At 39.2% G+C, this 118,160-nt stretch overlaps 2 protein-coding genes across 6 annotated transcripts; one reads left to right on the plus strand and one right to left on the minus strand.

The window, feature by feature from the left end:
- Window positions 1-20,846: 20,846 nt before the first annotated feature.
- Window positions 20,847-61,493, plus strand: LOC106493382 (rap1 GTPase-GDP dissociation stimulator 1-like). Its single transcript, XM_067299510.1, is given in 15 exon segments — window positions 20,847-20,886; window positions 20,889-20,929; window positions 20,932-20,986; window positions 35,502-35,612; window positions 39,142-39,264; window positions 39,429-39,554; window positions 41,867-41,995; window positions 42,855-42,977; window positions 43,631-43,774; window positions 47,893-48,027; window positions 50,820-50,945; window positions 56,908-57,047; window positions 57,980-58,106; window positions 59,211-59,339; window positions 60,914-61,493. Coding segments are annotated over 15 exon segments (1,683 nt in total). The 3' UTR covers window positions 61,048-61,493.
- A 1,871-nt stretch (window positions 61,494-63,364) lies between these two features.
- On the minus strand, window positions 63,365-107,577 carry TSPAN14 (tetraspanin 14). Of its 5 annotated transcripts, XM_067299830.1 has the most exons (10): window positions 107,127-107,451; window positions 106,456-106,546; window positions 91,694-91,791; window positions 82,443-82,493; window positions 75,391-75,537; window positions 74,382-74,552; window positions 71,498-71,623; window positions 69,787-69,831; window positions 69,073-69,192; window positions 63,365-67,158 (listed from the first exon to the last, which is right to left on the minus strand). In XM_067299830.1, exons 3-10 carry the CDS (start codon window positions 91,772-91,774, stop codon window positions 67,087-67,089), a joined length of 813 nt encoding a protein of 270 aa, XP_067155931.1. In that variant the 5' UTR covers window positions 91,775-91,791; window positions 106,456-106,546; window positions 107,127-107,451; the 3' UTR covers window positions 63,365-67,086. The 5 variants fall into 5 exon arrangements, with proteins under 5 accessions (XP_067155931.1, XP_067155933.1, XP_067155934.1 ...); XM_067299832.1 differs by lacking the exons at window positions 106,456-106,546; window positions 107,127-107,451 and adding an exon at window positions 107,522-107,577; XM_067299833.1 differs by lacking the exon at window positions 82,443-82,493 and having other exon boundaries at window positions 107,127-107,454.
- Between the last annotated feature and the right edge of the window lie 10,583 nt (window positions 107,578-118,160).

Consider the following 118,160-nt stretch of genomic DNA (forward strand, 5'->3'; position numbering starts at 1 on the left):
TCCCTTGAGTAGAAGAAAATTCAATGCAAAGAAAGTCTCAGACTTTCAGCTGAAATGGTTCCCCTTCAGTGCTAATGCACTCCCAAGGGTGTAAGTGTTGTCCTGGGGTTTGAAGTGATGTCATGGTTAAAAGTATCATCTATACCAACAATATCTATGTCACTTTGAGAACTGATCTCTTCTGATGAGAGAGGAGAAAGTAGTTTGCAGTGAAAGAGAGAGAAAGTAGTTTCCCAATCTAATCTGTTAACTAGTTTCAACAGGGTAGGTTATATCAGAGGTCATACTTACTTGGTGCTTACAAATATGGTCATTCAGCAAACTGATTAAAATGCCTTTAAAATTAAAAGCAGATGCAACAAAAACCACAAGAATCTCATTATCACTTTATAAATAGTAAATTAATATTAATTAAACAAGAGTTTGTTCTCAGCAGTTCATGTGGACTATAAGTCCTGCTGTTAATTCATTTTCCACTTTGATTGGAGAAAGATACAATGTTGCTCTTCAAGCAAATTGTGACCTTTCACTATTTAATAGAGTTTTACCGAACTCAGTAAAATAGTATTATTTCACCACCAGAGCCAACAGCCACTTAATTATGTGGGGGGAAAAAAAATCTGCTGGATTCTAGAGCCAGCTTTCTCTCGGCATGTGCCCAGCTTCTCAAGGAAGCAGTGTCACTTTGTGGGAAGTGGGCCATCTTCTGAGGAGAATAGAGATGTGGCCACTCTGAGCTTTAAGAAGACATATATTTGCAAGCTGAGCTGTATCCCACTGTGTGATGTTTACACAACTTACCTCTTCTACACTCATTTCTGGCACTGGAAGGTGGGGTTGGCTGTATATGGAGAAAATGCATGATGTGGTTAGAGGGATCAGAGCGCCACTTCCAGGCCCTTCAAAGCAAGACTACAGGAGGGCAGTGGAGCAGAAAGAAAAGTAGAGTCACCCTCTTTCCCCTCCTTTGTAGCTAATAGTTTTCAGAAACAGGAAGAAGATAGCTCACCTGTGATCTCTGTAGTAGCACAAAATTCTCTGTCAGAGAATGTGAAAACAGATGGTCCATCCATCATTCACCTATATCATTTTTCACATAAGGTATGGCAATTTACTAATATACTCATCCTCATCCTTCACCAGCAACAGTACCTTACCAATGTGCATATGACAGGTGAGAAGCCTGTTCACTTAATGGACTAGTATTGCATTACTAGTACAATATTGTTTCTTCCTGCTGCATGCCCACATTGAGATCAGAAATGAAAAGTTCTAAAGCTGAAAAGTTGTACGCATAACTATCCTTTAAATGGCAGTATTTAGGGCAATAGTATATAATCTAAAACAATACATTTTTACTGCAGAGAGAAATAAATCAGGGCAGTTAACATGCAGCTGCCTCCACAGAGAGTTCTGTCCCCAGGCCTCATCCCAGCTCCTGAGCACAGACGCACACAAATCAAGGACCCCTCTTCCTAGGACTCTGCGTGCTCTCCTTCCTCTAGGAAAAGGATGGAAGGAGAAGAGGGCAAGAACACACAGACATACAAATCTGAACACTTGACCTAATAACCACATTTAGCCAGTAGGTAACAGGTTTCTTCCACCACTAGCTTATGTAGTTAATTCCCCAGCTCAGGTGGTGGCAGCCTATTCAACAAACTGGAGTATGAGTCTCCTGCGTGTGACTGAATGACATGAATGCTACAGTTAAAGTTAAAAAAAAAAAAAAAAAAAAAAAAAAAAGCAGCCCTACCCACCCAACCAACTCCCAACCTTCCCTCCCCAAAATCTAAGAGGTTACAGGCTTTGCTAACAAGAGTTTACTTTAATTCTAAAGTCAGACAAAAAACTGAAAATAGGAATTGCCATATATATATTTTGTGTATCAGCTCCATACAGACCATTTGCATGCTTGTTACAACACCATCCTACAATTGCACGATAGGACTTTTCCACAGAATAAACCTGTTTTATGGATATGTATGTGTCTTAAATTCTTCTATGAGTTCCATGATCCTCATATTCAAAAACATATCCTATTAATGCATCTCTTCCAATAACATTATTTTGAAAAAAGTGAAATATTATCATCTCCATTGCCTGTCCATACAAGAAAACTGACCCAAAAATTAAGTGAACCAACCAAGAACACGGAAGCATAGAGCAAAGCAGGATGATGAGTTCAACTCTGCCAACACTCTGCCCTAAACTGTCTATTCTTGTTTTATGTAAACCCACACATTCATTTAAAAGGAACTTGATTGCTTTTTGCATCTCCTATCACCTTAATTTAAGCAGAAAATAACTCTGACCTAAACTAAAATTCAGGAGAAGTCTCTGTCACCTGGAAGCATGAATCCAAAGATTCTACTTGAATGATGCCTACAGCCCCTTCCAGTTCAGCCAAAACAGAATTTCAGATCCCATCATACTTGGGCTTTACAGAGTTAGGTTCACATGCACGCTCTGCAGTTCAGGGTCTCTTTTATGTAGAGGTTTTGTCTCCTAAAACAAAATGCTTTAATTCCCCTCCCCCCACCTTTTTTAAAAGAAAGTGTGGCAAGGAACACCTAGGGGAAGGAAGACTTTACTACTCTTCCTTTCTTCTATTTTACTTGGTCAGGTATAGAAAGGGGAGAGCCTGGGGGATTTGGCCTTTGCTTCTCTCCTTTTATGCAATTATATTAGAACTGTGGCTTCACATTTTGGCACTAATTGAAAAAGACTTGCCTTTGCAAAGGCTTCAGGGCAAGCAGTTTTGCTGTTCTACCCATTTGTCATCTTTCTTATTTTATTTGACTTCACAGAACAGAAATCAAATCCTGATCACAAGCTATCACAGTGCAAAGAACAAACTCTTCATCAAGGATTATGTGCATTTAAGCATGACAAGAGGCAAGAGCCAACTGAGCTGCATTTAACTGCAGAAGTAGCTCAGGAAGGAGACCCTAAATACAAGACAGCATATAAACAATTTTTCAGGCAACTACTGGTAATGTTTGGTGAATAATCACACAACAAAAATAGCAGGAACAAGGAGATGAAATGAATAGTTTATGAATAACCCATGACTAGAAGATTATTCACCCAAAATATCTGAAAAAGGTAACCAAGGGATAAAGCAGAATTTATGAAAAAAATCATTTGTTAAAAAACATTGGATTGATACCATCTAATCACAGGAATGATTTTAATCAATTTGCTCTGTTGTAGCCTTCCTACTTTGGATTGTAACAAAAAATATTAACCAGAAAATAAAAAGGTGGGAAGTAGCAAAGGAGAAATAAGGAAGATAAAGTAGTCGTCTTTCTGACATAAGCCAAAATCCAACAGAAGTAGAAGGACCCATAAAATCTGCCATTGGTTTCTTGTCCAGGATAAAGATATTCTGCCACAGAACAATGGGACTTTGAACTCCCACATGGGTGGCAGCCGTTATTCAACTTTCTCCCTTTGCTTTCCCTGTTAGCTAAGTTTGCTCTAAGCCTATGTTTCTTTATGATGTGGAAAAAATCAGAGGACCAATGGGAAGAACAAAGTGTTTTCACTAGTCCTTTCCTTGCTAAATAACATTTGATTTGATAACAGTTTGGGAATGGATTAAAAGGAAGGAGCACGAGGTTACCTAGCTGCTGTCCCAAACGTATAGAAAACCCTCAGTCATGTTAGTAAACAGTAGGAATGCTTGAGAAGCCATTTGACATTCCACTTATCGGCAAAGACAGACAGTGTTCCCAGAAGTACGAACTTTGACTATTTTGGGCCAATGAAATATCTGGGTAACTAGACCTAGCCTGTTGGCTTCATAAGGAGCTGACAACACCCAATGCATCTATGCTGAGCACCCTGCAGGACTGGAAAGAATGTGACAGCAGCTCCACCTTCCCCATACCCTCACTCAAAGTGTTAAGGGGCGATAGATATTAACAGCACTCACCGTGCCCCAATCCTGCCTTGTGACAGAGATATGCACCTCTGAAACCTTGACTCACGTCAGATGATTCGGTTCAGCTGAAGTGTAGTCAGCAACCACCACTGCAATCTCAAACCTCTGATGAATCTGACAAATCTTTCAGAAGCGCACTTCTCTGAAAAAATACTCTGAAAAATTATTAGAAAACAACCAAATGACCTCACTCATATTGGCAGACTGTACACTGCAAGAAATGAAAAACCTGATTACACAGAACAGTCATCTGCCCCCTTGTCATAACCCTCATGGGTGGATGGACTGCAGGAAAATTCTCCCTCTGGTTCATTTTGCCACACCAGCTTATTTCCAAGCCTCTCCACTTGCTTTCCTGCCCTCTGCGATGAAGCTTCTTGAGAAGCCAGTTTTCTCAGTTGGCACATCAAATGTAAAAGCCTTCCTGACTAGCTATGACTCTTTATCCAGCATGAAGGAATAACTGTGTAAAAACATCCACTTTCCACATCACATTTGTCGCCCTGTGGGAGGCATCATTTTAGATGATAATGCCCTCCTCACGTTTGACCTTTAGTGATCTTTAGAAGTAGACTGTTTTCACACCTATACTTTAACCTCGAACACACATAAGAGTGTGAAGATGAGCAGCGAGACAGGCATCTATACAGCCTTGCTTCCTGTTCACCCTCTTCACTGAGAGAAAGCTAGACCCCTGAATCCTCTATGAAGGAGGATCTCTATAATGACTCAGGGTAATAATTAACAGATTTTGATATAAGAGAGACGTCTGACAGCCAAATATTCAAAGAAACTCCTTTAATTCACCATAAAGTCAAAAAAGAATGAGGAGAGGTTACAGATTTTCTTGCATAACTGAGAACAGAATTTCTGATTCTAAGCCTATCCTGTTAGAGAGAGAGAAAGAGTCTATTAAAATATGAATTTTTCTCCTCATTGAAAACATGGTCCTGTTACGGAGATAAAATAGCTGTTCTTCTCTTGGCTATCTCAGTGATCCCATTGTCTATATGAAGTGTTACCAGTGGCATCCTAGGCAAATCCATGACTGGATTTTCAGCCTCTCCAGCTGGACTCATTCTCATCACAGTTCACCTTTTCTTAAATACTCCAAATGAATATACAGAGTCTGAGTTATCATGAAGAAACTGTCTAACTCTCTTGGTTTCTGAGAAAGTTTGGAAAACCCATGAGGTCCAAAAGTCAGAAAGCAAACTTTCTTTTGCAAAATAGAATTCTCTCTTCCTTTCCTTTCTCAGACCTGATTAAGATAGGGATGAATTAACAACTCCCTAGAGTAGGGAAATTTGAAGTAAGGGTGCCCACTTCCAGATTGTGGACATTCTTTGTCTTCCCAGTCTTTCAGGGAAGTATTTTGAGTTGTTTAGGAGAAGGACAATGAATGCTCCATTGCTATCTGTTGCCCTTCCATCTTAGTTACACTGGTTCACCAGTTCAAACTGAGCTGAAGACATTACTGCAAGACATTGCATCTCAAGACCCTATGCACAAAATAAAGACTACTGTTAGTGCCATTTTTGGTTGGCAGTTGTCACCTCACAACAACTGCCACACAACTTGATTCTCTGATTAGTAGTCTTCTCAGCAAGGAGCTCAAAACTGTTTAAAATTTAAGACTGGAGTTTCCTTTAATCTTTAACAGGGTCTTCTGGGTCTAGACACACTCTGTCCTAGTCTCCACTACAGCAACTTTCTGGGCAAGCAGTCCTCAGCACTGTCACTAGAATCCATCTACTGGAGAAGGGAAAGAGGAACAGGAGGGAAGGAAAAACAAGGGAAACCGTTTTAGTTCCATTTTTAAGACAAGGGGAAAGTGCTTAATTGGCCAAGGTTTGCTCATTTCCTCATCTGCTTTCTTTCGAGCATGCACATCCTCCCCTCCCCAAACTGAATAGCTCACTGGCAATGCTGAACCGGCAGAACTGCATTTCCCTTCAGATTTTATGACACAGCCATATAACCTACTTTATCTGTGTCATTTACATAAAAATATTCTGCTACAACCTACATAATGGGGTGGGAGGGAGGGGAGAGAGAGAATATACCTCTCTCCCTAAAGGAGGGGATGAAATTAAGAGAGAAATAATAAACAGAAAACATGGCAATCTTGTATCTCTTTCAGACTGTGCACTCTATAGCCTCAATCATTTTCTGTGTGTTTTTTTTAATCTTTTTTTATTTTTTTTATTTTTCCCAAAAGGGAGGGGTGTTTACAGTATCTGTAATTTTTCAAGTCCTGCTGTGTCAGCAACAAAATGAGAACAGTGGAATCTGCAACTGAATGGTGCAGGAGGGAGCTGACGATGTTCAAGGCCTTCTAAACACAGACAAATACACAGATCTGTCACTAGAAAAGCAAATATTTTAGAGCACTCACCACAACAAACCAGTCTTGCGTCTGATCTGTGCGTTGCTGTCAATTAGAAAAATGGGAAAAAAACAACTCAGAACCATTCCCTCCCCACTTCCTCTCTCTTACATAGGGTGCAAAAAAGCCTGCCCATTTTTCCTCCAGTTCCATAGTCAAGTCTGTGGCTCCCTCTAAGGGCTAAAATGAGCTTGGACTCAGGACAAGCTCAAAATGCTGGCTAAAAGTAGACAGCACAATCTGCAGAGGGATCAGAATGACAAGCAGATCTTTCCCCTGAAGCTGCAATTCCATTACAAAGCATCAAATCGAGCAGGGATGTGGATATGATTTTCCAGGACTTCCTTTTCCATATGGGGCTAGTATCAGTAATCAGACTGTGAAATACTTTGGAGTATGGACTGCCTTTGCATGTTTGTCCTCTTGTCCATACTAGTTCAGGACTGATGTTTCTAGGCATTGCCGTAATCCAAAAAGTTAAGAAAACTCGAGTTCTGTATGGTAAAATAGGAATGAAGTAGAGGTTAAAAATTCTTAACTTAAAGAAACAAATTGCAGCAGAAGAGCTACAAACCAATTAATGAGAAAAGATGTCTTATCATACTGTCAGTCATATAGCTGTAAGTGAAGTGATCTCAAGCTGGGATCTAAATGGTGAAATGCTGTTTTACACTTACAAGAATCTCATCAGATAGCTGTTTTTTTCAAAATTTAAGTCTCCCCTACTCCGCATTTCCCTCCCCCGCCCCCCCCCCAAAAAAAAATTAGGCAAGTCCAAAGATAGGTAGTGCTGACAATAGGGAAAGAAAAGGGATGGGAACTAATCCCAAAAAAGTTGTATTTAAAGTCAAGGACTGCAAACTATAGAGTGATCTGTCATTATCCTACTACCCTAAGGTTATTTCTGTACTTTGTAACACTACTTGCCCTTCGGAAGAAGTCACATCAGTGATTATTTTTGCTTAGCAGAGTGGCAATTCCACCCAGCAAGATTACTTTAGGTCTATCCCTTTGTGTTTTGTGCTACAGCTGTTGTACACATGATTACACTAGAGCCTGTAGATGTCTTCATGGTTCAGCACAGTTTATCAAAGATTTGAGAAGCTGGGTAGAAAGGGCAGCACTCCAATTTTTCTTCCAAATGGTAGTGGATATTTGAAATTCTGACCTACATTACAAAAGTCTGAGGTTAATACAAGTTTGTTTCTTAAGTCCAGTTCACAGACTTGTTTTAATTTCAGTCTTTCTGTAGCATGGATGCAATCCAAACTAGAACATTACATACTTAATACTTACTGCTATTAAAACACTCACTCACAATAGCAAGATGCATCAAAGAGCTGGCAAGTCACATAATATATTTTTCCTATACGGAATGAAATAGTCACCATAAAAAAATAATTCAGGGTGAAGCTAGTTAAGTAAACCAAACAGAAGAAAGTCAAGACTCCTTGAGCAAGTTACCTTGCAAAAACATGTTACATAGGGCTGCAAGCAACAACTAGCTTTCCAGAATACTAGCATTGCAAAAGTATACCTCACAGGAGAAGGGCAAAAAAAGGAAGGAAAGACTCACACTGCAGTTAACTGGAACAGAGCTCTCAGTGCTCCACAGTCCTCTCACTTGGATTGTGCTGTCTAATTCAATTGCATCTTTGGAGTTATATCTCATTTACAAAGCATTAACAAAGCTCTTCAGGTCAGACCTTCAGCTAAGAATGGGGTGTACTTGGTTGGCAGACAGCAGGCTCTATTCAGGAAGCAATTATAGCTCCCTAAGTGTCTGCAGGGATCTGTTCTAGCCTTAACATAGACTAAAAGGCTCACTGGCAACAGTCACCAAGGAACTTCTTAGTTCAAAGATATGCAGAATATACTGCCCCTTTTCTCCTATTTACACTTTCTTTCTCCTGTCAGATCCTGGTGTTATGCCTCACTGTACTAATCGCAGCATGTGCTTACTTGGAACGCTGCAGTTCAGCTTCATGCTGCCTAAGTACAAAATACATCAGCCCATCTGTTTCTTGGCAGAAGTCTCTGTAGCTGAGAGATGCCATCCATGGCTCTTCAAATCAGTATTGGTTGCCTTTCAATTCCTGATCAATAGGCTTTTTCTTAAGGCTCTACATATCTTTTTATTGATTTACTTATCCACCCTCCCTAACTGATCTTTATAATGACCTGTTAACCTAGGATGAAACTGTTAAGTACATACGGCTACCTCAGAATTTAAGATTATCAAACTCCTGGCATAGTCAGCTCTTCTCTCCCCTGCCCCTCAGCATATACTTTTTCCAAGACCCAGCTGTCTGCATAAAATTACCAGATATGTATCTACTAGCAGGAATTTAATATTCCTCTTTACGTGAATTATTCCTTTTGTGTATCTGCAAAGCTCAAGAGTCCTTTGGATTCCATGACCTAATTGCTACAGGAAGTAATTCCAGAGTGGGGTATATTTTCAATGAAATTCATTACAATAAGCTACCCAAGAGATATCACACTCTAAATTATGTGAGTTTCTTTTCTCAGATATATATTAACTTATGCTCAGTAGATTCACCTTCTTCCATCTCACTGTAAATGCATCAAAAAGTATCATGTGAGAGCTAATCTTCTTTAATATACTCCCTGGTACAATTTAGCTGCATTATGCATAATGCAGCAGTCATATCATATCAACTTCACATCATATCAGACACTGCATTATGGCAGCTAAATTGATTACTGGTGTAATTGAAGGCCAGTGATAGGAAAATTGTTAATCATTTAAATGACTCATCAGCTTTATGTACAAAATCTCTTGTTTTAGTGGCATCATGCAAGTGATTTTCTTTCAAAGTATAGCATTTTGCCCATTTAAGCCACTTCTTATTCTTGTCATCTTGGTGCACAATAAAATCCTACAGATTTACAAAAGGCAGAGCCTATTCTGCATGCATGCTGTGCAAGACTTTTTTTTGATGACAGTACTTTTTTTTTTTTTTAAACAGGATTGGATCAGCAATCCAGCTAGACAAAGCTAGTCGCCATTTTGAATTGTAACAATAGGCTTTGGATGATTTCTGGCTTTTTATATTTCACCATAAAAAGCCATAAAAATCTTTTCTTGTTGTTAAGAGCCAGGCAGATAAATCCACAGACATTTTGGTATCACTTTGTTCTTTAAAGTCCTTTGTAATTTTCAGCCTTACTTGCTGCCCATTCCCTAAGGTGGCAAAACTTCTGCCACAAAAGATCCCTAGCTTTCTGCTGCAGGTCATATTCAGCACCTTCTGTGTCTTGACACTGAGGTGCTGTTCAAAGTGTTAAAAGCTAGTACTTGAAATATTCTGGACATCCTTTACTTCATAGCCTTTTTGAGATCTTCTTCATTCCTGTCAGAGACCGCGGGACAAAGAACAGCCCAGGACATTGCCTAAACTGACTTGTTTTTTTGACTCTAATCTTCACAGTTCCAACCCACAAGACCTGGATTAAGCCTGCTGACTCATTTTCACAACACAAGCCTTAGCAGCTTTGGCATTCACAGCTGTCTTCCATTCACATGACAAAGAAAATATACTCTTCAGAGCTATGTGTGAAACTATGAGAGATCCAAGTTTCACAATATGAATGTGCCACTCCCTTATGATGGACATGAGAGGTAAGAGCTCTATTTCTCCTCATCCTCTCTTCTCTCACCGTATCCTCAACAATAACAGTCAACTCCTCATTCTTTTCCAACAAGTTCCACTCAATGCTGTGCTTCATGCTCTTATTTTTCCCTTTCTTCTAAGCTTCTGCAAAGTTTCTACTGCTGCTTCCTGTGCTAAGCTCCTGCACAGTTACATCTTAGAAACGTCTTAGAAACACAAGCTACTGCTCCACCCACTTGGCACATCTACCTGCTGAGAAAGAGGTGCAGCTCAATTAGATTCTTCCCCACTTCTCTCACAGCAACAGAGGATTGTACTATCACTGCAGCACCCCACATTTCCTCTCTCCCAACTGTGAGACAAGCCTGCTCTGTATTCCACATGACCCAGATATCACAGGTAAAATACTACATTACATAGCCACAAAATGGTTAAACTACTCATGTGATTGAGAAATTCCTTCCTACAGAGACTCTTGCTCTGCAAAATCCCCAGCTAGTTCCTGCCAAGAGATGCCTACTGTATTTTGGCCAAATTTTCTAGCCATTCTCGAGTAACAATGGATTCAAGCAGGAAGTCACCTACATGCCCTCAAGGGAATATTCTGGGATTCCCCAAAATAACATTATCTTCAGTTGTCAAACAAGATTATTTTCACATGCTCATTTTAGATATCTATCAGTACTTCTTCACCTTACTATTGGGCAGCAAGTCTGCCATCCACATGGGAGACAATGTACTAGCACTGTTTCACATTTCCCTCCTCTCTCACTGCCACCTGCATGCATCACCTGCAGGACAGATCTCTCATTCTCTGCAAAGTGTTGAATGACAGATTGCTCTCAGCTGTCCCTGGAAATCAGGAGAGCAGCACTATTAGATGCTGCACCTCAGTTATCAAGATGTGCTCCAGTCATGGGCACACTCATGTTCTTCTGGTCACTCTTAGGCCTGTAATGGTTAGTCTCCAGTTCAAGGTCACTCATGGTTGCCTGCAATTGCCTGCAGGTACATTCCCATTACAGCTGGAATGACTGGAGCTCCTCATAGTTTGTTAGCACATCACTGGTTCAGCTCCAGTGACATTTTCAGACTTCTGATACCTCACACCACAGTCTACTTGCTAGACCCCAAACTAGTAGTTATCTAGTAGATCTAATAGGTCCTGTCTGTTCATCCACTTGCCCTAACTGCACCACTGAATAGCTCAGAGACCTCCTCTACTCACACTGTCACAAACTTCAGAGATCCCAGTTAACTCTTCTGCTTCAGATTACAAAGAAACTCACTGTTTTTCCCTTGTCTCTCTTCCAGTCCTTTTCTCACAACTCTGATATCCAGGACAGGCTGGCTACGACCATTCTCTGTGTGCCTCTGAAGTCAGCAGCACAGTTCTCCATGTTACCCACAAGGCTGGTCTTTCCATGGAAGATGGGCTTGGTCTTCCTTTTGGCATGCCACTATCTCCTGACTAAGCCTGTTAGGTGGAAGAGATCCTTTATTCCTCATGTGAGCAAACAAGTAGATCAGCTCATGGAAGCAAGCATAAGGCATCAGGGGACTTAGTTTAGCCTCAGATCCAGAAGGCAGTTTGCTATGCTAACTATATGGAGAGCTTAGGAATGACTACAGAGATAGACCTGGTCCCTCTGATTTGACTGATTAAAATGTGATTTATTTACTAGAGAAAGGGACTCAAACTTTAATACCCCTGGGAGTTTCAGCTGAACCACTGGCTGGTGAACTACCCAGTTATGTCTTAGAAACACAAGCAACTCCTTTGATTAAACCATCCAGATAATCGTTAATCTCTTAGTGAGACTAGTCGTGCACTAGCTTGAAGTTGAAGGCCAGAATTAACAAAAAGATTTTCATTTTTCTATACTGACACCAAAAGCACTTCTTTGCAAAACTAAAATAAACATGAATTCTGAGTGCCAGAGTGCTCTAGTAATTCCTGTTTAGTTACTCTTTTCTCCTGTGAAATTCAGAAAAGTCATGAATCTGTTATATCCAGCCTCAGGAACTAGTGTTACATGGATAACTGGGTGAAGTTTTAATGGACTGTGATGATCTAAATGGTTTAATAGTCCCTTCTGGCTTATTTGCTACGAATCTATAAATTCACCCAAGAGTGAGACAGACTGCTCCCAAATAGAGATGTCACTGAATAGCACAAAGGAGTTAATACTTAGACATGATAACTGCCAGAAGGCACTGGGGCAACACAGTATTTAGCCTGATAATTTTATTTAGTCTTTATTTTGATCATATAAAATAATATTCCTTACAACCATAATAAGAGTTATAGAAATGAAAACAAAGCAGCTTTCTACCCCTCTCCAGTATTTATTGGATTTGCTGCAGATTTGTCACAACCAGCAAGTCCCTCGTTTGTTGGCCCAGCTGCTAAAGAAAACACGAACTTAAGCAAGCACTTAACTGTATGCAGTTTAGGCAGCTCTACTAAAATCAATGGGATTACTAAAGTATGTAATATTAAGCAGCTGTTACTGAAATATTGGGATCAGACACCTCATCTTCCAATAAAAAAGCCCAGTAAGGATGAGCAGATATGCAGGAATTTTATGGGCTGTTTAGGGGAAGCAGGAAATACAGGCCAAATCTTTACACCCAACATAGCTCTTTGGAAGCCATGGAGACCATAAAAGCAACTCAGCTAGTTTCCAAAGGGCTCCCATTCCACAGGTTGTGTTGCTGCAGAGCAGTCCACAAAAGCAAGCAAACAGAACAGAAGGCTTATTTGGAGAAAAGATGCATATATTGAGGTCCCTTCAGACCAAGAAAAAGTAGGTACAGCATTATAACATTCTGGAGGCTTCTCTGGGCTATACAGGATATTTAATTAACTGCCCCAACTTAGCTCCAGGCCTTTCCCACAGAACCCAAGGCCCTAGTCAGAGCACAGCTCAGCTAAACCAAAGACTCTAGGTCCTAGAGATTATCATTTATTGCTATTTTCTTCCCATTTATTTCAACCTCTTATCATATTGATTCTACATAAATATTCAGAGACAATACTTCTTTGGCTATTAGCATTCTGTTACAAGAATGCTGCATTAAAACTTTTTATTTTCTGGAAATAAAATCCACTGTAGAGCAAGATGGACAGTGTTTGCATTCTCTAGGAGTGATACTACAGACATTCATTATGCAAAATAGGGACTAAATAGGCTATTTAGAAAAGATCAAGCTGCAGGAAGATGCAGATGGTTGATAGGAAATCATTTTCAAGTCAGAGCTGCATTTAAAAAATAGACAAAGAGGGTGAAGGGAAGAGCTAACAGTGTTATGAATTAAAAATAAAATAAAGGAAACAGAATATATCCTGGTTTAACAAGGTGAAATCCCAGATTGTACAATAAAACAAAATGATACTGCAATCTGGAACTGCAATACAAAAACTATTCTACTAGAGGGATCCCTTTGTGGCTTAAGGGCTACAGGCGCTGGCCAGGTGGAAATTCTGAAGCTGGAATTGCAACTGAGATCCAGACATCCATGATGATGGCCTCCCAGAAATTCACAAAACTTCTGAACTTATTATGGCCTATTCTGCATTTGAACAACTTCACTTTTTGTAATTCAATATTGGGTTGATATATCCCCCTAGAATATGAAGTGGCAATTCTCAGTTACCGATATCGTATCTTGCAGCTGTTATATTTCAAAGAAATAGTCCATACCATTAATGATACCTGATCTTGTAGTGAGCAAAAACATTCTGTGGTCTTTGATAAATGTTCAATAAACAAAATCATACACCAGGATATGTTTCTGTGTTTATACATACCTTTAGCATACAAATATTGTAAATAAATATAACAACTCTACTCTAAAAAAATATATGCTAAAGTCATAACTTATGTCTAAAGATATATTGTTATCACTGAGGTGGAACGAGATGAAGAAAGTCCACAGAAATCTCAGAAGAATACAGGCAGTTCTGAATATCAAATACTTGCACATATCCTCCCTTTGACCTTTCTTTTTCTAAGTTCTGGAGCTCTACACCCGTGCAAATTTAATTTAAATTGTCATGTGTAGCAGCAAACAAACCAACCTTTTTTCTGGATTTACAATGCATTTTATAGGTTCTTCTGTCCCCTACAAAGTAAGAGGTTCAGCCAACTTCAATCATTTCACATGTTCTTTAAAAAAAAAAAAGAGTGAATACTAATACAAATGTTTAATTCCCAGGCAGGTTTATAACACCATAAGCAAAGTACACCAGCCCTCTTCTCTGAAGAAAGAAGCTACTGTATTGCTTTGTTACTCTACAAATATCTATTTAAAAATAAGCAATTCTTATTTCTTTTCTCAGATAGAAAAGTATTTTATCAATAGACTCAGGAAAATACTATAAGGAACAAGCATGGGTGGGTTATACCTTCTAGAGAAATCTGACCTCTGTTTATGATAATAAAGGAACCTCTAGGTAAAGAGGCATACACTATTAATTATACTTGTCTTCTGGTCACACAGATCAGTAGCTCTCACTCCCCTGAACAGAGCTCAGGAGCATACACATTAGGATTCCATAGCTTCTACTATCTTAATACAATTCAGAATTAGATTTCTAATTCACTGTGAACCAGTTAATTCACCGCCCAAATTAGGCCCCAATGTTCCAGGGAGAGAGAGGAAAGTACTAACCCTATTTTAAAGATGGGCACACTGAAGACTAGAGAAGAAATGTGTCTTTTCACACAGCAAGTGAGAAGCAGCTCCTTACATGAAAGCCTTTCCAAAGCCTTTCAAAGAGCCTGAGGACTTCCACTGGCAGCCTTTTCACAAGATCAGACTTCCAAATGCATACAATAGCAAGAAACAATATTCATAAAGGCTTGTTCAAGTTCCATTATCACAGAAGCGCAGGACTCCAAATTAGGAGAGAAACTCCCATTTAAGAGTATGAGTGATCTTCTGCATTGAAACCGTAAAAACCATTTTGTCCCAACACCACTCCTTAAAGTGTTATGGGAAGGAAGGATAATCAATCCGAATCTAGTATGAGGGGAGCAGAGCTACTCTTACCACACAGAAATTTGGCCAGCATCCTGAGAGGAACACTGCTTATGACTTTGATAGAACTAATCTGACCTTTTTCAGTGACACTGCCACAGCACCATCAAATGAAGCTGAGAATACTGTTTTGACAGCTCTGAGGAATGTTAGCATGTGGGTCTTGTAAAAATGATTCACATAGAATAAGAAAATAGTGCAGTCAGAGCATTACTTAGTTAACGCCAACTTGAATCTCCCCATACAAGTTTCCTAATTAAAGTTAAATTCAACCAAGATCACAACTATTGCATATAGTACTGTTAGTCATTTTTTGCCTTCCAGAAGTATCTCTTAAAAATGAGATGATTACTTTTATTCATCTGTTTTTTCTTTAAAAGGGAGTTTCTTACTGAACCCAAAAAACATATACTTCCAACTCCTTCAGGTCTCCAGACACCTGTTATATTAAAAATCCAGATAAGCATCTTTGAAATGTGAGTCAAGAAAAAGGGAGGATAATGGTGTTTTTTCTCAGCTGAAGTTGGATACTCAGGCTAACTGGCAGCCATATGCTGCTATTCCATTTTCACTTGATATTTTTTATTCTGTACTAAACAGCACAAAAATTCGTGGGTGTGTGCGTGTATATATATAAACATCAGCATCACACTAAATGGGAAGCAAAAAGTGATGTATAAAAATTGCAGTAAGGGAGAATGGAGACGGACAAAACTACTGGAAATAAAGAAGTTTGAAGAACCTAGGTGCTTTATAAATGCACAGGAAAGGACAATACCCTGCCCTGAAAAAACTACAGATTGCATGCAAGTAGTAAAGACAGAACAAGAATCAGATTTGTTTGAACAGAAAATCCAGCTTTTCACACTTAATGCATTATTCACCAAAAGATATCATCCTTTTGCACATCTTATTTTTCCTGTTTTTGGTCAGCATGCTTCCTTGACTATTCATTGTCAAAACAGGAAAACAGATATGGTTAGAAAATAGTTTGTAACATCAGCCCTTACTCTTCCCAGTAGATATTCATAAGCAGACTTTCAAGATAATTCAGTTTTCAGCAGAGAGATGTTGTCTAGTGATATTCTCTAAGGTTCCAGTACAGTTTATGATAAGTATAGACACCACCTTGTTTAAGCAGGTCAGTAATCATTTAATTAAAATTGCATGTCATTAAATGAATCGTGAGCCCTGTGGGATGCTTTGTGTAAAAAGTACAGTTTTACAACATAAGTAAAGATGCAATCATATTAGTACAAATTTATTTCCTCCATGTTTTCCTATGATGGGAAGACCCTATTCCAGAGAAAGATAAACCTACAACATGGAGATCTGCCAGAGATAAATAAATAAAACAAAAAAACTTCAAAATAAGCACAGAGAAAGAATTTTAATGACACTAAGTTTATACAACATGTCTCTCCAATGAGTGGGGGCACTTAATTACACATACATAGGAAGAGATAGTCATCCTTTTTTTTTTTTTTTTTTTTGACAGCCAAGGAAGGAAGGAAAGGTCCACAGAGATGCCATGGCCTGTTGAACTTGTTTACACTGAACCATTGCTCCAACTTAACACAATCTGCATTTAAGCAATTCATTTAAAAATCCTTGATAGACAAGAGTGCCTTCATTATGAGTGTAAGAGTTGCTGCTTTTAGCTTGGGTCAAATAAATTACCAGCTTAAGGAAAACCAACCTCAGCCAGTCTAAAAGTGAATAAGATTGTTCATATGGCCCACTGCCTCAGTTTCAAAGTCATGACTAATAAGACATTTTAATGGGTAGAAAGGCTGTTGGTGGCAGAGTTCTTCTTATAACATTGAGGGTGTTCTGGTAAAAAATGCTTGAAAAGAAATAGCAGAGGCAGCATCATAATCATCAACAGCAATTCATACTCTTTTTCACTGACAAGTCCTCTCTTTCCACCAAGAAACTGTCCTAAATTTGAGAATTTTGACCACTTCTCTCTATTTCTAGAGATCAGGTAGGTCCCAACAGAGAGATTGATATGACCCTGATGAAATTGCCAGGACTCCAGACACAGTCCCTAAACATGCACAAATCAAGTCTCCAGAACATGCTTGTAAAGGCACTAAAACCATAATGCTCCAGACACAAAACAGCAATTTTTCCTGGTTGGGGTGAGGTCTGTAGCCCAGTCAGGGCTGGAGTTCTAAGAGTGCAGTAAACCCAGTAAGCAGTGTGTGAGCTTCTTTCCAGGAAATCTTGTGCAGCATTCTGGTAACTGTGGTTACCAGCCATTCTCCAGATATGAACAAATAATCATTCCCATAATAAATCATAAGTGGAACTCTAAACACATTAGTGGTATTTACTAAGATGAATGGTCCATCTTAGTACTTCATAATCTAGCCTGAACTGCTGACAGAGTAATAAGTCTTTTCTTTGATGTCCCTTATGCAGCTAGAGAAGCACTGCATCGTGCCGGGAGGGCTGCAGCCACAGCTCTCTCACTGCATTGTGTGAAGTCATGCACTGCTCCCAGCCTAGCAATAGGTCCCTTCCACCAGTCCTGAGTCCTAGGAAGTCAAGGTCATGCCCCTGATGGAAAAGAATGGGAGACTTGCTATGAACCTTAATGGGATCTTCTAAATCACATCATTTCCAATTCTCTTTCCAAAAGAGGTTTGCTGAAGCACGATCGTGGGCCCTCATTCTAGCCTCTGATGTTCTCAACTCCTGCTCTAACTCCTCTGCTTTCCCTTCTGTTCCCTTAGGTTTATTTTCATCACAGTTACAGAAATTTCATGCTGAGCTAGTAAGCTGATGATAGTTCCTTGTCTAAAAATCTTTTGATTTTCCCAAAATAACTGCATTTACTAGACCTGCGAATCAGACTAAAATATCCCTTCATTAGTATTCAAAGGCAGAGGAGAAACATGATTCCATATATGGAAGCAATATGTATTCCCCATGGTAAAGAAGCCTTCTGCAACATTTATTTCTGTATTTTATGGTTCAGATCAACACAGGTATCCACTGTCCATTTTCTTTCTGAAAAGAGGCCAGTTTACTTGAAGCTGCAATAAAATGAATCACATTTCCAACTTTGGAAAAAAAAAAATCAAAGAAAGAAATTGACCTTCAGGTAAGAGATACTTCCCAAGGCAAAATGTTAGATTAACTACTTAAAGCAATCCATCAAATCAGAAAGAAATAAAAACTCTATGCATACTAGATCGCTTCTTTTAACTTTTGCTGAAAAGAAATTTTCTCATAGGCATCTGCAGAGAAAGTGGTTTCTTTACCTCGTTCAGTCCTGGACATGGCTTAGTTCTAGGACATGCCTAGAAAAGGAGGCATAAGCATACCTTAATTTCTCCAGCCATAGTCCCTGATTGCCAAATGTGAACCAGCTTCATTTCAGAAACTGTATAGTTGCATAGCCACAGGCTTAGACCCACACCAGTACATCGTGGGTGTAGTGCTGACCAGTTACTGCTTCACCAGAGCAGAGCATGGGTGTCTCAACCGAGGCTCACCCTTGGGTCCTCTTACCGTCTCTGCCACTGACCCTCTGCCAGGTTATTGACAAGTCACTGCTCTCTGCACCTCTGTTCTCTCTCAGATATTACCCGATTTTTCAGTTTGGTTGTAAACTTCAGGAGCAAAAATTGCTCTCACTGCATTTGTACAGCACCTAGCACAACAGGACCCTGACACTGGTGAGAACCTTGAGTGTTGCAGTATCTCTCATAATAAGGGTGGCGTGACTATATTCAAACAGGACCATCTCAGCTTGACAGTGCTGTTCTACAAATTTGGATTCCCATCCTGTCTTATTTTGCAGTAATAGTTGTAGCTGATTAGTTTGCATACAAAACCACAGATCATTTGGCACAGGATTTCCATACCTGGCTGCTTGTCAGTGCTTTGTGCAATATTATGAACCTGTTTTCCCATTAGTATTCACTGCAGCAAGATGATGAATGACACCAAAGATGAGTTTATCTGATATTTCTTACTTGTTTTAGCCCATTTACTGTACACCTGATTGTTTCCTTTGTTGTTTTCAGTCTTTTGCAGAGAAAAGCTGTCATTAATTTTTTTCATTATTACCATTCTATAGATATCCCTGAGCCTGATCCAGTATTCTTTCAAAATCCTTGGAAAAATTCCTATTGACTTCAAAAGACATTGGAACTGGCCCCTGTGCAGGCTGAATGCGTCTGGCATGCCTAATGTCACAGTAACACCACCCACTACTCCTCCCATCCTTTGTTATTTTGTCTCTTTTTGGACTGCAGTTTACTATGTCTGCCCATAAAATGCTGACATTTACCTCTCTCACTTCCATCTCAGAAATTTCACTGCCTCCGACCACACTGACAGCATGTGGCAATCCTATTTAAATCTCAGTCAGCACTCTGAACTCCACAGCAGTATCTGATACTGGTCAAGAAGCAATTCATCCTGTAAATTCCTGAATGGGCAAGAGGGTCTCACCACTTTGTGACACCCAACATATTCTGTGACTGATCTTGGCCCCATTTAAACAGACATTCATATTATTTCTCCAATAGCTGTGGGACATGCTTTTTCTAAATGTGACAGTACACACAACTGGCAAACACGTAAGCAGTTTTTCACATTACAAGATGTAATGAAGCAATCTTACCTTAGGACCTTCATTTTCCAATTCATTTGCAACTTTGCAAAACATGCCATGACAACTGGGGAAAAAAAAAATCCAGAATATATTCACCTTACTCTTCCTCTCCATAGGGACATCTGAAGGGACTATCTTTTTAATCATCTAGCAAGACAGTCAGTAAAGAGTGTCAACTTCCTCAAGAGGATCCCTGGGCTCCAAACTCATTATCATATTGCTTTTTATTTTTAGGAATCAGTGATTTTAACTCCCTTCAGTGATTATAACACAACAGTGCAGCAAAGTTTTAGAACGCTACAGATTTAGATCCCAGTGCTATTACCACAAACACTAACACGTAGTGACTGTTAGGTGGCACCACACTGGCAAGCTCAATCTACTTGCTGGAACAATCCTTAAATAGTATTAACAGCTCAAACTCATAGTACAGCAGTGCTGGGGGGTTGTAACGGATCCTTAACAGAACACAGTATATATTATTTAAGCCATCATATAACGGCTTGTATTTGTTCAAAGCTCAGCTCTCAAATAAGGTAAAGCTGGCTGAAAAAGGAAACAAAAACCATACATTTTTGAAACTGCTGACTGAAAGACAGCATTGGTTTTTCATGACAATTGCCAAAAAAAGAATTTTTAAAGATGTTCTACTTGATCAAAAATAAAGGTAAGTTGGAAATGGCAGCTTCAGGTTCTAATGCTGTCTTTATGGAAGGAAAAAGAATATGCCTATATATTTCAGTCACACGAATTTGAAAGGTGAGTGTGGAACGGAAATGATACTAAAATTAATTTGTATTAGACTTTCTCAAGTGTTCAGCACCCATCAGGTAAGATTCAGGTGTTTATATAATTTGGCCAGACTTCAAAGGTAGCTTCTGAGAGCTGCGCTCTTTTTAAACTTGGCTAGTGTACTTAGACACCAACAAGGGATCTGGTTGCTCTTGAAAATCTGTCCCTTATTAGGTTCAATAGTCATTCTCCTGAATGACAGCAAAGGGAAATTCAATATAAATTATTCTGAAGATCTGAAAGGTTCTCTCCCAGCATGATAATTACTGTGTTTCCATTTCCGTTAATGACATCTAAGAACTGGAAACAAGCAGTGGTGGAGGATTAAGTAATTATGGAGTATAAGATGTATTTGAAGAGCACGGTCACAGAAAAAGCGAGAAGGAGAAAAGAGAGAGCATGCTGTGGGCTGCTCATAAGCCTAAAAGCTATAAAATATTCTCCTTATTCACAGCTTGCTAGCTGTAAAGGACAGAGACTCACAGTACAGATCAGCTATTCTTCGTTGTCCCCGCTCTGGAGAGCTACAGCCTTTATGGGTAAGTAAAGCTCTTGTTAACCATAGATAGATGTGATCTCTCATACATTATTAATTTTTTTCTCATATAGGAGTTGTAAGTGTATTTGATGATAGAAATAAGAAACTAATTTAGGATCATTTAAATAATGAAAGTGTAATTATAGGATAAATGCATTACAATAAGTGACCTGAAATTTGTGTCTTATTTTAAACAATACTTAACAGTTAGTCACATGCAAACAAAGGTTTGTTTAAATAACATTAGCAAATTGTGAGGAGGGCAATGAAAATGAACTTAAAGCATTGGAAATTTATGAGTCTTTGTGAATTTAAATACCTTCAGAGGAACTAAAATTCTTAATTCTGCATTGACAGTACAACATACATCAAAGCAAAGCTGCTCACGTATGGCTGTACATACTTATTGTGCTTTGTAAAGCACCACAGAAAAGACTGGAGCTGCATTTAAATGGTCTGGCCTTTGAATATGCTTCCCTATGACTCAACTATTAGCTTAGATAAAGACAGAGTGTAAGCCTTTAACTATGAATGTTCCGTGTGAAAGGAGTGACATTCATACTCCATTTGAAATACACTTTGGGGATTTTATTTTCCATTATTCTTCAGATCACTGAAAGATATCAGGTAACTAAATCAAAAGATTGAGCTTTTCTACCTTCGTTCACATGATGGTAACTTGCTCCACAACTAGACCCCATGACATCAGTGACATCCTACAGTATTACTCAACACACTTAAAGGTGAAAAAATCTAAGTGGAGTCAGACAACTGAGCAGCTGTTTAGAATTACCTTACTAGTCAATTAAATAATTATTCAAGTGAAGTCAAACCTCTTGGTAGTTTTGGGACACTCATAAAAAGCAGGTTAAAATACAAATTAAAAGCACCATAAATAGTATAAGACATGGACAAAAAAATATGTGGAATCAACCAGTATTACACAGGCATTTTGGTACTGCTTCTGGCCTAAACCAGTTCTATTTGAACAGAATTATTTCTGTAGGACTGTTTCTGTTCTGATTCAGCTGAAGATAGCTGATCTTAGCCTTGTCTTGGGGCATTCTTTTCCTTCTGTTCCCACTTTGTTTATGTGTACCTGTCCTATTCAGCAAGTATCTCAGAATAAGCCCTGGATGATGGCGGCTCACTGAGTTTTTACTTCTGCCCTTGTTATTGCTCTTTACAGCATGCATTTAGCCACACAGCATTGTTTCTGCTCCTCAAGTATGAACCCTTGGGAGAACAACAAATGACAAACAGCAAACCATACACTTATTTCCTATTTGTCAAATTCCTTTTCAAAACAAACATTCATTCATGTAAAACACTAACAACTTAAGCAATTTTTAGACATAGCCTGTGTTAGCTACATCACACCTCAATATTAAAACCATCCTTGACAGTATTACAAATTCTTTGTGTGTGTGGTTCTCTGCCTTCCCCAGCACCTTACTATACACTACTTGCTTCTTCAACAGCATTATATCTTAATACATTAATATCACAGGGAAATCCCAAGGCTGCTGATTTTAATTCAAGCTTTTCTTTTTTTTCTTATAGATTTTTAAAGCAGTGTGTCAGAGGCACTTAATAAACTGGAGTCAAAGCTTGTTGCTTACCAGTACCTGAGGGAAATTCAGCCACTCTTGTCGAGTTAGGATCTAGACATCAAAGTCAATAAAGCTATCCTGACTTATACCAGCTGAGAGTAGGAAAGACCGGGTCCTAAACTACATGGTTTTGAGCAACAAACTCCTCAAAGTGTCTCACAGCTTCGTTTCAGCTATGCGTTCTTTATGCTCTGTGAAACAAAGCGCTGACACTTGAGCAAAGACAGTGGTTGACAGTAATACTTCACCGCCTGTGTTTTCATCTTTGTTTGTTTCTAAACTCATCAACTTGTTTGTGCCACAAGGTCACTGACAATCTGAAAAACAACCGTTTTGGCTCTGTGACAGTCGAAGTTACTTTCATCACCTATTCACTTAAAACAATGGTTCCTGTGCTTTGGATCCCTCCGCCACCACCACTCATGGAAAACGCTAAATTAAATAAAATATCGTGTTTCCTGGGAAGAGTTATCATTTTACTACTCTAATATCAAAAATCCAATTCATATTTTATGTTTTTCTAACGAAGAGCCAATTTAAAATAAAATAAATACAAAAAAAGTACTCCATTCAGTACTCAGTCCAGCAAAAGCATAGTGACAGCATATTCCTGTCTAAAAACTGGTATGGGGATTTTGCTGGGGTGCTTTGTAGATCAGAGTCTAAAATTACTGCCCTCTTTAGACTGAAAATATTTGGGGCTCATCTGCTCAGCTTTACTAAAAAAACTCTAGAAGCTCCAAAGACAACTCCTTTATTACCTCTATATATGAGCGTATAAAAAGTGTCAAAAAGCACATTGCATCTGCTAACGATGTTTCTTCTCACTATGGTGGATGCTCTTTTACAAGACCTTGTTAACTGCGACATAACACTAGAAAATTTAGCTAGGTACCCTATCTAGATAAATCTCAAAAGAATTTATGTAACACCTATATAACGGAAACCCTTTATCCAATGAGAAATGCAAATGCCTTTGGGAAAGATAGGTGGCAATTCTCTTACAGGAATATTTAATGGATGAGAAGCAGGTAAACAGTTTTCAGAAAGAAAATGGGAATACACACCCACTTAAGACAGAAAAATTACCCATTGTTTCAGATGAGAGAATATTTTTAAGAGGGTAAGAAATACCAGAAACAAGTATTTGGAATAAATACTGTTCAGCCAATTTGTTGAAACATCTTACACACCAAAAACTATTTCATCAAAAGCGTTTCAACATTCTAACTTTTCTGTGCAAAAGAAGTACAATAGTATGAAATCTAATCACAGAGTAAAATGTACAAACACAACACAGTAATAGAATCTTATGACTCTGAGTTCTCGCCCTGCCTCCTTTATTAAATATTTCCTTTCCTTTCTTTCTCCAAATCTCCTCTCAAACACTTTAGTATGTTTTGATATTAAAAAAAAAAGTCTTAGATAACTTCTAATGATTGTAAGGATTGCTTCCTGGCAAATAAGAAGAGAAGACCTGCCGAGACTTTTGAATCTGAAAGTTTTAGGTTTTCTGAAAAAAGCTTGCATAGCTTTATATAAACTTAGGTGTGAACTAGTTTTGTGCTGGAAAACCTTAGTCCAATATTCAGATCAGAAAGAAGATATACAGATAGAAGATAAGCATGTTATCTTGCACTGGCTGGAGTTGTTATAAATACAAACTGTGCCTAAAAATACACTACAACTGAGTGTGTGCAAGCTGCTTTATTGAGTTTATTTCACTAGTACAACCGGAGTTTTCTCAAGATGTCATCATGCACAAGTCTGCTCCCTTTCCAACAGTACTGTTTGATATAATCCTACACTTACACTAGCAGCAGCAGAAGTCAGCTAGTGGGAGTTCCCAGTAGCACATCCTTTGCAGAGTCGAACGCTGCACTCCAGCCCTCCCCACAGGCTCCTCCGATGCCCAGTCAACATCAACCCACCTGTACAGCATAGCCAAAACCTTTTCATGCAGTGCAGGTAGCACTACAACACATTAAAGTGGGGAAAAAAAATTAAGAATTACATTGTCTGAATCAAATTTGCAAAGGTGTTAGGACACCTGTTCTGTCTACTTACATAGATAGCTAAATACCTTTGAAAATCCGATTCTTATTGCTCCACTGGAAACAACCACACAAATAACAGGTCACAGATATCAATAAGGCGAGGTATCAAAAAGCAGATTCTGCTGAGTAACCCAGGATTAGGAATAGAGCTCTAAAACACAGGTCACGTTACAGCAATATGTTACTTGTACTAAGCACTGATAGATCTTGTAAGGCCACAATTTTTAAAACGTGTGTCAGCTCTTGGAATGATCTTTGTTTTCAGTATCAGATGTCTTACGCTGCATAATACAGCCAGAAGCCCCTAACTAGGAAAAAAATATTCTCAGCACATCCGCTGTGCAATCACCTTTGAGGCTATCTTCCAAGGATCTTTTTCTTGTCCCTGTAAAGTGATATAATGGGGTTGAATCGCATGTCAAGATCAGCACTGAGTGCTGCAAAAACTTCAGGCAATGCCCTCAGAAAAAAGCTGCCAGAATTTACACAAGTTCCCGCTACAGTGAGTTATTCCAGAAACTATTTAATTCATAAGGAACCTCCGTAACTTCCCTGTAGACCATGTGGCACCCTTATCTACTTCAACAGTGCAGAGGCAAGATCCTTCTCTCTTGATGGGTCTTTCCACATCTTGGTTGGAGACATACAAGCAATTAGCAAGGACAAGACAGGTGTAGGCAGACAATGAGTTGCCTTTTGAGGATTACAGTAATATACTTTTCCAGAATTCACCAGAGAAGCAAGGAAGAAAATGTCTTTTCAAGTATCACAACGTAGCTTTACGCTATACCCTCCTAATTCTATGCAATATGCCTACATCAAATAGCATATGCCACATACAAGTGGAACATAGAAATGCCCAGGCCTATGAGTTTCCCTGCATAGACAACAATCCTAAATTAGACCCTGAAAGCTCAGGAGTTTAAATCTGGACTGTGGGCACTTTATGTTGCGCCAGTTTAGGTAGAGTCCAAACTCAGAAGGCCAGTATTTGTATTTACTTCATTACTCAGCATCTATCCCGTTAGCCTTCAAGCTACTCAGCTCTCCTGTTGAGACACCCTCCTCCAGTCATGCCATGTGGCTGGGTCTTCCACCCTACCTAGTCCTGTTCTCTAGACTGTACATGGTCATGCTCTCTTCACTGCAGCAACACATGTTCTGGCTTTAGCTGTGCTCCGTGTTCCAGCAACAGCCACATGCCAACCAAAACCTCCACAGCCAACCAAGTGGTTTTCAAAACAACCCCTGTCCATAACTAGATTATGTGGCACTGCCATGCCAGGGAAGAAATGGCACGTCTTCCTAGTTTTCTAGCCCCTCCTTCTGGGGTCTACCCCTAATGCTTGTCAGCACTTTTTTCTCATGATGACACAGGCTGGGGTCTGAACAACACTGATGTTACTGTCTCTCTTGTGTATTTATGTCTTCAACATCCATCTGCACTCCAAGCAGACTGCTTACCATGGACATTTGAGGACTGATGTTTTAATATCAATGCAAAGGTTTGTTTTTTCCCCTCCACAGCTGTTCTACTTGGCTGAGCAAGCCCTTGCAGGAGTTGTCAGCCAAAGGATATTAGTGTTTTCTCTGCTATGGAGTCTAATCATTTTTTCTTCCACTGACAGCTCTTCAAGCTAAATTTAGGGAGTCAGGGAAAATTAGACTGAATTTTATTTGGCTGAAACTATATGTATATGGAAAGCAGGCCATAATGACCAAAGGAAAGGGTTCCTTTACTTTGTGCTGCACAACTAGTGAACATGAGCAAATACCAAGTCCATAATCTAAAGGATAGCTTCATTAATAAGATGTATAGTAACTGTGTGATCAAGGGCACCTGTAGAGACCAACATGACTCAAAAAATACAGAAAACTAGGTCTCCAGTGAGTTAGTGAGACAGAGCTGGGATTCCATTCATTCACATAAACCAAATCAGTCAATTTATGCCCAACTGTCACAATTTGTCCCATTACTTATCTGCTCCCATTGCTCTAGAGTCAGCACATAACTTTGCCAGTTCTGACAAGCTATCCCTATGTTTCACAATAATTGATGAAATCAGCACCTCCTGGAATCACGCAGCTACAGAAGAAGCTGAACTTCGATTTAAACCAGCAAGTTTCCCAACCTCTTGTTTACAAACAAAAACCACAATACATTGTTGTTCATGCAGAAAGAAAATAATTCTTAGGTGCATTACTCATTATTTTTGAGCATAGTGCATTTGTAGCTATTCCTGCAAGTCTGTCTTATAAAACTGCATGCTGGTGTTTTCACGCCTAGTTGTGTAGGCAATTAAAGTATCTGGGAGCTCAGGCTCCAGCATTAGCCTACCAAACTACCATATATCAAACAGACCTGTTCTTTAAGTACTGTGTTATAGTTTAATTATTGGGCACAAAAAAAAAGTGCCTACTTGTACACAAAGTTACAGCAACATTTAATTTCTTAACAGTGAATTTTATTCCTATTCACCATCCTTCAAAACAAGAATAAATTTAGCAAATAAGACTAAGCAGCTTTTCATACTGTGGGTCATCTCTTGAGCACATATGTTCTCTGACTGCACTCAGCTGGCTTTCTTCTGACTTGTCTCCCTGATCTATTTCAGGTTATCCTAAGACAATTGTATCTTTCCTCTTATCTGTTTTCAGTCTGGGTTCTGCTGCCTTTCTTCCTAAAGAGCCTATAGGGCACAGCATCAGTCACAGGCTAGTAGTACATGCACCACCTCTAACTTTTTTCTCTTGCCTTTCCTGTATTCCCTCCTGGGCAGAACTCAATTACCCAAAAACAAGTTTGTCAAAATTTAGAGATTTTTTTTTTTCCTGTCCAACTCCATTTCACAATCAATTGACATTTTTCTCACCAGTGATAATATATCAATTTTTGTTAACACCAGGAATGTGCAGATCTTTTTCCACCTCTGAATCTGAATTTTGCTATTAGTTTATCACAAATATCACCTTCTGATCATATGACACATAGCTGAGTCTTACTGACATGGTGTAAAAAAAAGAAAAAATCCCACTCAAAAATGCAGCATTTCTAGATCTCCACTATCTAGCTGTTAATATTTCCAAGTTCTTTACTCTTATGTTTTTAAGTTAGAACTATACCTACTGTTTCATCATGCAGGGGCAATCATATTCTTAGTAAAGCAATGCTCTGAAGAGAACCACTCCATCACCCATTTGTGCTCTGACATCTTCTCTGACGCCAGCCTGGAGTCAGGGCCAAAGGAAAATTAAGCATTCTGGACAAACTGCAGGCCAAACAGCAGATGAATGATAAGAAACTCCACAGAAATAAAGGCTAAGTGGTGGTAATCCGCTCCCCACCCCCTCGCAATGCTCTTCTGTCTAATGGTTAATGTTTAATCTTTAAAAATCCAACACTGTATCCAGCCATAGCAACCAGATGCTGACCCCCTTGTGTCCTTTAGCTATTTTCTTTTTCCACTTCACTGCTAGGTGTTCCTAGTATTCTTCACCTCATTGTTTGACCAAAGGTACTAGGTGGGGGGAGGGATGGAGTTTAATGCAACACATGTGGCACCGAGTCAAAGAGCATTTGTGGCTGTCCTGGCTATCTATGACAATTACACAATTTCTAGATGTGGATTACATGAAATTGTCTTACATTTTTTGTAATTAATAGGGAACATTAACTACTAGTCAATCAGGCTTAAACACCTGTTTTCATCATCCTTGTACCCTGCAGCTCAAGCTGAACAGCAAAAATATCTCCTTAATCTGCTGCATTCTCATTTTCTTCTCCTGAATAGTAAAACGTTCAAAGGTGAATCCTATTGGATCATAAGCATGGACCAGTGCTCTGAAGAGTTCAGGGTGAGTCAGTGCAATCCAGAAAGGCTGCAAAAGCAATGGGCAAAGGCCAAATTTTGTGGATGATGCAGAAACAGTGGACTTTCCTTTATTTTCTATTTCTTAGCAACAAGTATTTTTAAAGTATATATAGGAACTGTAGACATTTGGCTATTAACAATGAGAATGTTCACCGATAGTCAAGACCAGGAGGAAAAAATATTGGACAGAATATGAAGAAAAGAATATTGGGCAGAATACTGCCCTTTTCAGATTCTGAGAGTAAAAGGAAACCTTGACATCTTTCAAACATTAAAGATAGATGCCTAATGCAGACAGATGTAGTTAATGAAGTAAGCGATCTGTATCTTCTCTGACAGATTTCAGTCAAGACTTGTCAAGTTTGCCAATAAATAAAACAAAACAGCTGGGAAAGGATTTAGCCTTCTCCTTACTGTTAGGAGCAGTAGAAGAGAAGCTTTAATTCCCAGTTAATGACACAGCTCCAGCCTTATAGGATAATCTATACTAGCCATCCATTCCTACTCCTTTCCTTAAGTGGTTTGCTGAGAGATGCAGGCACAAGCTAGATGCAAAGACTATATATGCCTACACGATCACCACAGGACTGCCCAAGCTGAAGTAATTTAGAAAAGTCTCAAATGTCATTCCAAATGAAGCATCTTAGCTTTCAACTGCATGCTGCCACACATTGATTGATGCCTTAAGCTCAATTCAGCTTAATTAAACCAAGAACATTCCAGTAAACGTTCAGAAAATTGCAAATTAAAATGCCTCCTCAAATTTTCAAAAATATTTCAAAATGTTAATTTCTTCCTCCTTTTCTATAGTCTATGCTAATTTTTAATAAAGCAAATGTGTCCACAAAGCAAAAGTCATTCTGTCCACAGACTTTTTCAAGCAACTTCCACTCAGGAAAACCTTGGAGGAAAAAAGCAAACCATCTTCTCCCACATATAGTTACTATCATGATTATGCAAAAGCTAGCAAGACTTTTCTCAGTATAATCCAAAAAATCTACTTTTATTGCAAATTCTTTATAGCTACAGAATAGATGTGAGTAACCTAACACCCTTTACAAAGAAATAAGAGTAAAAAAAAAAAGTCAGGTGAGCTGTTCATAATTATATCTCTATCATCCTTAGGATATTGGTTTTAAATTCTCTCCCCAACTTCTTTTAATTTAATGATTATTTGCTACATGTCATCACCCTTGAGTGCAATGACAAAGACACAAAACATCCAACATGGCTGTAAGTGGCTTTTCATAGAGACCTAGACAATAGCTTATCTGATTTATGGGACAATTTTCTTGCCATGGGTGTAGAAGTCTGAAGGGATGGAGAATCTGTTCCTCCTATACTTGGGTTTACACATCAGGATAAGATCGTTCTATTGGAAAGAATACAAGTCAGCCAAATCCCAGGACAGTCACATGCCTTTCTAGAGATGGAATATAACAATTCACCACTAGAGAAATTCAAAAAGCTTTTCTCAAATTGAATTGCACCTTCCTTCCCCTTGTCCCTCCCTTTTCCAGTAGAGTCACTGAAGTCAAAAGAAGCAGCTTTTAATTCCCCTGATTACAGCAAAACTGCTGTAACCATACAGCTGCTCACAGTGAACAGAAGTGTATTTGACCCCACAAGCTTTATTTGCTGTTAACACACGCACACTTACCAGCCCTTCCAGATTTTTTCATCTTCAATTTATTCCTTTTTTATTTCATTACCAAGTAAACATAATATCCCATTCCTAGAACAGGAGACCTGGAGCCTTACAATTCTTCTACTCAGTATGCAGGCACATTTATTATGGTAGGGTTATATAAAAGATTTTGGATCTCCTGTGGATCAGGCATTAACTTTGCTATATTAGAAAAGAGCATTAAAGAAAATACTGTGAGAAAATGAAGACTTACAGCTACAACAATTTTGCAGGTAGACACGAGACTAAGAATGCAGATCAAGTTTTCTTTATTATTAAATTGCTAGAAAGACCTGACAGCTATTTTTCATCATTCTGGTTTGAAATTTTAGTTTCTCCAGGACTCCTCTTGTGCCTTCCAACTACTCTTGACCTGCAGAATTCTTGCAGTTTATCAACACAAACCATCACCCCTTAACTGCTACACAAGATGCGATTCTGATTAACCATAGAGCCTCTTGCATTCCCTGCACTGGTGATAAAATAAATTTTCCAGAAAATCAGAAGAAAGAAGAGGCCAGATGATAATTACTTTGTGGAACTCATTGCCACTGTATGTTCTGGAAGCTAAAATACAATCAAGTTCAAAATAAAGACATTAATGAGTTCGAGTGCAACTCAACAAGATGAACATGCTGAAATTTCAAGCTAAGAAAATCCCTAGAGGAGTTTGCTAAAAGCTGAGAGTATACCAGGGAAAGGATTCTGCCTTCTTTTACTGTTCCTTCATCACCTATTACCAAAAATTGCCAGAGACATTACACTGAGATATATGGACCTCCGTTCTAAACAATTACTTTGTCTTTATGTTCCTGAAAACCACATTAACTTATTTTCCAGCTTTGAATATTATCAGAGTCCCTAGAAGAATCTTCTAAAATATATCAAAGATAAGCAACAGAAGAATAAGTTTAGCATGCAAAGTTACTGAAGGAAAGGGCCAATATTTAAATAGACACATATGGGTAGGCATTCTGCTGGAGTAAGTTGTTTCAAGTCCTTTGAACTCCCACAAGTCTGGTTCCTACACCTCTACTCAGTAGTTCAGGCACAGATTTATGTGGTGATCACTTCTTCCAAATTAATAATCTAGCTTTCAGCTCAAAAAAGAAACTGTTATACTTCAACCTCCAGAGATTTCTAGGTTCAGACCCTGCATATATCAATGAAAAAGTAAAATTAGAACTGTCCAAATGAGCCCCAGAGTCCATTTTCTCTCTTGCAGAGTCAATTACTGAAGCTGAACAATAAGTTTCTGTTGAAAAATGCTGATTCAAGAGAAAGAAAATATGCCATGAGTACATGTTGATTCTGTTAAAATTCTCCTCAGAAACCAGGCAGGCAGGCAGGCACACCAGTCGACCAGCTGGCTAGCCTGGCTGGCTTCTTTCCAGCTTGCCTACCAGCCAGCCAGGCAGCCCCTCACTGCCAACTGGGAAACCAGCAGATCTGCAGAAACCGAAACAAATTGTTCTGTTTTGCCTGAAGTTCCAGGATGTCGACATTCTGTTCCAGCATGGAATGACACAAAATGTCAACAACCCAGAATTTTTCACAAAACAGAAATACCTTTTTCTGGCCAATTTTAGTCACAATCTGTATGTGTGCTGTTATTATTGCCTCTCCACAAAACAACTGTGTTTTACAGTGCCTTCTTTATAATTCCACTTCAGATGCAAGGACTGAAAGACAATGAGTACTGAGCGATCAGTGCTACGTTGATTAAATTAAACAAGTTTAACATACAACATGAGAAAATTCTGAACAATAGTATTGGACAAGATGGTTCAGTATCTTAAGATAGCTACAGTTAAACACTGACTTCTACAAGACTTCCATAAAAACAGCTTGGTCAGCTACTTGGTTGATTTTGCTGCTTATAGTACTAATTTCACAACACAATAGACTGTAACCAGATGGGATATTTTCAAGGACTTTGACTGCCATCACACATATGGTGTTATTCCACTGATCTGTTCTCCAGAGAAATAACAAACCACCTGGATTTCTAATTATCACTACACCAACCTGTTGAGTGACCAGACTGATGTAGGCTCTATTCTCTGCTATTTGTAAAATAATCTCCTCCAATTTAAGAGATTCTGCTGGCTTTTTGTTTTTTAAATACATCTTAACCATATTAGAAAAGTCGTTGAAAATATCATAATAGCCCTGATTAGGGGATAGAGTACTAGAGATTAAATGAATTACTTCATACTAATGCATTTGGGGTCTTGATAAGGATGAAGTCATACAGTTCAGTAGATCATTCATTCTCATAGGCTCCTAGTTTGTTTCAAATTGCTTTACCACCCACCTTTCACCCACCCCCCAACTCCCACTAGATCTAGTTTAAGATCAAAGCTAATTCATCTGCCAGGTTGCTTGGGTGATTTTTATTATTTTAGGGGAAAGTGCATTCTAGGTGTACTTCATTCATACAAAATCCTATACTCAGCAGATTGTGGCAGCAGAACCTGACAGAAATGGAAACCAGTGATTAAAGTTAATTTTTTTAAGCAGGTCAAAGGAAATCATCCTATTGTAGACTTATCTATTCAAAAAATTCATCTCTTTCCACTAATAAAAAAAGGCAATAAATCAAATAATCTACAATTTTAACACTAATTTTCCTATCAGTTTTATGCCTGCATTGCCCTTAGAGCACAGGATTTTGAAAAACCCATGAAAGGAGACAAAAAACATAGCTACTTTCAACTACAAAGCCTCTCCAAGAGAGATCAATGCCTACAGACTGTTTCTTACTCAGAATAAATTATAATATTGAACAGTTTTCCCCACATGGATTTTTCCCTGATGAATCCAGGCATTCTGAAGATGGCAACTTCTTTAAAGCACAAAAACATAAAATTGTTATTGTTCATAAATAACAGCTTCTCATTTTTTTCCAACACCAAAACACAATTTTTCTTCTCAAAGAGCATTATTAATGGCTGTTATTGTCCTACTTGCCCTCCCTTTTTTTTCTTCCTCCTCTCTTTTAAACAGCTCAAGACACTATTACTTCCTCTGAAGAAATCTGTTCCTGCATGTGCTAAACTCACACATTTTAATTTAAAAAAAAAACCTCACATTTACTAATGGACCCATTGAGGAGAGAGAAAAATACTGAATCCATCGAACAAAAAGAAACGATAAATTATTAATCCTAGGCAAGTACTGAGGAATTTCTAGGCCACAACTCATGACTCATCTTTTTCATTAAAATAGTTTGTGGAGCAGAAGTGTTCCACAATACTACAGTTCTGGTAATATTTTACATTATATTCTACTATAAGTTAATTGGTTCAGCCATTGGTTTCCCAGTATATACATATATATATATATATATATATATATATATATATATATATATAAAATTTCTTAGATTAATTTCGGCCACACTAGGTCCTTTCTTTTTCAGGAAGGAGTTGGAGGAGCCTTCAGCTTAAAAGGGCAGAGGAATAGGTTTAGAACAAATCAATAAAAAAAATGGCAATGAATTGTCAGGACTAGATAGTATTCCCCAGAGTTTAAAAGGAATTCAAAAATGAATCACCAAATAATTAACTGATGTGTAGAATACCATTTAATTAACTACAGGATTAATAGGGCAGAAAGCAGTACAAATGGCATGAATTTATAAAAACATTTACAGAGAATTCTGGAAATTACAGTATAGAAGTCTGATCTCTCCACAGGTAAATTGCAGCAACTGTAGTAAAGCACAAAATCAGTATACAGACAAACATGGTAAAATGGGAGAGAATTTATACGACTTCTGCAGAGGGAAGTAATGCTCAGTTTTCTCTCCCCCTCTCTCCCCCTTCCAATATATGTATTTTTAAGGGGTTGGCAAGAAGGTGAATAAAGGAGATATAGTTAACGCATGGCATTTTGGATTTCCACAAAGTGTTCAATAAGGTACATCTTCAAAACTATCTTGGGATAACAGAGATGGTTATTTGGTGAAGGCTGAAGAGCAGAATAAAATGAATGCTTTCACAACAGAAAGCCATAATTATTAGAGATTACCTTTATTGGAACCTGCATCATTCATTGTACTCAAACCATCTGGAAATGGTGGAATGACAAGAAGCTTACTGATTGTTTGGAGTATTCAAAATTAAAATGACTGTAGAGAGTTGCAGAAAGATATTATGATACTGTATAATTTGGGATACAGAGGCAGATCCAATTCAGTGTTTGTAAATGAGAAACAAAAGATATGGGGAAAAGGAGTCCTAATTATGAATCATAACTCCCTCTGCCTAGAGGAGTTCTCAGAGTGATTCTGAAGAGCTGTAGAAAAACAGTGTTAGAAAGCTTAAAAAAAGAAAAAGAAACAGAACATTGCAATTGCTGTTTCAATCTCAGTGCACTTATATCTTGAAAACTGCTTAGAATTCATTCCTCACCCCCCAAAAATAAAATGGAACTAGAAAAAATAATTGAGAAGCGTAATCAAACCTTTTGTAGGAGGAAATATTAAATGAATTATCAGAAAGATTACAAAGGAGGGATGTAATAAAAATCCATATAATCATGGCAAGCATGGAAAAGGCAAATAGCAAATGATCATTTTTTCCTCGTACTACAACAGCTCAAAGACCAGTCTTGAGATTTTCAGTGGACATTTTAAAACAAAGGAAAGTAATTTCCTCATACAATAGTTAAATTGTGGAACCCATTGACATAGCATGCAATGGAGGTCAAAAGTATAAATGACTTCAAAAAGTAACTAAATTCATGGAAGAAAAGTCCATCAATAGGTATTAAGTATAATGACGTAAATACTATATATGTTTCCAAAGTCCAGGTCTCAAGTTGCCAGAGACTAAAGTATGTTACCACAGCTGCTTTGTTCTCACATTCTTCCGGTGCTTGCTACCGGCCACCACCAGAGAGTAAACATACAGCTAGTTGAACTGCAAGTACTGTCATTATTATAAAGGGGTATTTAGAATTGACAGACTTTATGTGCTTAATTATTTCTCTCTCCTCTCCCCTCAAACTTCACCACAAATACTGTATGTTAATTTCTTTTTCCAGAAAGAACTTATCTCTGCATGTTTATGGCTGTACAAGAGCTACGTGTTGTCTGACAAGTGGACCAAACCCTTGCCTTCATACTTTTGGATGAAATGAGTTATTTAATGAGTATATTTAGATCTAAACCCTTCAGAAGATGGGATTATGGTCAACCATCGTCACTGGAAAGAAATACCAAAAGTCTTCTGTATTTTTCATACTGGCTCACCACTGTTTTCCATCCCATTCTGTTTAGAAAACCTGAGCCAACACCTGGAGTGCCTGGGACTCTGTGGAGGTGACATGGATGCTGAAGAGCAGATCCTTGAAAGTCTAAATGGGATTCTCCTGGCTCTTGCTAAAGATAGCTAAGTATCACTCTAAGACCACTTTCTAACCATTTACACAACCCAAAAGCATTCCCTGGTGCTTGTCATCTATTCTGATATGTATCAAAACAAGTGATCATTGCTGGAACTATCAAACTCCTCAACCTTTTTTGTGGTTTTATTTTCTCTTTGTATACTCTCAAATCTACCCGTGACCAGATAAAGTTACTGGTCAAAACCACCTGAAGTTGCAAAGAAATTCCCAATCTCATATTCTATTGAGAAACAAACTCTTAGGACTAAAATTGGGATGACCCAATCCAAATACAGGTTTAATAGGAACCGACTACTGCAAAGCACTCAGCTCAGACATACAAGTGGACAACACAAACCTCTGGAATACATTTCAAGGAATATTTAGTAAATTAGGTAAAATTGTTAGTAACAGATCTAGAAGAACAATGCTAAATCACTTAAGTCACACAAATTATAAAAAATAAGTTTATGACTAACTACATAACATTAACCATGAAAATGCACTATTTATTCATGTAACAGGAAGGAGTACAGGCATAACTCGTTTTATTGCTCTTTACAGATATTGATTTTTTTTTTTTAATTGAAGGTTTGTGGCAACCCTGCATCAAGGAAGTCTATCAGCGCCATTTTTCCAACAGGCATGTGCTCACTTCTTGTCTGTGTCACATTTTGTACATTTTTTTTTTAGACATAATGCTATTGCACGCTTAAGAGACTACAGTATAGTGTAAATATAACTTTTATATGCACTGGGAAACAAAAAAATTTGTGTGACTCGCTTTATGGCAGTGGTCTGGAACTGAATCTGCAATATCTCCAAGGTATGCCTGCAACAGACAATGCATTCAATTTAAGTTACTGGGCACATTTAAGTTTATAGATGCTTATTCTACATGATGTACAGTAGTCATAATGTAGATAAACAAAAATGGATTTCTGGAAGTAATTTTCATATGAACAAACATTCAGGCTAAAGTTCCTGAAACATCTTCTGAAACACAGATGACTCACTCAAACATTCAAATAATCCCCAAAATTAGAGCAAAACAAACTTCCTAGTTATTTACAGACTTTATCTGAGCACTCTGTTACTATCAGTCTCATCTCTCTAAGTCTCTACTTACTCCTTTTCTGTACCTCTAGAAAAAAGCCTCCAGAAAGTTAACAAGTGTAAATCAGTAGATAAAATAAGTAGGAGAGCAATTAAATTTCAACCAATTTTTTCTACAGGAGACAAGGGAAATCTTGTCCTTTCACTCTTACTGAGGGATCAGTTCAAAATCAGTTTACTGGGAACAACAACTGTCTACATTGACCTCACCCTGCTTTCCACTTTTTAATGCAGCACCAACTTATTAGTGCTCTTCCACAGATTTGTACAAAAAGATCTGGCCAATCTGCTCAAGTCCCAAAGCCCTTTCAAAATTTCACAGACATCTTATTTGCAAAAACAAATTTAGCATTTGAGAGGATAGTAATAAGGCCTGTCAAGGGGTAATTGTTTGTTAATTGAGGATCTGCTTAGCCTTTACTGAGGCAGCAATAGCTTGTTTTACCTGTCAGCATTCACACGCAGTAGCTGTCTCTTCTTCAGGGCACAGGGACTTAACCAGTTGCCATAGTGATCTGGCTATATTGGTTCAGCAGTGTGCTTCACACAGCACACATGCACACTTCATAGCTCTTAAAGAATTATAAAAATACAATGAATAAATAATACAGTAACGGCTCTAACCATTTCAGAGGCAAATATTTCAGACCACAAGATCTGAATTTTCAGACTTTCACAAGTTCTTTTGGTCTTTCCTCATTAGCCATACTACTTAATCTGGATACAAACAGAATGATTTTAAGAGGTCTTCAGTGATATCCAAGGATTGTTCTGTACTAGAAAGAATCCAAGTATGATAAGTGATCTAAATTTACTATTTGTTAGTAAACAGAAGGTTATAAAACCATACTTGTAGTTAGACAAGTGATGGCAATATATTTTAGAAAATTTTTAAATGCATAACAGACATACCTGCAGATGTATTCAGCATTCTAGGCCAGGAAAAGCAAGGCATGTTTTTAAGCAACTGGATACATTAGAAGTGTTCTGAGAAAATCTGCATCCAAATGAGCATTTTAGTACCAAATGAAGCAGTTAAAATGCTATGCAGCTTGACAGCTACAGTTACGCCATCTTTCACATACAAAGCCAGAACTCAACCTCCTTTTTGTAAATTTTAGTCTTAATTCCTAAGATGTAGCTCTGCTATAAAAGCTTATTAACAACTTTTTACCATATCATTAGTCCATGGTGCTATAGTATTTCCATATTATGTGGCTACAAAATCATCTTTTAGAAAATGCATACCCAAGCACCCCATATTTTTTAAGCATGGAGAAAAATCAATAAACAATACTCATTATTCAAGACTAACCAGGGGATAGCCAGCTGAAAGCAAATTAATTGAATCATCTACATATCAGTGCTCAGACTACCATATTAGTATGTCTGGGTTGCATACTAGACACAGTCACATTATGTGTGTAGTTGTAGTCAAAGCAAAACAATGAGATGTATGGAAATGGCTGGTAGTGTAGTTTCATATTGTGAATTATTGTTTGCTGTAGTTTTCATACAATAATGCCTATTTGCCCCCATTTAAGTAGAAAAAAAAAGATCAGTCTGATCTCAGAGATGAAGAACTCTGCTTTGGAAGCAGGTCAGACAGGGGTCTCTGGTTGGTTGGTTATCCCCTTTGCTACCTGCAATATCAGAGATATTCCAATTCTTATACCAAGGAAGTCAACCAATAACTTCACAATAGAAAGTGTGCTTAAGCAGCTTAGAGTAAATAGTCACACACAGACACCAACAGGAGGAAAACAACCTTCACAGTTTTATTTTCACTGTTTAGAGTCTGGGCTTCCTTTAGTCAGTGTCTAAGCATCAAAAGGCCTGCATCAGCCAGAGAGCAATTAACAATTGGTTCCTATAGTTCCAGTGAGAAAGTCTTTAGGGTCCCTGCACATTTCTCCTGAGAAGACATAAACCTGCATTTATTCAAATCTCCTGGCAGATGGTAATTTACTACTTAAGGCCAATTAGTCATGTTTTTGATGGAAAAAAGCTAAGGGAATAGACTGTTCTAATTACTAGTCTAATAAAAGATATTGTGCCTACTTATAAACTAATTGCTAGGCCATACATCAGGAATAGAATGTTAATCCCTCACTTGCCATGCCTTATGCAAGCTTCCTTTTATAGTCAGAGAAGACAAAAATGTTTTCCTCTTTGCTTTGCCACCTGTGCTTCAATTCAGCATGAATTAGTCAGAATAATCAGCTGGATAGACACTTGCTGCAATATAAACAGAAGAGTGTTCCCATATATTTAGACTGAGACAGCCTTTAAGTACCTTGTTAAATCAGGACCTTGGATCCCAAAGATACACACACAGAACTCTATGAAACAAAGCAACATGCAAATAAACAGTTGCAAACCTATTACTGACATTGTTAATACTCTTATCATTACAGAGCAGAGATCCTTTAGCCTACTCAAAGAGAGTGGGATTTTCCTAACTTTGGCAAAAATCCTGAAAGGCAATCCACGATGTGAAGTGAAAGCAGCCCAGGTGCTTTCAGAGATAGCCAAGAATGGTACGTTGTACTAAAGCATTACTACAAGGCATATTACAGCACATTTCCTCTATGTTTCCACTCTTGAGTTTTGCTTCATGGCTACCAGTTATTGGTTTTGCAATTGCAATTGTTTGATTTCAATATGGCCAAAACTCAACAGTTCCTCTCCTTTATCTGTGCAGAGGAAATGAAGAAACCATGTATTGAAGCAGATTTGATTCTAACTTTGATACCTCTGCTGGAAAGCACAGACCAAGAAATGTTGCTTCATGCTGGGAGGGCTATTGGCCATATCTGTTATGGCAATCGTAAGTATCTAGTAGAGAGAATTCTACTTTTCCTGGCTGTAAGGCACTATTTTATAAGGCATTATTATGAAAGTCTTCACGGACCGCAATTTTAGATGAGACCTGAACACACGATGCCCTTCAATCTCCAATTAGTTATACAAGTCACATAGCTCACAGCTGCCAGGCTGAATGTATCCCAAACACCACCTAAACTATGAGCTTTCCCACTACATTTTTGACTTCAAGGTGACACATCTTTCTCAGAATGGAGACAAAATTCTCCTGCTCTCCAATCACAGGAGTAGCAGAGCTTCACAGATTTCAAACAATCAACTTTGCTAGAACTGCCTTAGGCTCAAATCCTGGAGAGCTTTTCTTCTTCCAAAGTAATAACAGTATCTATAAAAGCAAAACATTTTTAGAACTGCATGTCAGGGGAAAAAAAAAACAAAAAAACCCACTACACACAATGGAGATACTGTCTTAGTTCTTCTCTAAGGACCATTGCTTGCAAATAGGAAATCTCTCTTCTCCAAACTTTACCATAAGGGCAGTAAACGAGCTTGCCAGCCAGTCTCACAAGTGATACCCCTCTTCTTTTACTTACTCCAAAAGATGGTTGTTTTTTGTTTTTTTTAAGACTTCTAATTCCCAGACTAACCAAAAAGATTTATTGTATATTGGAGGTAATATGGAACTTTTCACCCAGTATCTTTTATTCTCCTCTCTCCACCTTCACTCCACCTTCTCTTCTCTTTCCAGCATGCACCTGTGTAGTTTTATCCAGAAAACTGTAGGTTTGTCTCTCTGCACTGTTCCTGTGAAATTCAAGGATAATAGGTACCTGGTATAGATTCTACTAACCCTCTGCAAATTAAATAGATGTATTTGCTGAGAGAAGTCACAAAACAATTAAAAAACTTCCCTAGTATGACCACTCACAAGGCTTATTCCATTACTATACATCAATATTCCTACAGCATATGGCCATATTGCAAGTCTGCTTCATTTCTGTCAGAACACAGGCCAGCATAGATTTGACAAGATGACTGTGACTAAGATCCAATAAAGACATCAGCAGCAGCAATGAAGACACCATGGAAAAATTAACTTTAGTACTTTCCTGATTAAATTGCAATTATACATCCTACAATAGCACCTGAACACTCTTCCTAATGTCTGTCTTACATGCTCTCAATCTGAGCTGCAGTCCTGTGTTCTAAGCAAGACATTGTTACAAACGCAATGTCATAGTACTGTTAAGCAACCATCACTGGCAAACTGCCTTTCAGCTCTTAGCATTCTCAAAATTATTTTAGATATAAGACTTCATTCATTTCAAGACAAACTATAAGAGAAAAATTAGTGTTTTCTCAGTAATTCTGCAACTGGATGGAGACAACTGCTAGTATACTAGAATTAGGACCAAATTTTTCATTTTGACTTGTTGTACTTCATTGACTTCACTTGAGTTACACTGATGCCTACCTGTTTGAGGATCTGACTCAGCCTATAAAAAAAGCCAGACAAAGACATACTGAATTCAAGCACTCATATATCCAAAAGATGGCCAGCTTTCAGAGCAAATAACTTTGAAAAGACTGAAAGAGGATAATTCTCCTACAACTTTAAAATAGCCTACCTCCACATAGGATAATAGCCCAAGGACAGGAAAAGCCTCTTATTTCACAAAGATTTTTTTCAAAAAAAACCCCAAAAACAAAAAAAGCCATCATTACTCAAACACGCAAAGAACAAGTACATAGACACATTTCCTACATGGTTTAGAATACTGTTGATCCCTGAGAGCAGGGCTGCCTCTAGACTGTGCTTTATCATGGGTCCCAGTCCCTCCCATCTCCCTGCCCTTCAGGCCAAAAAAAGCCAAAGGATGATAAGGTTGCCATTCCAGCTCCCTGAGAGAAACAAGCTGACCTTGTCTGCTCCCCACTCAATTTTCAGATACTTTCACAGATGGAACAGTCCATCAGTACTTGCTCTAGAACTTGCACTACTCGTTGGGATGCTCGTTCAATTGCCCTTATATATATTTACAATGGTTTAATTGCTCAAGTCAAAGCAGAATTAGGAGGTTTAAGAATTCTATTCTTATAAGTGATAAAACAGAACTCTAGTCTAAATCTACATTTTCCATGCACACACACAGCTTCAGAATATTCATTAGCCTGAACCACAACACAAAAACTGCAGAATCGTAAGCATGAGAATGAAACAGACTGTCTTGCTGAAGTCATCTCAACTGTACCCTTTTTACTGATTTAATTGGTCCCTGTCTAATTACCTTTAACTTCTATGCCTGCTATTACCAGGGGATCTTCAGGAAGAGCTGGTGAAGGTAGGAGTAATCACATCACTAGTCCGAATATTAACTGACTATGCAGAGAGTGAATCACTTGTCCATGTTGATCTACTGGCCTTATGCAATCTTGCAGACCTTGGTAAGTAAATGTTTTTCTATCTTGGAGCAAAATGACATCTTCACACTGCCATTACCTTTCCATGCATATACAGAATGCCCACAGACATTTTTATCCTACTACTGCACAATCATGGAGTGGCCACAGAAAATATTACCACACTTCACATAGGGCCTTACTCTACAGTTTAATCTATTGTCCTATACCTTTTGGGGGAGATGCAGGGAAGGGGGTACAGTACCACATTTGTGGTCATCTTCTAGTCAGCTCCATTCTTTGTAGATTTCTTATATTACTGAATACCATTTTCCATTCAAATGTTTTCTGTTATACAGCAGTGAGCTTTAAAAAAACGCATCTTTATAAACACACATCTTGCAGATGTTTAGGATCCCAGCTAAATTAGAACCATCTAATCTTAGATGGAACCATCTATCTAATCAAAGCAGAAAATATACCAGTACAGCAAACTTGCATGTGGCACGCACCATTTTGATAAATGAAATAATCATACTGCAGATGAATTTACAAGAGTCAATGGAATTAAGCAGAGATTAATTTGACAGCTACTTTAGGGTCATAGCTACAGGAATTACACAAAGAACTGCTGAAAAAAAGAAGAAAAGAAAGAGGGGAAAAAGGCAGGGGGAGGGGAAAGAGATGGAATAGGGTTTTGTAGCCTCAGTGCTGTCCAAAGGAACAGTCCTTTGGACAGCACTGAGACAAGAAATGATACACAGACAGAAATGCATATAACCAAATATTAAAAGCATTCAAAATCAAAGTACTGTCTAGTCACTTCAGATTATAGGGAGATATGCTTTCAACATTTAATCAAATACAGAACATTCAAAATCCTTACATTATATCATACACACAGATACAGCTAAGGAAGCTCTAAGCAAGACAAAGGTGGCTGAACAGCTGGTGAAGCAATTAAGAGCAGAGAACCACGAGAGGTTAGAAATTGTCTTTGAGGTCCTTCAAGCACTTACAGAAAATGGTAAGGCTTCTGTTGGCTTGGAGGACAAGGGGAAACAGGGTACTAGTACTTAGTTTAAGCTGAACATTCTGAGTTTGCTGTGGAGTCCTATTAATGGAGCCAGCAACCCCTTCAGTGGAAATAAGCCCTAAGAACATATGAAATTCTGGTCTGATTAAGGCTTAGAAATTTAACAGGGAAGGCAACAAAGAAAGGAGGGAGAGAACAGTATAGAACAGTATTTCACTCAGTCTGTTTTCATGGATCTGTGACACAGCAGATATACACCATGGGAAAATGAGTTTGAAACAGAAAAGCAGCACAGACAAATTGGTTTTTGTACAAAACAATTTGACAACCACATATCACAGAAGATGCCTAGTGTAGCAAGCACTGACAAGAATCCATCAAGAAAAACTAGACAACCCATGCAGTTTTCAAAGTATGAAAACTTATGACTGGCAATACAAGAAATGGCAAAGATCAATGCAGAAGCTTTGCTCATTCTGCCTGTGGCATTTTCCTAATATCAATATGTCTGTTACAAATAAGGCCAAAAAATTACAGCACCTGGAAAGAAACTATCTTAAATTCAAGGATTAAGCTTTGTAGTTTTAAACATTTTGGCAAGGACCGAAGAAACTGTTAGTAAGCTCTTACTGTGATCTCTACAGATGCTTTGAAAGTGCAGTTGGTGGAGGCAGGTGTGCAAGAAGTGCTGTCCGAGATCCTGCTGAGGCTCCAGGGTAGTTCACAAGCTGAAGCTACATGCATTGTGAAGGCTGCATCAGATCTCATTGTCTCTCTGCTTCTTGGAGGTAAAAAAGGAATATTGACAGTCCAGATGCACAAAGAACCAACAGCAAAAAGCCCCCTTAGCAGAGGAGTTGCCATCTGCTCCATTGCTTTCACTTCCTTAATAGGGACACACCTGCAACCTGTTTCATAATCCTTAAGGGAATTCTTCTCAGACATCACCTTTTTTTCATTTATTGTAGGAACCTAGTGCTCATGTTGCTGTGTTTTCCTTCAAGCATACACATACATTGCCTCAAGGCATCTAATACACCTGTGACTGCTCCTGTGCAGAAAATATATGTAGGTGCAAGAACTTCCTGCCATTGTAGCTGTATCTATGGTTGTGTCAGTCCAGACCCAACTTCCATAACTATTTTCAGACCTGGTTTAAAAGCCATTTTTAAATTTAAAAGCTAATTGATAAACTAAAGAAAAAAGTTGACATGGTATTTGACTACCCATACTTCTTCACTTGCTATTCTAAACCTTCATACATACTTCAAGCATTTGGATTAATAGTTGAAATATAAGAATTTTCTTGTAGTGTAAGTTGTCCTTCTATTTATTATGAAGGACACCATCCTTCCAGAGTACACACACTGCTGTCTTAAGTCTTTCACTTACTAAGTCTCTTGTGCTGTTCCTGAAATCAGCTCAAGAAAGGCCAAGGACCTCCAAAAGTAACTTAGTTTAGGTGGCCCTGCTACACTGCATTTGTACAATACAGAAGAAAAAATAAAGCTTCAAGAACTGGACATTTGCATCCCATCCCCAAAAATCCCAAAGCAATTGACAATTTAAAGGTCTTAAATTATTAACTATAGCAACAATCTAAGTGCCATCATTGATTGGAATCTCCCCAAAGAAACAGAACAGTTCACTATTTGGGGATTGCAATTGTAAATAGAAGCAATATGTACTTCTGACATTCTCTCCATTTATAGTACCACAGATAAGTCCATGCTGAAGATTTCTGCTAAGGGATGTGGCGTTATCCACCATAATGTTGGTACCTGGCTTGCATCCAAACACATGCAACTGCAGAGACAGAAAAACTGGCTATTGCTAGTTTCACCAGAAATAGTAAGGTTGCTTATTCACTACACAAAGCTAGAAGAGAGTGGAGCAAAAGGCAGCACTACTAGGTTTCATTGCTCCATGTCTCTGAAACAAACACTTTCTTGCTTTTCTGCAGACCGGAGACTTGTGTACCTTTAAGTAAGGCAGTCTAAGAATACTGAAGTAATCTGAGGAATTTAATCGTCATAAAAATGGGGTAGTCAGGTATGCAAGCTTTCATACTTTGTTTTGCCTAATTCATACATTATTGGAGGTGAGACTCTGGAAATGTTTCATACCAAATACATTTGTTAGAAATATACAAAAATAAATATACAGTTATTAAATGATTTAGGTTTTAAGTCACTTTTAGGAAGGGGGGGGTTACTCAGTAACAAGGATAAAACAAAAAAAGGAGTCTTAAGATAACCTGCTTTATCTTTCACTTTCCTATTATAGAAAGCAATGAGCCTTAATACTATGTAGAGAGGAACACGGAGAGATTCTTAAAAAAGGACTCTGGAAGGCATCCTGTCTGTGCCGAATTTGTCAGCAGATGAGACCCCACCATGTTTTCAGTCCACTCCTTTCTTACTGAAGCTGTTGTACTAGGTGCAAACGCAATCAACAAAAACAAGCTTTTGCAGCACTGCTCAAAACCAGACAGTTTTTCGCATTAATATATGCTCAATTACCATAAAGTGTTCTCTCAGCTGTCTGAAGAGTTAACTAAATAGCTTGCTTAAAAAAAAAAGGAAAGAAAAGAAAAGAAAAAAAAAAGATAGGACAATCCACCATACACTTCCCTGCCTCCCCCCACATCCTTTCTAGACTTCCATTCTCAATTGTCTTTTACCTAGCTCTGAATCAGCCATTGTGCACCACAGTTCTACAAAGGCCACAGAAATGTTCTCTGTGCCTTTAAACTTACTATCTTCAATTTATTCAGCTGAATGGCTTGCTTTGTCACTCATTCTTCTCGTTGTACCTCCCCCACAACCCCATTAGATATTTCATAGAGAAGAACTGAATAATCTCTTTCAGGTCCCAGTACGTGCCTCTGATGTATGCACAGCCTTTAATCTAAGAAAAGAAATCCTATGGAAATCTGATCTTAGCATCAAATGACTTCTGAGACAGTGAAAAGATGACAGCTTTTGCAGCTAGGAAAGTGGCTGTTCCTAGCAGGCTTTAACTATGAGCCATTAAACTGAAGGTTCTGCTGCTATCAGAGCAAATTGGAGAGAGAACCAGTTTGGAGCTCTGTGACAATCAAAGCAAGGCAGCCACTAATGGATTCTGCCCATTTGCACATTACTAGAAGAGGAAAAAAAGCTCTGTCATTCTTTGGCTTGAAAGGAGGGGGAGGGAAAGAAATTGAGTTCAATTAAGGTTAGTCTATACTAAAATCAAAGTATTTTGCCTGTAGAATTCTGTCAAACTAAAGGAATAGCCTATTCCCAGCTAGCCTATTCCTGAAGAGAACTGGGTAACTTTCCTTATATATTTTGAACTCCAAAGACTAGGACCAGGCAAGAGAACTTGTTTGAAGAATCATAAGCAAAAACATCACCTCTAGAGAATACATGCATAAATGGAAATCATAAGATTTTTGCATGAGTAAAGTTTGAACTACTGCAGACTCACAGTTTTCTCACAAAAATATGTTTAAATTTTGTAAGCAATTGACAAATACTTATTTAGTATATGTAGTAGTACAAGGAAAAAATACATTACTAGATGAAATGCAACAGCAGTAAAAATGCTAACAGATAAAAAATGGTAGCGTCGTTCAAAATACGTGGAAGAATTTCTACTTCTCTGGGGTAGAAATAACATTCAAATCAGCACAGATTTTAACACCTATTAAATATGGCCATTCATATTTAAGTGGTATACACACAAGCCATTAGAAGTCTGTAGATCTTCAATACACAGCTAGTACCATATAAAGTACCTAAAGCTACTTCTGTTTAGATTCTGTATTGATAAGTTTGTATAGTTCCACAGATAATTGTTTGTTCCAGCTGAAGATGTGGTCTTCCTATACATCTCATTTTTTTGCCACATTACAAACAGCATTAAAACTGTAAGAACACAGCAGTAACAGAACGCTAAATGGTGTCAGGAAGATACTTCTCTTGAGATGTAATAAACTACATAAAATATTTGCAAAATGGCAACTTAAAAACACTTTCTTCAGGAAAGGTGCAGACCATAATGGAGAGTTTGCTTCCACTATTCAGGGGAGCACATTTTCTATCAAAGAAAGCTAAGGAATCTCTGACAACAAAAGGGTTGTTATCTCTGCAAAGCAAGTTCTCAAAGAGAAAGGGATACAAACAGACAAGATCACCAGTACTGCAGAGAGCCCGCTGTGCAAAATGGTAGTTCCTTGGAATGTATAGCTCAGCTCTTTCACCAGCATTAAACAGAGAGAAACTCTGTAGATCAGTTCAGATTTTCCCACCTTATACGAGTGCATCACTACTAGACTTCTCATTTCAGAAAGTGGGTTCCTCAGAACAGGCAGGAAAAATCTAGGTGATTCTTTTGACAATTAGTTAACGAGAAGCAATTTTATTGAATCCAAGGAATGAGAGCAGTACAAAACTAGTAATATCAGACTCACCATTACTGGATTAGATCTCCAGTTTCACAATAATCTCTTGGACCAGTAGAAGAGCAGACCTGGAGAATTAAAGCCACCCTGTGGAGAAATGGAAAATCCTACCAGTATTCTACCATGTATATGGTGGAAAATACAGCAGTATTGAGAAGGAAATTGTCTGAAGATAAGGCTTTGAATTTGTCTCTGGCTGGCCCTAGAAAGTTGTCTGAAGCTAAGGTTTATCAGAGGATATACTTCCATCGGTTCACAGGGGGCTGACAGCCACTTTTATCTCTAGAGAGTTGAAGTTTGTAAAGACCAATGCAAGAGCTACAGTATCATTCCTGTCAAAATGAGAAACAGCCAAGGCAAAGGCTCCCTGCACTCTCAGTTCACATACCTAATTTCTGTCACTGTGATTTCATCTCATCTCATCTTCCACCTGCATGCTTTCTCCTCTTTCTTCAGATAGCAACTGTGTACGAATGGTACAGGTGGGAGTCATACATCAGCTTCTCAACCTTCTGGAGAAACATGTGGAGAGTGGGGATGTCTCAGTTCAACACACTGCACTTAGTGCACTTCGAAACCTTGCTATCCCAGGTACAGAGTTTGAGGACACAACTTACTGTGATTCTTTGTAAAGATGGGACACTCAGCTGAGTGCAGCTCTGTCAAAGTCACCAGTTCCAGTCCCTCGTATTCTGAGGGAGAATTGACCTTTTTCCCCCTGCAGAAACGTATGCATCTGAATTATTCATCAGGACTTCTCAACTATATAAAGACTCTAAATATCATACAGTGTGATCTAATTGCCAGCTGCTGAAATTGGTTTCTTGCTAACAGGATACAGCACTACAAGACAAATATAGAACAGGATTTATAGCTTAAAATAGAGTGTGGGGTGGAAACTATCACATCACAACTGGTAGGGATTTTACAAATCTGCTATTCTGCTTCTGTAAAGCTAATATTCATTGCAAATTTGGCCTGAATAACACAGCTAAAAGCTCCACTCTTGTGACCTTTAGTAAATACACATCAGGAAGTTGTTTGTGCTGCTTCTCATCTCAAATTTACTAGTTCCATGAGAAAGTACAATTCAGACCAAAAATGTTTTGCTAGAGAAGTAACAGTACAGCACCCTTCAACGCAGTCCTTGCTGTATACAGCAGTCCACTGCTGTATAACACTACTTAAGAGCATGACACACACTATTTTCTGAAATTAAAAAAAATCTTGAAGTTGTCTGCCAATTTCATTGTGTAAGCTAGCCAGCCTGATTTAGCAGTTTCATATGTGTGCTCACATGCATATGTGTATATATACACACACACATTTAGTCATTGCTTTGAACAAATGAGCACCTCAGAAGATGCTAGCTGCTACTTCATGCACATTGCTTCCTTTTAAAGTCCAGTATACCCCAGTTTCTCCCTGCAGATAATTGGCCGATAGTGTTACCACACTGGCTGGATCACCATAACCAGCCACATCTGTTTAGCATTTTAATAAACATATTTCACATCATAAGTCCTCTCATTGCTCCTGTGTGAATTTTAATCACCTCTGTGAAGGCATTTTCTACCACCATCCATATAGCAGATAGAGACCTGTGCAAATGCTTTTTGGTGCTAAGGGAGCATACAGAGATTTCTACCATGCGTGCAAGCTACCTTACATCACGTACAACCCAACACACATAGCTATTAAAAGATACTGAAAAATAGCCTAGTTATATGTCTGGGTTAGCTTCACGAGCTGTCCATGATATGCAGGGACACAGATCTAACTTGTATAGGGCCTACACAAAATAATTATGTTGTAACGTAGGCAGGAGTAAGCAGCTCAGAGAAGCACATGCCAATAGAACAGAGGAAAGTGCTTTGCTAGTACAGCGTAAAAGGGGCAGACATCCAGCACTATTTCTGGTTCTAGTGAGGCCCACAGTATTAATTCCAGAGGCCTCTTTCCAAGGGAAACACCAGGATACATTCACTGTTATAGATTGTCATTAAACAAAGTATTCTACAGAGAAACATAGCGTGCTTAAACAACTGAGCCCTGGTGTCCAATTTAACCTGAAGTTTCTGTTCTCTGCTTTTCAGGGCTAACCTTTCACTCTTTCTTTGCTTGACCACAAACACCTGCCCCCTCAATATCTATTAGTTAATCCTTTGTACTTATCCTACAGAGAGCTCATTTCCTTCAGCTTCAAACCACTTTCCTCTCTAAATACGCAACAGACAGCAGAACAGCAGCTTCAAGCACTGAACTTGAAGTGCAGACCATTTTAAGAAGAAACATAACTGCTCTTTAACAGCAAGAAGCAGTGCCACATAACATTAAGACAGGAACAGAAAGCCATCCAACTGAAATTATGAGAGTAATTTAGGTAGGCAAAATGTAACTACCTTCATCAGAATGTCAATGTGTGATTTTTCTATAGAGCCGGGGTGGGGAGGTGTCCCATGCTCAGCTCTCATTGACTCTACTCTTGCAATACGCACAATGAGATATTTAATAGTTACAATCAGCAAAGATACCAGTTAATCTCATTTGAAAGACAGTACTTTTGATGTAGTTTCCCTTGACAGCATACAAGCACAATGACATTACTCTGACTCACAGCAGAGATCACTCCTCATCCAGGAATACCAAGGCCCACTTTTTGCAGTGCCAGGCCTAGGCATTCCTTGGAGGTTTCTTAGCAAAGTAACAAGCACAGCTGATCATGCAAAGAGTACAGGATCTAACAAACTCACAACACAGACAAACATGGATACTTTTGGTAGGAGAGTTAAGCAGCATTAGGACTCTTTCCAGACAAGTTTCTGATTATTTCCAGATTATTATTTCTGCACTAAGGGCTGGTGCAGAGACACAAGATTTAGAAGGAGAGGAAATCACAGAAGCAAAGGCACGAACTGCATAGGATCAGTGAGCTCAAATACAAAAAGAAACTTAGTTCTCAAGAAATGAGGTTATGTAAGTCACTCCCGCCTCCCAGTTCAGTTAAGATGAGCAAGCACATTAAAGCCTTCAGAATCTGGCTAATGCAGGTTGGTGGGCAGATAGATAATTTATTATGATTAGAAAAAAAGAGAGAAGCAACAATGCTTCCTTTATCCTCTTATGCACTTCATTTTGGGCAGGACTAAGATCAAAACTACACAAAATATTGTAACAGCAGTTCCTAGGAAGTTTTTAGTTCAAAAGATAGACCTAAGTGGTTATGTTGTTCCAAGTTCATGTCAGAGTGCTGTCAAGTTGGACTTTCTGCAAGTGTTAAGAGCATAATATTCAGAACAAGTTATGTCATCTCAATACATTCAGATGCCTGTGTAGTTACTGAACTCTGAATTAACATCCTTTTTCCTGGTTCCATTTTCTAGTTGTTAACAAGGTTCAGATGCTGGAGGAAGGTGTGGAAGAACGAATTCAGGCACTTCTAAGGTCAGAGATGCCTCCTGTGCAGTTCAAACTTCTTGGAACACTCCGAATGTTGGCGGATGGTCAAGGTAGGGAATTGCTAATGTTTACTAATGTCACCTATCCTTTCTCCTCCCTCCCTGACCCTGCAAGACAATGGATGTGTGAGGTGACAACAGGTTCAGTATTCTGCTAACCTAATTCCATTCACTTTGGAGAGATGTTCCAACAGAGAAGAGTGCTTGATGCCTCAAGCCTTCCATTCTGCACCTCACTAACCTCAGAAATAGATGAGTAGTTGAGAAAAGAACTAACTAAAAGAATCTGTAGTAGTCAGTGAGAAATGGCAAAGGCCTGAAGGAAGACATTTTCCACTGGAGACACACCAGCAAAGCACAGGTACAATGCAAGAGAGAGTCAGGCTAAAGATTTACAAGGCCAATGAGCAGAAAAGCAAATGAATAGCAGAACTGGAGAATGTAAAAGGTTCAAAGGGAGTTGGGGTTGAGAGAGAAGAGAAGAGAAATGAATTTCTACCAGTCATCCAGTCTCTCCATACACATGCTCCCAGGTTTATCCTACTACTTGCTTAAATGTTGAATCTACTTTGGGCCTTGAAATATGGTTTTATCTACTTGTGTTTCATGTCTTTCAGTTTTACACAAAGATGGGCATGCAAATGCAACAATACTCATTTTATGCATATAGTTGCATTTTGAAAACCAAAGTGCACTATTTAGGCACAAAAAAATTTACAATTGCATTAAAATCTACAATATTTTAATTCATCCTTAGACAAGCAGATTCTTAACAGACTATAACACCACCTGAAAACAAAAGCTTTTTTTATGATAAAATGTCCTAATCATTTCAAATCACCACAGCAACAGCTTTAGAACACTAGTCAATATATACCATATTGACGTGCAGGAATAAGAAGTCAGAAAAAGTTATGATTGTTCTGAGGTGGGAACTGACAGCTGGTACAGAACAAGTACTAAATAATCATGAATTCATTAGTTATACGGAAGGGGAAAAAAACACATTCTCTCCTATACCCGATGCTGCAGTTATTTAAACCATTGCAGACACCGCTTTGGTTTCACAGCAATTTGCATCCCTTTTCAAGTGAATATGTAAGATACTAAATTAAGATCTAGAGCTCTTGTATTAATTGGCAATGATTCCAGTCCAAAAAAAGCTTCTACTTGTATTTCACCACAGAGGACACTGCAAGATATACAGAAACTTAGCCTTTTCTTCCTGTCAAACTTTGAAGGAAGTCACAGACACATCTTTCTATACCTTGGTATAAAGAAAGTCAGAATTTTGCACTAAAAAGATACAACTTCTGAATCTGAAACAATATTGATATCAAAATGCAGAGCAGAAAAAAAAGTTGCATAATATTTAATGTTTACCCTTTCATGCCTGTGGGCACAAAGTCTCCCACCTTTAATTGCTTTCTGTTTACCCATGAGCCATAGCTCATTGCTCTTAATTAACTCAGTCTGAAACTCTTATGAAGACACATCTACTAACAAGTCCACACTAAATTAGTTAATTGCATTATCTAGTGTAAATTCATTACTCTGACAGTCAACAGACATGCTGCAACCTGCAGAAGAGAAAAGGTAGGTTTCTTTCTAATTGTGGAAAAATACACTTAGACCTGTCAGCTCCTTTACACTAAGATGTTAACGTTAACTGTTTTCATTGCTTTGTTTCAGAGAAGAACGCGTACCTCACTACAGAGCCAAAGGACTTTCAGCTAAACTGAAAGTTCAGTCATACACACAATTTATTGAGATATAACGTGGTTTTTTTTTAATTTTAAAGGTCCTCCTGTTCCTCTAAACAATGACTTTGACTAAACAATGGGCTTCATCTCACAGAGCTCTTTTGTTGGTAGGCATCATGAAGTCCCCTTGAGAACTGGGTCAGGATCCCTTCTTTGAACAAACCTCTTAAACCAGTATCATTTGCCATCCCCTCACCTCTTTTAGCTTTCTGGACTAAACTGGATTACCATGATCTCCTCAGACAAACATGTAACATCAGACCTAGAAACAATAGCCTTTCTGTCATGTGAGGTGATGTGTGGATGGTTGTGCAATGACAAGACACTTATCTCAAAACACACACATTCAACTAGGTTAGGAGCTCCCAGATCATTCTGAGATTTTGTCTTGTGGAACCCCTCAAGATTCTGGAAAGAACAAAAAGGAAGCATCCATGCTTTTTCATCCCTCTCCCCTAAACAGAAAAAGTAAAGGTTGAATTAAGAGTTTCTGTGAAATATCCATAGTTGTCACATGGTTTATTGACACTGACCTTCTGGTGCATGCTCTTTTTAACCCTTCTCAGAATATCTCAAAACAAATGCAATACATACAGGAAGGAAGGGGCAAAGAAATAGGAGCAGGGCGATGCTCTTATTGGCCAAAGTTATCTTTTCTATTCTGGATCTTAACATCAGTTCTTCCTCAAGTCAACTTTGCCTCACCAAAACTCTGAGAAACAAGTTTCTCAGCTTCTTAAAACCATGTACACTTTGCCCACACTTCTTTTCCCTCTCTGAATTAGCTTCCAAATGAGGAAGGACCTCTCCAGTTATCTTCTTTCAGGCCTGGAACTCATTAAAAAGATTGAAAAAGTGGAGATAACTGTGCTTATAGGTCCTTTATAGGTCTTAGGGAATATAAGCGTCCCTTAAATCCTTTACCACATCTTTCCTTCATCAGGAAGATTTACTATCATTTGGGAGGGGGGGAGGGGAATCAAGTGCTCAGGATGACCAAAATGAAGTCAACAAGGAAAACCCTCAACTACAGCCACATGAGACTCCTAAGTTTAACTTAAACCTTATAAGCACAATATATTTTTGCAAATAGAATAATTAAGATAACAAAAAGGTAAATACAGGCATACCTCAGAGATATTGCAGGTTTGGTTCCAGACCACCACCATAAAGTGACTATCACAATAAAGCAAGGCACACAAATTTTTTGGTTTCCCAGTGCATATAAAAGTTATGCTTACACTATACTGTAGTCTATTAAGTGTGCAATAACATTACGTCTAAAAAAATAATGTACATACCTTAATTTAAAAAATACTTTATTGCTAAAAAATGCTAACCATCATCAGAGCCTTCAGCGAGTCGTAATCTTTTTGCTGATAGAGGGTCTTGCCTCGATGTTGATGGCTGCTGACTGATCGGGGTGGTGGTTGCTGAAGGCTGGGGTGGCTGTGGCAATTTCTTAAAATAAGACAGCAATGAAGCTTGCGGCCTCCAACTCTTCCTTTCACGAAGGATTTCTCTGTAGCATGCAATGCCGTTTGATAGCATTTTACCCACAATAGAATTTCTTTCAAAACTGGAGTCAGTCCTCTCAAACTGTGCTGCTGCTTTATCAACTAAGTTTATGTAATATTCTAAATCCGTTATTGTCATTTCAACAGTGTTCACAGCATCTTCACCAGGAGCAGATTCCATCTCAAGAAACCACTTTCTTTGCTCATCCCTAAGAAGCAACTCCTCATCTGTTAAAGTTTGATCATGAGATTGCATCAATTCAGCCACATCTTCAGGCTCCACTTCTAATGCTAGTTCTCTTGCTGTCACAGCCTGTCCTTCGAAGCCAGGCATTGACTTCTCCTCTCTAGCTATGAAAGTCCTAGATGGCATCTTCTTCCAATAGAAGGCTGTTTCATCTACATTGAAAATCCATTGTTTAGTGTAGCCACCTTCATCAATTCTCTTAGTTAGATCTTCTGGAGCAGCTTCTACATCAGTACTTGCTGCTTCACCTTGCACTTTTATGTTATGGAGACGGCTTCTTTCCTTAAACCTCATGAACCAAGCTCTGCCAGCTTCAGACTTTTCTTCTGCAGCTTCCTCACCTCTGTCAGCCCTCATAGAATTGCAGAGTTAGGGCCTTGCTCTGGATTAGGCTTTGGCTTAAGGGAATGTTGTGGCTGGTTTGATTTTCTTTCCAGACCACTAAAACTTTCTCCATATCAGCAATAGGGCTGTTTCACTTTCTTATCATCCGTATGTTCACTGGAGTAGCACTCTGACTTTCCTTCGAGAACTTTTCCTTTGTCTTCACAACTCGGCTGTTTGGCCCAAGAGGCCGAGCTTTCGGCCTGTCTCAGCTTTCAACACACCTTTCTCACTAAGCTTCATCATTTTTAGCTTTTGATTTAAAGTGAGAGACATGCGACTCTTCCTTTCACTTGAACATTTAGAGGCCATTGCAGGGTTATTAATTGCCTGAATTTCAATATTGTTGTGTTTCAGGGAATAGGGAGGCCCAAGGAGAGGGAGAGAGACGGGGGAACAGCCGGTCAGTGAAGCAGTCAGAACACACAACATTTATCGATTAAGTTCATCGTCTTATATGGGTGCAGTTTGTGGCACCCCAGAACAATTACAATAGTAACATCAAAGATCACTGATCACAGATTACCGTAGCAGATACAATAATAATGAAATAGTTTGAAACATTGTGAGAATTACCAAAATGTGACAGAGACTCAAAGTGAGCACATGCTGTTGGAAAAATGGCACCGACAGACTTGCTCGACGCAGGGTTGCCACAAACCTTTCAATTTGTAAAAAACACAGTATCTGCAAAGTGCGATAAAGTGAAGCGCAATTAAACGAGGTATGCCTGTATCAGTTCTGTGGCTACTCTGGTTGGTAGAGGTAGGAACTGAGGGGCAAGTCAGAAATGCTCCGTATTTATATCCTCAGCTCGCAAACCACTAGAAGGTAGGGATATAACGGTTTGGCAGTTTACACAACAGCTGCTCTAGATGTTCTCAAAGCCAAATGGGCAAACACTCAATTCCTACAAAAAGACAGCTTGTTACGTACATTACTACCTTATCTTTCTCCTGCTTCCCTTTTGTACTTACATCTGTACAACTTGCTTCCAGTTGAAGCAAGATGTATAATTTCAAAATCTTAAGTACAGACTCAACTAATTGAAATCACTGAAGACATAAGTTTTTACCAGGACGTTCTCAGGGCTGGATCCCTGCTTAAAATACTTGGCTAAAATTGTGTATTGCACAATCCTCCGTGCCTTATATCAGCGTTTTTCTTTGCTTAGGAAACCACTTTCTATCACTTAGTCACTTTTGATCCATAGCACTTTGAAGATGTGTTATTAAATTGCAGTAAGATTTATGCAGAACTGTGTGTTAGACCAATGCGATATTAAGAGTTCATCTTCAGCATTAGCAATGTTCCTTTTGCTGCTGAACTTTTAAGAGCTTTGGGAGCATTTTTCCCCAAACTGAGCAGATTAGCAGCACAAACCTTAAATTACAGCAGTTCATTAGAGTTTCAGTTCCTTAGGAAAAGTTACCTAGTGAGTATTTTTTCTAAGTGTCAACCACAGAGATTAGTATTTCTGCCAAATCCTGAAGCAAGGCTTCTGCAACACAGGGGAAGGCAACTTAACAGGCTCTTTCAAACTTTGGAGGAAATTTTAATGAGGCCTAAAAAGTAGTTCTACACACATATGCATTATTAAGACTTGAGAACGTAATTACAGACATACTGCAATTCAGTACTAAGACTTGGTTCACACATGCTACCTACAATAATCACCACCATTACTGACAGCATTGAAATGGCAAGGACAGGCTCTGAAGAGCTCATTGTCACATTTGGGTAGGTCTCAAAGCAAATGCAAGTAAAAGAAAGGACTCCTAGGGAGATTTCAATATAGCAACAAACGATATGCTTTCAAAGATTTGATGCCATTCTTCATTAAGCCTTGCTTCAGCACAAATCAAAGATTCACATGCACTTCAAAGTGCGGATGGGCTAAAAATCTTGCCTCTGGTATAAAAGGACTAGGTCTACAGAAGCAGCTTAAAACAACTTTTAAGAACAGTGAAATCCAATGCTTTAGTCATGGCTCTTAAAGAATACTGGGCTAGAACAAATGGTCCTGGCTATTTTACATTCACATTTCTGTGACTGAAAGGGGCCAGATTTTAAGTGTTTCCTGATCATACTTTCCTCTTCAGCTGATGCAGCTAAAATCTGGGGCAAAGACCCCATGCTGCTCAACAGACTTGTGCAGTGGTGCAATGCTAATGATCACGCTGGCGTTCATGGAGAAGCAAATCGGCTGCTGGCATCAATCTTGCAGCACAACAGATCTCAGGTATGAGAGTTCTTGCTATGTTTCTATTTTATCTCTTTCTCAAGTATTTTTAAAGCATTTCCATATAGCTGGAGATTAAATGTTGAACAGCATGCACAGCTATATCTTATTAAAAAACATAAAAGCTTTCCACAAAATCCCTCTAGTCTGCCTCAATACTAACTGGGGAAGGGGAAATAGGAAAGCAGAGTGTTCTCCACAGTCACAGATGTGGCACAAACTAGCAACATGGTTTTTTACTGTCATTTATCAAATTTTACCCTGCTCAAGTAAGGCTTAACAAATGGCAAGCACTGTAGGTAAAGCTTTTTTATTTCCATAAACATATTTGCTTCAGATTAAAATTACAAAGATAACCCAAGCCTGTCATGTATGTCAATCATTAAGAAGATTTGAGGAGCTCACTTATCTAAAGTGATGGATGAATTTCGTGGTCTGTATCAGAAGGTACTAGTGGTATATTAAAACAGACTTTTGTTTCTTGTAAATCATGATATTATACAAAGGCATCCCAAGTGTGCTTTTATTTTGAGGTAGTGATAAAATATGTAGGTACTATCTGCACAGGCTTTGATAAAGTACAACTAAATCTTTGCTAATTTAAAGGCTTGAATGAAAGACTGGAGTAAGATCAAACTAAAACTGTTAAGAGATAAAATACAATTATATGCAAGATAAGAATATATGCAAGTACTTCCAGGTAAATTAGACCAGCCTTAAGCTGGTAAGACACATGATCAGTGTCAAAGAAAAAAAATATATATATATATATATCTAGCCATAAGATTCATTCACTTCCAAAAATCAGCTTACATTGCAGCAGGCAAATCATTTCGACCTTTTCAGAGACTGAAGAGCGCAATCTCAATTCTTTTCATTCTACTGTTATTCATAACTCAGATTTCAGAGATATTTTACCTTTGCTTTAACAGGAGGTGGTCAAAGCCATCCAGGAGGCACAAGGAGTGAAGCACCTGGTTTCCATGACAACAAGTGAACATGTTACCATGCAGAACGAGGCTCTGAATGCCTTGGCAATAGCATCTGCTATTAATTTAGGTAGTTTTCTTCCAAAAGCATTTATCTGTGTAAGATCCTCATTATTAATGCAAACCACTGTCATGCTGTTAACTCCCCACAACACAAGAAAAGGCATGCTTCATGTCTAGATTCAGCTCTTCAGCATTTACACAAAGGTCAGCCATCCAGAAGATCACAAAAGCAACAGGATTCAGGAACTGCCTGAAAAGTGGGGAGGATTTTGTTGTTGTTGTTGTTGTTGTTTAAGGATAGAATCAGATGATCAAGCTGCTGGATAGGGACAATCTGTTGGGTAGATATAATGATATAATGCAGGAAATGATATAATGCAGGAAACCTAAAAGGTGGCAAAACAGGAGGAGCTGATGAAGATTAGAGACAAAAATGAGAAAAGGTCTAGATAAAGACAAGACTAAACAGGGACATATTAGGGACTTAAATGGTCAATCAAAACTAAAAGGAGGAAATAATCTTTGAAGAGACAGACGTTCAGAATGCAGGAGAGAATGAAGCAAAAGTGTACACAAAAGGATCTTGTGGGAGCTGCAAATAAAACAAATGAAAGTTAACACGATAACTACCTTTACCCAGCTAGACTGAGTAAAACTTTTTCCAATTTCTGTAGTGTGACTGAACACATTTGAAAATGGATCTCAAATCAGTACAATAAAGACAGTCAACACGGAAATCTACACACATCCAACAATAGATAGAAAAGAAATAACTGCCTTTAAATTTGGCATTTTCTATACCAACAAGAAAGCAGAACAGTTAGTAGCCAATTTTAACGCTTGGTCCACCATTAAGGCTCTTAAACTCATGTAGGCAATTCACAAGAATCAACATTGCTAGCACCGATCATATAATATTTTAATGTATTACAATGCTATTTTATACAATCTACTGTGCACAGGTTGTCTCCCAGAATATTAAGAGGCCAGTACAAAGACATGTGGATGAAACTCCAGTATAGAAAAATAGGTGCTCAGGATGTCCATTATAAATAATCAAATTTTAAATGAAGTCCATCACCAGTTTATTTCAAAAGGGGTGTATGTTCAGTCTCTAGTATCACTTTTTGCAGGGAGAAGGCGTTACGACTCAGGTATGTTTATTTTGCAGAAACCCTTGAAGAATCTTTTAAGGAGTCACAGCTAGTTCAAAGCTTACACAAACTTCTACAAGATGAAAATACAAGTCCTGAGGTGAAATATAATTCAATGGGTCTTTTGTGCAGTCTTCTTAATTCAGGTAACTATTTTAAGCAGTCACTGATGAAAGGACAATTGTTTGTGATGAAAACACAAGTGTCTTCTGTGACAAACATGCCACTGGTGATACCACAGTCAGTGAACAGTGAAGGACGCTATTAAGAGGTTCATTCTTTATTGGTCACTAAAAATCCTGCTCTCTCATCAAGTAGCTCCTTTTTTCACGAAAAGTTGATTAAACCATCAGTTAAAAAAGGCCTTATTCCAGCAAGAGTCAGTGGCATAATCGGGTCCTGAAATAGCAAAATCGGAGCCTTGGAATAAAGGCTTCTTTGTCAAAATTCACCCACGTGCAAATATATTGCAGTCTCAGGCCCTGAACATACCACAGAATTTTTGTGTTCAAAGAAATAAAGAGCCTGCGTCATATTCCACAAACAAGCATACATTTGTTCTGCCTGTGCTCTAAGCAATCCAGGAGTCAAGATGAAACAGCATCTTTAGCAATGCTGGATTCAAGGCATAGCAACTTTAGTGTTACAAGTACTCTAAAACATCTGAAGCACCTGATTTCAATTTCCTTCACTCCATTGTTAAGGAAGATTTAAAATGCTTCCAGCAAGATGAGACTCCTTCTGGAAGCACGGTGTCCACTGAAAACAACCATTTTGAAACCTGTAGTCCAGATGTTTCATGCCACAGTTCCCTATAGTCTTAGTATACAAACCAAGGAAATTAAAAATAATGGCTCAGGCAAGGGCTTGAAGGGGGAAATTGCTTGATTTTTCAAAACCTGGAGCCATCCTATATTGGCATCCAGATATACTGGAGTTTGTAATACGGTCCATTTTCCCCCTGTAGTTGCACTCATTTTGGAATTGGCATAAACATTTGCTTCCTTTTATAAAACACCCAATGATTCCCTTGTTAGAGGAATTCCTATCTGATTTGCGAGGCAGATTGAGTCTCTGTATTCAATGAATTGACAATTATCATCCCCATATTTGCAACTTTTTCCTTCATCTGCTAGTACTGATGGAGAAAGTATAATTTTTCTTTGCAATGCACAGATTTTAAAAAAGCCTAATACTAATGTACAGAACAGCTCTAAAAACCTAAGCATGTTTTGACCTAGTAGCTAAAACCTCAGGTGTGTGGGTCAGATCCTCAGATAACATAAAACCAGCATAACCATTTATTTCAGTGTAACTATGCAGTATTCACAACAGATCTGACCTGTAAGACATTTTTTCCAGATGGGTATCTCACTAGCACTCTACAGACTAACTGTAACAGTAAGGATTGAGTCTTACCCATATGAAAGACTAATAAAAACATACTGTAAAGGGCAAAAAGGCTGGAGCATCTCCTGTAATATATTCTCAACATATATTCTTCTGTTCAATCAGTTTTCTTGGAAGATGACCAAAGGAGAAAAGTTCTTAACCATTTCAATACTTTTAATGGGTTAAAGGGTATCTGTTGAGAGAAAGGCTTTTAAGTCACAGCAACTGATTTCAAACAGCAACTACTCCAAATTTGTATCTTGAAACAATTGTTGGGAGTCATTATGCCTTTGCATGCTATTAAGTCAGCATTCAATCTCCCATTCAGGTGATCTGAGACAAGAAATTGAAGACGACAAGATTAAAGAAACCCTGGAACAACTCTGCAGTCACAGCAATGCAAATGTGGTCAAAGAAGCTGTTACAACATTACAAATTCTGAGAGGAGAGCCACCCCACTAGCCTCCTTCCCTTCCCCGCAGCAACCCTGCACTGCTGCTGAAGCAACAGCAATAAAACGCCAGCTTTGCCAACATCATCTTGCATTTTTCACACTGCTGCACAATAAACACTATTAAAGCTCCAGTATAGCTCCCACTTTCAAAGCTGTGCTTACAAAACCACACATTTGGTTGTCTATTTGGCCTACAGACACCTATATTACTGCTGCTCTTTACTGAGCTACTGCCACGCAGCAGTAGGAATAAGACCCATCAAGCAAATGATCTTAACATCATGTCATTTGAGAAGCGTAAGGCAGTTACCGCTTCTGTGCTATGTTTCAAGCTGCTTAGTTTTGTCATATCAGGATACCATTTGCAAATTTTTTTCTGCTATCATGGGAATTAAAAATCGTTACATAAAATCAAGAGCTTATATCATGCAACCCAAAACAACAGGGCTTTAGATGTGGGCTGCAGATAAAAAAACACTGTTGGCTAACTGGCAGCTATTCAGACTCTGTACCTGGTGAAGTCTGTACGCCCAGTTGTTAACCGAACATGTCAACCTCCCCCCCCCCCGCCCCAAACCACCGTTACAAGGACTCCCCCTGCTCCCTTTTCACTTCCTATTTTAAAAACTCAGCTCTGAGCTTCTACCTGCTCATGCCACAAGCTATATTCCTAAACATAGGAGTTGCAGGTATCAACAACCTGGCATGATATTCATTAGAAGCACAGATTGCAGTAAACCACAGTCAGCACCTAGACAGCACTTGGACAGGATATAGATTAAAGACAGTTAGATATGGCAAGAGAGGGGGTGTGAAGATTTGAAAGTGGGTGGCATTTCATTACAGTATCTCCAGTGATAGAACCTGGGTTTAGCTTCTGATAATGAAATGTTATAGTAAAACAAATGTCTCTGAACATTTCTGTAACAACTTCTCTTGCTCAAAATTTCCCACTTAATAAAGATAAAAACAGGAACTATTCCACAGCTTGTTTTTAACAGGGAACTTTTTGAAGCAGCCATACACAGGCTTCATGCAGAGTTACATTGCCAAGACCCAGAAGACCCAATTCAAAATGCAGTAATATTGGATACTGAAGAAGTAGGGCACGACGACATTTCTATGTAACTGGCAGTAAAAATTATTTTGAGAGCGAAGTATTGTCCTTCTAAATATTCCCAGTTTTATTATTTTAATTTTTTTTAAGTCAATGAGGCTTCCTATTCTCAAACAATTAGAGTGTAACTGGCTTGTGCCTGCAAAACAACCATTACAACTTTTTGTTGTAAACATTTGTTTCAGCAAAAGCTTTCTAATTTGCAAAACTCATTAACACTATTTAGCCCATCGCATTTGCAACTGACCTATGCCAGCAAATATCACTGTCAGGAATACTCTTGAGAAAGGACACACTCCAAAATCACCCCAGACAAGTCACTAAGTAATATATAAGCAGTTTTTGATTACATAGTGGAGAGAAGAAAAATAACAGCTGATAAACATGTGCAAGCCGTAACTCCCTCTACCTTAAAGCACACAACAGTACAGGTACTCCCCATCTTTCTGATGCTTATAAAAAAAATAGCTTCAGACAATCTCAGATTGTGAATAAGATATGGAGTTGTAGCCAAAACAGACATTAGTATGAAATATATTTGGGACCTATGAATTATACATACACACACAGCAACCGCATTCAAGTTAAGTCATTCTTGTTAGAAATGATTCAGCCTTAACATTCTACAATGTGAAATGTTTTTCTATTGGCTAAAAGTTTCTGACCTTAGTAAAATTAAGCACAAGTTTTTATGCATTATAGAAATGTAGAAGTGGTGGAAGAAGCAGACATAGACCTATTTATGCAAGTCTCATCTTCAAACCTGTAAGTAATCTTTGTTCTGTATTCTTACAGTAATTTCAGGAGCCTTGCTCAGACATGACAAACTATCAACTGTGCAAATCACAAGAGATAACTGTGGATAATAGTAGCCATGGTGCAAACAGCAGTTTTTATTTAATGTTTTGGGTGTCTAGATTTAATCATTATTTCTCTATACTATTTTGCAGTTTTTCATAATGGCTTTCAACTTCTATTTGTTCAGGATTTTTCATTAATAAACCAGAGAAAAGCATCTGGGGGATCTAATATTCAGCAGCCAGGACAAAATAAAGCAAGAATTAGTTTCAGCAAAATACATGCATGAACATCGGTGGACTTTTACCATTTCTGTAGTTATCGACAAACTGCAGTGTCTGTAACCAGTTTAAACCTCAAGCGAATACTAGTGACAGGATACAAGTCTTAGAAAAGAAGTTCCAGCAGTATAAAATATTAAATTTTATTTAATCAAGTTTAAGGTTTGACAAAAAAAATATACTGAAAGTCACTCAGAAAAACCATCACAGAAGAGACAGAACCTCCCCTTCTAGTGGCTAAACAACGTTCAAGCTGCATGATGACTCATGGGGGAAGGGAGAGAGAAGGATGGAATGAGGAAACAAAAAACAAGGTAATTCTCTGTATATTAAACAAATTGCTGCATCAGCCTCATTGGACTTGGTGTACAAATCAATCCACATGGCATGGTACAAAGGGTCACCAAAACTCAAGACCCTTTGGAAGAAATACTCAGGTTTTCAGGAGGAGACTGAAGCCTCCTTTGGTCACTTCACTTTGTTCAGCACTCAGATTCACACTTCTCTTCACGTACAGGGAAGCTTTGTCCAAATCCAGGTATATTAACAGAAACAAAAGAGCAGTTGCATTGTCAAACATACTGACAAATAAATACATTGATTCACAGAAATAAATTGTGCTTTATTTCTCAGAAATGAGCAATCACATTGAATGATAAGTTTCCTTCTCAGTCTAGTTATTCAAGTCTGATCTCCTACTTGACATCTTCATTAAAAACTTTGTTTCTATTGTAGTGTTAGTGGAATTGTTCCAAATGCAACCACTGAAATCTCTCTTAAACCTCTCCTTGTGAAATGGTTGATTTGCTTCTCCTTCAGGTGCGAGCCTGTCTCTAAAACCCTAACTGCTTATGCTGACAGGACTTGTTTAAAGCATAACCTAAATCTTCAGCAATGAGGTCACTGCAGATTCATAAAAAAGACACCAAACATAACTAAGTAGAAAATAATAAGAAAATTGTCCAAGTCTGAAATTACGCTAGCCATGTATATCACCAATGGGGGTGCACTTTAAAATGTGTTGGGACAAAAACAGTCTTGATTGCTGTGGTTTTAAAAAAACGATACTGAATGAACACAGAGCTTATCCACAGTGAAAACAGAAAAGCCCATGATTTAAAGACCCTGAAATAGGTTGAACTTGCTTTCTTGAATTAGGTTCCAAATCACTGAAGCATTGATACATAGCTGTTGTTAACAGAGCCAAAGCCAATAAGAAACTGTGGAAAGGTAACACTTCAAATAAATTATTTTGCATTTAAATGGTACTTCAAAAAGGATCTGAATACTCATTTGTCTTCAAGCAGCTTGGTGAGATTTGCAGAGACAGCTGAATTCTGATCACTGACATTGGCCCTTGTCAGTAGCTGATTTCAGTGTATGAACTCCACTGATATCTTTGAAGCTATGATGATTTATACCAACCATGGAAATGACTTTCCAGCATTAGGAGCTATGTCAAAAAAAAGGCAAAGTGAAACATTCCCTAAATGCTATTTTCAGTCCAATGTTTTACAAATATAAAGCATACTTCTCTAATTTTACATGCATCAGATTACTATACATAACATTAACAGAATAAATTGCATGATGAGGCTTCGCAAGTTTCAAGCACCAGGATTTAAAGCAAAGGTTACTGGACACTGCTTTGTTGCTTGCAAAGTAGCAGAATCAGCAGCAAATTTTTGGTTACTCCTAGTGGACTAGATAAAAAAAACAGGTAGGACAAACTTCAAATTCAAGGCTCTAAAGAACAAATGCCTCTTGCCCTCTTTTCAATGACCTTGTAAGCTCCTATCTACTGCTTTTTTTTTCCTTGTTGTATATCAAAGCTTAAATCACACTGCACTTCTGGAGATTTTACTTTCAGGTTTTTCAGATGAGTAATAGCAGACTGTTCTGTGCTACTCTAAGAAAATCAGCCATCCTTAGACAAGCTTCCTTCTCCTGTTGTCTCAATCACTGGCCAAAAAAACCAACTGGAAAAGCTCAAATGAAATATACATGCAAAGTACAGTATCACCTGTGAAATGTTTCACAGATTAAAAGCTTGAAGAATGTCTGGACAATCAATACAGACAGATAGTCTTACTCTAGATCAGCTTTTACCAGTGAAATGTTCATTAATACATGCATAATACAAAGATTTATAGAGATGCATGCAGAAGTCTGGCTTCCTAAGTCATACATACTTTGGAAATACAAGCATTAAATCCTTCAGGCAGACTATAGGTAGTAAAATACCATTATAAAAATATATACTTTTCTATAATTTACACTATGTTAGGCACTGTAAATAAATCTGCTCTCCTGAAAAACACAGGTGTCATTGGAAGCAGTAAACAATTTGTTAATATATGGCCCACAGTAAAACTGACAGCTACAACTATTTCCAAGAGGTTTTCAGTCACATACTTCTATCCCTTAAAGCTAAAGATACTGTGCCAAACATGGCAAGGAAAATAGAAGAGCAACACTTTTGCAGCCATTATAATCCTGGTCCAAGGCTTCTAGCAAAGACTGGAACTCTTGCTAAGCTTCAGATCAATTCCCAAGAATGGAGGGTGGGGGGAGAAGAAAGCTTCGTTTTCTTCCAGTAAAAGACAAAGAAAAATTTTGCTTCAACAGGAGTAGTTCAGTTTGAGGCAGCATACTACTGTGAGGAAATGATTCTGGTCACCATATCATTGTGATTGGTCTGACATTTGAACCATGCATCAGAACAGAACTGAAGACTCAAAAGCTGTATAAAAGATTTTTTAAAAACTCAACAACTCTAATATTATACTAAATTTATATTCCCTGATAGAAAAAAAAAGACAGTTCAATAGGATTTAATGTTGACTCATGTTTTTCCTCAGTCTTGATATTAGCAATTAGGATTTGTGATGATCAGACACAGATAAGCCTGAAAGAAACTAGAGGGAAAGCTGCCTCTTGAAACAGCTGCATTTTGAAATTTCTGCAGGCAGCACTTTATAAAGATGTTATATATCAAGAAAAAAAGCTAAGCAGTTAAAGAGTTTTTTCTTCCTCTATAAATAAAAACTATTTACAAGCTTTTCAGAAAGGAAATGCAGCATCAGGGATTTTCCCCTTCACCTGACTCCAGATAAAGGGATTTCTAACATATAATGCTATAGATAACATGGCCGGATTTTTCCCCTCTTAAGAAAATGCTTGATCTTTCAAAATGTCTTGGGTTACTCTGTCTCTCTAAAGCTGAGCACAAGTCCCTGCTCCTGAGACATCTATGTTACTCCTAGTCAAAGAAAAATATTTCCTACTTCTGCACAATTGAGAATCAAAGAACTAAGAAACTAGTGAGTCTTTTTTCTCATTTCCAATACCATGACCATTATGGCTCCTGGGTATCTTGCCACACCGCATTGGCATTGGCCACACACTTGCATTGGTCTTCTACAGATACTAGAACATTTTCAAGATTGTGAAGAGATCATCATGTCTTCAGAAGAAGTTACAACACTGAGATTGATGACAACGGTTGGGAGTAAAAACTGAACAATCTTCAAGGCAGTTCTTGAAGGAAGAAGTTTATAGCAGTTACGTTCCTCCTTGCCATGTTTTTTAAAAATCTGTTCCTCCGATATTTCATTTTTTCCACACCAAAGAGCAACTCTGGTGCAATAAGTTGTCCCTTTGGAAAAAAGGCAGACAGGTGTGTGTTCGAGATCCTTTTTTGTACCAGCGTGTAACAAAGTATGAGCAGGTAAGAACCACATATGGCTTTTAATAACAGGCATGTTTCATAGTCTGTGCGTTTTTCACCTTGATGTCCAATCAATAGCAGTAAAACATACTTCTCTTGCAACAGGTGTGTGCTTTTATATTCAGAAGGCATTACCTGCCTTTACAGCTTCAATATCAGAAATCAATGTCCTGGCTAGGAAAATCCCAAAAATCTAAAAAGACAAAAAACAAACTGTTTGTGAGATGAAACATTCTGAATGTACCAGTCTGCAAGATGGCTTGAAAAATTAGAGCCTATTGCCATTAGTCATTATCACAGAATGAAAACCTACTTTTTGCATGTTCCAGTTATGCTGTACTAAATTCAGTGCAACTACTTGTGTGAATAAAGATAAGCATTCATGAAGTGTTTGCTGGATCAGATACCATTTTTCAGCCAGGATCATCTGTCAGAGCAGGGCCCTAACAAAAGACCCTATTTAAACAGCTATATGGGCAGCAGAATCTAGTAGAAAAGATAATTGATGATAAAAAGATGTTTTTATTCAATGCTTCAGGAGCATTCAATATAAACTTCTGGATATTCTATAGCAGAGAAGAATCCTCATAGCCAAGTGTACTTGCATCTTGTAACACTCACACTTACCTACTGCTAAAATTACAAGTCTGAAGCATTTTCATTCATTGCAAAACTTTGATTCATCCAGTCAATTTTCTGGTTTTTTTTAAAATATATATATGGAATGTACAGTTACCCGTGCTAAAGAAGTGAAATTCTTATCATAAATGCTAATGAAAGAAGTCCCAGATCATTCTGAGACATTCAACAACTTTGAAATTTCATCATTCATTCAACTTTTCCAGGAAATTTTCATTTACTGGTTGAAAATACACTCTTAACTCAGCACATTTCCTGAAAACATTATTAGAAAGGAAAAAAAAACTGTGGTGAAGTTTTGGGAAATCTTAAAGATTTGTTTCAGAAGTAGATAGATCACGTCTAACTCAGTCCTACCATGAAACAGCTTAACGCACAAGAAAGATCCAATTTGAAAATACAAATGGCATGTGAAATTGGTCTCACAGAGGCTCAGAATATGATCGGAATAACGTCGTCAGGTTATTCTCAACACACTGCCAGAAGATTAAATTTTGCGTCTTGAACATCCTCCTAACTGAAGGTGTAGCTTTCAGGACAGCAGGTCTCTACAAGCCAGGGAAGCACTACCATTAGATACTGAAAAAACATCAAAAAGCCATAGGGGGCAGTGTTGCTATGGCTAGGAAAAAAGATATTGCGCCTGTTTGCTAGCACTCTGTGCTCAACATTCTTTCAGTTACGGGGAAAATTTTGTAGTAGAGTTAACAAGTTTGTTTTCCACTACAAACAAAGCAGCATCATACGAAAGCAATTTAGCTAAGTGTAAACAACTGCCACAATGATAGCAGGATCCACTTCGAAAGAGGAGATGTTTTATTTGGTTTATTTTGTTTGACATACCAAGTGGAAACAAGGTACTGCAAGAGGTCACAGCAATTCCTTCACCTATTTCTGCTAATACCATATTTGCAACTTGTTCACCAACTTCCCTGCTGTTCTATTCTTGACTTTTTCTGAGCAGTCTGATACATGAATTCACTTACAGTCCACTGAGCGGTAATCTTCGGAATACCCTGACACAGGGATGTGAAAATACTGAAATCCATTTCTATTTGCGATAGAAAGCTGTAGTTCAGATCTAGTGGAGTAGATGACTAGTTGATCTCCCTCACAGCACATTGAAATGCAAGAAATATCATATTTTTATATATATTAATGACAACAGCATGTACTATATTATAAATATACAATGATATAACACGTTAGCATACTATACTGCATATAGTATATATTGTATTTTTAAATGACCTTCGTTTCTTTGAAGAACATAATTTTGCAAGAATGGAACTGACATAATTTTACCAAGTCATCATCCCTATAAAATTCTATTTTTTGCCATACTATTCTCATACCTAAAAGCATTGAAAATGTCCAAACATCTGCTGTCCCCTTCCATAATTACTTTTACTCTCAATGGGTCTGCATTTGCAAAACTGAAAAAAGTAGCATAACAAAAACAACTAACCTGCAGCAGTGAGATAGCTATGAAGACACCTGCAACAATGTAGATATTTCGGGGTAACCAAGCTTCAAGGGCAAGAATACAACCTTTGATGAAAATTTGATCATCCCATTGGCTCTTGCTCTGAATGCAGAGAAGAATTTGAAAATACATTACTTTTTTTGCACAAGTTTGTTACAACACCACCGCTTGATCATATGGCAGGATATAATTAAACTAATGATTTTTCACATATGCAGCTAATGTTTTTAACCAAACTCCAGAAATACAAATATGCCCAAATTAACTCAGGGAATGCCAGGACAATGATGTTAGTATCTTACTGAAAATCCTATTAGAGTGTTTTAGAATTAGCATAGAACAGAATTCAGAATTAGATATTAAGAACTAATAATTGAGACATCTGAATGCAAGTCTTACCCCTCTCAGAAACAGACTTTTCTGTCTATCTGTTCCATCACTTGCTTTCTCCACCGTCCCGTAGTACAGACAAATTTGCTTTAAACAAAAGAACATTTCCCCCACTACCAGCATGATGTAGCACAATTAATTAGCTCCCAGAATTTTGAGCCACTGACATAGTATCAGCAGTGCCACATAATTTTAATTACTTTGCCTATGCAGGTACTAAAAATATAATTTGAAAGAAGGTTAAATCTACATATTATACCGGCAGACACAGGACATGACAGACAGCAACATTCCACAGCACCTTACCTTCTTTCTGACATCATAGCCACATTGTGTATTCACAACTTTTTGCTGCAAAGGAAAAGATTGTAAATTATCAACTGATTTCTAACTGCTTGTGTTCACAGGAAGTTTTTCTACCTTCTAGATTCATGGACAAGTAAAGACAGCCAAAAGCAGTATTCTTCTAGAAGCATTTCACTAAAAATTAGCAAAGCATTAACAGAACACCAAAAAAGTAATGACAAAGCAGAGGTGAATATTAGCAGTAAAACATCTTCCATACTCCCCCAGAAGTCCCAGTAAGCCTGCTTCCTCTATTGCTTGACTTTCAACTAGCAAGGATTCTTCAACATGAAGAAGCATAACAACTGTACTGCCAGTCTACAGGTAGAACATTTGCAAGATCCTTTTCATGGAATTTAGCTATTTCACATAACACCTAAACATTCTGAGGTAGCAACAAAGGTACCATGCTGGTTTATGTACACCTGTAGTGGAGGAATATGCCCTACACAGTCCATCACTTCACATGGTATGGAACTTGCTATCCCAATCAGTTAGTAAGAGATATTTGCAAGCTATTTGAACCCCCTAAGAGTTGATAGTTTTAGGTTTCCCATATAACCTGGCTCTAAGATATAGCTAGTCCTGAAAGAGAGAAAATGCTGCAGTTGTAGATCCCAAGTAGGAAGACTACAAACAGCTTCCAGACCAGAGCTCCACACAGCCCGATGGCAGAATTTAGCTCCAAACTTGCAAAGACATTCCTTTCAGGACCTGTTTGTTTTCTTTATAAGAGTTATGAAAATCTGCTTACTACACAATTATAGTATAATTTACACAATGCATAGTGAGAGAATGTAAGAAGTAGAACCTCATAGAAAAAGACACTTAAACTCACCTATGCCTCCTTAAACACCACCAGAAACAGAAGAGATTGCAGTTGAACAGAACTGCTTTGAATTAAACTGCTGAAATTACTGGGGAATCTGAACTTGGAATCTTTCCCTGACAAGCTCTTTCTTTGGCTGATTTCCAAGGCAAGCACAAGTCAAGGTGGTTAGAGCCTACCAATGGCTATCTGCTCTGCAAGAGGATACCTGGATTGATCTTTGAGCCATAATTAAGCCCAATAATGCTACAGAGCATTTAGCTGTCTACCTCTGCATTTTGGCTTCCACTGAAGGGGCCAGATTCTTAAAGTCCAGTTCACAGATCTAACTCATAAGCACATAAATCTTGCCAAAACCATGAAGTGATTCAGTGCTTTAAACTGCGCTTGTGCATAAAGCACTTTACTAGCTGCTGATAAACCAAGTCATCAGCAGATGGAGTTACTACTACTTGTTTGGCAGATGGTTGGTGTACAGTAATTCTAACAAGAGGTAAGCATAGTGCTTAGACAGCACTCTCAGATCCTGACAATCTGAATGAGAGGGGTCAGAAATTCAAGGAAACACGCATTTGGGAATAAAACAATATTGACAGACAGCACTTACAGACCAAAACCATAAAACCATACCAAATTCCCAGTGACAATACATTTCCAGCTGTATGACAGTTGCCAACATTTAAACGCTAAAAAGAACAAATTCTTTTGTTTCTATCAAGCAAGTAATTTTTGATAGTTTAAAAGGTCTTTTAAAGCACTAGGCATCACACCATATTCAGGAAGTGCTTCCTTTCATGATTCCTCAACAACATCACAGCAATACAAAGCCAGGAAACAACTTACAGCAGGATCAGGTATACAACAGGAAAAAGGAACGCCACACTTCTCACGACTTTTGCTTTCACTGCTGCAGTTAAAGTATATGTTAAGGTCCCAGTCATCTGGACCTTGGGCACCACAGCAATGGTTCTGCAACAGATAAACAAACACTTAGCATTCAGGGTTATTTTAGAGACAATACATCCATTGAACAGTTCTCCAATATGGTATTTGCTGATCATCTTCGCTTTCCAAAGGCTGTGCAGAATCAACGGCAATACTACAGTACAAAATGGAATAATCTATAGCATGGCTCTATGATATTGACAAAATAATTTAGCATATTACTCCTGGAAATGAGTGCCAACATGACATCATAAAAATTGTCAGCATAGATGTAATTATGATATATCCATAAATGGTGCAATAAGAGTTTACAAAAATGCTTCTTCATTATTTCCAAGTCAACCAAAACGAGAACTATGGGGAAAGTTTCCTGAAATTTGCGACTGAAACTTTAAATCTTCATGAATCAACAAGTTTTCCCCTCCTTGTTTACTGCAAAAATTGATCAAACATTTATTTGTGAATATGTTCTTTTAAATTAACAAGATTTTCGTATTCAAATGAATTAACTGATAAAGCGTCATTAGCTCTAGAGTCAGTCAGCTCTAGAAGTATTTCACATAAGTTTCTTGATCTAAACAATGCAATTACTATAATCCAGACTTTTCAATGAATGTCCAAGTCCTGGAACTAATGGAACCTAGTCTCCTACTAAGTAATGCCTTGCAGTTGACTGACCTAGATATTTAGGGTGCAAGCCTTTCCCCATAATTTAAGTGTTTAAAATGTTATACTATCACACGGATTTTCCTGGTACCTGATGTAGGAAGCTTCCTCCTGTATTAGGAGGTCTCTAGCCTCTTTGTTCACTGTCAATCTTCACAAAACTTGTATTAACTTAATTAATCCTGAGACTTCTTCCAAACCTTGGATGAAGTCAGTAAATGGATTCAAAAGTTACCAAGTGGTGACAGACACTGATGCGAACAGACAGCAGAACTGCATACACCTAGTTTTCATAAGAAACATGACTAAGAAGAGCTGAATAGAATGGTCAGAATACAGTATCAAGAGAAGCAACTTTAGGCCACTAACTGCTTCAATACTTTTACAGCAAAGGCAGCAAAACAAGTTCATTTCTGTCTTTCTAGTCCCCTCTCCCACACACACCCAAACAAGTCCTTGTAAAAAGGCATGCAACCACCAAACATACTAATCTGTGTTAGTAAGGTGGGCTATGAAGAAACCTTGCTCAGTTATAGGCCTGAAAGTAATGAAAGTTTCCATTTAGCCAGTAAAATGAGCTGCCTACAAAAAGCTCTGTGGGTGCCAGAGGCACATCTTAAGAACACAGCAAGTCAGCTCATGACTCCTTAGAAGATGGATTTCAGTAAGGCATTTATAAATACTGTTGCACCTTGCTGTTCAACGCTTACGGGACTATACTTAATATTGCAAACTTCTCCTGTTTGCTCAGTGACAGGCTGATTCAGAGATGTTCTGTTTGTTTTTTTCAGGTTTCTTAGCTCATTAAATTTGGCTACTGAACTCTATTAAGTTCGGCCTTTTATTTTCATTGAAAAGTACTTAACTGTAGTTCAACTATAAATCAGCTTAGCTTATTAGCCTGGCTGGCTGCACTGAAACTAGATAAACAGGAAGAGCAACTAGGGAGGGTACAAATTTGAAAGTTACTGGTGTTGGAAGTGGCCAGGCAACAGGTGAGGTAAGACCAGCTAAGGAGTATTACCTTACAAAAAGTGTCCTTAGCACTGAAATTCATACAGTCTGCTTAGAGGACACTTCCACATATACTATCAAGACACACAAGAGCAAGTAAACAAGACAGGTAAAGCTGCTGTTATATAGCTGTCCAAGGCAGTTCTCCAGTCCAAAATATGCCTTGCTATCAAACTGAGTCATTGGCACAGATTTTTAAACCTGATCTTCTAAAAGATGAAGAAACAAACCAAAAAAAAGACAATAAAAACCACCCAATATTCTACCACAAGGAAAAAAAAGGAAAAAACATTTTACCACTTCATGAAGTATACCCACACACTGTCTCTCTTCATGTATATATATATTTTTAACAAATATGTATGTATACATATTTATATAGATGTGTGTATGTATGTATTGTGTGTATATGTGTGTGCGCACATGCGTATATATACACACACATATATTCATGCAATGAAGATCAGAAAAGTCACCCTCACTGGAGGATTTCTTAGGTATGATTACAAGAGAAGCTGATCAACTGAAAGCCACCAGGCCCTTACTAGCACAGGCCTTGTCAACTCCTGGTGTACTCCATTGTCTTTTAATAACTGACTATTTTAGGTCCACAAAAGCATAAAATTGTTTCACCCTTCCACCACTGCCCATAGATTGGCCTTTCACCCTCTTTTGGTTCATTGTGAGGTCTGTCTCAGAAGATAAAAGGCCCTGTACTGCATGACTGCAATGTCTCCTAAAACAAGAGCGTAGACAAGCCATTAGCTTGTTAAATTGTACAGTTTTTTTCAGGATACAGTGGTTTTTGTTGCTAACTTTTTATTTAAACTGCTGCAACATCATGATCAGAACAGGGGAGCAAGTGAAAGACATCAAAAGGCAGATCGGTGTTTGGCAAAGCTGCCACGTTTCCACTTAGAACAGCACTGTATCTCAGAAGTCTGCCTCCCTAATGCTTTCAGTGCAGAAACAGCAAAATAGCACATCTGTAATACAGCACTATTAGCTACTGGGTATGGTAAATCTGTAAAACATTCAAAGGGGAAAACTTCCCAAGCTACATCTCCTAGAAGGCACAAAAGCAACATGGATATGAACTTACAATTTTCTGTAGTGAATCAATGAGGTTCTGAAGGTCAATATCGTCTCGGTAGGACTTAATGTTATTCTCAAAGAATTCCTTGACCCTGTCCCTCACCCAGTCCTGGAACAAGAAAGCCAGAACTGCCACTGCCAGCTCCAGCAGAAATATAAACACGATTGCTCCACAAAACTGTGAAAACAAAGTCACAGATTAGAAAATATATATCCAGTTTGAATGTATTCCTACTCCAACTCTGCCAACAGACAAAGACTTAGGTTAAAATCCTCACACAGTACAGCTTCTATAAGAGGTGGTCAGCTAAGTGAGAATACACTGCAAAAAAAGCAAGAGCTAGAGCATTTTGGTCACCTGAAGTACAGAGTGAACAAAAGCACTGTACCACTGTTGCTATGTACAGTGGTAAAAATACTAACAAGAGGCTACAAAACACAGGACTAAAGCAGACTTGACAGTGCTTCTTAGATTGTTTCAGTCTTTAATCACTTTTTTTTAGCTTAATTGTTTCTAAATCTGAAGCAAAGAAGAAACCCCAGTACAAAAAGAAGTGTTTAAGAGATTTCATGTTAGTCACTTAAAGTTCCCTAGTTTTGCTTACCAAACATTCCAAAGAGATTTTTAAACTTTTAATGGATTTTATTTTCCCTGAGAACTACTGAAAGGAGATCATAGGGTCTTAACTGACTAAATATGTTCCAGAACACCTTAATTTGTGAGATTACATATTCATTATTTTACATTCTGAAATACATACTATAAACACACTATAATAGCACAATGAATGAAAAAAGCAAGAAACATTTTCCAAAAGAGAGGAAAAAGATAGATTTAAACCTGCACTGCTTTAAATGCTATTTCCCAGTGAGGCTTGTCAGGACAGTAGGTTTACCATGTATATCGTAACAAATCAAACTATAAATTCATTTTCTGGTTTTGCTCACCAGTCCTTCATTTATCATCCCCTGCTTTCATATGCATAATGATCTACTAGTATAATGAAGTTACTTACAAACTTGAGAAGGCAGATGTTTTCTCTCAGTGCTCCTACACAACCAGCGAATCCCAAAGTAAACATCACTATTCCCACCACCAAGACAAGTACCACTGGGTCCAGGCCATGAAGACCAGTCACTTTCGTTAGATCAGACAATACACCCTAAAAGAGAGGAAAAAAAAAAAAAAGATAATGGAAAAAGGTTACCACCATATGCATGTTTTTCATTTAACATTGATTTATTTTTTTTTCATTTAACATGATTTCCACATGAATTGCTCTTAAGTCCTTGAGATTGCCAATGACCCCCACAAAAGTTACATAGTTTTGTTTTCTCAGTATGCCAATCTACTGTACGCCCTCAGAGACAAATCCACATTTCATAAGCATTTTTTAATAAACAAATTCAATGCGCTTATCTTGTTATAAGTAGATGTTTTCCAATAAGGGATACACAGGTGCTAGAAGTAATTTGCATGGTGAAGCACCAAATGCCCCCCATGGATTTACATGAAGTTTTACAACAGGAACACAGTAAATAGATGAAGAACAACATGCAACCCCTCACAGCTTCGTAGATAGCTTTCATATGTGACCCTCCAGAGAAGTCTGTGACAAAAGGGTTATTAACAATACCAATTTTCTTCACTCCAGCAGAGGAATTAGACTGAACGCAAGGTTATAGTTACTAAGCCTTCTAAAACACGGCACAGTCCCAGTGTAGTCTCAGCTTTTCAGAATACATTTTCCTAGGTCTATCGGCCAAGCAAGCTTCCACAAGATGGCGCCAAAAGCTCAATACTATCACTGACTATTGACTTGAGTTTCAAGGCAAAAGATTTAATATTTTATATTAATTTGAAGTGTGTCAATCAGAATAAAAGCACTGCAGTTTAAGTCTTAAAAAAAAACACAAAAAACCCAAAAACCCACTACACACTGACAAATCTTCCACCCATCTTAACCATCTAAATGTTTGGGTGGCAGCAAGGGACAGGACATCCTAGCTACAGGACATGTTATGGGTGATGTGTTAAGGGAGATGAATAAAATTTTGATTTGGTTTTCAAGGGAAATAAGTCTTCTCCGAACATTTTAGTTATACCCTTTCTATCACTGAACATACTTAGGATTGCTCCTCTAGAATCTTTCAAAATGCAGAAGTAGTCTTGATATTCCCTCCCCAAATAGTTCTCACACCAAAGAGTTACCCATTCCCTAAGGGACATTTACAATCTAATTTAACAGCATTCATTTTTTATTAACTATCCTAAGACACCACTTATCTTGACAATAATTTTACTTATGAAGCTTGTCTGCCTAGATCTTAGGTCAGATTTCTGAGTCTATGTAAATACAGGGCTAACACAATGAAGCCCTCATTCCTTCCAATTTAGGTTTTAAAGAAATGAAGAACAATCTGGAGGGACATGCAGGTGACAGCCATGCAATAGTCTGAGTGTTCCTCATACACTCATTAGCAATAGAGAACCATTTTAACTAGAGAAAAACTTCCCTTTAAAAACAACAAAAAAATGGAGCTCAACACAGCCAAATACACTTTACAGAAAAGCAATGGTAAACACATCCTGCAACTAAGGGGTATATTCTCAATCTAATTATATCCAGTATAAAAAAAGTCAAATAGACATCCAAAGTTCACAATTCATATAAGCAGCTTAATTTTGTCAAGGGAATATATATTCATTTTGGTACTCAGGTTTTTGTGCTAGATTAGAAGTGTAAAGAACATGCATCCTACGAGAATACCTTAGAAAAAAATCCATATTACTTTTTGTTAGGTATGCATGTAAACATAAGTATTGCCTTGGAAATACAGCATTAGAAGAAAATTGTCATGGAAGAACTTTATTAGCTGATGAAAACCCACTAACAGTAGCCTAGTGTTATGTGGGAGTTTTTCTTCCATAATGTGCTCCATAACAAATCTTGTAGGGGTATTAATTTAGCAACAACAGGACAGAGTATTTTTTTTAAAATCAAAGTTGACTGAGGGAATGAAAAATTAATTGTACTTTAGAATTGAGAATTACCTTGCAATAGCTGGTAACTAACAGTTGAAACATCCCATAAGAAGGTGAGGTGGTCATGATTTAGATTTTCCTGAATTCAGAAAGGCTTCAGAAACAAAGTGTCACTAGGGACACTTAGTTAATGTCACTGGTGATATTTTCATTCTTACAAACTACAAAACCTCACTGCTAACTTTATCAAACTTGGTCTATTGGGACAATTACTAGAGTCCCACCTAACCAAATCCCCCTCTCAGAGCCCAAACAGAAGACAATGCCAAGAACAGCTAGAGTGATTTTGAGTGTTTTTTACAACCAGTAAGCTATGAAATCAATCAGTATGTGAACAGGATGTTGAAGCTTTCACAACTGTTTCCAGTCATCTTCCCACACCCAAACTTAAGCTTTTTTCAGTATCTCTTGCCTAAGCAACATCTCTTGGAAAAAAAACTTCCTCTGATCAAAGCACGTTATGAAAAAAAAAGTAAGCAAGAACTGGGCTCTATTATTCACACTCAGATATAGCTGTTTCACAACATTCTTTTAAATGTTCACATTTGATGTTTGCAAAATTCTCTTTTGAAACAGGATTTCTTTTTTGGCCTAACAAAAGTTAAGTGAAAAATCCTGAAAAACAAAGGAAGTGAGCAACAGGAAAAATAATCCAAGGAATTGCCTCATTCCACCTTATTTACCTCTAAGGGTGCTTTTCCCCGTGCCATCCACAGCATGGTATTGAGGCTCTCCCCTCTCTCCCAACCAACAGTGAGGAATTCAAGATGTCACTGACATACTGATTACTATAAAGGCCATAGCTGAAATGAATTTGTAGAGGGTTTTTTTCCCCTTGTTTTTAAGGAAGAAAATTCTTTGAATAAGCAGGTAGTTCCACCTCCCCTTTTTCACTGACAGCAGGGCTGTTATTCAGACCTTATTTATTTTAAACAGACATCAGAAAAAGCTTCACTGAGTTCCTTTATTTCAGAGGGATTCTAGGGCAGAGTTTTATATAAGAAATATCATAAAGACATGCATCAAGTTCCTTTGGAAGTGACATCTAGTGCTACTGCAACAAGAAAGAGGATGCAAAAACTGGCATTTATCAAGCTCTTTGAAGTATAGGCTGCTGTTTACAATAGCATCTAGATTTCTTACAGGTTCTTCTACAACCCTCATCCTGTGTACAGAACATATTTAAACATCTCAAAAAGAAAATAATAGGAAATGAAGTCTGATGGCTGAAGTCACAGTATTAGAAAATCCAGGAATAAAACTCAGCTTTTTTTTTTTTAAGTCTTCTCAATCATTTAAGAACAGTGAATAAAACCTCAGTTTGTACATGCTTTACTTGCTTACCACTTTTCTTTTAAATGCTTCTAAGCATAACCATCTTGAATGAAGTGCATTGGCTACAGAGGGCAAACATGGATTGTCTTAAAAATTTTAACGCCACCCATTAACAGATGGACCTTTGGAAGTCATCTAGTCTAACTCTGCCTGACTCAAAGCATGTCCAACTAGATTAGGTTGCTCAGGGACTTGTCCAGTTGAGTTCTGCATACCTCCAAGGATGGAGATACAACCACCTCTCTGGGCAATCTGTTTCAGTGTTTGGTCAACCTCATAATGAAGAAAGCTTTCCTCATAACTAACTGCAATTTCTTGTGTTCCGACATTTATCTGTTGCATCTCATTCTGTCATGTTGCACCTCTGGTTCCATCTTCTGTATACCCTCGTAATCAGGAGGGGGTAGATGGCAATGAAATCTCCCCTCAGCTTTCTCTCAAGACTGAAGAAAACCAGTTCTCTCAGCCTCTTCTCATGTATCATGTGTTCCAGTTCTCCAACCATCTTGATAATCCTCACCTGGACTCACCACAGTATGCCAATGTCTTTCTTCTACAGGGGAGCCCAAAGCTGGACACAGTACCCCAGATGCAGTCTCAAGAATATTGAATATGGTTGGAAGAATCTCTTCCCTTGACTATTAGCCACACTGTTGCTAATATAGGCCAGTATGCAGTTGGTCATCTTTGTCACAAGGGCACACAGCTGACTGATATTTAACTTCAGCCCAACCACTTTTTTCCACAAAGCTGCTTTCCAGGCAATCAAGCCAAAAGCCTGTACTGATGCATCAGGTTATTCTCACCCAGCCACAGGACTTCACATTTGCTATTTTACCTCCATGAGTTTCAGCTCATTTTCTAAAGCCTGTCAATGTCTCCCTAAGTAACAGTCCTGCTTTCCAGTATACTGACCCCATTTGTTACCAGCTATGAGCTTGCCGCAATAAGTTTGGGCTGATCAGCCTCTATTTTCCCATATCTTTGTTTGTATCCTTCTTGAAATGGTTTTATTTAGAAAAGCTGTTTTCCTGAGGAGATGGTTCAATGTTATTCATCTTGCTTCTATTAATAGTTTGTTGTCACATTCATTTTCTCTTGATGATTTTCACAATATCCCTTGGGTGATAGATTAACTCCCATCTTGTTTTTATTGTGTAAGCTTTAACATTTTTTTATACTTTTACATGACTGTTTAGAACAACAAAACTCTGCTAAAACAACATATGGATAGGCCAATTAGATACACAAGTTAGAGACTGAATTTGCTGCCTCAGCAAACAGACACTGCAAATCAGGATGGGTAACATCTTTACATAAGGTTCTTTCAACACTTGTCACAAAACAGCATGCTCCTTTGGATATATTGTTAGCTCAAAGACATGCACAGGGTTTAAATCCAGACAAATCACTGCTGAGAAGTCAAAATGAAAATTAATCCTACTGGAAGAGGAAAGGGCAGAGAAGTTAAAGGAGCCTAATGTACTCCATGATGCACTAAGAGTTAGTATGTTCCAAACTCTTTAGCCACCTTAAATTTATCTTTGGGTTTATGGCCACAGCACAGCTTCTGGAATTCAGGAATTTTTCTTTTACTTCTCATCTACTGTTCACCAAGACATTCATCCGTAAAATGGCAGATCCACACAGGCACACACATGCACTAGGGCTGAAGGATGGCACTAATATGATAGAATGTCTGCATTGCATAGAAAAACTGAAGTGAGAAATAAGGCACAGATTTCATGAACCATTCAAAAGTTTAAAACTGCAGGCAAAGTTTTCAAGCAACTTATTTAAAAATAGGACAGACAGCAGAAATAGCCCAGGCAGACATTAAGAAATAAAGATAGGAAGAGCCAACAACAAATTTGGCAATGTTTTTCCTTTCAGCAAGTTTAGTGTGCCAGAAAGGCCATTGGGCAAATGGAAGTAATTATGAGCTAGTCATTTCTATCCACACAGATCCAATGTGCTTCTTTACCAGAAGAGACTATCTAAATACAAGACAACAGATTCAAGATGAGTTTAACTCCCTCCCTGAAGGAATGGACAGAAAATTCTGTTACAACAGGATAGGAGGTGAACACATTCCTGCATGGAGCTAGATTACTCACTGTATACCAATGATAACACTTATCTGGCTGTGCAAATGTGTGTGCATGCACATGGGAGAGGGGAAAAGAAAAACATCTCACCATTAAATTTATCATAAAATTCTTTCATTTTTAACAAGTGGAGAAATCCAAGGCCTCTCTATACATTGGTAACTTCTTTGTATAGCCACTTTGAATGAGTAAACATTACACTTAAGTTTGTAATGAAAACATACCTACTCAGCAACACAACTTTGCAGTGAGGGCATCAGCCCTTTACTGCTAACTATGGTGCAGATCAGTAAGTCTGCTAGTAATTGTCACTTTTTCCTACTGCTTGCAGTGATATTAAGGCCATGGTTTTACATTTATATCAATGGGGCAAAACACTCATTTCCACATATATATTGCCTCTTGTCTTGTAACAGAAGTATGTAGGTATGTGTCTGCACAGACTTCCCCTGATTGAAGAAGTTATTTAGCTGAATAACAGACTTTATTTTTGGCCAAGGTTTCTTTTTCAGCTGGATCATGTTCCCCAATTTTGTTCCTCTACATAGTCATACAATCACTTATGCAACTCCATGGAGAGAAAGGTGGAAGATAGTTGGCTTTAAGGTGGCATTACCTCAGAAAGCTGGTTCCAACAATAGCCTAAAAAGTGAAAATAAGTGGTATTAAAGTGTTCTCAGGAGTGTCTTCAGTAAGATAAATTCTAAAGCTGAATTTTAAATTCTAAATTGAGATATGAAGGCTTACTTCTCTTAGCAAACTGGCAACTATCAAGCCAGATCTTGACACTTAGCATATTTTTGCTTTAAATTGCTGTGAATGGAATTGGACAAAATGGTTAGCAGCAGAAGAAACAGAAAGTAGTCTGAAAGCCGTATAATAATCACAATAAAAAGAAAGGCTAGTCACACTTTTGTTCTTAGTTCTGCAAGGAAAAAAAATTGTACTGTCTTTCAAGCCAGGATCATTTTGTGTTTTTCACACAGGTCAGCAAGAAATTACCAAGAGGCTTTGGGGAGTTCAGCATACCTTGTATTAGTACGCAGAAAGTACTGCCATCTAAATCTTTGGAAATACTGTTTTTCCAGTCTTCAGAAGTGGAATAAAGTGATGCCAGAGTGCTGTGGCAGATTTAGGCAAATACTACACACTTGTCCTAGTATTTCCCCAAGTCTGTCACATCTATAACTATGTGTGCCTTTTTTTAATATATACAAGAGATACCTTTTGAATTCTCAAATGCTATTCCTTTCTAATAAAGAGGTGGGGAGATTAGTATTTTTTTAGAAAATGTGTTTTCTAAAAAAACTAGTTCATAAAGACTATAAAGATTAAATTCTCACTAAAATCCTGCTTTCAGTTTACAGAGAGGTCTAAACATCCAGGGTCACAACCCCACACCCTATCAGGGACCACAATGAAACTCCAACTAATTTCAGTTTAGACCATCTGAACACAGTCCTATGTTCACACACTATTTTTAATCCTCGCTGCTTCCGGAGGAAAAGAATGGTTTTACCTGTGGGGAGGAAAGGCAGGAGGGGGCAGCCAAAGTAGCACCAGTCATTTCTACACTTACCTTTTCACTCCACGCCCACAGACCAGCCGCAAGGAAGGCCACTCCAGCTAGCTGAAGAAAAAGAACCAAAACACACTAATCAATGAGAAAACACATACCCAATCACATAGCCAGTAGGACTCTTACTCAGAAATAAAACAAATATTGCATCTAATCCCAGTCAATAGTAAAGAGAGATTCTTCCCCATAGGTCAATTCCTCTAAGAAAGGGGATTTAGAGTTTTTATTCCTTAGCATTCCAACATTAAGAACTTTTTTTTTGAAAATAAAGTCGATTATTCAAGAAGCACTTGCACAGGAACATGTGGAACTGTTAATTTAGCAGCAAGTGAGTTATCCTTGGCCCACTGACTTGCTTTAAACCCCTGCACACTGATGAAAAATTTCAGAGAATTTAATGCACTACTTCAAGCTCATTCCCTATTTAGTCATTCTACTGTACCATCCCAGACTGAAGGCAGCCACAGTTGATTTTTCATAACTTCAGTGTTGAGGCTCATTACATTAGCCTCTGTTAGATAGTTTCTCTTCTTCTAGTTCCTAACCTTGCTTAAGCTCCTTTGAATTAAGCTTAAGTAATGGTCTATCCACTTACTAAGCAACAAATCTAACACAGTGGACAAGCTCTACACCAATTTAAATGTTTGTATAATGAAAATTTCTGAATTAAATTCATTCAAATGAAACAAGAGATCCTTGTTCTAATCTTTTACTCTTTCTCCATTCTCACACAGTTCATCTTTAACATGCAGTTTCAATAATCAAGCTAAAATGACCTCTTGACAAACCAAGCTAACTCCTCTCTTTACAGACACTTCTCTTAAAACTACTGACCTTCAGCATAAGCATCATCTGCTACAGGGCAGTCCTTTCTTTAGTATTAAGGTAAATCCTTTCCTTGCAGAAAGGATTTGAAAACAGAAATCACCTATCCTGCTTCTTAAGGATGTATTCCAGGTGCACACTCATTAAAAATGAGGTCAGTCTAGAGTAACTTTCACAACTTTTACAATAAATGCTGCACAAATAGATGATTTATTTCTTGCACAAATAGCAATATAAGGCGATGCTGGCTGGCTTTGAAAGTTTCAGGGCCCATTACTAGAAGTGTTTCAGTTAACCATCCTCTATTATTATAAGAAATACTATTTTTAATTTCATATTTATGACATGAGTTCTACTTTGAATTTTTGCCAAAGCATAATCAAGAGACTGTTACTTATTTGCAAGGTGACAACCAGTATTACAGAAAAGAGTTTTGGTTTATTTGCATTTCCTCAGTATTCTCCTCATATACAGTAATTTCTCCAAGATTTATTTGCTTCCTACTAGATTTCCCTACTATACTGAAATATCTTGCCCATTTGAGAGTCAGGCAACTAGTTCTTTTTAATAACTGATTAACAGTGATTGCAGAGAGAAAAGAATTATGCTGGACACTACTGCTCCACTGATCTGTGAAAGCCTGCATTCCCTCTAACCATTACTTTAAATGACATTCCAGCCTGACATGTCCATATAACAAATCTACCTTAACCATATGAAGGACTGAGGCTGCTTCCCCTCCCCCCTTTCAAACCAAGATTATATCCCCATTGACAAGTAAAGCCCAACAACTGAAAAAGCCTTCTTGAAAAAGAGGTCCTTTTCTCTAGCAAATGAAGCATCTCCCATGAGCTAAATGGGAATTATAGGCAACTCCATATAGCACAGGCAGAATGGAAAATGGTACCCTCTTGCACTTCCACAAGAAAGTAGATACATGGACTTGAAGTACTGCTGGGTTTACTGCTGCTGACCCTGCACCATGCTCAGGGCAAATGAAGTTGTTCCAGGTTTGCTCTGTTGGGGGGGGGAAGGGGTCAAAGGGCTAAGAATCATTCAACCTATAAGAGTTACTCCAACAGTGGTACACACTCCTCTGGGCATGAAGTATCATACCATGTTTTAGGGCTTAAACACAGACAAAAACCAAATCTGTTACTTACATGTGGAAAAAAGTTGCAAGTAGGCAAAGCAGTTCTAAGTTAACTTTCCAGATGCTGCTTAATAAGCCACAGTACAGTGACTACTCAGACTGAAGCAGCTAAATACATTTAAAGTAATGATTTAGATCAAAGTAACTTTAAAAATGGTATGAAAAAAGCCACATGGATAAATATAAAGTAGTGAACCAGGTCACCCCTAAGTCTAACCACAGTGACTTTTCAGATAAAGAAACAAAATACAAAAATCAATAAACTTCTTGTACACCACTTAAGTCATATAGTACATGAAATTGATGCTTCTTTCTTCCTTTCCTCATTCCAAACACACCAGGAATGCTGGAAGGCAAGGGAAGACACAGCTGCTGTAATTTGCAGGAATAAGGATAAATTACACAGTGTATGCAGCTGGATCTCAAGAAATATCTTCTGGCAAAATAACAAAAAGAACTTGGAACACAGATACAGTCTTCCACATTCTGTACGTTAACACTGTTACTGAATAAGCAAATAGATTGTCCTCTTCAGACTGCCTTTCATAATAATTACCACCCTAGCTAAACTGGAATGGTTTTCTTGGTTATTGAGTAGATTTGCTTTATCCTTACCTACAGAGCAAAAGGCTTTGAGTATCCAATTAAACAATGCTAGCTATTACTCTTTGAAAAGATTTCTGTAAGCTTTCCACCCTTCTAGTTTGAAGAAAAATAATTACAGTATCAGCAAAAAGTGATGAGTAAAGGGAATACCAAGAGCTAAACAGTTCTTTGTAATGCAAAAAGAACAGTAATAGAAATGTGTATGGTGAAGACTCTTAAGAGTCTTGAAAAAGATAAGCAAAAAATAAAAGCAGAATTAAAAAGCACTCAGCTATTTCTTAAAGGGCTTCTTTGTTCATTACTGCTTCCCCAGCTCCAAGAAGAGATATCACCCTGTACTGGACAAATTGCTCCATTTCATTATTTCTTTCAAATCAACTCAGTATTGAAAAGTTACAAGTAGCAGCAGAAGGAAGGGATGATAGGTGCACAAGCAGCATATACCACATCACTTTATATTCAAGAAAGTCAGATTTGAAAGTAGTAACATGAACATTGCTTCTACTTTTTTATAGAATGTTCAGTTTCACTTGACCAGGATACTTCACTTTGCAGCATTATTTTTGAGGACCTGTGCAAACTATCTGCAAGTAAAAATGAGTTAATCAGCAGAAAAATAAACTTAATCTCATAGAATCAACATAAATAGGTATAAAACTTAATTCAACAAGACTTAAATGATTCCAAATTCTCACTAGCAGCAGCCAAACTACATGCATTAAGTTTTTCAGCAAACTTAGCACTAGTCAGTCAAGTGTGATATATTTGCAGAAAAAAACAAAACCATCAGCCACTACATTTACAGGTGTGATTACCAAGACTGCTAATTTGCAAGGGAACAAAATGGCATCTACTTAACTGAATAATATTTGTTTTAAATACAGCACACAAGAGACTTTAAAGTATTTCATTGAAAACTACTGTAAACACTGTGCTGACAAAAACGGCCTCAGAAGTTAGTACAATTGAGCATGCTCAATACAGAGTTCTACAGTTCTGTATAGAGAACTAGCACCAGGAAAACACGCCCTCATTGCCACTCAGAGGCATTCAAGTGACATGCCGTGAGGCAGACCAGGGAACTGATCAGTTCAAAGTGGCCACATCAATAGCAAAATGGGTAGCTGAGAAGCATTCCCAGAGTGACAGTGAGCAACCAGTTCAACCCCCCCCCCCCCACACACACACACAAGGTAACAGGAGACATTTAAAAGTTTGCCTCTTACCAGAATCCAAATGACCTTTAAGCAAGAACTGGATTACGTAACTCATTTTTAAAGCTTAGAGTCATTTAAGCCATATACTGCCTGACAGGTTGGATGGAAACATATACACAACTCTACTGTACCCCTTTAAACAGGAAACTAGAACAAGTAACCAGCACTTGGGCATTTCCTGCTTTAGAATTGAAACCCACAATATTAACATACCACATTGGGCTTTAAGCTCTGCTCAGAAGAGGCAGAAGCCCAAACATGGAACTGCAGACCCCATACAGAAGACCACTTAGTTTAAATATTATCTGTTCCCAACCACACTTTGAATTTCTTTGACTAAACTATTAGAATCACCCTAACAACTGAGAAAATGGGGTCTAATTTGTTTCTTGTATCTAAGTTGCAGCTGAACATAACTCTTGTAATAGGACCATTGCACACAAACTACTTTCGTGCCAGTCTGCTTCAAGATTTGATTAGAAGCTATAGGAATGTATTCCCATTGACAGTTCAGTTTTGGCAGGTGCAAAACTGTTATGCTTAAGGAGAACACTTTCTCCACTCCCTGGACAATCCTATTTGGCATTTTAACTCCACCCATGCTGGACAGATCAGTAATGTACACCCTTTCTTTCCTATCCTTGCCTCTTTGCAGACTTTTCCTCTTGGAGTGAGGAAACAACTTGACAGTAAATTCTTTCCTCTTCTCCTGGCACAACTTTGCCAAATGTTCCTGAAAGACTACATAAATTGCGAAAGTCAAGAAAGTCTTACACTAGTTTGTTTCTTCTTACTTTTCAAAAATGATTTCAAAATTCTGTCTCAGAGTTTAAGAGAAGTTTTGCCCTTCACCATCATGTTCAGAGCAAAAAGGTTTGACTGAAAGTCTTCTATAGCATGAGTGAAAATTTTTGCTTCCCCCAAACCCTTAAGAGCCATGCACAAAAAACAGGGAATTAGAAAATAAATCAAGATGACAACAGCTGAAAGCTATTTTACTATCTCCTCTCAATTCATCTGAGAGACATTGACCTTGCATATTACTAAAAGGCTTTGTCAGAGAACACATGCAATCCTTCACTTCACTTGGATAAATAGAGGGACTTGAATAGCCACTTCCTGGCTTGAAGAGCAATTCTTGGACTACCTCAAAAACACAACTGGAAACAGAAGGGTGAGAACAAAAGATAGAGGTGATTAAGGCACTTCCATTCATCCCACAGAGCTTTCAAAGTGGGAGCTTGAAGGTTTAGAGCAGCATGGTGCCATGACATGCCACAGCACACTACAGCACTCCAGCCTGGGTCAGTCAGTCATCACCACCACGGGTCTCTGGGGCTTTCACAGAATGACACATTCAAGTGCAAAATGACTCAGCATAGAAAGGTGCCAGAATCAAGCTTTTCAGCTTATATTACTACAATCTCTTAATTACTGGGCCAAAAAAAGCCATTTGGCAAAAAAGCTTTAAAACTCAATGAGAGATCTCGTCTAGCCTTGCTGTGACCTTCTGAGCGCTCACTCTGGGGCTAGCTTAATGGTTGCAGTATTGCCTCATCAGCACTCAGATGAAGAGTGCACCTCAAAAGGTTCAATCTTAACAGCATGCTTTAAAAGCAAGAGGAAAACAAAGGAATTCTGCATTAAAGCCATGTCTGGGAGGACAGACCGTTCTTATGACCTCCATTTCTTTCTTATGAGGAGACAAGCACAAAGACCTGAGAAACAGCTTTGCAAACCAGTCATAAGTACACAACTGCAAATGATAAAGCCAGATGAACTGAACAATGTATTGTCAGGGTGCTCACATGACAAAAACTTTGGGAAAAAAGGAGGATTTACAGATTATTTTTAAAGGCTGGCTAGGCTCTGGGCTTGCCATTATTAAAATACAGTAACAGAAAAAAATCATATTTGTCCCTTTTGAGTTTGGTATTTTGTTAGTCCTACAATTTGACCTACATGAACTATATTTGAAGCATTAAACAAACTAAAGAAAAGCAACCATCCACTTAAAAGTTTACATATTCTGTAAACTAGTCACTAAAAGACGCAATGTGTTTTAACTTCGAAGTTTAGAGTCACTGATCTCATCTTTAGGGCAACAGCAGGGAAGTCAGAAGTCTGGCATCTTTAATAAGCATAGTGGAAGAACAAAATCTTTATTTACAAGCAGATCATTTGGCCTGTGGATAAACTGTGCCATGAGTTGAGAGAGACAGGCAAGCTACCACATCATACTTCCAATACGAGTCTAAACAGGCAAAAGGCTGCATGGCTGAAGGCAAAAATCTATGCCTCTCACACATTATAGTGGCCATCCTCATTCTAAGGCAAGCAATCACAACAACTCATAGAGCTGACAACATTTAAAAATAATCTAAAGAAAGATTTTTTTAGTTGGGATCGGTTTCCTGATCCATTTTGCTACATATCCACACAGACACTCATGTATGACCTGAAAGGAGGAAGTAAAGTGTCAAGCAGAGGGGAACAGCAGGGCCACTTTCAGTCACAAGCAGTGGCAGCAGATTCAGCAGGGCTCCTGGGCACAACTCTGTACCTGATCCAGTACAACTGTTCTGCTTCCATAGGCAGCATTTAACAGCCCAGCTATTGGAGCACTCACTTCTGAACCCAGCAAACCAGAGATTTGAGTAGTTTACTGATAAGAGCACATGAACATCCATCCTGCAAGCTAGGAAAAGTAGTGAATTAAGACTAACATTTCCTCCTTAAAGGCTTTCTGAAATGATGGTTACATCTTCCTTCTCATTCTAAGTTTTTTAAAGCATGTAGAAACTAACTTACTTAGGTCTACACATCATTGATCTGCCCAACTAAAGAGACTTTTAGACTAGTCAGCCCAACCAGCCTGTTGTCATAGGCTCCTGAACCAGTGTGTCAGCTAAAAGATGCATGTGCTGTTTGTAGGAGTGCCTACCCTCCCACCCACAGTTTACATAGCCTGTTCTACAACTACAGTGCCAGTCTTGTCAAAAAAGCTGTAGTTGCACATATTTACTAGACCACCCTGATACCAACTTCTCAGCACAAGCCTCAGAACATTAAAAGAACAATCTGGCAAGACTACTAGTACCTGTTCAGAAAGCCCTTTCTTCCACTCAATAGATCAGCTGAAACACAAACTATTTCAAATTCTCCCCGGTTTCTCTACATCTCTCTTTTTAAAGGTTCTTTATGGAAAAGAAAAACCCTCAGAGCTTCATAATTTATTTCAAGAGAATACAGTGAACAAAGAATTTTGGAAAAAAGAAAAAAGTTAAGTAATAACTCTTTCTGCAGGGAATGAAAAAAAGAAAGAGGAAAACAGAAAGATGAAATGCATTTCTGTGAAAAAGTAGGGGGAAGCTATTGATAGTCTTCCTAGTAAAGACATCAAGGAACTTCAACTTTTTATAAAGGCTGTTTACTCAACAAAACAGTAATACTGTTTCACAATATGCTCACTAGAACAGAACTAGAGTTCTAGAACAATCCTATACTATTCATGAACAAGAGTCTTTTCACACACACCCCCACACACTATCTGCTTAAGAGCATCTGTTTAGTAAGGTATTTCTCCAAAAACCAGAACTTTAAAGAAAGCACAACAAATATTGCTTCTCATTACACCACATTCCACTACAGACATAGGGGAGCTGTACTACTAGAAGAAGGAAAATAAGTATAGATCTGGTAGCTTATGAGGACATAATTTGACACATGATGCTATGATGAAAATCCTCAGTTACCGGGGGGGGGGGGGGGAAATCACTAACATTCAAACATTTGCTCTATGGCACATATTGTGGCCAATTAATCTTTACTGGAATAAAGATTCTACACCAAGTACACACAGCTTTCCTGCTGTTACCCACTCCCCTGCAGCTTAATGCTACAGTAGCTTGTTAAAACTATGCACTAGTAAACACAAGGTTGCAACAGTAGCAAAAGTTCTGTAATTTTCAACCATATCCAGACATTGCAGTTTCAATGTTACTTGGCCCTCTAAACGACTTAGACTAAAGACAGTACAAAACTGATGAATAAGAAGCTCACAAGGTTGCCTCTCCTCTAAGAGGAGAGATACTATTGACAAAAATGAGCAAGATCCATAAGTTTGCAACTTTTGTGCAGACAAACCATGTTGTTAAATACAGATTTAGGTAATAATTCCCTATATCTTAAATTTTAGAAGCTAAGATGTGGTTAATTTATCACAATAAACAAAATTAATGCAATCTTCTCTAGCCTGTGTACTGATCTCAGGTAAGTCAGGATCAGGAGAATCAGTTTTTACTCTCAACTTAAACAAGTCAGCTTCAGCCACATACCATACTTTCATTCTCTATATGATCCTTCTGGCTTTGAAAAAACCTAAGTGTATTTAGAAAAGGCTATCCAGACTAAGAAGGGTTTCAACTCTGAATTAGAGCTGCCAGGCACTGGGCAAGTCACTGCATCTGCACTTCTCCATGGCTGCCTATGTCCTTCCATGACTTCAGGCATGAACTCAAAGCTTGACTACAAATTCTGAAAAAAATTAAGTTCTACTGACAGATATCCTTACCTTCACCTCCCCCTCACGGACATGGTACTATTTCTAATGCAATGCTATGCAGTCACCTTTGACTATCCTTCTTTTGCAAGGTAATTAGACGCTTCAGTGATCTTGACTGTCTGTTAAACACACCTAAAAACCACACATCTGATTTTGTACCCTTTTCACATTCACAATAGTTCCTTTGAACATTACAGGCAGGCTAATTCCTAACTAAGGGTTTCAAGACTATCAATTTTGTTGCTCAAAAGCATGATCTTTAAGATCTTGATTACACTGTAGAGTCAGCTGTTGACACATCTCTGGGGCAACTTTCCCTATCTCTTCTGCACAATGCATTTACAGCTGCATCACTCCAACAGAAAGATCAAAAGATCTGAAAGACTTCCTTTAAAATGCGAACAACCTAACATATCAGTTAAGTGCATGCAGGAAAGGAAGCTTTAACCTTCCCCAGATCAACAGACAGCTAATATTTAATGGCTTGTATTATTCAAAAGACAGACCTGGTCAGCAACAGTACAAACTATACTACTTTCTTTTGACAAATCCTCAAAGCAGATCATCTCCTTCTCCATAAAAACATCAAGGTAGGCAGTTTTCTCTGCTTTGTTCCTTTATCTTCACTCAAAACATGGAGTAGGAGGAAGAGGCAAGGAAGAGAAAAATTGAGGAATTAGTATCCATGTAATTTTCAATAATAATGACTTTCTTAGATGGAATAGGCTTCCTCAATTCCAAAACATATACCCAGAACATATACCATGCACCAGTTTCTCTTGTAAATATTTTAGCCCACTCTTTTGAAGGAGCTTGCAGGAAGCTAATGAAACAGAGGTATGCCCAATGACCACAAACTATTTCAATCTCTACATTTGGTACTCACCCAGAACACAATGTTGTAGCTGAAGAGCAGGTATTTGTACCAACAGCTGACCTCTGCATTAGAGTATCGGTAATAGTGCATCTTCTATAGCACAATGTCTGCACAGGAGATAGAATGAGAAAAAGTGTCAGTGAAATATTTAAGACTAAAGGGTTTTTTTGTTTTGTTTTCCAGATCTCTTGCTCTCTATTGGGAAAAGGCTATAGTAACCTGCACTCCAGTCAGTTCAGAAGCATGTTCAAAGTCAGCTCAGAAACCTCAGCTGCCCCTAAACTTTATTTGTTGCTTGGTAATCCGATCTTCAATCACTCTTGTGTGGTGACAGTGAGACACCCCAAAAAGGAAACTGGCTACACAGTTAACCTAAGATCTGCATCAGCAAGCTGACATTCATCAGCTTTCTCACTCCCTCAAAACCATTTTATTTACACAGACAGCAGCTTGGACTTGTACAAAAGGCTAAGCATGCGTCCTGTAGATTTCACATCCAACAACCCAGCTACAAGATGTTAGAAGTGGTTACCTGGAAAGCCTTAGTGTCTATAGGTTGCTAAATGCAATAGGCAGTTGTACTCCCTATTTTTTTCAGATTTTAATGTTTCTTTACCAAATCCATATGTGGTTTTATTCTGTTTAAGAACAAGAGCCACACCACTACAAAAGAGCAGATTTGCTCTGCAGAGTTCTGTTTTCTTGCTTCTTATGTACTCTAGAGAGATAAGTTTCAACTGCATTTGTTGCTCAAATATTTCAGAGAACTAAAACTTTTTAGGGTATCATAACTAACCCACGTCTGAAGAAATGCCATGTACAGAAAAGACAGAGGATGAGCTGTTAAAATGAAAGCCAGAGCTGGTAAGACAAAGCTCTTTCACACCCACCAACATTTCAGAGAACTAACTGCAAAGCCAGATATTGCCTGGTTAAGTAGCAATTCCACATTTCAACCCTCTGCTCACTTGGTGTTTTCCTCCCATAAGATGTTAGTGAAAGGCTTGCAATGAAGAAATAAGCACAGAGATTTTTCAAACACCTAAGAAACAGACTTTATGGACTATGTTGACTTGGACATTTGCAAACATGCTAAAAACCAAGCCTAACTAGCAGAGTCTGAGATGAAGAACCATGGAATGGTTAGTTGAAGACCACTGCATCCAGAGTTACAAAAAGGGAAATTAATTTCTTTCAGAAGACAGTTATCAAGAGTAGTTGGGTATAAAACAAAATCCCTTGTCCTGTTCATTCAGTACTACCATTGGCACTGTAGTATTGGAAGAGCTTGCTTTTGAAGTCTTATGACTTATTTCAACCTCCATTTTAAACTTTTTTCCTGAAGCTAAACACACACACAAGGACATAGGACAAAACTTCAGCCCAAGGGATTACAGAGATCCCAAATAGACTTTGATATTCCTTCCAGAGGTCTCCCCATTCTAGGCTTGGCTTCCACTCAGAAGCAGATTAAGAGTCCTTCCTTGGGTCCAGATAGCCCTCTCCCATCCTCAAACCCACCCAGGAAGTTTCTTTGCTGCCCAGAGATATTTTTCAGAAGTGTTGAGACTGCATAGAAAATTTAAAGGAATATTCAACATTAAGTTTCAAATGTTTAGGTGGAAGAGCAAGAGTTGTTGACTGCAATGAAAAAGACAGCATGCAGATGACAGTTTACAGTGAGCAACAGACATTTTGTTTTACTTCTTCCTTTACTTCTTTTACTTCTTACTTTACTTCTTTACTTTCTGCTCTTTTCACCTTTCCTGAAAATAAAATTCATGCAAACTAGAGCAGTGTCATCTGCAACTCAGCAGCATAGTTCAGAGGGGCTTAGCTGGAAACCTGGTTTGGGGAAAAGAATTGCAAAACTAAATCCACATGTCCTAGGGCTGCAAATGCCCAGTATTAAGTCAAAATAGAAATGTGCAGAATAGCTATACCTTTAAACTACAGGGATTCATAGAAAGACATGCATACCAACATTTTTCTCCATTAGCAACTACTACCACTGAACCTCAACTCCTACCCCTCCATAAACAAGGGCTTACTTCACATTAGCAGACAGCATTCATATTCTGTCAATCGTGCAGCACGTTTAAAAAAATCTCCCTTTTTTCCAGTTACTACCAAAACCATAACTTTCATGAATTCCTTAGATTAACAGGCACATCCTTTGCAGCCCCTCAAAAGCCTGCTGAGCATCAGTTTTGCTACTGTCAGTAAAAGTTAAAAGTGCAAATACAGGAAAGGAGGGGCTGCCCACCATGTTTTGATACCATTATGTACAAAACTACTCAAAGCAGCCTTTTAAGTTAGAGCACTGGAGCAGAAAGAGGTTGCTTAAAAGCTACTACAAGAAATTGAGAAAACACCACAGGAGATGGAGTAAAACTGAGTCTAAATCAGAATTAAAGTATTGTTTCCTCAACAGTCCTGGTAAAAAGACTTGAACATACAGAATGAACTATTTGGCTGGTCTTAGAGAAACAGCAGAGGCAATAAAAAGATTAAAGGATATACTGCACATTCACACAGAAACAGTACTTGTAAGACCTCAGTCTAGAGAGCATGAAGATTCACCAGTAACACCCACATTTGATATTTCCACAGCACAGAAGTGGAACCCTATTCAATTTTAAACAAATAGGGAAAACAAGCTTTTATGCCTTCCGAAAACTCATCCCATAAATAGTTCTAATGCTCACAGTTCATTTATGGCAAAAGACACACTTAACTTTTGTTAAAACAAAGAAAATACTACTTCATGGCAGTATAGGCAGTGACTGAAAAGCACTTTTCTAGATGTAATCCAGTCATACAGGTCAGCTGAGTCTTGCAACATACATTGCTAAAACGTAGACAGTTGTTTCCTCACACCCTGCTTCAGTTTTAGTCACTGACCTTTTCAACCCATTCAGCTTCACTTCAGAAACAATATTTAGGAATCTTACTATGAGACATAGTAAAGGAATACTTATTCAAACAGCACTCTTACAGTGCACTAAGCATGCAGCTGAGAATACCAGAGAAGGAACAAATAGTTGATTTTTCCAACTTCATTCAATTCATTTATAGTATACAATTAAGTCTCTAGCTCCAAATGGCAACTTATTTGCATAAAAATCAAGATGTGTAGACTTGTCCAAGACAGTAAGTCTGGTGGATCTGGCGAAGAGAGAGGAAAGAGGGAACACTAGGAGACAACAGCAGAACCTCACTCATGTAAAGAGTCTAAGCCTCCATTTGCATCAGCAGAAGCCTGTATTACAGCAATACAGTGGTTGCCAGTGCAAGCACATTCTTTAGATGCAGGCATGCTGAGACTTTGATCACCATTCTTCACCCCCTAGTCCTCCTCCATGAAAATTAGAATTCTGGCAAGAGACAGGAGCAGCAGTTTTAAAATGCATGTACTACAACAAGAACTGTTGCTTTTGCTGCTGCTACCACTAGCAAAGAGGAAGGAGCAGATGGCATTTAGCTAACCAAGTTCTTCACATCATTAAATTCTGTAACAATGAGGTTCTACTAAACAGACTAAGAGCCTCAAAAAAAGTAATTTGAAGCAGAAAAGCAAGCATTTCAGGATCTAAAATAAAAACAGCCTTAAGTTTGTGTGTTAGGTTGCCCTCCTTGGCATTGACACTTACCTCCAATTGTTCAAGTCCCAGCTTCAGCAAAACTCCGCACAGAAATATCAGCATCAGAAATATCCTTACTGATAAGCACTGTTCCCCACATACCTCGTCATTTTGACCAACAGCTTAACACATTTCTCCCCACTTCCCCATACAATCGGCAAGATACCCAGTCATTACTAACCGCAGGACTGTCACAGGATGAAAAAGTAATAAGATACGCCCTGAAATGGCAAGGAGTCCAGCATTAGCAATGGTTCTTTGTTGCAAGAAGCCATCCTACAGCAGGAAGGGCCTCCTGAGACAGATACTACCTTCTGAAATGCCTGCCTATGTTAAGAGCAGATTTGACCTACTGCTTTGCTTATCTTCATCAGGAGCCTTTTGGTTTGTCTTGCTGAACCACTAAATGCCATATGCAGTAGCATAGTCACTACTAATATAGAAGTGACATTCTGACATACTAAATCCAAAGAGTAGGTGTGCCCAATTGTTTATTTCCAACCCCACAAACAGACTAAGCAATCTGCTCAAGGCCACAGAGCCACCTTCCCAATGTTTATACTAAAAACAGTCATGTTTCCTAACGTAGGAGGCACTCAACCATCTGTTACCAGTCTAGGAGCATGCTACCTCAGTACTTCATTTAATTTACATCATAGGCTGCATAACTATGGTTAGCCAATACTGCAAAACACTTTGAAGATTACCGTATACATAGGCAGCAATGACTAGTAACTTTCCCTACTGCATTTCTGACAAAGCAAGTCACATTGAATCAGCTGATAGTTATCACCCACTCAAGCTAACAGGAATTTCTGAAAATTAAATATAGAGCCCTGCCACTTTGACAGAGTATATAATTTTGTCTTGGTGTTTACAGCTGTAGTGAGGAAAAGATATAACCATTCAGCAAGAGAATACTGCCATTTCAAAAGCATTTCTACACCCACTGATTCCACTCTTACCTCCAAAATGCTACAGCAGTGATATTCATAGTGTATAGACCGACTCTTGTAACAGAAGCTGTGATCTATTGAACAACCTAAGATATGCAGGAAAATCCTCCAAAACAAGATGCCAGTCTAAAACAGGAACAACTGGAACATGAATGTACATCTGTAGATCTAAACAAATTCCTTTGATTCACTGAGGTGATCAAAAAGGAGTAGAGAACCTCATGTGGTATGAACTTCACAAAGCAGACTTAAGTCACACTGAAATTTCACAGCTTAAGCCAGTACTGCCACCACAGGAAGTTGTGTTTCCATTTCCCTGTCCCCCTTCTAAAATCCTCAACCATTAATCACCCTACTCTGGTGCAGATGCAGACAACCATATAGCAAATCAGGTAGCAAAGTCAGATCAATCCTGTGATCCTGTAACACATATTAAGAAAACAGTTAACCTGAATCAGTCTTCCAATCCACCTCACCAGAGGCAAACAAATGTTAGCAGTGAATACAAAGAGGAGTTGACTAAGCAGAAAAAAGAGGATATGGAGCTTTGACAGGCCAGTCCATTTCTGCAGAGATAGAAGCCCTTCTGATGATTCAGGAACTCTTTGCAAGCATGCATCATCTTTACTTCTACAATTTTGTCTCCAAGCAACTCTGAGGACTCACACAAAATACAAGTTTCTTTTAAGAAATAAGAGCATAGTGTATTTACTTCAACTATAGTCCATAACTGCACAGAAACAGCTGCTTATTCCTAGATGAAAACTGAAGTTTATTCAACAAAAAAGTCTTTAGCCTGAAGCACTCAATGCAAGACACACATGGCTAGTAAGGTATTCTTATCTTATTAGAAAAATAATGACAGGTAACAGATCTCTGAAGTCAACAGAAAACATGACCAAAGTCAGATAGATTTCTTAAATGGATGCCTTTTGGGGCTCTTATTTTTAATTTTGTAGCATGCTGAGGATTCCAGTCCCTCCAATTATTTGAAAAGTATTCCCAGCACAAGTTGCTACAGTACAAATTATAGCAAACAATCCCTCGGAGCAGATCAGATTCCTTAAAAATGGAAAGAGTTTCATGCTCCAGGGATCAGGCTTTATTCACTACAGTACAAACTACAATTTGGGAAAATTTCTATGGAACACAGTGTTCCAAAATCTAAAACTAGAAAGGAACAATTCAGATGAGTTCCACTGAAGCTTTCTGGACAACTCACATTAAAGTTATGCATGTGCCTACAGCCAAGCCACTACTTTTATTTGAATGAGTCACATCTAAGATACCATGTAAAAATACTTTCAATTTAGACTAACATCCTTAATGCAGACATCTTCAATTCTGAAAACTCATATACATGAGCATCAACAACTACCATCTCTTAACCTCTTCTGAGCTGCCCGTGTGACTAAAGTCACCAGTACTTTGGCATAAAAGCTCTACATTGCCTGGGTGCAATTCAAGGAGCCATTCAAACTATCACACATTTCTTACACTAAAGCAAGACTTGAAAAAGGAAAGCAGAATTAGAGAACACTGTCACAGCAGAGCCCTGACTGAGGACAACAGCAGTTGTAACACCGTCACTTTTCCTGATTCTTCATACATAAGTTCACAAGAGATAGGTGGCCAGGCTCAGTTTCACACATTAGTAAATAGTCTTTATCCCTATTTAGCTTTAAAAGCTACTAGCTATGTTAAAAAATCCAGAACAGAAAAGTAGCTTCAAAAATTCCATATTTTAATTTATTCAAACTAACCCTGGTTAGAATTAAAATCTGTAGTATGCAAGTATTGGCCCTGTAAATCCAATTTGCAAATATTAGTCACTGACACTGAGGAAAGGTACAACTAAACTCAGCTATCCATTGAATTTTACTAGACTTATGCTACTTCCACCCCATTGACTTCAGGTTCACTAAAGTAGTAAGTAAATACTTACTTGGAGCATTTTGCTCCAGCATACATAAAATAAAAAAGTCCTTTTGAAGTCCTTTGCTTTACTACTTTACTTCACAATGTAAATCAACTAAAAAGGCACAGATCTCTGACCCAGTTTACAGGGTATTCTGCTTGTCAAAGTAGATGACTACAAATAAAGTGTATATTCTGTATTTTGACTTAAAGCAAGAGACAGCAAAGGAGGCAGGAAGAAAAGGAAAGGTCACAAGTAAAACAAGTCCAAGTCAGTGATTTTCCAAACATGGGCAAGAGAACCAGAGCAAACAACAGTAAAAGAGAGGGCTCTATTTGTAAGCTTTCAGACTCCCTACTGTAATTTGAGAATTGCAGACAGCAGCAAAAGTACAAGATGTAGGGATTTTACAGACTTTATCCTCAAAAGCACTATAGGATTATCCATGCTCATACAAGTTAAAACTCAGATGGATTACACCAGGACAACTGAAATGGACACTACAGGCACTGTCATTAAAGTTCAAAGAATGCTCATTAACATCTTTGGGAAAGTTTAGAAAAGTCTTTCCTTTCTAAAAATTTTATTAAAGCTAGAAACAGTTTCACCTGAATAGGAACTTGCCTATACATTGTAGATTTAGTATACTAACAAACCATAAGGCATGTTCTTTACCTTGCAAAAAGTTCAGATATTGTGACACATGTGGAAGTGTGTCAGCCATTCTGATCAGGAGCTTACTCACACCAGAGAGCAAAACCTGTTGAAACAAGCAGCCAGAATAATCTTAGCTGATCAAAGCTCTTCAGCTACTTTCTACTACCTCTCATAAAAGTAAATACATTTCCACTCTCTGATGTCAACACCAGCAGACCAAACCTCAAGGTCTCAGATTAAAGCAAGCATGTAATTTGTCATTCCCCCCCCCCCCCCATTTGCAACAGAAGATCTTGGAACTCTTACAAAGTACACATTTTATTTTATTTGAGGTGCCAGAACTTCCAGCCTGGGGAATAATTTTATTAGTATTTAGTGACCCCCAGTAGTAGTAAATATTCTGTATACATTGCCCACTCCCTCCCTTACCTCCAGACTGAAATGTTTCAAGAACAAAATGGGTCCTCCACTTGCTGTTTTGTCATAAAAATAAATAAGAACTTCGACGAGAAGACAGGAAGCCACCAGCTTTCTTTGCTGACACATCTACTCTTTCTTCAGAGAACATCAGCTTAAACCCTTTTAGGCATATTGTGGCTTTCCTTCATTTTCAGAAATGCCACTTGTTCTAGTCTCATGTTACATTTCAGCCAAAAAGGATACCCCCTCATTTTCTTCTTACAACAGAAAGAAAAACAAGACTGATCATAGTAATATACACTAAGAAATGACTAGTATACCATCTGTTCTTTTTCTTAGAGATGCCCCTTGCTTCGAGTATAACATGCAGTCCATCCACATCTGCATCACATTTCTCATCCTTTATACCTAATGTTCTAATATGCTATTTTTCACAATTTAAACCAGACCAAGCTAAATTAAAAAGAAAATTCCAGCATTGTCAGCTACTCCCTGACAATAAACACACTCAGAAATGATCCATGCATCTGTGCAATACTAGTTACATTCACCATTTGTTCAGCTTAAACAATGTTGTGCCCACATGGTGGAGCTGAATCCAAAAGATACTCTATTTTTCTTCACAGGACACATGCTTTCAAATACAGAAATACACTTATTCCAAATACACACCCTCCCAGCACCACAAGATACAACTTCTTCAGAGCAAAAACTTCATTAGGTTTAGGGGCCATTTATTCAAAGCTTGCATTCTCTCTCTACCCACTCTGCATAATGTGAGTTGCATTCAAAACACAGGGAGAACCTTATTTTACCTGCTGTTTGTGAGAATCACAAGCACATGGGCCACAACAGGAATTGAGCTCTATGGCCTCACAAAAGGCTCAATAACTGTATGATAATTATTCACCCTACCAACTGACTTTTTGGTAAAGACATGGACTCGAGTGACTTTCAAGAGGACTAATATGTAGACCTCTAACACAAAACACTAGAAAATATTAGTAAAAAAAGCAATCAAACAGCATTAACCAAGCATCTCACAAGCCTACTCAGTGCCAGCTCTTCAGGAGACTACATTTCTCAGCCCAAGGATGCAGAAATAAGCTAATGCTTCATGAGATGCAGCAAGCAGGTTTGCTGAGCACCCTGCACATATTATAGCAACACAAGGAAAGAAAAACCACAGACTGGAGTCCCTCATGGCTAAGCAACTCTTGAAAGGCTCGGGCCCCTCCCCCAGCAGGCAGCGGGTCATGAGAACCCGGCCATTGTTTCACTGGCAGACTCGGCACCCTCCCCAGGGACACAGCAAAAACAAGCTCCCCACCTCGTGAGGAGGGCGCCAAGAACAACATGGTGCAACTACAACATCAAGGCAAAGGCTATGAAATGATATCGTCAGAGTTCCTTAAAATACAGGCTTTGGTTGCCGCAATAACTAACAGCAAATGCACCAGCAGAATGAGAAAGTACAGAGGTTAGAAGCACAGATCAGAAAACGTGCATCTAATAAAAGGAGAAAACCTACCTCCAGGGAAAAGAATGTGAGAACACAGGAAACTACTGTCATAACAGGCCAACAGCATTGCTAGTTACACAAGCAGCACAGCCCAGAAAGAAAACCAGAGCAGGAAGACACCTTCCCTTATTTTTATTTGTCCCAGTTGGACAAGGTTTTACAGTTGAACTCCCTTCCGCTCTGCAGGAGCTGGGTGCTGCTCTGACCACTGTCAAAATACCCTTTTCAATCTCTGTGCTGTATACTTTGGAAAAAAGGTCACTCATTGCCTTCCAAGAGTCCTCTCACATTAATTCCCTATCCACTAGTTTTAAAGCAGTCAGCTTTTTTAGGTGAAACTCCTTCCTCCACAGGCTTGTGATGGAGACAAACTGAAGTAACTTAATGCTCAGGAAGGGTAGTAGGCTATTATGTTTAGTACCCTTTTTTATTATATGCCATTCCACTTCTGTATTCATATCCCACATGAATATTAAGTGTTTCCCTGAGTACATTTAACAGAAAGTTATGAGGGGAAGGAAATGAATATCAGGAGAATCAACTCTGTATATCCTGGCAATCAGCAGTCTGCTGTTGCATAAGAGACCAAAGTCCAACACCTGAGTCTTCAGATACAAGTTACTTGAGTCTATCCCCTATTTTCTATTCTAGGAGTCTCTAGATGTCAAACTAAATCTTTCAGCACTGATTTTATGCCCAAAAGCAAGAGTAGACAGCTCTTGCTAAGCAGACTTGGAACAAATCACACTTTTTGAGGCGTTAAAATTCACAGTATTCAGATGCCTCAACAAGTGCTTCATTCTGCTTCCTATAGCTGCAATTGCAGCAAGAAGAAGCTGCCTTGTTACCTTCAAGTCCACCCGTTATTTAGAGAAAACGCCTTTCCAGAGAGAAACAAATACCAAATATTTAGTCTTCAAGCAGAAAACAAAAGCATTTAGAACAGGAAAAAACAGACTGCTGAAAAGGGCTGTTGGGCCACAGGAACAAGTTTGGGTTGGTACCACTAACAATCTGTCTGAAACAGAATGAAAAGCCAAAGAAAAGATGACCACACAAAACAGTCAAATGCTCATATGCAAGCACCCTCTCAGCACGTGCCTTAGCTCTTCCTTTGGCCATGACAGGCTAACTACCTCAACAGCCTCAGAGGTCTTCACAAGAAAGAGCTATCATTATTTGTTAGAAATGCACGCTCTCTAGACTGAGAGTGTACCAGTACAACAGAAAAGCTCCTTTGTAATACCAGGACAGTGTTCAACAATGCCTACTGGAAAGAATAAGGGGTAGCAAAGCCCTGTTTCTCTTACACAGTTGCCTGGGACATTCAGGTTCAGTTTAAGGATGAAGCATCAAGACTTTTAGCTGCACAGATTTCAGGCAAGACGCAAACAGTTCTCATTTGTAAGTAGGCACTCTGGATAAAAACAGAAATACATTTACTTACAGATATCACATATGAGCTTTACTACTAGAAAAGGGGAAAAAAAACACTGCTGTTTTGCTCCCAAAAAGCAAGAGAAACAGGAAACTGAAGAAAAACAAATGCTGGATCCCCCCATCACCCCAAATGGAGGCTGAAACACACTTTGAACTGCACGGGAAAATTAACTGCCTCACTTTCACATCCTGCTGAGAGTCCTGTTTTTGGATAGAGTTCAGCATATTTTAATCTCATTTTCTATAAATTTTCTGCAAAAGTAGACACTGGAATTCAGGTGTGAATGATACCTCTCCTCTCTCACAGGGCTTCAGTTCAGATTTGTCAGACTGGTAATAAAGCAAGCAAGAGTTTGGCCATTCAAATCACTTGTTTCAACTGCAAACACTGGAATCTCTCAACCTGTCAATATTTGAGGAATGTTATTTTCTACAAGTTAAATTCTTTGCTGCAATCCTCACCTGTAACATGCCCAAAATAGGAGAATCAACCCAACAATGATTTTTCAGCTCACTGACCATACTGAAGACAGGTTCCAGTCATCCAAAATAAAGAGAAACTATTTTATAATGCAAAAAAATTCAAATACAAGACCTTCAACTATTTTTAACTAATTAAATAGTGGCTAAATAGCAGCTTTTTTCAAAATTAAGTGATTTGAACCCATACATTTTTCCACCGACAAAATTCCTGTTTTTCAGGCTAAGATTTGCTAGATTAAAGTCGTATTTCAATCTTCCTTGGAGGAACTCAAACTTAAAAACCCACATATACCCAACCTTGTTCAGCTTCACTCTGAATATCTGACATTGATCTTAACCTTTGTTTGATCAGGTGTTTTTGACCAAGCATGATCCAAAGGGTCAAGAAGCAGCATTTCATTCCTGCCCAAGCAGCACTATGGAGTGGAAGGCTGTTAGCTATCCTAACATGAGCTACCACCACTACAGTTCCTTAGAGCTGTGGATTTTAGGACTGTGCAACAACAGTGGGCAAGACACATGACTATCATCTGGCAGGTACAATCAGAAGCCACCTGGAAAAGGACTGTTTCTCAATTCCCCCATAGTGGATTGCAACATTCCCTCCAAACTAAAAGGAAAATTCTGGTTGGGGGTTGATTTATTTTAGGTACTTCTGTGGAAGAGCTTAACAAAGGGACATGAAAACTACAGTGTTCATGAATTTTGTGAATTGTAGCTTGTTAGTAGCCTTGAAAATACACCACAGATGCCAAAGTGAGAAAGTATAGAGGCCCATTCTACCAGAAACAGGAAGTTTTGACCCAGGAAGCCACAGTGCAAAGCAGCATGGCACAAAAACCCCATGAGTAAAAACATTCTTGATTCACACATATGAGCTGGGCACAAGTGTCTCAAACTGTTTTGCATCTGCAACCCACATACTTTACCATACACCATGCAAGTGGAATTTTTTTGGCAAAAGGAAAAACAAAATCTACACAAAGGAAGGATCCATAGAAGCAATTTTAATGATAGCTCTGAACTCTGCTCTCCCCCGCCAATGGGATTTCTGTGATCTAAACACCATGAGATTAGAATAAGAATTTATTCATGCTCAACAGTGCTCAAACTTCGCCACACCTAATATACTATGGAGAACTTGACAGAAGAACAAGAGGATTTATTGTAGCAGGAGTTTGCCAGAAGTTTTTTTTCTCTTCCCAAAACACACATTTACAGGTAATGGCAATTACTATTCACACATGGCTTCATAAACTACAAATAGCTACCCTCAAAGAACAGCAAACATCAGCCTCAGGACAGAACAAGCTATAAGGGCATAAGTGTCATATCCCACTATAAGGAAAATGGCATATCCCTCAGTTATGCACTAGAGCTTAGCCTATTTAACTTTTTAATACAGATTACCTACACGTTTAATCTGGACATGAATAAATTCATAATGTTCCACATCAACAGTTTTCCTGCTGCATCTAAGAGGAAAGAGTTACCCCTTAAATCCCAGAGAAAGGGCCTCAATTACACAGCATTTCAGGGCTCAGAGTAAAGGACTTTTATGATCTTCTCATCAGGTATTACAAGGCTTAAATCTGGTAAGAGGTAGCCCAGAACATAGCCTCCCTGACAGGACTGAAACTGGGATATGTGAAGGCTCTTGCACAGACATTGCTCCCACATAGCTTACAAAACATAAGGAAGATGCTTTTCTTTTTCTCCCTCAGTTCCAACAGGGCAGGGAGAGGAGGAAGGAGGTTAGAAACTAGGAAAACAGCATACGGTGAATTATTCTACACTGCACAAAATGCCAGGCAAAACCTATGCTACTACCCAGAGATGAGAATAAGACTCATTCAAGATTCAAGTAAGGCTTCTGATTATGCTCTTCTTACCTGGGGAGCAGAGCCAACACTGACACAAAGAAAGCTAACAGAATCAATTCACACTGAATAAAAATATACTTACAAAGCACAGATCAGACAAACAGCAGCAGCATTCAATGTTTTTTTTGACTTAATTCTAGACCTTAGCTTTAGCAAATTGCGCACCTATGAGTGAGACCATCAACAAAAATACAGCAAAAAGCCAAACACTTATTTGCACTTTTTTTCTCAACACTATTATAAAGCATTTCCGTACTTTCAGGAAGCTATTTCTAAAACTTGCTGGTTTATTGACACTAACTTTGAACATTAAGATCTTTTAATGAAAGGGAATACCTTTCCCTCACCCCTGCCCTAAAAGCACCTTCTTTCAGTGTCATTAGCCACACAGCCAAGAACATCATTCCAAAAACACAGGTGTCCTGGCTTTGTTTAAAGAAAAAAGCCACCCCACAGCACAGTTGCATTTCATACCAGTGAACAGACTGTTGAATTCCCAACTGCACCCTTCCCTCCCCACACAAACTATCTGCCAAGCAGATAGCTGTAGTAGTATCTCATAAATATCCATTCACACTCAAATATTTAAAGTTTCACACATTTATTGTTAGCATAAAGTAGCCCAAGAAGTCACTAGAGCATGCAAGTACTGACACCTAACTCAATGGTAGAGATTCTTGGAAATGAGATCATCATCCCACTGAGCATTTATAAACAATAAATACTCTGCACTTCCATCCTCAAAGAGCTGGTTTCCTTCCATTTTAACCAGAGCTCTAGGTCACAAGCTGTATGTCCTCCCTCCCCCCCCCCCCCCAAAAAAAAGAGTGAGGTACTGGGAAAAATCCTACCCTGCCAGACATCTTAAAATACCTCTTCCTGCTCCCTCCAACCCCTGAGACCTATTAAGGTAAAAAACACCACAAATAATTTATTTTTGCAGTATTCTTCATTCAAAAAAAAAAAAAATCAAAATGAAACCATTCTTCCACACAGACTCAATTTAGACTTTAAGTTAAACATGCACTCAACAACCTTAGGCAGCTGCTTTGAAAGTGCAAAATTCTAGTCTGTTCTATGCACAAAACAATTCCAGAATGGACATTTAGCAGGCATAACACCAAGGAGTTTACTCTTTCCCTGCATAATAGCAAGTCTTTTTCAATTTAGCTTAAACTTTCTCCCAAGAAAGGCAGCAAAATGCTCAATAGCCTTTCCTCCCCTAAAAAGAGGTATAGTATACATCAAAAAAAATCCTTTCCCCATATAAACAATGCAAAATGCATTTTAACTCTCTTAGAAACGGAATGCAGTAGCTTCTCAGCAGGGCTCTGCAACACTAGCACAAGCCAGCGATATAATATTCAGCTGAAACTACAAAGACAACTTAATTAGGCAGAATATAAATGACTAAACTGGAACTGGTGATTAATACTGTGTTAGCTATCCTACTTCTGAGAGCAAAAAAAGAAAAATGTGATGCCACTTCTAATGACCCTGATCCACAGCTTAAAATATTCCAGTATGAAATGACAAAGAGCAAATCCTCTTGCTTTTCCCTCTCCTACTGAAGTACTGGTCCACTATGACCTAGGCAGCCTGAGCTAACAGAATTATAGCTAGAGATGTTGCAGCTTCAGGAAATCCAATCCCACCCCATTTTAGATGCAACAAGAGCCAAAACAGGCCCACAGCTGAGAGGTGATCAAGGGTTCACCCATACAGAGCAGCATGGTAAGTAGGAAGCTGAAAGTATTTCAGAGAGATCATACTAACACACCTTACAAATGTTTGACTATCTACTTTAAAGAAGGCCCCATGCCTCAATCCTCACACACACACACTTACCCAAAAGTAGTTTCTGTTAACAACAGTTTGGACTCAGCCCCCAGCAGGGCAGGGTGGGCCAGTGTGGGAATACGAGCGGAGCTGGAAGCACCTGGTGCAATGGCAGAGGAAGGAGCAGGTAAACGCGGCCCCGCAGCAGCTCTACCCGGGAAGGCCGCTTCCTCCATGTGGCACTCGCGGCACCTCACCCAACAACAACTCCGGGTGAACTCCCGGAGGAAGCCTCTCCCAGCTCCTCCGGCTTCCTTTCATGGAAGCGGACAATGGCAGAGCCTGCCAGAGAATTTCGCGTTTTCCCAAACTCCTGAGGCCAGGGGGGCTGCTCTCTTCCTTTTGCACTCGGGGAGAACAGCTAGGAAGCACTTGCCCTCTGTCCGCCAAGTGAAACTAAGCTTTACCGACGTCCCGAGAAAACGGCACACACCCAAAGCTGGCGCCTTGTGCACACCCGCTTAAATGGCTGCCAGCTCCCAGAGGATGTTGTAGCGAAGAGCCCCGCTCTCATTCATATACGCGATACGGATGCCCGAAGTGCGGGCGTTTCAAAGGGGGAGAGAGGAGAGGGCACCGTGTACAGCGGGGAGGCGGCGCAGGGGCCGCCCCGTGCCGGGGGCAGCGGGCCGGGTGACCGGGCCGGCGGGGCACCCGGCGCGCACGGCAGAGGAACTCACCCAGGGCAGCAGCCTGCTCGCTAAGTTTCGCCAAGTTGAGCGGAGGGCGAGGCGGCGGCGGCGCACTCAGGAGTCCCTCCGCTGCCTGGCTTAGTCCATGGACACGCGGCAGAGGCGAACGCGGACCCCGGGCGGGCAGCCCAGCGCAGCTCACCACCACCGCGGCGCGGTGCTACTCCGCTGAGCCGCGCTGCCCCGCGGCTTCCGTGCTCGCTGCGCGGGGCCGGGAGCCGTAAGAGCGAGGAAGTGCTCTCATGTCCCTCAGGCCACGCCTGGCGCGGCGCGGCACACACGCAGCCTCGCTCCACACAAAGGCGACTCGCAGGAAGCTCTGCTCTGCCGCCGGACTCGCTGCCGCCCCGGATTCCCTCCAGCCACCTACTTGCCCCTCATACCTCGGCCCTCCGGGCGGCTTCGGCTGCGCTGACCCCGAGGCGTCCAGCGGGGGGGCGCCCCGGCTCGGCCGTCCCGCCCGCAACCCCGAGGGAGGCCGGGCGGCGGCCGCCTCCGCCCCTCCCCCCGGCAGCGGGAACAGTCGCCCCTCAACAGTGGCCCCTCGCCGCCCCAACCGCCGCTCGCGCCCCAACGGTGGCCCCTCGCCGCCCCAACCGCCGCTCGCGCCCCAACGGTCGCCCCTCAACGGTGGCCCCTCGCCGCCCCAACCGCCGCTCGCCCCTCAACGGTGGCCCCTCCCCACCTCAACCGCCCCCCTCAGCCCAGCTTCGGCTTCTCCAGCCCCAAGTCGGCAGTTCAGTTGAAGGAAACCCGTGACGGCTCATTAAGTCTCTTAGCTCCCCCCCCCCAGCATTTGTTCTAGGTTAGTTTTCCAGTCAAGATAGCAGCGACGGCCGGGCTGTGGAAAACGCTTAGAAAGCTACTGGCACCGTGCAGTCCCTGCACGCGGCCCTCTCCCCAGCCGGGCACACGCATTGCCCCCATGGGAAAGGTCTTGCAGTTAAACAGCACTCATTGCTCAGGGACTTTCAGAATAAGAACAAGCCTCCTCAGGATCAGCAATTTCAGGGCAACCTTGAAGCACAAACTGAGTTTACCTGAAAGGCTGGAAAACCAGAAGGCAAAAAAAAAAAAAAAAAAAAAAACCAACCAAACACCCCCAAAGAGTATCTTGAGTCAGCAGATATCCCAGGATTTTTAAATCTCCCTTTTAAGATGCTGGGAAGGTAGGCAGGAAAAGGAAATAGGGGCTGACTCACATCTTTTAAAGCCATGTGGTGAGCAAGGGAGAGCTCACACCTGAGGTGAGCTCACACCTGAGGTAATCGCACTGCCTGGCAGGTGGGGAGATCCTGTCCTTCTCATCAACCTTCTGCCTACCTGTGGGAGATCTGCCCACCAGGCATCCCTCCAAACCTGTCCTTATGTTGAGGTGTCAACGGAATGGCCTCTAGTCTCCTGGTGTCACTGCTACCTGCCAGTTACCTCAGCTTCTCTATCTCCATCTGCATTTTCCATCTTGAACCTCCCTGTCTTCTCAAATTATGGAAGAAAGGTACTACTGTCCTCCGTAAGACTCATGCATGCAGATCAAAAGCAGTATGGCTTGCTTTGGAAAGGGATTTCAGGAAGCAGGCTGGATGTGAATGAGGATGTACGCTGAATAACTAGCTATAAAGCCAAGGACATGGGCAGGAAACCAAAGCTTTCCTCAGGGGTAATGCTTTGTACCCCAGTTGGTTTCTAGTGTAGCCAGTAACTCACTGCTTCTGTTGATTTTCCCCTTCCCTTCTTTTCCATGTCTTATAATCTCTTTTGACCCAAGGAAAGGCTTATGTCGTCTTCTTTCTCTTCTTTAAAGATAAAGCAAAACAGTATTTTCTTTAGTGCCTCACTAACTATGAAAAGTACTGCACATTTGTGTGCAGTAAGGCAAGGTTAAGGAAGGTAGTTCAGTGCCAGAGGCGTTATGACAGGCCTTTTGGTATTCTCTACACTTCACCTGCTTCAGGCCTGGAGTTTTGGGGCTTCCTTTTTCCTCCTAGATCAGCAGCAACAGCTCCTCACAGAGATGGCCACAGTCCCATTGAAAGTCAGCTAATGGGTAAGAAGAATGGTTGAGGGAATAAAGCAAGCTCAGTGCTTCTCTTATGTGATAATCCTCCACTGGGTCAAGGCTGACAACTAAAACAGTGCTACTTAGAATAAATATGCCATAAATGCACAGTCCCCTTCCCCACATCTATTTGAAGTCTGAGGACGCAGATAGATACTAGCACATCAGCCACGCTCTGGTCACATTGTTACCAGGGGCCAAAATCAGTGACAACATTATCAAGATTCCTTCTTATTCTTTACCTGCAATTGTTAAAAGAAAAGTAAATAAAAAGGTTTTGTTCATTTCTTCAAAGCTTAGATTCTGACACAATCTCATGAATGCAAGAGATTACATTTGTGAACGTCTTAGGCACAGGCGTTATGACTGCTGCCTTAAACCAAAGGCAGGAAAGGCTGAACATTTCCAAGGGCACAGCTAGGTTCAGCTATCTTCCTTTTCCCCAAAATACCCATTCAGGTCTCTGATCTGAGACTGGAGAAAGGCATCTTATTCTGAAGATTGTTGCACTGTAGCAGCTTTTCTAGACTCCTCTGTTTGCAGGCCTTCCTGAGCTTGCTAAAGGCTTTTTAGAAACCAAAGCAAAATTGAATTGTCTGGTAAAGCTGAAAGAAGATGCCAGAAGAAGAATCATCTGAATTTTAGGGAGGCTGTAAGTGAGGAAGGGGAGCTAGGAAATGTCACTTTAAGGATTAAGGTGGTAAAAAGTGCTAGAAGGAATCCTTTCACCATCTTGGACGCTCCTACTTCAGTCACCTTGCAGAGCATTGAGTCGCATCCCCAGTAAAGTCCAGAGCCAAGGCAGAAAGCTCCAGTACACTCTTTCTGTAGGAGACGAGAAGACAGAGGATGCAATAGTAACTGCTAAGATTCGGCAGGGAAGACAGCTTCAGGATTTAAGGACTGCAGACTTAGGAAGTGGCTCCCATTCAGGAAAAGTAAGTCTGCAAGCCTCCACTATCAGCTTCTTTATTAACCTGATCTGGCTTTGAATCACCGAGACAACCAGCATCCCAAGTATTTGTTTGGTATAACCTAGTCAGTAGAATAGGGATCTCTTGCAATTTAAAATAGTCTTGCAAAATGGTCAGTGTTAGTAGTTCACAGGGTAGTTGAATTGATTGTATTCAGTGTCAACATGGAGATAGCTGGAACAATCTTTTCATTTGCAAATTATTTACCTTTGCCATTGGCATTATCTCTGTTCAGTATGCTTCACTTTGATGCTAAGGAAATTAGGGTAGAAATCTCATCTGTCACAGAAACATTATAAGTGTGAGGGCAAATTGGAAGACTTAAAGACAGTCACTTCAGCAGTCAAAGAGTGTAACAGTACTGCAGAAGTAAAAATGGAAAATTTGATTTTTGAGTGAACTTTTACAGGCCTAAGTTCATGCATAATTTGTCATTGCTGTTTCCTCTGGCCATTACAAAATGTTTCCTGAAATTAATGAGGAGTAGCTGGTGAAAAGTGCCAAGACCAGAGCTATTCACCAATTCCAATGTATATTTGACAGCATTATCAGCAGCAGCAAACACAACCTTGCAGTGGAAGAAATTCCTATTTGTGCAGGAAGGTTTCTGGAAATCAGCTGTTACACTTGGAATTATCATGTGGTTTTGATAATTATGGGGTTAAGAGAGATATGGGAGTGGGGAAAAAAAGCCTGGAGAAGCTACTGAGGAACTTTAAACGGTCTCAGATACTACAAAATCAGTAGCTAGACCTAAAGCAGTAAATTGAAAGCTGAAGTATTTTGGGGAAAACCATTATAAAATTTCCAAGAGCAACTAGAAAAAAGAATGCATTTGGATGGAATTATTCAAGTATCCAGTAAAATTAGATTGGACCCCTCTAGTTAAGTTAGAAAGAGTGATTAAACTTTATTCATCACTTTTGCACATTATTTTCTCCATCTTCCCAGCTCTCTCTACTGTTAACAAGTGGCCATTGCACTTCTCTACTCCAGCTCCGCTAAATAAGCTTCCAACAGAAGCGCTTTTGGATAGAGGAAACCACTGAGGCACTAGTCGTGTCCAAAAGGAATATTACTAAAACATCAGTGAGGATTACAGTGAGTCTGTTAATAATTTATTCCCTCCAAACTCATTTATATAACACAGACTGTACCCTTCAACACAGTATATTCTTACTTTCCTTTTTTAAGAAGGTGAATGTCCACACAAGTAAAAAGTTTGTGGGAATAGATGCCTTTTCCAAAAGCTTTCCTCTAGCATAATAGTAATCTTCAGTGTTCAGGTTCTGGCATCTTTGTTATGCAAATTTTTTACTGCAGAAAAAACCTCAGATTTACTACTGGCCTTTATTTAGGCTGGGGAAGTAGTGCCATCCAGTGGCTCAGAGATAAAAATAAATTTGTTCATTCTTTCATTTCTACCAAAATGCATCACAGGAAACACTTCAGAAAATGGCAGGCATCCCTTGGCATTCTCCTCTCTCTATGGATATTTGCAAATAGCACGAATTGCAGGCAGTTTGGCAGCAGTGGGAATGCATAACCCACACAGTGAAACAAAATGCAGAACAGGAAAAAAACAGAAAACACCCTCTGAGACAGACCATCTTTCTAATGGATTTAAAAGGACAGTGCAGCTAGGAAACCTAATTGGTATTTTTAAAAGGACAAGTAAAGCCCACCTTCCTCTATTACATCTAGGCCATTGATTTCACAGCATTTTCCTTTTTAAAATGTTTTTTCTTAATCTTGTTTTTGTACTGAAAAAAAGAGAAGAGAGTGTTATGAAGAAACAAGGGAAAGTTGATTGGAGAGAAATGACTGTAGGGGAGTTTGGTGCTGATTTTTCTCTCAAGCCCAGAATAAACAAAGTTTCAATTATTAGAGCTGTTTAATCCAAGGAGCTTCTGGGATCCAGCTGAGTGTTGAATTGTGATGTCGTATTTGATGTAATTTTGAAGGAGTGGTTGAAATTTTGTGTACATATTGTGTTGAAAGAAAAAAAATCCAAAATATTAAATGTATATAAGAAACTGGGCCAGCAGAGGTAGCTGTTGCTACATCAAAATCAACAACTATTAAAAAACATTTTTAAATGAACATTCTGCTTTTAAAGTAGAAAACACTTTCTTAAACCAGCTAATTCCGACCTTGTATGGTCTCCAGCATTGAAAATTCATCTAGAATTCATTTATTTTTCATTTACTACTTTGCATTTTTATTTCCTTAAGACTGCCCATTTCAAATTCCTATTAACTGTTCCTAGTTCCTACGAACCACATATTTTCCATCCTGTCTATTTGTATTTTGTTAACATGGAGTTCAAAAAGGATGAGTCAACTCTAAATAATCCCAAAGTAGACTTGAAAAAACAGATTATCAATAATAATTCTTCTGAATTTTTAAAATGCCATTTTGACCCTTTGTGGCTCCAAATTTTGAGCTGATATCTGAAAGACAGGTAACAAAACTTTGAAATTTGGGTTATGTAACTCCAGAATCGAGAAGAAATACACTGTTCCTCTAGCTGTTTACATGAACTGTCACTGTTAACAGTCATAAGACACACTCTCCCAGTCCCAGAGGTCTCACGTGGTTACCATATACATGCCATTGCTGCAACTGACAGAGCGCAGGGAACTCTCAGTCTCCATGAGTATTTGAATAAACAATTCACAAAAGGAATTCACAGGCCTTTTAAAAATGTTTTTACACTAAAGGTACATTTCACCTTGTTGAAGCATTAACATGCTGGACATGATGGCTTCCTGCCTCTATTTCCAGGATCACAAAACACTTGATAGAAACATTATCTCTTTACATGGCCATGGCATTCTTATTTTAGACCTTCAGCAGTCTGACTTAAAAGAACCAGGGGCCAATTCTGCCAGACCAGAGGGAATCCAATTGCACACAGACAAAACTGTAACACCAGAAACCCTCCTCTTGGAGGGGATGCTTTCCAGATTAAGTTCTAAAGGCACTTCACTTTATCTTAAATTTCTTAGAATTTATGGGGCTTCCATCCCACACTCCAAGGACTGTTTCTGCATTTCACATTTCATGTTTATGTGAAATACATAAACAGCCCTTGAAACAAGGCCACAAATCCAGGTTTCTCTGAGATCAGTATCTTTTTTTGCATGTCTTTGTGCAAGAGCTGTCCTCTGCAAGTGGCAAAGCCTTCCAGGTCCCGCTAGAAGGAAAACTCAAAACTCAGCAGGAGCTGTGATCCAGAAGTCTCCTCCTATTAGAAATGAGATTTTATTAATAGCAGCTTGCAACTGTAAGAAACAGTAGCTCCCAGCCATTTCTTTCAGGACCTCTTTTGTTTCCCTCCAGTTGCACTCCAAGTAACAATATGCCAACTGCAGACAAGCAGCCATTTACATAATGCTTCATACTTTATAGGTTTGTAGAGGAAGAGTTTTAGGTGCCTGTCATCAGGCAAGGACTCATGATATAGGCATTTCTTTTCAGTCATAGAACCCAGGACAAAAAGCCCTCAGACACAGTTCCTTATGTCTTGGAGTGAACTCTTGGCAGCTGTCTGGCTTTTCCGGATCCCATTCAAAGAAGTCCACCTCCACTCAGGCATTTTATATCTCTGAGCACCCAGTAGCTTTTCTGGACACCAATACAAGCACCAGGTACCTAAAAACTAGGAACGCCATACTGACTCTTTTTGCATTTAGCCCAAAGATTATGGGAGACCATAGCTGATTTAAGATTTCTCACCTGGAGAAATAAGAACAAAACCTCACAAGATGGACTCAACCCCCTTCCTTTAGCCTTTCTAAACACCTTTCCTCCTTCCAACCTTTTCCAAAAAAGGAATGATTACAAACGGATGTGAGGGAGGAAGAATGTAATTTTTACTATTCTACTCTCATTAAAATGGCATACCTCCCCAATAGAGAAAATTGTCTTGGTATTTGCATCTGCACAGCAATACAATGTGTTCTTACTGTTTATACTGTTTGTCACATCAGAAACCTTTATACAACATCAGGGTACTTTTTTACTCAAGTAGCTAAACTAACCAAGAGAATCAGTATATTTGAGCAAAGATGCACAAGCATCTAGTTGAATTTTCTGAGGCAAAGGTGGGAGGAGACACACACGAGTGCAGAAGATTTTGTCGCTGCAAGGAGACTGGATGGAGCCAGGAAGTTGTTTTCAGATGGGCTCATTAGCTCTAGTTCACCACTGGTCTTATGGGCACACATATCCAGGCAGCTCAGAATGTGGACAGAGACAATACATGGTTTTCACAGAATCACAGAATGGTTGAGGTTGGAAGGGACCTCTGGAGATCATCTAGTCCAACCCCCCTGCTCAAGCAGGGTCACCTAGAGCACATTGCACAGGATTGCATCCAGGCGCGTTTTGAATATCTCTGGAGAAGGAGACTCCACCACCTCTCTGGGTAACCTGTTCCAGTGCTCTGTCACCCTCACAGTGAAGAAGTTTTTCCTCATGTTCAGATGGAACTGTCTGTGTTTCGGTTTGTGCCCGTTGCCTCACGTCCTGTCGCTGGGCACCACTGAAAAGAGTCTGGCTCCATCCTCTTGACACCTTCCCTTCAGATACTTGTACACATTGATAAGATCTCCTCTCAGCCTTCTCTTCTCCAGGCTAAACAGGCCCAGCTCTCTCAGCCTTTCCTCATAAGAGAGATGCTCCAGTCCCCTAATCATCTTTGTGGCCCTTCGCTGGACTTGCTCCAGTAGTGCCACATCCCTCTTGTACTGGGGAGCCCAGAACTGGACGCAGTACTCCAGATGTGGCCTCAGCAGGGCTGAGTAGAGGGGGAGAATCACCTCCCTCGACCTGCTGGCAACACTCTTCCTCATGCACCCGAGGATACCATTGGCCTTCTTGGCCACAAGGGCACATTGCTGCCTCATGCTTAACTTGGTGTCCACCAGCACTCCCAGGTCCTTCTCTGCAGAGCTGCTTTCCAGCAGGTCAGCCCCCAACCTGTACTGGTGCATGGGGTTATTCCTCCCTAGGTGCAGGACCCTGCACTTGCCTTTGTTGAACTTCATGAGGTTCCTCTCCGCCCACCTCTCCAGCCTGTCCAGATCTCTCTGAATGGCAGCACAGCCCTCCGGTGTATCGGCCACTCCTCCCAGTTTTGTATCGTCGGCAAACTTGCTGAGGGTGCACTCTATCCCCTCATCCAGGTCATTGATGAAGAGGTTGAACAAGACTGGACCCAGTACTGACCCCTGGGGGACACCGCTAGCTACAGGCCTCCAACTAGACTCTGTGCCACTGATCACAACTCTCTGAGCTCTGCCATTCAGCCAGTTCTCAATCCACCTCACTGTCCACTCATCTAAACCACACTTCCTGAGCTTGTCTATGAGGATGTTATGGGAGACAGTGTCAAAAGCCTTGCTGAAGTCACTGCTCTCCCCTCATCTACCCAGCCAGTCATTCCATCATAGAAGGCTATCAGATTGGTTAAGCATGATTTCCCCTTGGTGAAGCCATGCTGACTACTCCTGATCACCTTTTCCTCCACATGCTTGGAGATAGCCTCCAGGATGAGCTGCTCCATCACCTTTCCAGGGATGGAGGTGAGGCTGACTGGCCTGTAGTTCCCTGGGTCCTCCTTGCCCTTTTTGAAGACTGGGCTGACATTGGCTTTCTTCCAGTCTTCAGGCACCTCTCCTGTTCTCCATGACCTTTCAAAGATGATGGAGAGTGGCCCAGCAATAACGTCCACCAGCTCCCTCAGCACTTGTGGGTGCATCCCATCAGGGCCCATGGACTTGTGGGTGTCAAGTTTGCTTAAATGATCTGTAACCCACTCCTCCTCGACCAAGGGAAAGTCTTCCTTTCTCCAGACTTTCTCTCTTGCCTCCAGGATCGGGGGTTCCTGAGGGCTGGCCTGAGCAGTAAAGACTGAGGCAAAGGCGGCATTCAGTAACTCTGCCTTCTCTGCATCCTTTGTCACCAGGGCACCCACCCCATTCAGCAAAGGGCCCACATTTTCCCTAGTCTTCCTCTTGCTACTGATGTATTTGAAGAAGCCCTTCTTGTTGTCCTTGACATCTCTTGCCAGATTTAATTCCAAACGGGCCTTAGCCTTCCTCATTACATCCCTGCATACTCTGACAACGTTCCTATATTCCTCCCAAGTGGCCTGTCCCCCTTTCCACTTTCTGTAGACTTCCTTCTTCTGGTTGAGTTTTGCCAGGAGCTCCTTGCTCATCCATGCAGGTCTCCTGCCTCCTTTGCTTGACTTCCTACTCATAGGGATGCACCGCTCTTGAGCCTGGAGGAAGTGATGTTTGAATATTAACCAGCTCTCTTGAACGCCCCTTCCTTCTAGGGCCCTAACCCATGGGATTCCTCCAAGTAGGTCCCTGAAGAGGCCAGAGTTTGCTCTCCTGAAGTCCAGGGTTGCGATCCTACTTAGTGCCCTGCCTCCTCCTCGCAGGATCCTGAACTCCACCATCTCATGGTCACTGCAGCCAAGGCTGCCCCCGACCTTCACATCTTCTACCAGTCCTTCTTTGTTTGTTAGTACGAGGTCCAGCAGCACACCTCTCCTTGTTGGCTCCTCCACCACCTGTGTCAAGAAGTTATCACCAGTGCTCTGCAGGAACCTCCAGGACTCTTTGTGCCTAGCTGTGTTGTCTCCCCAGCAGATATCAGGGTGGTTGAAGTCCCCCATGAGAACCAGGGCCTGGGATCGTGAGGCTACTTCCAGCTGTCTGTAGAAGGCCTCATCGACTTCCTCTTCCTGATCAGGTGGCCTGTAGTAAACACCCACAACAGTGTCACCCATGCTAGCCTGCCCTTTAATCCTTACCCATAAGCTCTCGACTTGCTCTTCATCCACCCCTAGGCACAGTTCAATACATTCCAGTTGCTCTCTCACATAAAGAGCAACTCCACCACCTCGCTTTCCTGGCCTGTCTTTCCTAAAAAGCACGTAGCCATCCATGACAGCACTCCAGTCATGCGAGCTATCCCACCATGTCTCTGTAATGGCAATGAGATCATGGCCCTGCGACCGCACCTTTCTGCACCTGTCTATGAGTCCTGAGAGAGCCTTTATGGAGAAAGTCCTTATCATGTAGTGAATTTGCAGTGCACTTTGCTGCTCTCTAACCTTCAAACTCCTGTTCCTTTCTCTGTTCCCCAAAACACTCAAGATGGTAGTATACATGAGTCCAATTTCCATTTAGTTTTCAAATTAAAACATACTGGTGAACATATGAATCACACAAAATCCTGGCTGCTTGTGTTGCTTCAGGGGACTGTGAAAAATAGACTAAAAGGAGCGCATAAATATTTTTAGTTAAAATTTGTTAGGTCTGGGCATAAGTATTTTTAAAAGTTAGGATTTCATCCATACTGATGCAATTTTAAAATTTACACAACCGATTTAACCCAGACCAAGGGCAGGCTGCAGTGTTTATGAAGTTTTAGAGTTTTAGCTTGTAGTTTTCATATAGTCAGCAGTATGCACGACCATTTTTTGCACACAGCTCCACACTGGATAGACACTGGCACACACAAATAGGCATATTATCAGTTTCAGAGGTGCAAAATCTCCCTGCAGACAGTACCATTGATACAGCAAGATTTCACAGATTTTACAGCCAGAAGAGAGCAGAATGGCTGTTTAGTCTGACCTCCTGCCAGGACACACAAATTCTACCCTTTAATTGTTTTGCTAGCTTAATGTATTCTAGCCCAAACATTTTTCCAAAGATACCTAGCCTTTCATATACTTCAGCTACTGAAGGATGTGCTGGGTCACTTGATAATCTGCCCCAATTTAACAAGCACAATTTTAAAATTGTGTTTAGACTTTGAAACATCAGCACATCTGGAAAACTCATGCTGTCCTCAAATGTTTTTACTAACAATTTTAACACTTCAACCTAAGTATATATCTGGATATGTCTGGTAATCGTTCTCAAGGATCCTATTGTGCAACACCACATCTGTTTCTAGAAG

Source organism: Apteryx mantelli, chromosome 7 (genome assembly GCF_036417845.1).
Source record: "Apteryx mantelli isolate bAptMan1 chromosome 7, bAptMan1.hap1, whole genome shotgun sequence".
NCBI lineage: Eukaryota > Metazoa > Chordata > Aves > Apterygiformes > Apterygidae > Apteryx > Apteryx mantelli.

Bases quoted from the DNA above. Each gene is read 5' to 3' on its own strand.
- TSPAN14 (XM_067299832.1), bottom strand. From the start codon at position 91,774: ATGCACTATTACCGATACTCTAATGCAGAGGTCAGCTGTTGGTACAAA. The intron at 74,553-75,390 runs GTAAGTAACTTC...TTGTTTTCACAG, and splicing joins ACATCTGCCTTCTCAAGTTT to TTTTGTGGAGCAATCGTGTT. The intron at 69,832-71,497 runs GTAAGTTGTTTC...TTTCCTTTGCAG, and splicing joins GTTGTATACCTGATCCTGCT to CAAAAAGTTGTGAATACACA.